Source organism: Ruditapes philippinarum, unplaced genomic scaffold, assembly GCF_026571515.1.
Source record: "Ruditapes philippinarum isolate M1 unplaced genomic scaffold, ASM2657151v2 ctg1459_1_1_1_1, whole genome shotgun sequence".
Taxonomy (NCBI): domain Eukaryota; kingdom Metazoa; phylum Mollusca; class Bivalvia; order Venerida; family Veneridae; genus Ruditapes; species Ruditapes philippinarum.
Genome location: NW_026865326.1, coordinates 178447 through 322625, shown reverse-complemented (window position 1 = coordinate 322625; position 144179 = coordinate 178447). Strand labels below are relative to the sequence as shown.

The 144179-nt window shown below is 32.8% G+C and overlaps 9 protein-coding genes and 2 long non-coding RNA genes across 17 annotated transcripts; 6 read left to right on the top strand and 5 right to left on the bottom strand.

The window, feature by feature from the left end:
* The first annotated feature begins 7510 nt into the window (after positions 1-7510).
* LOC132728637 (uncharacterized) lies at positions 7511-10265 on the top strand. Its single transcript, XR_009625510.1, has 4 exons — positions 7511-7777; positions 8258-8387; positions 9684-9773; positions 10175-10265. It is a non-coding gene; the product is annotated as an uncharacterized LOC132728637 (long non-coding RNA).
* Positions 10266-12364: 2099 nt separating this feature from the next.
* On the top strand, positions 12365-13692 carry LOC132728653 (protein FAM221A-like). Its single transcript, XM_060714333.1, has 3 exons — positions 12365-12496; positions 12798-12991; positions 13443-13692. Exons 1-3 carry the CDS (start codon positions 12387-12389, stop codon positions 13571-13573), a joined length of 435 nt encoding a protein of 144 aa, XP_060570316.1. The 5' UTR covers positions 12365-12386; the 3' UTR covers positions 13574-13692.
* A 3190-nt stretch (positions 13693-16882) lies between these two features.
* On the top strand, positions 16883-18731 carry LOC132728635 (uncharacterized). Its single transcript, XM_060714306.1, has 2 exons — positions 16883-17061; positions 18221-18731. Exons 1-2 carry the CDS (start codon positions 16883-16885, stop codon positions 18729-18731), a joined length of 690 nt encoding a protein of 229 aa, XP_060570289.1.
* A 1659-nt stretch (positions 18732-20390) lies between these two features.
* Positions 20391-24112, top strand: LOC132728649 (protein FAM221A-like). Its single transcript, XM_060714321.1, has 4 exons — positions 20391-20598; positions 21637-21749; positions 21968-22158; positions 23126-24112. Exons 2-4 carry the CDS (start codon positions 21640-21642, stop codon positions 23254-23256), a joined length of 432 nt encoding a protein of 143 aa, XP_060570304.1. The 5' UTR covers positions 20391-20598; positions 21637-21639; the 3' UTR covers positions 23257-24112.
* Positions 24113-28623: 4511 nt separating this feature from the next.
* On the top strand, positions 28624-30466 carry LOC132728639 (integrin beta-4-like). The gene has a single exon (XM_060714311.1). It carries the CDS (start codon positions 28905-28907, stop codon positions 29895-29897), a length of 993 nt encoding a protein of 330 aa, XP_060570294.1. The 5' UTR covers positions 28624-28904; the 3' UTR covers positions 29898-30466.
* A 2348-nt stretch (positions 30467-32814) lies between these two features.
* Positions 32815-46172, bottom strand: LOC132728638 (protein FAM221A-like). Of its 3 annotated transcripts, none has more exons than XM_060714307.1 (10): positions 46011-46172; positions 45414-45557; positions 43909-43987; positions 42738-42832; positions 42263-42453; positions 41917-42129; positions 41275-41385; positions 40036-40047; positions 33870-33982; positions 32815-33578 (listed from the first exon to the last, which is right to left on the bottom strand). In XM_060714307.1, the coding sequence occupies exons 2-10, from the start codon at positions 45491-45493 to the stop codon at positions 33471-33473; spliced, it is 1002 nt and encodes a 333-aa protein (XP_060570290.1). In that variant the 5' UTR covers positions 45494-45557; positions 46011-46172; the 3' UTR covers positions 32815-33470. The 3 variants fall into 3 exon arrangements, with proteins under 3 accessions (XP_060570290.1, XP_060570291.1, XP_060570292.1); XM_060714308.1 differs by having other exon boundaries at positions 45414-45523; XM_060714309.1 differs by lacking the exon at positions 40036-40047 and having other exon boundaries at positions 46011-46169.
* A 6600-nt stretch (positions 46173-52772) lies between these two features.
* On the bottom strand, positions 52773-62086 carry LOC132728641 (cytochrome P450 2J6-like). Its single transcript, XM_060714313.1, has 8 exons — positions 61664-62086; positions 60047-60272; positions 59627-59756; positions 58810-58978; positions 56930-57066; positions 54752-54845; positions 54111-54314; positions 52773-53518 (listed from the first exon to the last, which is right to left on the bottom strand). The coding sequence occupies exons 1-8, from the start codon at positions 62028-62030 to the stop codon at positions 53334-53336; spliced, it is 1512 nt and encodes a 503-aa protein (XP_060570296.1). The 5' UTR covers positions 62031-62086; the 3' UTR covers positions 52773-53333.
* A 4686-nt stretch (positions 62087-66772) lies between these two features.
* On the bottom strand, positions 66773-73318 carry LOC132728640 (cytochrome P450 2J4-like). Its single transcript, XM_060714312.1, has 8 exons — positions 72894-73318; positions 71403-71628; positions 70988-71117; positions 70119-70287; positions 69371-69507; positions 68817-68910; positions 68186-68389; positions 66773-67644 (listed from the first exon to the last, which is right to left on the bottom strand). Exons 1-8 carry the CDS (start codon positions 73258-73260, stop codon positions 67460-67462), a joined length of 1512 nt encoding a protein of 503 aa, XP_060570295.1. The 5' UTR covers positions 73261-73318; the 3' UTR covers positions 66773-67459.
* A 9670-nt stretch (positions 73319-82988) lies between these two features.
* On the bottom strand, positions 82989-85882 carry LOC132728644 (uncharacterized). The gene is made up of 2 exons (XR_009625511.1): positions 85766-85882; positions 82989-85609 (listed from the first exon to the last, which is right to left on the bottom strand). It is a non-coding gene; the product is annotated as an uncharacterized LOC132728644 (long non-coding RNA).
* A 770-nt stretch (positions 85883-86652) lies between these two features.
* Positions 86653-102826, bottom strand: LOC132728650 (calcium-binding protein P-like). Of its 5 annotated transcripts, none has more exons than XM_060714322.1 (6): positions 102687-102826; positions 96711-96859; positions 95627-95708; positions 94863-94972; positions 93532-93546; positions 86653-89941 (listed from the first exon to the last, which is right to left on the bottom strand). In XM_060714322.1, exons 1-6 carry the CDS (start codon positions 102691-102693, stop codon positions 89831-89833), a joined length of 474 nt encoding a protein of 157 aa, XP_060570305.1. In that variant the 5' UTR covers positions 102694-102826; the 3' UTR covers positions 86653-89830. The 5 variants fall into 5 exon arrangements, with proteins under 5 accessions (XP_060570305.1, XP_060570306.1, XP_060570308.1 ...); XM_060714323.1 differs by having other exon boundaries at positions 86653-89040; XM_060714325.1 differs by lacking the exon at positions 93532-93546 and having other exon boundaries at positions 86653-92342.
* A 2163-nt stretch (positions 102827-104989) lies between these two features.
* LOC132728647 (transforming acidic coiled-coil-containing protein 2-like) lies at positions 104990-138120 on the top strand. The gene is made up of 18 exons (XM_060714317.1): positions 104990-105140; positions 112973-113182; positions 113547-113655; positions 114480-114648; positions 115560-115644; positions 116381-119379; positions 121503-121686; positions 122164-122233; positions 123666-123717; positions 127567-127765; positions 128718-128807; positions 129564-129742; positions 130682-130725; positions 133133-133188; positions 133724-133816; positions 136262-136368; positions 136923-137043; positions 137570-138120. Exons 2-18 carry the CDS (start codon positions 112982-112984, stop codon positions 137630-137632), a joined length of 4821 nt encoding a protein of 1606 aa, XP_060570300.1. The 5' UTR covers positions 104990-105140; positions 112973-112981; the 3' UTR covers positions 137633-138120.
* The last annotated feature ends 6059 nt before the right edge of the window (positions 138121-144179 follow it).

Genomic DNA, 144179 nt, shown 5'->3' with positions numbered 1-144179 from the left:
TATTTTATGATATCATTTCTTAGTCGATCTTGAAGCTGCACGCCTCCAAGATGAGCCAAAATATATCAAGAAATTCAATGTTAATAAAATGTATTAAGATCTTAAGAGAAGTAAAAAGATTCAATATTTAATTAATCATTTACATGTTATGTGCGATTTATGACTAATTCAGTGTCTATTCTAGGAGGGGCGATGCGGGGATTCACCCCTATTTTTGAGAATTCACCCGTAATTTTTTAGATGAAGGGGGGAAATTTTACATAGACAAAGAAGGAAAAAGAACAAATCTTTCGATAAAAATCCCCCCCCCCCTGTTTTTCAAACCCTTGTATAGACACTGTTTAATTTAAGAGGTATTTATTATATTTTAAATTTTTGACCTTTTTTGGGTTTTTTTCCCGGGGTTTTTAAAATGCTTTTTACCAATGGTAAATTGAAAACCTCTACAACTGTAGTAAAAGAAAAGTTAAAAACGGTGCGGGGACTAGGGTAAGGCACATTTTTTTCGGGCTTCTGTGAAAGAAAAAATTAGGCCCAATTTAATTTATTTTTTAAAATTTCCTTTTTTAAAAAAGGCCCGGGTAAAATTTCCCAAAACAAAACATTAATTTAAATTAAGGGCGAAGTCATTGAAATGTCCAGTGATGAGTTCCCAGCTTTAGAAAAAAGGGACCGGAACCTTGGCCCAGAGGCTTCATCCCCACCCCTTGGTCAATCAATGTCAATATGTTTTGGGGAAAAAACGCCCAAAAAGTAAAAAAAACTTTTTTTACATTTTCATCAATTAAAGGAGGGTCCAATATGATGACATTTAAAAAGCCCCTATTCAATGACTGTTTTTGGGCAGACCGGTAGATTTTGGTATTAAAATGATTTTTCCCCGCAACCCTTGCAACAATTTTCGAACCTTTGCTTTTCCTGTTTGCATGCAAACCTTGTTTGCCTTTAACCAGTAAGGTTATTGGTTAGATAAATCATGTAAATATACCCATTTCTGCCTAAAATGTCAAGGGCATCATTCTGCATTTATCTGTAATATTATTGGTGAGACTGGTCCTCGTTTTTGTCAGGCTCCTCGCGGCGGTTACGTCACGATTTGCTACTTTAACCACTGCCACCACTGAAATCACGTGACGATAGTTGTGTCATGTGACAAAAACATGGCGGCCAGTTTCAGAACGCCAAGGAATCAAACTGGCAGATTAATAATTACATCCTTACCAGACAAAATATGTTCAAAACACACAATTTGTTTACACTTTAAAGCAAGTGCCGGATCAAATCTTTTGCGCAATTGTTCAATAACTGTCTAACTTCTGCCATTGTTTACTGTACATACGGTGTCACAGTGAAAATATCTTTCGTTATGTTTACAAAATAATTTTTATACGTATATTTTTTTTTACATTCTTGTACATTAAGCATAACTATTTATTGAAAGAAAATTAAAATGTTATAAAGTATTCTATAAAAAAAAAATATATATATATATATATCCGGCTATATTCGACCGAATTTACTTGTGGTGGCGGTGGTTACTGTACTGATCGGGGGGAGTGGCCGCTGCGAGGAGTTTGCGTTTTCGTTTGAAGACCAAGTCAGCTGCAGATAAGACCGGGTACTTACGGTCATAATATCCGTTTCAGGTCGCAATTCAACGCTATACGCGACAAACAGTTTATAACTAAACAGACGTATGGGTCTTTGGGAAATTCGCTTATTGATATATGCAAGCTTGTGGCCAATTTCTAGAAATAAATAAACTTGATGCACAATTTTATTACCAGGATTTCAGAAAGTTTAAAATTGAATTACAAAGTTGACTGATCAATTATTTGCCATTTTAACGGTAGTCGTTTTAACCACTTATCAATTTAATGCTGTACTGAAAAAAGCTTTGTTTTTCTCTGGCCTAAAGGATGGCTACTTTAAATCATATTCTTTTCGAATTGGTGGTGCTACTTGCATGTCAAATAAAGGCATCAAATTCGTGATATAAAAAGCAGGGGTCCCTGGCTTTCAAGCGCGTATAGGTCATATATTAGATTAATATATACTAACGAATAGGCTGGAAAACTATGCACTTATTCGGAGTGTATTACATGCAGAATGTAAATAAGTAAATGGGAAAGGTCATTGTCGTATGTTTATATTTTAAACTTTTCAACAAACTGTTTATTCAGTAAAGTTATATATATGGCATATGGTATTATGCAATGCACAAATGAATAGCATATGTTTATTACGCAACGAGTAGCATATGGTATTATGCAATGCACTAATGAATAGCATATGGTATTATGCAGTATTATTAAATATTGAGATAGCATATGGTATTAAACAAAAAAAATAAAACAAATAAAATAAAATAAAAATAAATGAATAGCATATGGTATTATGCAATGCACAAATGAATAACATATGGTATTATGCATTATTATTAAATATTGAGATAGCATATGGTATTATACAAAAAAAAAAAAAAAAGATATATAAATGAATAGCATATGGTATTATGCATTATATTAAATACATGTATTGAGAAGCATATGTATTATACAAAAAATAAAATAAATAAATGAATAGCATATGGTATTATGCAATAAATAAATAAAAATAAATATGAATAGAATATGGTATTATGCAAAGCATATGGTATTATGCAGTATATCAAATATTGAGAAAGCATATGATATTGTGCTGTAATTCAAATGTTTAAGAGGCATATGGTATTATGCTGTTTATCAAATATTGATAGCATATGGTATTATGCAATTGAGAAATGTATATATATAAAAAAAAAGGATCTGCCATTGCCCGTTTTAGGCCCGGCGATCCGCTTTTGGCTTTAGAAATTATCTCCACTTAGAGTCCGTCAACGGGTCTTTGTGATGAAATGAGAAAAAAAAAGAGAAAAAAAAAGGATCTGCCATTGCCCGTTTTAGGCCCGGCGATCCGCTTTTGGCTTTAGAATTTAATTCCACTTAGAGTCCGTCAACGGGTCTTTGTGATGAATTGTCATAATAAGTTCCATCCTTATTTGTATAAGAGTTATACACATAAGGATGGAAATGTTACGTTAGGGGTTTTGCACTGTATAAGCCAGCCATTTACCCGTAGATCGTGCGTTTTGTAAATTTCTTAGTATGTTTTCTTAGTATTCTGAAAGGACAGTCTCACCAACTTTCATTTTATACAGCAAATCCTATATTACGGCATCCATGTGACTGCATGTTATATTTGATACTAAGTTCGACCATAATATTATGTCATTGTGCAGTCAGGAATTGTATTAAAAAGAACTAATTCTGTGTAGATGGCGAGCAATAAAAACGTTATCACAGATATAAGTACTAGTATGTTCTGCCATTAATTCATTTAGTTTAGCTTTGTATAAATACGTTATTGCATACATTCATCTTATCGTTAATTATTTCGTAATGTTTTATTAGTTCTAATGTTTATTTTTGTGTTGAAAGTTACATATGTTAGACTAGTTTCAGGCTCCACGATCTGGATTATAGGCTCATCTATGGTGGGAGAGCATTGCAACGCACTGATGGCCCTTGACTTGGTCTAGAGATTGACAACATTCATGGATACTGGACGCATCAAAGCGGTATGATACTTTGCCAGTTATTGAGACAATAACTTACATGTTTTGATTTCTATCCAAATTCAGACATGTTTATTGTCCACTTTGGGGAAAATGCTTTACAACGTATAGATGAGTACCTTTGTACCAGGTTTAATGCAAAACCAGTTTATGTACATTCATTGTTGCTTGAATGACTCGAGCTGTATATTATCAGGCTTTTCATATTTGAAATCAGTTTCTAGCGAACAACGCTGAGAGACAAACTCTTTAAAATTCAATGCCAATTTTTTTTTTGTGATAAGTACAATTTTAAAGTGATAAGTACAATTTCAAAGTGTGCAAGTTTTGCGTTTAATTTCTGAATAGCTATATAAATTTTTAACATACTACACAAATATTTAAGTATTACGCACTTTTTACATCGTTTTGTATAAATATTAACTGTTTTGCAAGGATGAGGCCCAACATTCGGTGGTATTTGACAGTCACTCTCCTGTGATGGCAAATGGGCACAGGTTTCCATAATATTTTCCCTTAAATAACACTGTAATCAAAAAATTTAAAAGGGTTTTTTTGTTTTGGTTTTTCCTGGACGAGTCGACCACGATTTGCAAAACAATTTATGTGACACTTTATTAATCAATTACAATATCTATTGTTTAATGATATACTTGCACATTTATTATGTTATTTGAAGCATTTTACGTAGGAAATAAGATGGTACACATACTTTGTTGGCTTGCATTGGGATATTATGTTGATGTGTTTCTTTAATTTATTTGGCGATATTTTTGACAAGGCTGCTCGTTATGATAGTCATCTTTGTGGCGGAAGGTACATTTTTTTTTTTCTCGATTCGTTCATGAACCTTTTTGGCATAATCTATCATAACGTATGTGACCGATATCGGGACATACATGGAACTTTGTAACAAAATGCCTTATATTCTTGATTAACAGCCATTGACAAAAATATCGCCAAACCTTAAGAAATAAATACACGTAATAGACAAATCTTTTCTTTTGTCGTTTTTTGTGATGGGATAATGCACAGTTTAAACGCTAAAAGTTTAAACGATTTATCCTATCCAAAAACGACGGTACTACATCTGCATCAATTAGTTAACCCCTCTGCGAGCTATATTTAGCCGCGTATATAAGAAGCTGCAGAACATTTATTAAATATCAAAAATTGGACTGAAGGAAGGCTACCTTATCATTTAGGCATTTTATCAAAATTCAAAATTGACCGTGGCAACCAATGTCTGTGGCACCATTAAACTGCTAGTGCTTTGTGACGGCCTTGGCAACAACACTTCACTGACTGAAAATAAATTTCTTAATAGATTTAATTAAAATAATAAAATGCGTCTGTGGCTTTCCATACTTCAACAAAACAAAATTCAAAATTGGACCCGATATAGGCAGAATTTATCTTTCGGAAATCATTTCATATTCTATAAATTACTAAATTGTCTGTGGCTTACCGGCAGTCGGATCGATATGCAAGTGATGGTAACATATGAGGCGGTTATCTCGATATCTCTGAGACATCTGGAAGAACTACATGACGGGATGAAGAAGACCACTCTGAGGGGATGAGAAGTCCATGACCAAGCCCCGAAAATGTCGCACTCTCAAAGTAGGCATCAAGGGGGGAGGTCAAAGAAGACATATTCGAAGACCGAAGACGTGGAAGAGTTCTTCTAGACCCACCAGATGAGGAAAGCAGTCCATGGTCCATGGCGGAGCTGAAAAACTGGAAGGAGTGAACTTGTCTGTCCGTTTTGCTTGTCTGTGGCACCGAACCAAAAAACACCGGTCCGAAGCGCCATTGCTTGTCCGTGCGTCTATATGTCAGGAAAACCTTACCCGTCCGCTTCTTGATCCTTTGTGTTAGGCAGCAACACATTCTTTCACTTAACAACATAATGCACACAATGGTCTCATTGGCCTCCCGTGTATTATTTCATTAATAAATCTAAAAACAATAGCATTTTCTTTGGGCTCATTCAGTGAATTACTGAATTCCAATCAAACAGGTCACCATTTTAGAACTATAACATACTTTAAGGGCATGACTGGTGACATGTCCGGGGTCCGTACTCGACAGCGAAAGCTGCTTTTTGTGCCCGGAAGGGCGGATGGACCCTCATTAAGCATTAACATACATACATGCTCCCGGCCTTTTCAACTTCGCCAGCGTTAAAGAAGGTACGGGACATTATTAAACTTTATGTAGAACACAATATTTCAAAATCCTCTCCCTCCCACCTCTAATATGTGAATACCGAATTCTTTTGCTGTCGTATAATTTATATATTTTCAGAAACGTCTATACTGTACAAATATTTCGTCATGGCTGGAATTTTCCTACGTTCTGCGGGTGAAAAAGATCTGGTTACAAGGCAGAGCTGCTGTACATTGACACAAAGTAAAAACATTAATTGGCTACCGTTATCGGAGCTTATGCGATTGGTGTCTTGTAGCATTGTTACTGTACTTACTTCAATAATCTTTATGGCATAATCTATCATAACGTATGTGACCGATATCGGGACATACATGGAACTTTGTAACAAAATGCCTTATATTCTTGATTAACAGCCATTGACAAAAATATCGCCAAACCTTAAGAAATAAATACACGTAATAGACAAATCTTTCCTTTTGTCGTTTTTGTGATGAGATAAATGATAATGACTTATATTTAGAATAAAGTATCTAATGGTTTTAAATATCGGACATCATAGAGGTAAACTTCGTGCCTACGATACGCTCCCTCGTACAAAAAATCATCGATGCTCTTTCTATTACTTTTATTATTTTACATATCTGAACATCAGCTTCTGTGTTTATGGTTTGTCACAGTATTTCACATTGGTTGTTTAGTGTTGTTGTTTTGTTTTTGTTTTTTTTTTTTTTTTTTTTTTTTGGTGTGTTTTTATGGGGGTGGGAGGAGAGTTGTTGTTTGGTTTGGTAGCATCTCCGTTTCACAACTTCAAAACAAACCGCTGCCGACAAAATGTATCCAGAAACAATATTGCTTACCTCGTTTTGGTACATTTAACAGTTTAAGAAACTTTGACGAGTACATGTAATTTCTATCCGTTTACAGTCAATTGTTCGATCAAACGTAAATACGGAATTATCTAATTTAAATTAATATTTCTACACGTCTGAATGAGTGCGTACGTGAGTGCGTGCCTGTGTGTTTGTGTGTTAAAACTCTTGCAATAATGTCAAAAATTTATTTTGAGGTGGCTTCCCTTGTTCTGTTTGTTTAGCACTTGTCTTAATTTTATGCATCCGGTAGAATTGTCCACAGATAATTAAGTTTATCTTTCCATGAAACGTTATCTAAGACTTTCAACGTTAATAGAAGACTATTTTGTATACTGTTTTTATTAGTTCTTATTTTATACATGATAGAACATGTTGCGTAAAAATATAAGCCTTAAATAATGAGAAATAAAACAGAGGTAAATGTAGTTATCTCAATGAAAGATGGAGTCAGTGTCTATTTTAACGTAAAGACAGTGGAAACCTGTTGCACTTTATCCTCAAGAACGCTGCTTTCTTGGAGACGGAAGTTGCTGTTTGACCCATGTTAACTGTAACAAGACATGAAAAGTTGTATGCGTGCATTGAATGCAACCCTTCCTTGTTGAACTTTGTTTTCATATCTTGCGTTGACTGATGACAACAGAAACATAATATCAGGTTTTCGCCTCTTTCAAATAACAATGGTTCTGAATATCAGTTGTGCGATGGAATATGTGCCATAAAATAATTGTCTCTGTTCTATGTACCTTGTATGTTGTTTTCTTATTGTTAGTTTGTTAATTATCAAATGTGGTTACAAATTGAAACAACACGCTATCTTTTATTACCATATGCATTCCCGGATGTTTCTTTTCTATATATATTAGAGGATATTCAAATTAAGAACCCATGTCCTATCTAGTAGCTAGAACATGTTCTGTATATAATACAACTGCTAGATATTTAAACATATTGAGCACGTTCATACGATACAAAACATTGTCATTGTGTGGTGATTTTCGCAAAACCGTGTGAAATTCTGAACAACCGAGACACAAGGACCAAATTTTACCAACCGTGAAATCAGTTTTATCAGAAATGAAGCTTTTATTATTGGCTTGCTTCGTCATATTATGTAAGTATTCAACATTTCATAAATGTGTTTTAAAAATAAATTACTTAAAACCAATTTATTTGCAATTACATAATCTAGTTCGAAGTTAATTCATGGAACTTTAAAATTTATATATGTTTCAGCTGTCATTATTCATATGTTTGTTGAACATTTTCACAAAAACGCATGTTTGTTTGAAATGGACACTTGTTAATTCTTTGATAACTTTGATAAGGTGTATTCTGAAATAACCTATAAATGACGCTTACGAATTGATAGTTCTTCTTCGAAGGAGATCATGGGCACCAATAATAATGACTGACTTGATATGTTTTGTCTTTCTTCATCTACTTTAACAGCTAAATCACATAACATGACATTTACAATAAAGATAAAATAATTATTCACTTTAATATAGCTCCACCCCTTATTCACGAAACAATATTTATTTTCTGTAGTATTAAAAGTCTTATTACTCCGTAAAATGTTTTATTATTATAGGTGTTTCGTTGATGGATGCAAGGGTTACAGATTGCTTTGGTAAAGAACGTGGATCACGTTGTAGCTGTGGCTTTGGAATGTCTGGAACTTGTCAACACAATAACTTTTGTTTATGTGATATGGTTCGAAGGTATAATTTTCTTATATTTTCATTCTAAGGTATGCGTATTTTTGCTGTAGGTGTCTATATGTATTGCATTACATGTGTGCATGTGTTCCGTGATACAATTACTCATTTTTATTGCATAACTAATGATTATGTGTATTGTATTACAAATATTCATATGTATTGCATTACATGTGATCATGTGTAGTAATTGCATGTGCTAAACGGTATTTATTACATTTATTTATGTGCTTTACAATAAAGATGTTCATATTTGTTTTAAAGGTTCTTATGTGTAGTGTATTGCACGAGCTCATCTTATCTTATTACATGTGTCCATTGTGATAGATGTGTTCATGTATTGTATTATAGATTATTAAGTGTATAACACTACAGGGGTTCATATGTATTGCATTAATAGTACCCATGTGTATTGTATTACATGTTTTCGTGTCTAAGCAACGTTTAAAAAGACCGTTTATTCATTTTGTTTCTTTACAACCTTCAATGTTATTTTACCAAAATACTTGCACTGAATGAATTCTTTTGAATGTGTCTATTATTCTGAAATTAATCAATTATTAAAATTTTTATACCTTAGAGGGATATAAAAAAAACACTTAAATTGCATTAGTGTAATAAATGAGTAAAAAAAGAATAAATAAATGAATGGCTGTTCTCCTACATGAATCAAGAAAAAACAGCACTGTTATTTATCAATACAGTTTTCAAATCCCCGTTAAAATTGTACTCAATTTAATGGGTTAGATAGAAAAAATAAAAATTCCAAAACATGCGATAAGTACATGTAATTAGAATATATAATTTCTTTGATAGTTAAAAGTTAATGCTGTGACTACAAAAAAATCATAGAACTGCAAGGTGTTCACATTTATAAAAAATACTTTAGTTCATTTTTTATTTATCTGGAATCGGACAACATACGTGTACCGATGCATACTTCTTAGCAGTCACTGCTTGCTTGTTCTTTTGTTTTGTTTTGTTTTTTTTCTAAAAAAAAAACATATCTCGAATTAATAATGTATTGTGCATATATGTTACACAAATCGAAGTATTAATTTCTATTTATCATAATTATATAAGATCTACGAGTTATAAGATTTGACCTTAATGGTACTTATACTCTTACTTTATAACATTCTAAGAATAAACATATACTATTAAGATTGGCGGCCTAGAAGTGTGCATTAGTTTATTCCGTCATATGTTATTAGTCAAATTAAGTGCCATACAATGCTTTTTCGAGGAATTACACAAATTTGTCACAGTGAAATATTTAATTCAAACATTTTCTTTTAGGAAACGAGGTGTCATTTCAGTTAGAACTACGTGATATGAAACTTTGATTTAGTGCTGGACATGGTTCATCTTATCTCTCTAAATAATCAGGTATGTACTCTTCGTGATAACATGGCATGCCCATAATTCTCATAGAGACAATAGGAAACAGCAGTTTAGAAACGAACAACATTTTCTATACTTCAACGAATCATTTGCAAGACTCAACGAAAACTTTTGTCAATAGGTATATAATACTTAACAGTTAGGATATTAATGATTTGATTTGTTTTATTGTAATTATATTGACTCTATACTTGGTAAATGAAGTTCAAAGTTGCCCTTCGGTCCATCATTTTAACTATATACATACACTTATGTCAGTGCTAAACAGTTAAATCATACCCTTTTACTGAATAGTTCTAAGATTAGAGCAAAGACGACGTTTTCTAACATTGATATCACATATATGTACTGGGGAATATATTTATCCCTTCTTTATGTTGTTGCAGTTCAAGTGTTCACAAGGATCAACCTCACAAAGTTTTCAACCTATCGTTTTGTTTTGTAAATGTCCAATAAATTATGCTGAGAATTTAACAATTGTTGTTGGTTTTTTTTATTTTATTAACATTTATATCGTCCTAAAACTGTTTAAATTGTTGATAGATGGGCATTTATTCAGATATTCTGACAAAAAGAACCACAATTTACTTGGAGAAAAATCGTTCACATACTGAAGCTGTAGCTGTTTAGACACCAAGTGGAGACAAAACGGTAAAATTGGTGCGGTTTTAATGATTTCGTTCTGAGACTGCATCGTTTAACCACGCCTTTTACAAGCATCGGCGTAATCAATAAAAGAAATACTGTTTACCAAAGACCGCTATACATATTTATATTCGCTAAGAATGACAATTGCGTGTCGTTTTTTGGGTCATAACTTTTAAACACTAGTAAAACTAAAGTTGCGTTATGTGAAGATAAATTATAATCAAAATGTTAATTGGTTATATGTATATTAATCTTTTAGTGGAACTAATAAGGATTACGTTAAATACTACTCAACTACTAAGCACCATAAGTTGATTTTTTATCATCACAAGTATAAAACATATTTCTCTCCAATTTTTGAAAATTCTGATTCAGCAATGTTTTCAGATAGTCCCCTGACATGAATCCGTGTTGACTAACCCGTTACAACTCGTTTAGGTAACATGGAACGCATGCACCCTAATATTTTCATGTTTTGATGGAGTCTTTTGTTTTACTCGATATGGCGAATGCTAACATAAGAAGCAGAGTTATGATGGGCTGTAGGGATGGTGCAGCAGGGGGCCAGGTTGGTTCAACGCTTGGTGTACAATACACCGTCATCACCAGAGCCTGGGAGAGATACCGGCTACATGGTACACCCGCCAGGAGTCGGCTGGAGGTCGGCAAATGATCTGTTTTTGGTCGTTCAGGCATGTCGTACATGTTGTTGATAGCACGCTGTAAGTTCTGAAATCTTTAAAGAGGGGGTCATCCTCTTCCCTTGCACAAAATCACTTTAAAACTCATTTATACGGTTAAATTCGTCCTTCAGCTGAATTGTTAAACAGAAAATCAACATTTAAAACCTTTCGCACGGCGTTTATAAAATTATCCCCAAAAATATTACACTCAAACATATGGTGCTTAGTAAAAGATGAGTACACTTGTAGTAAATTATGATAAGACATGTGGTTATGCAACACATCACATAACGTAAATAAACTCCTCTATATTACATTTGTGTGGAAAGGTGTGTTTTAATATGTGTAAATAAGTATGAAATTGCATTTTGGTAATTCATTACAAATGTTCAAAATGAAATGCCAATTAGACATTGAAATAAGCGTCCCTTTAATTTTTTTTTTAATAGCATAGCATAAGTATAATAAATAATTCAATTTTAATACAAATTATTTTTATGAATGCAAAGATTAATGAAATTTCTATAAACTATAATTTTGGACTTGTAAATACATATATAGAATACACTAATTGGCAGTAAAGTTTATTTTCCTGTGTATAGCCTATTTTTAATACGTATAATACTACCTTTGAAAAAGTCATAATAAATACCCTATATATAGATTGAAACTTTTAACTTGACATTATAATAATTTAAATCGAAAGGTTAAATAATTCCGTACGCTATTTATTGGATAGTACAATAGTTAAACGTTGCGTATTATACTTTATAAAGCAAAATAGATTACTAGTATTATAAACATTATTTCCCATGATATATTACTTAAAGAAATATTTTGATAACATTTATCGGTGAGTTTTTGAGCTTTCAAAATAATGATTATAAATTTATAAGTGATCTATTTTATTATATTAAATATATTGCCTATGAAAACATATCATAAAAATGTGTATTACCTGTTAAATAAGACTATTAACTTACTAATTTTTTTTTGCATTGATACAATACTTAAAACTGCATTTAAAAATCGCGCAATTGTTGTTTCTTTATTAATGTGAAGATACTATCTGATGAATTTATCTGATATCTAGAATGATAATTCGCAAAGAATAAAAATTGTTAGGTAATATTTACTGACTTTGCCATTAGAAATCTTAATTGTATTAAAATGTATTTACTTTCTGTGTATATCTGTGTACATGTATATGTTTATTAAGTATTATGTTTAAATAAAGGTCTACTGTATTGAGATTTAAGATTAAACGATGACGAGTCAACTATATAAAAGTAATGGTATATACACCAGTTATACCAGCACTACTGGCAGAGATTGTAGAACAATGGAACCAGAAACATTGTGTTTCTGTCAACATGGGTAATAATACTTCGGATCTGTATTTTTGAATTCTGAAACAATCTGGTTTTTTTATCTACTCATTATTTTTAACATTTCTATTGAGTTCAGATATGTCTTTCGTAGTTTAAATCATTACCTCTAATTATGCTTTTTAGACTTGCCGAAGAAATGATTCGAGACTGAATATGCATTCTTTCATTTTCAAAATAACATTTTATTGCTTTAATTGTCACGAAAGGGAAGTTTACGCTACAACATATTTTACGTTATATATACTAACTTTCCGTCGTTTCATCAATTGTATCTATATTATATGTAGTTACAAGAACCACAAGGTTAATTTTGAGGAGGTCCCTAAAGAACGCCCAATAAAGTTACCATGCCGGGTCTCTGGTTGTAAATGTGCCAGCTTTCACTTCGTACCTCCTCTCAACTGCTGCTCGCCAATACGCTGTCATTGTAAACACACTCCCGACGAACATTCAGAATTCGGAAAATATATTTGTAAAAGAGGTAATGAATATTTTTACGTGTTGTTGAAAAGGTTAACGGCATTTCAGTATAAATTAAAGCTAACCGTTGCATACTTCAATGAAGTTAAGACTGGCGTGGCGCTATACTGGTGACAAAGGCTTATCACTTTCGGTTGGTAAGTCTATATACAGTGCATATTATATATGTGTATAACTCAAATGTATATTCCAATCGGCTTAGCCCTTTCTGTAGGAACTTTAATTTTATAATAACAATGCAATTGCAAAGAAAATGTCTGAGAATTACAGGAACTTCCATAACAGATGGATGTTTATCGATCACTTTATGTATATACTGTATATATAACTTATACTTTTATTGGATAATTTAAATAAAATAAAATAATAGAAATTACGATAAAATGATTTATATCCCAATGGCTAAAATGTTATCATTTGTCAAGTGTTATAAGTTGATCCATCTCTTTCAGCTGGATGTACTAGCTGTACTGGATTTTCTAGCTCATTCATTTGCGGATGTGGTGTACCCGTTAATAACCATAAAATGACTATTGAAACAGGTGATGAGCGTGAAACAAGGCGTGGAGGAAATGGCCAATAGTGACGTGTTGTTTCTTAACAGTGCGATGTACAATGTGGTCATTACTGCTAGTGTTCTTTTCTCGTGGTGTCGATATTGTTGTGCTTGTTTTTGTATAGTTTTACACTTAATTTATTATTTTTAAATATATATTCTCAGAATTGAAATAAGACCTTACTAAAACATGTTATTGTCGGGCTTACATATGTAAACATGATTAATTCTTTTTATTTTTAATTAAAAGTTTATTTGATTCAGAAAATGAGAAACTGTTGTTTTAACTGAAAAGGCCAATGAGGAAATATTTCATTTTATTTCTCATCATATCCTGTTAATGGTGGTTTACTACATTAAAACTATCACGATATCATGTCTTAAGTTTTTGTCAGTGTTTTACAATATTAACCGCTTTTATAAATATCATCCTCAAAACACCTTTTAAACGTTCCGTTTAGACACAAAAGTAAAGCTTTTCTAAATTCGTTCATTTTTTCAGTAAATGATTTGACCATGAAGAGTGTGTAAAAGTGACGCTAGTGTGGTTATCAGTTAAACATATAAAATAGCAGCCCCTCATTAGTTATGTAATAGAAAGAGCATCGAAACACGAGGCTATCTGATTTGTACGAGGGGGCGTAGCCCCCGAGTATAAATCAGGATTGCCGAGTGTTTTGATGTTCTTCCTCTTTTGTATCATAGACAAAAATAAAACACGTTTCCTGATGTCACAATATAAAACCCCAGGACAAAGTAACCAATGAACGAGCATCTGACTATAATATTTCTATCGCTATCCCTTTCTCTGTCGTCACAATATGTAAACCCCAGACAAAATGAACCAATGAATGGGCATGCTCTAGAGCGCGGGTACCTAATACCTGCACTCAAGTTAACGCACTGTGCATGTATATGTATATGATTTAACTCTGACACATTTTCAACAGGAAGGTCCCCAAACTATGATACAATGCAATATTAGTTTAACCATTTATGATTCTGTCAATTGTTAATATGTTCGTTTATGAACTATACTAAAGCGTATGATTTGTCTTCTGACAATTAGGTACCTCTTTCACAGTACATTTAATATGTCCAAAGCTAATGAATTTCTGCCTCGCTTATACCTTTGATGTTACATTATTGCAAACAGAAATATTTTATCATTATAAAGCTTAAAGCGAATGTGTCCATATCGGAATGTCTGCAATGTCATAAATATATATCTAAAATATATTAAGTATCTTTGGTGACAACAAGCCATGAAAGAAAGATATATATGGATATTTTATTAAGTGTGAAATTAATGATCCGACATTACAAATATATAAATATACAATGTAGTTTATAATAGAATTGTTCTGCAACACATTATTACTATCCTACATATAAAAACATACTAAATCACTAGGAACAACATTGCCATTGTTGTTTTTAACAAATGTTTAAATTTATAAGAGTATTTAAATGATACACTTCTATTATCTTTTGTCAATAATTTGAAATACAAATGAAAATATGCCCATTCCAGATCAACCCACTTTAAGCATGAAAATATTCAATTCATTGTTTTGTCTAAGGAATATTTATAAATAAAATCTTATAAATATATACGTATAGTATTTAAAAGGAGAAATGTATGTTGTTTGTTGAATATATATCAATATGTCTTTATTCTCAATGAAACAATCTCATTTTTTTGCCTGGATGAATATGTTTATGTTATTTATGTTGATGAATTCGTCTTTTTAGCAATTCAAGATCAAAAGTTGTTAACGGTGACGTATTAATGTGTGTGTATTTCGTCCTTACATTGTCAACATAAACTTTGTAACGAATTGTCCTAACACCTAGTTAGCTGAAATAATATATACAGTTCAATCGTGTTGAAATGATAATTGCTTGTGATCATTTTAACATTTCATGGCCGATTTCTTCTAGAAAATGTGTCATAAAGAAAACTGTGAAGGGCTAGTCGGGCCATTTAGTAAACAAACCAACTGACATATTATTTTTATATGAAATATAATGAGTGAAACTCGTTCAAATTTAGAGAAAAAAAGAGCAAGAGAATCTCCGGGTGGGATAAGTCCCCTATACAAACAATCAAAAATGGCTGATAGTGAAGATTGCAGTGAAATGAACGTTTTGATAAAATCATGGAAGTACTTGCTGTTTTAAAAAAGGGGCAAGAGAGTCTCCAGAAGACATTTGATAGCAAAATTGATAAATTGAGGAAGGACGTATTAGCAACAATTGATGATAAAATAAAAGCAGTGAAAGTTGATTTTGACCTACAATTTGCCTGTTGGGACAAAAGATTTGCTGACTTTGCTGAATTCACTGAAATCTATTTCTGGCTTGAAGCAAGATAAAACGGTCAATAACTGTGAGCTCATGGTAATTGCTACTAATTTACCGTTGCGCCCAGGAAAACAACCGTTAGACGACGCACAAAAGATTTGATCTCTGCTCTCGGTAGTGATATATCAAGCAAAGTGAAAATTACCGATGCGAGTCGATGCTCAGACAGGAATACCGGTAAACCCCCGTTATTGAAAACTGCTTTTGACAATCTCAAGCAAAAGATCGAGGTACTCCGTTCAAAGAAGAGATTATTGTCGAAGCCGGAATATAAGCGTGTGTATGTATACGGAAGTAAAACTCACACCGAACGTATACTTGAGCTGAATGCAAAAACTTTACTGTCGGAATTACCAAATGGTAATCAATTCCGAGTAACTGGAAATGGACGCATCGTTAAGAAAACGCCTGCTTCTGCCGATGGCGTTCCCATATCAAGAGGACCCGCTACACCGGTATAAGCCAACGCCCGGCTTATCGAACATTCCATATCTGTATCTCATTTAAATGTTGCTGGTTGGACTGAATCAAATCATTAACTTCGATCACAAATCTTATTGCATATGAAATCTGACATAATTTGTGTAAATGAAACTCATTTAAAAGCCACACAAACTATTGCTCTTGAAGGCTACCGATTTTATTCACATAACAGAATGTTAACTCATGTTAATGCACCCAAAGGCTCAGGGGGTGTCGGAATTTTCGTGAAAAACTGTTTGTTTGATGATTTTCGTGTTGATGTTATTGACAAATCATATGATGGAATATTGGGACTCTCGTTCACAGCAAAATCTACAAATTATAAAATTATCGTCTACTCCGTATACTTACCACCGGAAAACTCACCATGGGGACTGAACAGACTTTTACGCTCATTTGCTGGGACAAATTTATCTTTTATCTGATTGTGAAGCTATTTTCGTTATTGGGGATAATAATTCAAGGATCGGCGAACTTCAGGACATAATGTCGGACATTGACGGTATACCATTGAGAAAGTGTATTGACAAGAGTGTTAATCAGCATGGACAGACGTTTGTAGATTTTCTGATTGCCTCAAAGATGTGTGTTTTAAAAGGCCGTTTAATGAAGATAGAAACACTTTTACGTCAGGTTCAGTTCGCGGAAAATCTGTTGTTGACTACGTTTGTGTTCCACATGACTGCTTTAATGCTTGTTATAATTTTGAAGTTATTTCCCCTGCATCGATTCTTGATAAGCATAATCTTAAGAGTCTAATCGGAGAGCGTAGTAAATTACCGGATCACTACATTTTACGATTTACAAATAATTATAGTACCGCTATAACAGACGAGACTAACAATCCCGCGAATCAGCAGTCACGACCACCATTTAATACACGGATATACAAGTTAAAACGAATTCCAGATGACTTTTGTCTTCAAATTTGGCCAAAACAGCATTTCGCAATTTGATACGTAATATTGAATTATGTAGGGAAAATCAACACAATATTGATTTGATTTATGATCAATTTTGTAATACTTTAGTAAAAGAAATGAATGAACATATACCGTCATTTGACTGTTCAAAGAAAACCCGTAAACGCTACAAATCGTTTAAGCCTTACTGGGACGACGATATTGAGCAACTGTGGCAGGCCGTATGCATCTCAGAGCGGAATTTCATGCGTTTCCATGGTGATAGACGGACGTGACTACGATTGCAAAGTGAATTCACAGAGACAAGACGTCTGTTCGATAAACAGTTACGACGCGCTGAACGAGCCTACAAGCGAAATCTTTCGATCGACATTGAGAGTACTTGCACAAATGACCCTAGAGCATTCTGGGATCATATTAAAAATCTTGGTCCGAAACGGAAACCTTCGACACCTCTTGAAGTGTATGATGATAACGGAGATATCATTCACGATAGTGAATTTGTGTTTAAAAAATGGTCTGGGGATTTTAAAGATCTATATAATGTAAATAAAAATTGTGATCATTTTGATAACCAGTTTTATGAGGAAATTCTCAGAGAAAAACGTTTTATGGAAAATCAGATGCTCGACCCCTTATTCGAAGATAATCCTGCTCTTTATTTGCCATTGAATCGTTATGAAATTGAAATTGTTGTAAAAGCCGCCAAAAATTGTAAAAGCACGGGATTTGATAAAATTCCATGCGAAGTGTTAAAATTTCCAATCATAATAGATGTACTCCATTCACTTTTTTGCTTGTGTTTTGATACGGGTATTATACCAAGTATATGGCGAAAAGCAATGATTGCCCCTATAACAAAAGATATTACTTAAGATAAACGTATACCCTTGAATTACAGAGGAATAAGTTTACTCTCGGTGGTTAGCAAATTATATTCAGCTGTGTTAAATAATAGACTAAAGAAACATTTAGAAGATCAAGAGTTACTTGTTGATGAGCAGAACGGATTTCGTTCGAAACGGTCGTGTGAGGACCATGTTTATACCTCATGTACTATTATTAGAAATAGACTTTTAAGTAATCTTGATACATTTGGAACTTTTATTGATATAAAAAAGGCATTTGACTTTGTCAATAGGGATGTTCTTTTGTATAAACTTTTGTCTAATAGTATAAATGGAAAATTTTATAACTCAATAAAGGCCATTTTGACGGATACATCGTCTTGTGTTAAGTTAAAGGGTATGTTAACTGACTGGTTCCCGACTCTGTCTGGCGTAAAGCAAGGAGACAGCGGATCGCCAACAATCTTTGCCTACTTCATAAACGATCTAGCTGAAGGTTTAAAGACTCTTAACAAGGGTGTACAGTTTAATAATGATATACTTTTGTTGTTTGTTTTATGCTGATGACATTTTATTGTTGTCTGAGAAATGAACAAGATATGCAAGACATGTTAGATTATGTTCATGAATGGTGTCGGAAATGGCGACGTATTATTAATAATGAAAAGTCAAAGGTTGTGCATTTCAGAAATAAGGGTAAAAATAGAAGTAATTTTCAATTTAGAATAGGCGATTGTTTTGTATTGTTTACGGATATGTATAAATATTTGGGTGTTAATTTACATGAGCACTTAGATTTTACTCAAACATGGTGCTATGATGTAAAAACTATATTGCAACAGATTCAAATGTCACATTACTATGAAAACAAGTTACCTGTAAACCTAAAAGATGTTGAAGATGCATTGTTTGTTAAATATAAAACGGATTGGTGTAATAATGTTAGAAATGTTGCCAAACTTAGAACATATAATTGAATTTAAACAACATTATAATACTGAAAAGTATTTGCTTTCGTCATTAACTAAGATTGAACGGTCTCATTTAGCCCAATTCCGATGTGGTATACTTCCATTAAAGATAGAAACGGGAAGATATGTCGGTTTAAATGTAAACGAAAGATTTTGTCACTTTTGTCCAGTTAATGTTGTAGAAGATGAGACTCATTTTCTTTTAAACTGCATTAAATATAATGACTTACGATAGAACCTTTTATCAAAATGTAAAGATAGAAATCCTGATTTTGAACATATGTCTGAAGTAAATAAGTTAGTATATGCTGTCAATTATCATTATGTGCATGTTGCTAAATTTTTAGTTGAAGCTATGAACAGAAGAAGGATGTCTCTGTACAGAAATTAATTAATTAATTAATGTTGTAAATGTATTTGCACTAATGATATGTACATGAATGACAACTGTATATGTATCATATATGTGATTTGATACCGAAAGTAATTGGAAAAAAGTAAACTTGTATACGTCCTATTTCTCTTATAATGCAGATGTTTTTATGTCCAAGAACATTTAAATCACTATTTGTTCGTGCATGTATATAATTAGTTAATATCTAAATTATGTTATAAATTATATATTTTTGAAAATGATTAAAAAATTAAGTAACTTGTAGGCCCAACGTGGCCGGGTGTTGTAAAAATAAAAAGGTATCGTTATTATGTATGTACATAACACAATGTCACTATAATAAAATTTACTTATATTATCTTATCTTATCTTATCTTATTATTTTTATGAATGGGTCGTGGGCAAAAATGCAATAGTTGTAAAAATGTCTAGTTTGAGAAATACATGTAAGAATTAAAAACTAAAAAAACTAAAAAAAAATAACAACATAATTTATAATGCAGGTTGTATGCCTACTTATTTAAAATACTAACACTGTCTTTGTATAATTTATATCTTAGTAAAGCTAAATCTGCTTGTAAACCAATAAAGTTTAAAAATCCGGACGAATTAAGTCTCATGTAGTACCATTAACGTTTTCAACTGAAACTCGATATTCAAAATTTCTCCGGGACAACATATAACATACTTGCAGATCAAGTGTTTTATCTGCGGTTAAAAAACTAAATCTTTAAATCTTTGATTAAGAAATGCCAATTCTTGCATATTCTTTCATGTATTTCTTTCCTTCAATTTGCATTTTAGAATCTTTTAATTAGAGATAGAAAAAGATAAGAAAAAATGCATCTATTCTTATTTCTGTCTTTCGGTAAGAATGTTTCAATATCTGAGATGGGTTAAGTCTCGTAGGGTAAAGTTATATATGGATTGTTGTATTACATTTAGTACTATAAATAGACCATTTATGACGCGTTTCCAATTCGCTCGTATCGATCTATATCTAAAGTAAGCCAGTAGTAAAATCGTACTGATTTAAACGCGTGGGAAGTTTGATAACTACAACAAGGTAACTGTTTGATATATATTTTTTCTTCTTTAACAGGATATATAATACTCACAAAAACAATCATAGTGATTCAAAGAGACTTAGCTTTTTTATTTTTCTTTGTCAAGTACGATTAACGTTTCAAATGTATCGTAACAATTTTTCTTAGCTAAAACTATTAATCAGTCTTGTAGATCGACTGTTCATAGAAATGATTTCAAACACTAAATCGGTCAGTGTTCATTAGTTAGTATTTACCAAATTAAACTGACCAATTTAATTTTGTAATCTAATTTCAAATGAACACTAAACCTGTACATATCAATCATTACTGGGTTTAATAAGGTATGTAGAAATTATGGCATCTTATATACACAATAAAAGTTCGAGAGTCATAATCAGTATAGAGATTTTAAAGTGACCTTCCGTTTTTATGATCTATTGAAAAGACAATTCTGTGTTGTTAAAAACTAAATATGATCCGCGTCACGACAAAACCAACATAGTGGGTTTGCGACCAGCATGGATCCAGACCAGCCTGCGCCTCCGCGCAGTCTGATCAGGATCCATGCTGTTCGCTATCAGTTTCTCTACTTGTTATAGGGTTTGTAAGCGGACAGCATGGATCCTGATCAGACTGCGCGTTGGCGCAGGCTGGTCTGGATCCATGCTGGTCGCAAACCCACTATGTTGGTTTTGTCGTGACGCGGCTCATTTTTAAACCGTATTCAAACCGGCGTCCCGAGAGCTACTTATAACGTGTAAGTGACGCTCGTTTTTAAAAAGAGAAAATCAGGAAACAAATCGTCCGCTTTACTAATTTAGATATAGAGAGTGGACCAGTAGATTAGAGGTATCGAGACGGGTAGGAAGTTAGCAGTAGCAGTGAGCATTAGCGTACTGTTTCGTTCTTTTGATTTTACAATTGTATGAAATGATTTATTTAAAAATAACGTATCTAGCCTTTGGAAAAGTTGAAGGCCACTTTAATTGTATTATGCCACTGTTTGTTGTTTTTTATATTGTGTATATCGTAATATTATATTTTTCATGTTTTAGAAGATGACGAGTCAACTATATAAAAGTAATGGTATATACACCAGTTATACCAGCACTACTGGCAGAGATTGTAGAACAATGGAACCAGGGACACAGTGCTTTTGTCAGCATGTGTAAGAAATTATCTTGGTATTTTTTATTAATATAAAAATTTATACAAAATCATTCAGTCTAATCATTCACATTCTATAAAATGTTTGTATATATTTATAAAAAGAATTACTTTCAAAATCGTTGAAAAGGATACGCTAAAGAAGAATTACACGTGTCTATTATAAATACAAAATGCAAGAAAACCTTTTATTTTACACAGTTTAATTATAATTTTTAGATATAAGGATCACAAGACCGACTTTGAATTTATTCCGAAAGAACGTCCAATTAGATTGCCTTGCCGTGCCCCTGGTTGTAAATGTGCCAGTTATTACTATGTACCGGCAAAGTGCTGTTCAGCCATAAAGTGTCATTGTAAACACGCCCCAGAAGAACATGAAGAATTTGGAAACTTTGTTTGTAAAAGAGGTAATATTCAAGTAAATTGCTTGCGAGGTTTCGTACACGGTACTTTATTCACAGTTCTAAGTGAATGCAAAAAAAAAACATTTATTATTTAAGTATCTTAATAATTGGGATTTAAAAAAATTAAAGCACTTACTTTTAAACATTATTATATGATTGATAGTCATGTTACATCATTATTTAATAATGTACATCTAAGTTGTCGGTCATAATTTATCACTGTTACAAGAAGAAATTGTCGGTGTAGACTATTTTAATTTTAAGTACTGTCGCATGACTAATATAGTCTGGAAAACGTACAATAGTCTGAAAATCGATTTCTTACAATGTCAAATTTGTACATTCTGCAGATATCTTGTATTATTTAGATAAAAGTAGAGTTCAATCAGAGATGTTATATTTCCGATCCTTAAAGATCGTTCAGCACGACATTATTGTTGTGCTTGTGGTATTTTTAGTTTTAACTTTTTCGGAATTTTCTAGTTGGGTGGTTCCAATATTCCTACTTGAATAATGTTGAATCACCCTAAGGATATGTTGCCTGCTTTTTAACTTTGTCTTTTGACGTCTTATCTGTGATATGCAGGCTTCATAACCTCTGATCCCCTTTCAAAATTCCATTTTATTTAGTTCCGCCCATTGTTTTCTCGTTTAGGGCACACGCTTTCTATTACTTGGGGACCATACGCCGCTTTTCATGGAATGGCACGGAAGTGTCACATTGAAGGTTCAATGATAACCGCCGTTGGAACACATCTACGGATGTTTCTAAATTCAAACTTTTACCATTACCATGATTAAATGTTAAATTCTGCTTACGCCGGTGCTAGCTAGGGGTCGTCGGCGGTAGTTTGAACTTTACAGTTCCATCTATGAACAGGCTCAATCAAACCGAGCCTGCAACATTTTTAATTATGTCGTGTTGGACTTTCTTTAGGGATTCTTATTTTCTCTTTTTTACTCATTTCAGCTGAGTGCAATAAATGCACTGGGTTCACAAGTTCGTTATTGTGCGGATGTGGAGTACCCATTTGTGAACACAGAATGACTGTTGAAACAGGCGACGAACGAGAAAACCGACGAAAAGCCCGCAAACATTAATCGTAAGCTAGTGTCCGTTTCTACGCTCCCAGCTGCTTAGTAAATACCGGGAATTCCCTTTATTCGTGGGCTTTTTGTCACACAGAACATTTTTGGGGTTCTTAAATTCGCCGACTGTCTATTTTTCCAAAAGGTAAAATGTAAATAATGTGATGCAAAATAATCTAACAGCAGACGAAATGAAATGTCGTTGGATCTTGAATTCCTTGGTGGACGTATCCACGACAACCACGAAAATAAGTGTCCCACGAATAATGATAATTTTGCAATACATCAGTGTTGTGTGAAAGTGGAACATTCGATTGATGCACAGGAGAGTAAAAAACTGAAAACTAAACTAAAATTAAGATGACTAAATCATACAAAAATTACCAAAGCTTGGAGATGTTCTTCGTTTTATATTCTTTCAAAAATGTACGTCTGGTCTCACAATTTCTCCGCAAAGAAAGTCTAACCCAAATGTGGAATTACATGTAATTGCAAATGGTATGATAAATAATTCTGGTTATGACATAGATACATCATGTCAAGTATTTGACAGATTCTTCGTTCTATGCATTCTAAAATTATAATTATAATACATGTAAAATACGTTGATTTCTGTTAAGGAGTATATAACTTGCTTTAATTTGTGAACGATACTGGGCAAGGACATTTTGCAAGTGTTACGAGAAAGACCTGTATTTTTCTTTTGATTATTACATCGACATTGGTGAGACCTGTCAATAAAATTAGATCCAATAGGATAAAATCATAATGAAACAACGATGTTGACATTCGTGTTGTTATATTGTTATGAAATTTTATAATCCTTGATGGTCAATGTATCAGGTGATGAAAGGGTAATCATTGATTAGTATCAAACTGGCTTTTAGCAAATGTGTGTAATAAATTATATTTGGTCAACAAATATACCGGTTTATATTTGACCAAAACTAACTGCATGATCCTGATTTTACATATGGCATCACCAAAAAAATCATATGTGGCGGTATGGCCGAATGGTTAACGAGTCGGACTAGTAATCTAATGACAGCTATCCGCATGGGTTCAAACTCTGTCAGGGACAAGTCGTTGTTTCCTTAAGCACTCTCATTACTCAGTCCTGGTTGGTTCCAGGGACGGATTCGAAAGTGTGTCTATAAGAAAAAGCTTCCTACACAATCCAATTAAAACAAGATATGTTTGTAAAACATGTATGCCCCCTATGGGCAGCCAATTAGTCATGTGATCAGGTTATTATGCAGGACTTCTGACCCAGTGAACAAAAAATTAAAAAGGGTTATCTACTTGTTGATGACTAGTCACAAGGTAATAATTATTGTGAATCATGTAGGCCTCATTAATGACAGCCAAGTTGTTATATTACTTAAGACCTTCAAATGTGTATACCAAAAGCATTTTTAGTTTAATATAAAAATATCAACCAAGGCAACTTGAGTTGTTGAGTTATTGGTCAGAAACCATCTTAAAGTACAAGATCAATTTGACACTGACCTTTGACCCCTTGACCCAAAAATCAATAGGGGTCATCTACTGGTCATGACCAATCATCATATAAAGTTTGAAGTTCCTAGGCCTAAGTGTTCTTTAGTTATTGATCGAAAACCGTTTTTACTTACAAGGTAAATGTGACCTTGACCTTTGACCCCATAATTAATAGGGGTCATCTACTGGTCATTTCCAATCATCATATAAAGTTTGAAGTTCCTAGACCTAAGCGTTCTCTAGTTATTGATCGGAAACCACTTTTACTTACAAGGTCAATGTGACCTTGACATTTGACCCCAAAATCAATAGGGGTCATCTTATGGTCATGACCAATCATCATACCAAGTTTGAAGTTCCTAGGCCTAAGCGTCCTTTAGGTATAGAGTGGAAACCGTTTTTAACTTCAAGTAAATGTGACCTTGACCTTTGACCCCTTGACCTCGAAATCAATAGGGTTCATCTGCTGGTCATGACCAATCATGATACCAAGTTTGAAGTTCCTAGGCCTAAGAGTCTTAAGTTATTGATCAGAAATCATTTTTACCTACAAGGTCAATGTGACCTTGACCTTCGGCCCCAAAATTAATAGGGCCATCTACAGGTCATGACCAATCATGATACCAAGTTTGAAGTTCCTTGGCCTAAGAGTCTTAAGTTGTTGATCAGAAATCATTTTTACCTACAAGGTCAATGTGACCTTGACCTTTGAACCCTTGACCCAATAATCAATAGGGGTCATCTACTGGTCATGACCAATCACCATACCAAGTTTGAAGTTCCTAGGCCTAAGCGTTCTTTAGTTATTGATCAGAAACCATTTTTACCTACAAGGTCAATGTGACCTTGACCTTTGACCCCTTAACCCCATAATCAATAGGGGTCATCTACTGGTCATGACCAATCACCATACCAAGTTTGAAGTTCCTAGGCCTAAGCGTTCTTTAGTTATTGATCGGAAACCGTTTTTACCTACAAGGTCAATGTGACCTTGACCTTTGACCCCTTGACCCCAAAATCAATAGGGGTCATCTACTGGTCATGACCAATCACCATACCAAGTTTGAAGTTCCTAGGCCTAAGCGTTCTTTAGTTATTGATCGGAAACCGTTTTTACCTACAAGGTCAATGTGACCTTGACCTTTGACCCCTTGACCCAAAAATCAATAGGGGTCATCTACTGGTCATGACCAATCACCATACCAAGTTTGAAGTTCCTAGGCCTAAGGGTTCTTTAGTTATCACTCGGAAACCATTTGGTCTACGGACCGACGGACCAACGGACCGACGGACCGACAAATGCAAAGCAATATACCCCCTCTTCTTTGAAGTGGGGGCATAATAAATTCTGTATAAACCAAAAAATGATATAAAACAAAAGTCAATCAAACTTTTTCTTTACGGTTGTGTCTGTCAACGACATATTATGATATTGTTATATAAGCTGCGTGTAACTTTTTGTCGATTTAGTGATTAAGTGATTTTATTTTCAAATTCAATGTAATTAAAGTAATGTATCACATATTAAAACATACATTGTATGCCTTTTAACATTTATAATATATGAAGACATTGACATATGTTGCAAATATGTTCTATAAAACATGTTATTATTACACTATTATTGTCTGAAATATACAATCTTTTCGTATGAAATAAATCAACAATAAAATAAAATTCAAATGCAACGCCTCACTTTATTATTATGTTTGTTCATTCTTCATTTATCCTGTGTAAATGTCAACATCTATCTTTGTTTTGCCTCTGTAAATGACATTTATTTGATCAAATTGTTCATTCAATGAAATCATTTCCAAATAATAGCACAAATGGACTTTATAAGAGGTTTTACCGTAAAGCAGTGACTTCCACTCCGCCAGAAAAAAAAATTTATGATTCAAAACATGTTATTTCCTTTAGGCATCTTTTGACATGCCAGCCAAAACATATTAACCTCAAAAATGTCAGACTGTTTACACGTAATAAATGTACTATCATATTAACGATTTGGCTGTATGTTAAATGTATACATGTGCAAATAAAACCTCCTATAAAAGCAAAAGGACACATAACATCATGATATTAAAACATAAATGATCTTGTTCGACATGTATTTAGCTTGTAATGTTATTTAAGCGTTACAAGATAAACCAATAAATGTTTAATAATTTATAGGCATACATATGTCTAAATATTTCATTGGAATACGCATTTACCTAACAATAATTTCTAACCGTACATAATTATATACAGATTTCATATGTTATATAATTATGCTTCGGGATCTATTTTGGAGCACTTCCGTGCCTAGAGGAGCACCTGAGATCTTCAACCACTAGTTAAACTGGAAAGTCGCCATTTGGGTGCGACTTAAAATCGGACCAAACATATATAATTTTTAGCTCGACTATTCGATAAGAATAGGTAGAGCTATTGTAGTCACCCGAGCGTCGGCGTCGGCGTAACCACTTATGTTAAAGTTTTTGTAATAGTTCAAATATTTTCAAAGTCCATTGACATATGGCTTTGAAACTTTGCACACTTGTTCACCATCATGACCCCAACCTGTAGACAGGAGGAGGTAACTGTATCAAGCATTTTGACAGAATTATGCCCCTTTTTCGACTTAGAATTTACGTTAAAGTTTTTGTAATAGTTCAAATATTTTCAAAGTCCATTGACATATGGCTTTGAAACTTTGCACACTTGTTCACCATCATGACCCCAATCTGTAAACAGGAGGAGGTAACTGTATCAAGCATTTTGACAAAATTATGCCCCTTTTTCGACTTAGAATTTACGTTAAAGTTTTTGTAATAGTTCAAATATTTTCAAAGTCCATTGACATATGGCTTTGAAACTTTGCACACTTGTTCACCATCATTACCCCAACCTGTAAACAGGAGATGGTAATTGTATCAAGCATTTTTTTTTTTACTATCAAGCACTAAGAATAGTCGAGCGTTGCTGTCCTACCAACAGCTCTTGTTTACTATAGAATTATTTCCTTTCTTTGTTTTGTGTGGATGAATAGCCCGGGAAGCTTTACAAGACATAGTTTGATTTTTATTTCTTGTAAATACACTTATTGTGAACAAGATTTCACAAGTTGATTTTATTTTTCTATTCCCGTCAATGTTACACTGTCCATAATTTTACGCCCTGTTATTCAATATCAATTAACCTTAATTATAATAATTTTATTGAAGTTGTTTCTTAACTTCTAGACAGACGGTGTTGGGGCTGGTTTACAGGTATTCACATTATCATTGTCATCTTTTTAATAAAAAAAAAATGTAAACAACAAAGGGCAAAATTGCAATTGTTATCATTTCCAAAACTAGAACGAAGGAGAACGAACTTTAGGAATACGAGATAGATACTTTCAAGTAAACAAACACCGAACCGTTTTGCATGCTATTTTGTCTGGATATAGGGATTTTGTACTAACATTTCTTTATTGTTTTAGATTTATGAATCGCTTGTTGTCTCAGACAAAACAGTTTCCAGCTTAATTGTTCGTCTAACAAGTTTATTCTAATCATAAAATCTAGTTAACGAGTGTAAATGACACAATATCAAATAGACAAAACAAATATTTATACAATTTATTTTGGTCAAACAAAGTGTTATTTAAATCCTGATATAAATAGAGATATAAACTGGACAATTCGTGACAACTTTTATCATGTAGGCGTTAATTTATGTCTTGTTTTATTTAAGTTAAAAGTTAACGAATCTTTCATATTTAACAACCGTCCAATCCTCATCCTATTTTACTAATTATGATGTATGTGTTTTACAAACTTTGACCATGCACTCATTTATCATATTTTTTTTTCTAATTCACTAAGCGTAACCAGCTGGGAGTAATTCAAACAGCGGTTGTCATTCCGCTTTGAGGAAATAAAACTTAAAATTTAGTTGCGAAATATTTATGTTGCTCACTGTTGTATAAAATTGGTTAATCATTTGCGAATTGCCTCCTGTAAAATACATCTTGTGTGACTAAATAATGTGTAATCACGGATGTATACATACGTAATTAATTGTTTCAACGAATATTCAAGGAACATATAACGTACAGTGCTGACACCAGTAACCAAATCTTAAAATTTAAACATAATATTTATATAAGAGTTATTTAAAAACGAAGGAAAATGTATGGAATATTTATCTTTGTAACGGTAATAATTAAAACTGTAAATTCACATGGCGGACATGGTGACACGTTACAGACTAAGAATGCAATACAAGACGCCCTCTTGTCTTACCTTTGTCATGGAGCAAATGGATATCCTTGTAACGGACACGGAAGTTGTTCTGGCGGAGCATGTACCTGCTACCATGGTTACAGTGGACTTAAATGTGAAATCAATGACGCAGATTTGACAAATATCGGAAATATTGGTGACACATTTCTTGGAGGCCCTGATACCGGAGGAGGACTAACCTTAGATGACCTACTTTCTCCACTTGCAATCACTGAATCTCCTCAAGTACTAGCATGTCTGTCAACAGATGCAGACGCTTGCAGTGGACACGGTTTCTGTCATCAAGGTAATTGTATATGCGAACCTGGACATTCTGGCATACTTTGTGAACTATCACATGAACAAGGATTTTGTAAAACTTATAAAGAATGTGCTGAATGTACGGCTTTTATGAATGACTGTCCAAAAAAGTGTTCCTTGATTGCAAAGTTTAGACTCGTTTTCGGATTTCCAAGGGCAACCGATGGAGACAACTTTAGAAAATGCCGCTTTAGAAATTCCGATTTTAACTGCACATTCTATTTTAAACAAGAAAGCGAGTCTCCGCAAGGGCTGAAAACTATTGCAGTAAAAGCCTGTTTGAATTATAATGAAGCTATTACTAAAGCAAACGAGACGGCGGCAGAACAAATGAAAGACAAGCCTTTAAAACCTGTCACGCCATCGCCTACACCAGCCCTCACTACGACATCAACTGTTGACGACAGAAGTTCAATAGACCATTCACACGAACCGCATGACACTCATACGCATGATGATCATGTGCACGACACCATGGCTGATTCTGGGAAACAAGACACAAGCACAGGCGGTTCAGGTGCAAGTGTTATGAAGCCAGGACTGTTTGTAATAATTGGAAGTGTACTAATGTTCTTGTGATTGTAAGTCATAGTAATCGTGTTCGAGTCAAATATCATCTTTATGAAGCCAAAATGGAAAAAGCTTCAAAACCATTATGGAAAATGAAATGAAGGAGTAAGGCAATTTCTCTAACTTTGAAAGAATACTGGCTAAACTTACTGTAAATTGCTATTGATATCAATATGTGTACATAATGGTGAAATATATATTTACAATTCTGTGATAAGTTTCCATTCATCGTAATTATCTACCAAAGTGTTAAAATATTTATTATCCAAGTGACGTGTTTTAGAAACAATCTTTAAGGCAGACTGATACCAATTAACATTTTCATTAAATTAAAATAATTCTACTTACATAGATGTATAATTACATTTACATATCATATATTTTTGCTAAATCATTATGGTGTAGTATGGACGGACCTTAGTTAAGAACCATGTGTGCAGAGTTCTTCTGGCTAGTTTTGTAATTTCATCGCGGTGAAATATACAAAAAAGGACTCCTACACCTGATATCATAACAAATACCACTCTGTTTGATAAAATCTCATATTTTCTTACTTTGTAATAAAAGGCGAATAAAAAGATTTTTAGGAAGAGAAATGTATTGTATATTTATTAACTAAGCTTTAAAATTGTTAAGAGGAACCATGTACATCATTTGTTTAGAACATACAGATTTCTTAGCTGAGAACTTTATAACATGTACATAACTTAGTTAATCCTACAACAGTGAACCTTTGTATGCTTTTTAGAAAAAGGAGGGATTCACGATAAATATAGATAAAATAGAGAAAAACGAACGGTATCCTTAAAGAACACCCAAAACGACAAAATTGAAATTGTTGCATGCTTGGTTTGATTAAGCCTGTTCATGGACGGTATTGATCCTTTGTGATTCGGGCTGTCCGATCCGAACCATGACAAACATAAAATTTGTGTTTACATTCTACCTAATCGGTCGGGGGGAAAATGAAATGGTGTATATCGATAATGTTTTAAGTTCAGACTAATACAAATAATAAAATGGTTAAGCACATAGTATGATGATCTTGCGTTACGCAATATGCGGCTGACTTAGACCAGTCCATGTAATCATGAAACGTTTAATTGCTGACATTGATTGGCATTGTGTCGTAAAGTTCTGAAAACACTTCATAGCAGCACGTCAACTTGCGGTTTTAGTCGTTTGCCTAATGTAAATCTTCTTCCATTGTTTGTCCATGTACACACAGTCTGTGCGTGTAAAAGAAAAAAATAGCAAAACGGTGTAAATTGTTAATGATGTTTCATAGGAAAGGAGGTTGCTGTTATTGTTGTTGATTCTTTTTCTCTTTTTTGAACACCTTATGTTATTCGTCATTAGCACATGACTCATTCAATACATTTCCGTTGTTTCTTTTTCATGTTTAGACAAGTTTAATTAAGAGTTGAAGCACGTAACGCAACGAGTAATTATATCTCTAGAAGAACTATTGGAATCGATCTGTTTTAATTCCATTGACATTTACATTCAGAAATATTGGCAACCATATTTTATATTTGTATTTGATTTTTTATAATACCAAATGGTCCGTTTGATATTTTAACCACTGTTTATGTGTCAGGTTCGTTGTATAATCGATGCAAAGCATCAATGAAGCATAAACAAATAGGTTAGAAAACATACTCCTTGCCTGACGGCACTTTTGAGAAATATATCATGTTGAACAATTACTTCACCGTCGACTTCTTGTAATTCAGCTAATTAACATATCAACATAAATAATATATCACTGTAAATCATTGTATTTGATTACAGGACCAACTGCAGAGAATGCAAAAGTTGAAAAGATCGACAACAAAAATGTATAAATGAAAACTATAATGCTAATTATTGTATTATGTTATCAAATGTCATCTGCAAGATGGCTGTGAAATTAGCATATGAATGATGGAATGCCTGAAGTATAAAAATTCTTGCCTAAAATATATGGTCAAATGCTTAATGATAATGATAACTGTATGAATGTAGGAGTAACAATGAAAATTCCATACATAATTGTATAATGATAAGTGTACGCAAGAGCATAAACGCTTTAAATGTTTGGATGAATTTTAACGAAAATTCTATAAGTAATTGTTTAGGTACAGTGACAAAATTAAAGATATTTAGAAGTCAAGTTTTAGCAAAGGATCACAAAGCTGTCAAATGGCTGAAAAATGATCCAATAGTGGACATGTAAAGATAGAACAGGACAAAACAGGACAAAACAGGGGATATAAAGAGACATAATATCTTCAGACTGTTGGCGTTGAACAGAAAAGAAAACAACTATTTGACCTGAAGGTGTTTAGTATACTTAACACGCTATTGCTTATACGAAAACAAGCTGTGTCACATAATAGTATTACTCAGTCAAAAAATTAACTGCGATATGAATAATTTAAAAATAGCTATTACTTTCAAAGAACAAAAGCTCGTGAGTATGTTTTCATACAGATGAAACGGGAAAATGTTGTTGTTTTTTACATTTACGTTGTACAGGTAAAATTTATTGGCCGGTGAATCGGCGTTTGCCTACAGGAAATCTTTTTTTTTTTTTTCATCTAATTTCAAATTAATTAGTTTGTCCCAAAACATTTGGTTAAAGTCGCCTCATAATATATAAATATTAAAAAAGAATATACGTGCGCCAAAATGCTTCCCACCTTAAACCTAATAAATTTATGAAAATTTCCATTTATTTTACTGATTACAATTTTTGCTTTTTATATATATATAAAAACAAAAACTAAATCATAGATTAAGGTAACTGTTGACATTTTAACAGAGTGAAATGATGAATTGGTAGAGAAAAGAAAAGCGACATGTTTAAGATTTGTAACATTAATTGGCCCATGTAGTACTTAATAAAAGTTTCTATGTAGAATCTAAATGTACAACAAAAAAATATAAAATACAGATTTAATAAATTAAATGATTATAGACAGTATATAATAGGCACGTGATAATGTGTTATAAAAACTTCTAAATAACAAACTGAGCATTAGTAACTTATTAATGTTTTGTTTAAAGGTTAAAGGTCGTCAAGTGGTTCTTATGAATAAAGGAAATATCGAAAACTTACATAAATCACATGCTACTCTTTTATAAAATCATAAATCTTTTTAAGTGAATAAATTCAGTTTTTTCTTAAATGATGATATAAAAGAAATATACTTACTGGTTACATGGCATCATGTAAAATTATCAATATTATAAATGTATATTTAGTTCGGTGAATACAGTCTTATCAGTAACGATCTTTAGAAATAAACTTATTGATCACGTGGTATCATTTTAAAAAATATACAATATTATGAATGAATATTTAAACAGCTTATTAATTCGCTTAATGTGGAAATATAAAAATAAAATTGTAGTATCTATATATCATTTGACAAAGTATAAGCGACTTAAAAAGCAAAAATACTTGAGCAATAATGCTTCACATAATCGTATATATATGTATATGTATTTGTGAATAGAAACTGCTTTTTCTAAATATTTATATAGACACAAAACCGTCTTATCACAGTTCAAATACAATAAGATTATGAATGTTGTTCATTTTCTACGACCAGATCTTGGCTTTTCTTCGACAGCTCTCCTTGATCCGATAGTCAGTTTGTCCATTTGAGAGTCGAGCTCTCGGCCACTAGGTTGATTTGCTTGCTGAAATATGAATAAATTTATTTAAATAGTAATCACTACGATTGTACATGAAAAAAAATTATTCATTTTATAGGCGTATATCACATACAGCAAGCACCACACAATTAAAATTTAAATTCTTTTTCATCATATACCATGAGAAAGTCGCTTCTTTTAATATGAAGGCGACATTCGAGGCTAAATCAAACAAACAAATTTAGCTGGAGGCTGTTAATAGCTATATTTAGAATATAATCGTACGCGCACAGTCCTACTTTAGAATGGGTCAATTTAACTTGATTAATTTCGTACTCTCTCTTGGTATCTACGCTCATAGTATGTCATGTCATCCTCCCCCGGGCGCCGCCTGGACGACACTCGTTCGCCTATATCGTCAAATATTTCGTCCTCTGGTCCAGTCAAACCTACAAAATAGATGAAATTCCGTTGCAACACAAGAAAATGAAACCTGCGGTAATATATCAAAAAAGAAAGCAATATTTATATCACTTGTAGAGTATTAATTCAGCAAATCGCAACAAACATTATTGAAAATAGTCATAAAAAAACTAAGTCAATGGATCGGTCAGTAAATATTGTAAATAAACATATAGTTCTTGTACTTATTTTTATTACTTTTAAATGCAAAAAAGTGAATTTGAATATCGTATGTTACTAATTGAGAATATACATATTTATTATTATTATTATAATTATTATTATTATTATTATTATTATTATTATTATTATCATTATTATTATTATTATTATTATTATTATTATTTAACAAAATTGTATATTACATGAACGTATGAATTGTACAAAATAATAATGTTGAAATGAAAGGGAAATAGTAAAATTACAAAAATACAATTAGATATGTAGGGGACAACAATATAAAGTTATTTTTGAACTCTAATGATACAAAAAAAATAAAAACAATAGTTTCATGAAAGAGTAACAAGTAGGTAACTTATTTTTATTGTAGTAATTTGTGTTAACATATTTTACAATTCAAATAATATAACATATTAAATACACCCGGCCAAATGGGCATATAAGTCACCTTCAATAAACATGAACTATTTACATGAAGTCATAAGTTATTATATCAACATGCTCATTTGTAGATTTAGCTATAACGTGATAGAAATATGAATAAACCGTGTTATAATAGTCATTGATTAATATAGTCATAATTCGTATATTATGTGTCTAATCACATTTGATGTTAAAAATACCACAAAAAAACAGCATAATAACAACATTCATAATGTGCCTCTAGAAGGTCTACTTAACGTCGAGATGCGTATGAAAATACACGTTCGGCTTCAAGACGGTAATTGTTGGAGAAGATAAGTAGCTATAGGACTGAAAGGCCCATTCTGACCATGAAATGCTTTTCTACTATTTTCTCAGGTTTTTTTGTTGTTGTTGTTGTTGTTGTTTTTTTTGTGTATGTGTGTGTGTGCTTGCGTGTTCGTGCATGGGTGTGCGTGCGTGTGCGTGCATGGATGTGTGCGTGTGCTTTTATACTTTCCAAACTGTTATTCATTGGCCAATAACCTGAACCATCTTTTTTTTCTTCTGTTGTTTTTTTTTCTTTTGTCAATTAGTACAGTGATTTAGTATTCTGTATGTCAGTTAAAATACTACTTTGTTGACATTTTGCTAACTTTATGACAAAATAATTTCACATTTATCGCTCCTTTTGTCAGGTAATACGTATCTACTATACTCTAAAACATCTATATTCAAACATTACACAACCCATGATAAGTAAAATGTATTCGTTTCTGTTTAAGAACATTTTTCCTAATAAAGAGTCACATTTAATTCAAAGTGTGCGAGTAAGGTCATGAAAATGTTCTTAACAACCTTATAATCAACGTTAAAGCAACATTTTGACATACGTTACACTTCCATGTTTTATTACTGCTTATAGTAATATCTCTCAAACCTGTGACATACAACCAGTGCTATGATTTATTTTAGTGTTATAAAAATGCTTCATGGACAAAAATACCAAGTTATAAAGTTGATTTTATGAAGATAGGTATGACCTATGGTTCATCATGAAAATGTAAGATATATAAGGAAAATGAGATGCCGTCAGATGTTTGCAGTAAATTAATGTGTGTATAAGTGTAAAAGAGGGTTCACCAGTAATACAAATACCATCTTACAAAGCTGGCCTTATGGTGGGTTATTTATAATGAAAAACTTTATACAAGGTATAATATGTTAATATATTCATGCCCAACCGGATATAATGATGGCTGGTCCCCGTCAGTGTGCGTTTTTTTCCCCCGCTACGCAAAGTGTACACGTACAAACAGTTTTCGTGGCGACACAACATTACTTAGATCTATCATGTATAAGTGTAAAATTTGGGATATCACTCAAAAATGTCTCTTCTTACGAAGTTTGTTTTAAGATGAACTGTATTCTTTTTTCCATCATCATGGTAAAACATTAATGAGTAAATAACCATCAATCTTTTGACGCCGAAGAGACAAACATACAGCATACCATCATAACTTCTGTAACGAGTATATAAATACTCTTATGATCCATGCGGCCAATGACTTGTACACGTGTACAATGTAATGTTTGCGGTTGTTGTTGTTACTGCTGTCGTTTCTGCTGCTGCTGCTAATGATTATGATGATGATGATTATGTTGTTGCTGCTGCTGCTGCTGCTGCTGATTATGATGATGATGATGATTATGCTGCTGCTGCTGCTGCTGCTGCTGCTAATGATGATGATGATGATGATGATTATGTTGCTGCTGCTGCTAATGATGATGATGATTATAATGATGATGATTATGTTGCTGCTGCTGATGATGATGATGATAATACTGTGCGCTGCTGCCTCTGCCGCTGTTGCTGCTACTCCTACCGCTGCTGCAGCCGATGATGATGATGATTATGATAGTGATGATGATGATGATGATGATTATGATGATGATGATGATGATAGTGATGATGATGATGATGATGATAATGATCTGTTTCATTGAACGAAAATAATCTATATCACGGGTGTAGTTATTTTAGTTTATTTAAGGTATACGAGATTTGTCCTAAATGCTGCAATAATAATTTCATGAAATGGAATCAAATTTGTTATGGTTTTTTTAAATCGATACATATGTAAATTCAATTCATACTTTTTTATTTTTATTTACAAAAATAACAGACATTTGACATAACACAGCACAGATGTGTTTGATATTTTCCGACAATAACAGCAGACACATGGCTTTTGGATTGAATGATGCATAACTTTAACTTATCTTAAATTGCATTCTTATTTTATTTTAAAACAATCGAATGAAACATTGTTTACCATTGTCAAATAACTCCACACGTGCGCATGAGTGTTATTTTAGTTTTTCTTTCTATTGTCGTTTATTTACAAGGTTATGTATGACTGTTAATCTACATAATTTGTTTGATTTATAACGACAATGTTAAACAACTGCTACCATCACAATGGTAAATAAACAACAATTAGGACAAAGTCTGATACATATAACTGATGCGTAATGTAGGCCTATGGTGTTAAAAAACAAAACCAGAACAATCATCTAACACGTGTACGATGTTAAAACGAAAATGTAGGATAAGCAATGCACAGAAATATTCTTACACGTGACAAAAATGATTAAAAAATTATTTGACACGCGTACATAGTAAATCTATAGTTAGAATATCAGTTATGAATATAGCAATTTTCTGATAGATAAACAAGTTAAAAGAGAAGGATCATAACAACCATCTGACACGTGGACAAGGTTGAAACAATGGCATATAATTAATAATCTTGTTTAACGAATATAACAATCTTTAGATCGCAAACCTGTTGGTTGGTTAACAGAAACCTTCAATAAACGTAAAAATATTTTACATGCGAATAGTTGATGCTAACAGAAATTTTCAATGCACGTAACAATATTTTACACGTTAGCATGGCTGATGTTAACAACAATCTTCAATGCACGTGACAATATTTTACACTTGAACATGGTTTATGTTAACAAAAATATTCAAAGAAAGTGACAATATTTAACACGTGAACATGGTTGATGTTCACAAAAATCTTCGTATCTTAACAACGTCTTCAATGGACGTAACAATATTATACACGAGAACGATGGATTGTGAAGAGAGAATAGGTTTTTTTCAGCATGACAGATTGTGACAAGTGCATAAGAGTTGATAAAATAACAAGAGAAAGACAAATATAGTATTTTTATTTTTGAACATAAGGAAACAGTTGTCTCGTAAATTATCTCGTTTTTCAACATTTGAAACGATTTATGTTAGTTGTATCATAGTTTGGGGACCTTTCTGTTGAAAATGTGTCAGAGTTAAATCGTATACATATACATGCACAGTGCGTTAACTGGAGTGCAGGTATTAGATACCCGCACTCCAGAGCATGCCCATTGATTGGCTCATTTTTGCTGGTGTTCACATATTGTGACGGCAGAGAAAGGGAAAGCGACAGAAAAATCATATTCAGATGTTCGTTCATTGGTTCCTTTTTGCCGGGGTTTCATATTGTGACACCAGGGAACGTGTTTTTATGTTTGACTATGATACAAAAGAGAAAGAACATCAAAACACTCGGCAATCTGATTAATACTCGGGGGGGGGGGCTACGCCCCCTTGAACAAATCAGATAGCCTGGTGTTTCGATGCTCTTTCTATTACTTATTCATTGTGAACTACTCTATACATTATGGACGAGGATGTAGCTCTTTTCGCCTATTGATTCTTGACGATTCTTGCTCACTTTTGCCTAATATCACAAGCCTCATTTAAGAACCAAAACTACTTCCCCTGTTATTGTTTAGAGCGGAACCTAATTTCACAATAAAATAGTTTTGTTTTTGCTAGAACGTGTTTATTTTAAGGACAGGAATTAATTTTTTATTAACCTTGAACGTCTGCATACATCTGCATATTATAACTTAATCATAAAATGCATAAAACTGTTTATTACAGCTTTAACCTTTAAAATAAGAATTAATTTACAATTATTATTAATAACATAAATCAAGATATTTCATGTTGTTTGTGAAAGCCTGTTCTTTGACAGGATCAATGTGAGTATTCATATATGTCTCTTTCCCTACTGTCCGCCAAAAGGAGAAAAATATAATTACTTTATTTGCATGAAATAAAACAGTCTAAAAATAAGACTGTTAAAAAGCCATGTGACTAACTATTTATATTTATATCACTTTATTACAATATAAAGGGTTTCATGTCCGATGATACACAGCTGCTTCCTGTCATAATTTAGTAAACTAGTAATTTTAAGTCTTATTGTAGGTGGTTACTATAAAAAAATGTACATTAAAACTTAACCTACCATAAAGACGTATATTAAAACCTGGTCCTAGGATCAGCTTAAAGTAAAGAAAAACACCCGTTCATTAGTGGTGTTCTTTTATTTACATTTATTTATTTATTTATTTATTTATTTATTTCTGTCTGAATAATGATTAATTGTTCTAAATTGTATTTGCGAGACATCACAAACAAACAAATATGCTACAAGAAACTTCACCAAAGTTAGTAAATCTAAAGTTTCATTTTGCAAAATGTGACACACCACAAACATTTCTATGTGTTCTCAAAACCAGCTTACTGAATACTATTTAACTTTATTATATACTTATAAATGAAATATTGAGAAATACTGATAAGATAAAATGCGTATTTTCATTTATCGTATTTTCACTATCAAATTTATGTTTTTACTGCAGTGAAACATATTTTCCGTATTTTCACTGGTGTCTTGTCGGACTAATTTATTTTAATTCAGCCAGTACACAAAATTAAAGAGAAGTTGTAAGGTCAAAAAAAAAATTTAAGGAGTCTTAAATATATATTGTAAGGTCCAAAAAAAGTGAAAAAGTATAAAACAAACAGAAAATTCAAGTTTTTTCTCTATAAATACAGGATTTGTTCATCTCATGACTATTGCCACTCGTGAAATATTTATTTTCATATCACTCAATGATAATAAATTCTGTATTTATATAAAGAATAAGTTATATTATCCTCTATTTATGTCTGCCCTTTTGTCAATAAATTATGCCACTTTATACAAACTATGGCTCGACACTTTATACAAACTATGGCTCGACACTTTATACAAACTATGGCTCGACACTTTATACAAACTATGGCTCGACACTTTATACAAACTATGGCTCGACACTTTATACAAACTATGGCTCGACTATAATTGTAAGAATTGTTTAAGTCATGAACTATTATTTCATCTACAATGTTTAAGAAAAATAAAAATGTTTTATCATACTCTAACAATGGTCTAATTCAAAAGAAATCCAGTTAGAATATAACACCTTTTGATAAGAAATTAAAGAACAGGGTTAATCAAAAGAGGGAAATGAATTCACAAAGAAACTACGTGTCAGGAAACAAATATACCTGCTTCAATATCTGAAATACAAACGTGTGTTTCGAATTTGAAATAATCTTCTGAATTAAATCTTATAGGAAATAATCGCCGGAACGAATTTGTATATGAAATAATCTGCTTAAAGAGTCTTATATGAAATAATCTGCAAAATAACATGTAATATACAATATTCTGCTGTACAAATTTATAAGAATTAATCTGCTGTACAAATATGTATGATATAATATACTGGAAACGTATTGTATGAATCTACTGATTAAAATATTATATATATTTATTTATGAAATAAGCTGCTGAAAAAAGTATATGAAATAATCTGCTTTTTAATGTCCTTTTAGAAATACTGTGCCGAATAAAATCTTATATGAAATAATGTGCCGAATAAAATCTTATATGAAAAACCTGCTAAAAGAAAACTCTCAAATCTACATGTATATAAAATCATCTGCTGCGTTAAACCATATACGAAATAGTCTAGCTTATATTAAAATTAATTTATTGAAAAAAATCTTTATAAATGATTTGCTAATCATATATCTATCAATTCTTCATATTCGTCGTTACGGGAAACGGAGAGGGCTTTAAGTCCTACACTCCATCATTACATATAAAATAGGAAGATGTTTACAAACATGACTGATTATTGTGACAATTATATATACTATATATATGTTTACAAATCTATTCTAAGGTACTGTTGTAAATATATGTGCGTGCGTATAAAATCTAAACATGGAAGACTCATGATGACTTTCATACATAGGCTAATGCATTAACCATTACTGGACCTACCAGTCAGTTTAAATAGCGAAAAAGAAAAATTTAAGGAGTCTTAAATATATATTGTAAGGTCCAAAAAAAAGTGAATAATTATGGTGGCTGATTTGTGCCATGTCGAGGCGCCAGGCAAAAAAAAGTGGTGTTTTCGCCAAACGCCCCGCGGATCAAAAGTACGGTATGGCACACATTAGCCACCATAGATTTAAACAATACAATGATATATACATTAGATTTACTAGAAAATATATCATTCTTTTAATATACATGATTTTGATTTTCCTTTACAGTAAAGTTCAATGGATACATATAAATATATCAAACTTTGCAAAATAGCTATGAAACACTTCATCATAATCATACTGAAATTCAACAGCGCATTTTGCTCAGTATGTCGGAGCAACTCAGGTCAGCTACTTTGTTAAATAAAATGTATACTCGTGCAAATAATTTAAATGATTTTTCCTTACCATGTTGCTTCTTGTTCATTTGATGCTGCTTTATAGCGTGTACGTTGGCTCTCAAGAAAGGGTTATCTGATGACGTCACAGATTGCTCCAAAAACCCTTTGTTAGGGGCACCTGAAAAGAAGATTAGGTTAACAGAAATACATTATAACTTACACTTGAAATAAGTAAGCATTACAAATGATTTTATCTGGATCATTTGGCTTAGTGAAGTTTACTGAATTATTATTACAAGATTTTATAATGAAGGAACTGAAAGAAACTATTTTACTGGGGCGTGTTGCGCTTTTCCAGGTTGAGCGTAAAATTAAAAGTAATGTCTTTTGTGACTGTATTATGGAACATATATTCTAAACTTGAATATATTCAATTTAACCGTAAAATGCACAGTACATGTGTGTATTAATTGGATTGATAAAGTATTTAACTAGTAAAAGTATTGCTGATATATAATAACAGTGTATTATATTTCGATTTGTACTTTATATATAGTATCCATTTTAATTAAATTAAAAAATGTATCATATCTTGGAACAATTTATATCTATATGAAAAGAAAATATGAAAAGAAAACATGAATAATAAAATGATATGAAAAATTAATATAAGAGTTATGTTTGAAGTTCTTGGTTACTTTCTACGGACCTTTCCCGCTAGGATCAAGTCTCATGTATCCTTCCGCCATAGACGAGAATCCCGTTATACCGCCCATAGCAGCGTACGGTGTTGCCTCCCCTAGAGGATGCCCCCGAGCTTCGCGTTCTTCTCCTGTCTCAACAATCATTTTGTGTTGGCTTACTGGAGCACCGCATCCGCACGTGAACGAACTCGTGAATCCCGTGCATTTTGTGCATCCAGCTGTAAGAATAAAAGAAATGCGTCTGACATCATTGGAGAATTATAGGCATAAATGTGGCAACGTGAATTTTAAATCTGCGTATGTTATGTAATCTTGGTTAACAATACTTTGCTTGCTAATACAAGCGGTTACCTTTTTTGCAAACTAACTTTCCGAACTCTGCGTGTTCATCCGATGTGTGTTTACAATGACACCGTATAGGTTGAGAACCATTTAGTGGTACGTAGTGATAGCTGACACATTTACACTTGGAGGCCCGGCATGGTAACTTTATAGGACGTTCTTTGGGAATCTCCTCAAAATCCGTCTTATGTTGCTTGTACCTGAAATTAAATAAAAATACGTTTAGAATGATAAGACTTGATACATTTACATATCCTGGCATATACATGTTATATATGTTTATGCAACGACTATATAAATAACTATTTTTATACGACGGTTAAATACTAGTAGATAATTATTTCATAAGATAGTCAAAGACACCCTTTAGTATTATGAAATTGGTCAAAAATCGTATGAAGTGTTGGTTATTTTTATGTTTATTATCAACCAATATCAAATAGTTGACAAATTGGACATAGTTACGTTATTTGGCATTAATTACCTGTGTTTACAGAAACATAGCGTCTCGGGTCCCACTAGCTTACAGTCCATGCCCGTTGGTCCACTGTGACTGGTATACAGCCTATTCTTCATTCTCTGTGTAATTAATATTAAAATACAAATTATAAACCGTATAATAATAAAATGATACGAGGTTTGAAAACATTGGAGATATAGTTTGTGCAACAAAGGAATATTTACATCCATCATGTACATATACATTTCTACCTCTAGAAATAAACTATTCCTGCTTTTAAATGGAATCTGTCATTTAGTATTACACGTTTAAAGGGGTTGGGGTTTGATATGAAAAAGCTAAGATTGAGAAGCAAGACCATATATGGTCTGGTCAGATTGTATATATGTGTAAGATGGCTGCATTTTATGCTTGTAAATGAGCATTATCAGCACTCCAGCTGGAAAAAAACTAGCTATATGCTTGTATTATAATAAGGTATTTTTACGTACATATATAGTTTTATATGGTTTTAACACTTTTTTATCAATGGAAATTGTTTCTAAAAAGGCCATTTAGTGATAACACCTTTTTTTAAAAGAATTTAAGATTTTAGCTGTTTTTGAGATATATCAAAGTGTAAAGAATTGAACATCTTAGCTGTTTTAAAGTATTGTAACAAATTAAATTTTAATCTTATAGTTAAGTAATATTATGAATCAACTACTCAGATGTGTATTGTTTTTGATTTTACTGGACTGCTCATATATGACTATGTAAAATACCTATCTGTGTAAGGTTTAATCTGATCTAACCTTGTAAATGTGGATTGTATATTATGATACTTGTAACATGTTTGTAACAACATACATGTAGTCTCCTATAATTCTTCATAAAAATGACCATTTACATGTATTTTAAGTTTTATTGAATGTATATTTGTATTATATGTACATGTAATGGATGAGACTTAAATAAACTAATAAACAATAAACATATTGTTTTCATACTAGTATCTTAAACTTATTCATTATGCTTACAAAATGGGAAATCAGTTAAAATGCAGGCAATGTAGCTATTGTTACTCTATAGGCATGTTTCATAATTGTGTGTGAATGAAATGCCTCATGGTGAAAAATATAGTACTATAATATGTTATGTAATAACATAAATAAACGATAATAAATAATTTTGCGATTAAAACTGATAGTCTTACCAAAGGAAGGACCTTCTTTTTATACTCTTCAAACTCCTCAGGTGTAAACAGTTTACCACCGTCATCTTCTCCTACAATCCTGTAATTACATACGAGTACGAATAGTTTTTTTATAGTAAGAAGCAAACTAATTAACTATTACTGAAACATATTATCATAGAAAGGCATTAGGTACACAAAAATGATAACACATATTCTTTTTGCTATTTACTGTTAAACAATTAAGTTATGTGTTAAGGTCCATCCACCCACTGAAGCATTGGCTTGCGGACTGAAATGTGAATGAAATAAATTCCATACAACATATCCAATCATTTTAGTCAATGCAGAGTCTTATATGCAGCAAGTTCAATCTGCATGCACAGTTAGAAAAGGATCTTAATACCCAATTTATTTGTTTAGAGTTAAAGGGTCTTCAGTTGATATTGAGTATTGTGGATTAGAAGAAATTGCGACCTCAGTGATTAGGAAGGGAATGAACTCCATTCAAAGTATTACAGAAGATCCTCTAATTATCTCCCTTTATGCGACATGCACAACCTAAAATTGAATTATTTATATTAATAACATAATCAAACATTCACAATGGGCAATTATGAATTAAAGTATGTTTTCTTACGTACTTCACAACAACTATTAAAAAGGAATAGGTCATTTAATGAGAATTCTTTGTACATATTATATATATATCATATGTACATTTTGTATGTTTAACTGATAAATATGTGACCAAATGATCTTTTGTGTTAAGTGTGAAATGTAATACATATGTGCGGTATATTTACAACAAACGGTACATGCAGTATATTTGGATATTTGCATTTCAAAGAGATATGGATATTAGACTTTAGCTTCTTGTTTACAATACAGTAACTCGGTCACACCCACTCCCACGTACTTTATATTTATCGATTCAGATCGCTTATCCATGATAGTTATAGATTTATAGAATGAGTGCTCTTATTAAATATACTTTTCTGTTTTGTAAATCAAGCAGCAAAATTAATGAATTCTGATAAAGCACGTTATATTTATTCATTTTATAATTGTGTTTTCACATGGATGCGTTTTAATCACATTAGTTGTACGTTATATTGTGACTTTGGCGTGACCCATGCACATTGAACCCGACATGAACGGGCTCCAAGGTAGAACTCCGGCAAGTGGTAGGCTGACTGGATAATCTGCAGACCGACATTAACCAGCCCAGGAGAGCGGTAGCTTAGAGGTTAAGGTGCCTGCCTCTCAACCAAGGAATCATGGGTCCGGGCACTAATCGGGTTAGGACCATGTTTCATCATATGACACCAGTACTGGTTGGTTCCAGGAAACGGACTCGAAAGTGATTAATGTAAGTGGCAAGAACTTGCTTCGAAATCGAGCTTAAATAGATATGTTTAAACCAACCAGCCCTGCTAAGGTATCAAGCTAAACTAAGAAAGTACAAAGTGATTTGGGATCGTTCTTGAAGCAACGCACAAAAGTATTAAGATCAGAAACATTACCTTCTATATTCCAAGTATTCGTCTACTGCCTGACCTTTGGAAGCGTCAAACTTCAGGTTAAACTGCCTGGCATCCGCCATAGTGTCTTTACCCCACCCACTATTCCTATCTAACGTATATATCAATATCAAAATCAATCAGCTCCTGTCGTAAAATAAATAAAATGTCCTAGGTGAAGTTAATGAATGGTTGATCGATATTTCACTGCTATATGAGGAATATAAAAGTCAGAATTAAACCTTTTCTTGTTAAACCAAGCGATGAGGAATTTATGACAAGTCAAATCATTTCGCAAATAAATGAAATCAAATAATACTAAGACAAATTCATACATATAATATCGTGTCTTAATTTGTTTTCATCTTAAAATTCAGGGAACTAATATTCTGAAAATGATGGATGTGAACTATCTTCAAAGTTATACTTAATTTTTATCGCTTAATGGGTATTAAACTTTTTCTTAGTTAGTATCAAAGTTATGCTTAATAAATATTCAAGTTATGCTTAATTAGTATTGAAATAGTAGCGTTTAGTTATTTTCAAAGTTATGCTTTATTTATTTCAAAACTATGCTTAATTGAAATATTTATAACATACCTGTCTAGTAATAAATCAAACTAAATTCCCTTCGATTTAAAACATTTGTTACTGTTTAACATGCCTATATTTACAAAAGAGATATACGGTTTCAAAATTAAGTTGTATTTACAAACGGATCGATAAGAGTGAATTGGAAAAACGTCATACTTGATCTAATCTTGGTTTAAATAGACATGTTATAACTGCAACCTTTGACCTCCAGAAAACATAATCCATCAGATATTAATCGCGAGGTTTATGTAAGGTTTTCTCCCTTTAAAACTACTACATATTTTAGCTGATGTAAGGATTAAGATGCTACAATATAAGAAAGTAAATTAACGTAAAGATAAGTCAAATAAGATAAGGTAGAGTAAGGTAAGGTAAGAGGTAAGGTAAAGTAAGAGGTAAGGTGATGTAAGAGGTTGGTAAGAGGTAAGGTAAGAGGTAATGTAACAGGTAAGGTAAGCTAAGACGTAAGGTAAAAGATAAGGTAAGAGGTAAGGTTAGGTAAGAGGTAAGGTAAGAGGTAATGTAAAAGGTAAGATAAGCTAAGAAGTAAGGTAAGAGGTAAGGTAAGCTTAGAAGTAAGGTAAGACGTAAGGTAAGGTAAGAAGTAAGGTAAAGTAAGAGGTAAGGTAGGGGTAAGGTAAGAGGTAAAGTAATGTAAGGTTATGTAAGAGATAAGGTAAAGTAAGAATTAAGGTAAGGTAAGAGGTAAGGTAAGAAGTAAGATAGGTTAAGAGGTAAGGTAAGATAAGAATTAAGGTAAGATAAGGTAAGGTAAGAGGTAAGGTAAGGTAAGAAAAGAGGTTAGGTAGGTAAGAGGTAAGGTTAGGTAAGTGGGGGTAATGTAAGATAAGGTAAGTTAAGAAGTAAGGTAAGGTAAAAGGTAAGGTTAGGTAAAAAAAGAGGTAAGGTAAGAGGTAAAGTAAGATGTAAACTAAGTTAATACTAAGGGAAGAGGTAAGGTAAGGGATGAGGTAAGGTAAGGTAAGGTAAGAGGTAAGGTAAGGTTTGGCAAAGAGAAAAGTTGATCTTCTTCCACCATATACCTAATAGCTCTAGCGTTCCCTTTTCGTTAGCTTGGAGTCTTACAGTTTGTTCTTTTCTTTGATAGTTCTATCCTGGTCTTTTTCGCCACACATTAAAATATTTTCATGAGAGGTAAAAAGTCAAGACATATATTTTAGATTAAAAACTCATAAAATAAGGTAGATTTCTAACATGGTTTGGAATATACCCTAATTAAAGACAAACTAGATATATATGGGATAAATATACACATTGTGAAGTAAGAACAATTTCAAGACATGACGACAATGTCAATGAAATCATTTCTACGCCTAATATTAGTCCATACATTTCAATTTTCTCCCTTTCTATAAGCGTTCAATGAGAGCCTATACTTTAACATGGTTTGATAAAAATGAGTAAAAAAATCCTACAATACATTTCATTGTGTTTTTAAAATGCTTCATTTGACCAGACTAATAACGTTGGAAAGCTTTCCATCTCGATATATGTTTGATGAAATTAATTAACCCTAACACAATGGACAACAACAACATACAAATATAGCGTGAAATACGACAGAATATAATCACTTGTGACAAGAAATAGTCCAAGCTTTAGCTATGTAATATCAACAATAATTAAATTGCCTTCAACGGGATGTTTGAATAAATAGACCTGCTCCATGGGAGCTCTAACAAGGATGTTTGAATAAATAGACCTGCTTCATTGGAGCTCAAACAAGGATGATTGAATAAATAGACCTTCTCCATTGGAGCTCTAACAAGGATGTTTGAATAAACAGACCTTCTCCATTGGAGCTCTGACAAGGATTTTTGAATAAATAGACCTTCTCCATGGGAGCTCTAACAAGGATGTTTGAATAAATAGACCTTCTCCATGGGAGCTCTAACAAGGATGTTTGAATAAATAGACCTTCTCCATTGGAGCTCTGACAAGGATGTTTGAATAAATAGACCTTCTCCATGGGAGCTCTAACAAGGATGTTTGAATAAATAGACCTTCTCCATTGGAGCTCGAACAAGGATGTTTGAATAAATAGACCTTCTCCATGGGAGCTCTAACAAGGATGTTTGAATAAATAGACCTTCTCCATTGGAGCTCAAACAAGGATGTTTGAATAAATAGACCTTCTCCATTGGAGCTCAAACAAGGATGTTTGAATAAATAGACCTTCTCCATGGGAGCTCTAACAAAGATGTTTGAATAAATAGACCTTCTCCATTGGAGCTCTAACAAAGATGTTTGAATAAATAGACCTTCTCCATGGGAGCTCTAACAAGGATATTTGAATAAATAGACCTTCTCCATTGGAGCTCTAACAAGGATGTTTGAATAAATAGACCTTCTCCATTGGAGCTCTAACAAGGATGTTTGAATAAAAGACCTTCTCAATGGGAGCTCTAACAAGAATGTTTGAATAAGTAGACCTTCTCCATTGGAGCTCTAACAAGGATGTTTGAATAAATAGACCTTCTCCATTGGAGCTCTACAAGGATGTTTGAATAAATAGACCTTCTCCATTGGAGCTCTTACAATGATGTTTGAATAAATAGACCTTCTCCATTGGAGCTCTAACAAGGATGTTTGAATAAATGGAGACATTATCCATTGGAGCCCTAACAATGATGTTTGAATAAATAGACCTTCTCCATTGGAGCTCTAACAATGATGTTTGAATAAATAGACCTTCTCCATTTGAACTCTAATAAGGATGTTTGAATAAATAGACCTTCTCCATTTGAGCTCTAACAAAGATGTTTGAATAAATAGACCTTCTCCATTGGAGCTCTAACAAGAATGTTTGAATAAATAGACCTTCTCCATTGGAGCTCAAACAAGAATGTTTGAATAAATAGACCTTCTCCATCGGAGCTCTAACAATGATGTTTGAATAAATAGACCTTCTCCATTGGAGCTCATACAAGGATGTTTGAATAAATAGACCTTCTCCATTGGAGCTCATACAAGGATGTTTGAATAAATAGACCTTCTTCATTGGAGCTCATACAAGGATGTTTGAAAAAACAGACCTTCTTCATTGGAGCTCATACAAGGATGTTTAAAAAAACAGACCTTCTTCATTGGAGCTCATACAAGGATGTTTGAATAAATAGACCTTCTCCATTGGAGCTCATACAAGGATGTTTGAATAAATAGACCTTCTCCATTGGAGCTCTAACAAGGATGTTTGAATAAACAGACCTTCTCCATTGGAGCTCTGACAAGGATTTTTGAATAAATAGACCTTCTCCATGGGAGCTCTGACAAGGATGTTTGAATAAATAGACCTTCTCCATTGGAGCTCTAACAAGGATGTTTGAATAAAAAGACCTTCTCCATGGGAGCTCTAACAAGAATGTTTGAATAAAAAGACCTTCTCCATGGGAGCTCTGACAAGGATGTTTGAATAAATAGACCTTCTCCATGGGAGCTCTAACAAGGATGTTTGAATAAATAGACCTTCTCCATGGGAGCTCTAACAAGGATGTTTGAATAAAAAGACCTTCTCCATGGGAGCTCATACAAGGATGTTTGAATAAATAGACCTTCTCCATGGGAGCTCTAACAAGGATGTTTGAATAAATAGACCTTCTCCATTGGAGCTCTAACAAGGATGTTTGAATAAATAGACCTTCTTCATTGGAGCTCATACAAGGATGTTTGAATAAATAGACCTTCTCCATGGGAGCTCTAACAATGATGTTTGAATAAATAGACCTTCTCCATTGGAGCTCTAACAAGGATGTTTGAATAAATAGACCTTCTCCATGGGAGCTCTAACAAGGATGTTTGAACAAATAGACCTTCTCCATTGGAGCTCTAACAAGGATGTTTGAATAAATAGACCTTCTTCATTGGAGCTCTAACAAGGATGTTTGAATAAATAGACCTTCTCCATTGGAGCTCTTACAAGGATGTTTGAATAAATAGACCTTCTCCATTGGAGCTCTAACAATGATGTTTGAATAAATAGACCTTCTCCATTGGAGCTCTAACAAGGATGTTTGAATAAATGGACATTATCCATTGGAGCCCTAACAATGATGTTTGAATAAATAGACCTTCTCCATTGGAGCTCTAACAATGATGTTTGAATAAATAGACCTTCTCCATTTGAGCTCTCACAAGGATGTTTGAATAAATAGACCTTCTCCATTTGAGCTCTAACAAAGATGTTTGAATAAATAGACCTTCTCCATTGGAGCTCTAACAAGAATGTTTGAATAAATAGACCTTCTCCATTGGAGCTCAAACAAGAATGTTTGAATAAATAGACCTTCTCCATCGGAGCTCTAACAATGATGTTTGAATAAATAGACCTTCTCCATTGGAGCTCATACAAGGATGTTTGAATAAATAGACCTTCTCCATTGGAGCTCTGACAAGGATGTTTGAATAAATAGACCTTCTCCATTGGAGCTCTGACAAGGATTTTTGAATAAATAGACCTTCTCCATGGGAGCTCTGACAAGGATTTTGAATAAGTAGACCTTCTCCATGGGAGCTCTAACAAGGATGTTTGAATAAGTAGACCTTCTCCATTGGAGCTCTAACAAGGATGTTTGAATAAATAGACCTTCTCCATGGGAGCTCTAACAAGAATGTTTGAATAAATAGACCTTCTCCATGGGAGCTCTAACAAGGATGTTTGAATAAATAGACCTTCTCCATTGGAGCCCTGACAAGGATGTTTGAATAAATAGACCTTCTCCATTGGAGCTCAAACAAGGATGTTTGAATAAATAGACCTTCTCCATTGGAGCTCTAACAAGGATGTTTGAATAAATAGACCTTCTCCATTGGAGCTCAAACAAGGATGTTTGAATAAATAGACCTTCTCCATTGGAGCTCAAACAAGGATGTTTGAATAAATAGACCTTCTCCATTGGAGCTCTAACAAGGATTTTTGAATAAATAGACCTTCTCCATGGGAGCTCTAACAAGGATGTTTGAGTAACTAGACCTTCTCCATGGGAGCTCAAACAAGGATGTTTGAATAAATAGACCTTCTCCATGGGAGCTCAAACAAGGATTTTTGAATAAATAGACCTTCTCCATGGGAGCTCTAACAAGGTTGTTTGAATAAATAGACCTTCTCCATGGGAGCTCTAACAAGGTTGTTTGAATAAATAGACCTTCTTCATTGGAGCTCTAACAAGGATGTTTGAATAAATAGACCTTCTCCATTGGAGCTCAAACAAGGATGTTTGAATAAATAGACCTTCTCCATTGGAGCTCTAACAAGGATGTTTACTGTTGAAAAGGAGTCAAATATACACTGCGTTCAAATTAGTTTGTACATAGCAATTTTTTTTCACAATTGTACAAATTTTGTAAATAATTAAACAAATTATAATATCAAAAGATAAAATCTTGTATTTATTGAGTACTGCGCATAATAACAAATCGTTCACATGAAAATCTATAAACATAAAAGAATGCTGCAATTAATTTACAAAAATAATTAATAACACTTTACAATAATCTAGGTTATACTTCACTGTTGAAAACATTATTATAGTTTTATTGACTTTAGCTCTAAAAGTTAATTCAAAATAACAGCTGTATACCCTTTTAAAAGTTGAGTTAATCTGCAAAATAAAGTTTAATGAAATACTTTTTTAAAGAATGCTGCAATTAATGTACAAAAATAATTAATAACACTTTACAATAATCTATGTAATACTTCACTGTTGAAAACATTATTATAGTTTTATTGACTTTAACTGTAAAAGTAAATTCAAAATAACAGCTGTATACCCTTTTAAAAGTTGAGTTGTTCTGCAAAATAAAGTTCTATTATAAACTAGAAATGTGTCCATAAGACAAGGGTGCCCCCACACGCCACTGTTCTGTCAGTCTTATGACTCTAGGTCAAATATTTTTTGGACTACATGTGCCACAAGTTGAAAACTATTTTTTTTCACTAAGTAAAGGGCAAAAACTTTACAAATACTGAATAAATCCACCAGCAAACCCCAAGGTGCATAAGTACACATGCTGACCAACATTCTTGTAAACTTTCAGGCCTACAAGTCAAATACTTTTTGAGCTATGCATGAACAAGTTGAAAATAGCAAATTTATACTACTGTAAGTCAAGGGCAATAACTCTAACAAAACTGAAAAAAATCCACATGCAAAGTCCTAGTTGCATAGCTTCACAGTGATGTTGATCATTATTCCTGTAATTTAGTGATGTTGCTCATTATTCCTGTAAAGTTGGTTGATTCTAACTCAAGCACTCAAGGAACAAATAACACAACATAATGAAACAGTTTTTACTAAGTCAAGGGAAATAATTCTACAATTACTAGAAAAATCCTAAAGCGAAATCCACGGTGCACACCAACATATGATGATCAACCTTCCCATAAGGTTTAATGACTGTCAAATCCCTTTTTAGTTACATGGGACACAAATTGAAAATTGTAAACAATTTCTAAGGCAAGGACAATAACTCTAAAAATACTAAATAAATCCAGACAAAAATACCCAGGTGCACAATTACACATGCAGATCAAAATTCCTGTAAGGTTTCATGACTCTAGGTCAAATCTTTTTAGAGTAACATGTGACACAAGTTGAAAATTGCAAAGTTTTACTAAGTCAAGAGCAATAACTCTAAAAATACTAAATAAATCCAGACAAAAATACCCAGGTAGACAACTGCACATGCTGGTCAGTTTCATGATTCTAGGTCAAATACTTTTTGAGTTACGTGCGACACAAAAGAGAAAGGACGGATGGAAGGACGGACAAGGGTAAATCTAAATGCCCGCCACTAAAGTGAGGGCACAAAAAATATATTACAATATCATTTCTATTTCGTTGCCCACAACATTCATCGTCCATGCACGAAATAATTCGATATAATTAAAGTAATAAAGAGAATAAACTTACTAAAATATGTACAAAATGTTCTGTTCGTTTTAATCTTATTTTTCTTCTAAAAACCATCATTTAACTGGTGGTCAATTTGAAATCCAACATATCTTTATGGAGATGTAGTTTTTATTTCGGATAGTTTTAAGTATACCGGACAGATCACTTTAATCGGAAAGATTCGGTTTATAGACACAAATGCAATACTATACACGTGTAAAACTTTAACACACTTGAACATCGTCCACACTAATACACAATGTACGAGTATACGTCTTCAACGCCACCGTCAGCTCGTACTCTCTTTTCATATTTATTTATATTTCAGATTTCTGTTACAGTTGACCACAGTTAGACTGCATATAACCTGGACTGCAGCACATGACACTTCGCAGAGATCGTCCTGTAAGACTTTATCTTAAACCCGTTTCATTGCACGTGTTTTGTATGGTTGTGGAGCACTTGTGAATTGTTCAACTATATTTTCGAATGAATGCTTGACGTTGTCGTCTTCTCGACAGAAAGTAAATCGCTGCAGCAGATTTGTAAATATCAGAAACATTTCCATCCTCGCCAAAGATTCTCCTAAACAGATCCGAGGACCTAAAAAATTAAAAAGGAATATTTATATCTCGAACTTTTGCCGTCGCCATACATTTTTTACTTGAACGGAACAAAAGAAACGTAAATGGTTAAATATACCGGAACAGATACAACCCTAAAAAGATGAAGTGAATAGTTATCTCAAATGCAAAACAAGATTAAATGCAAGGTAAATATGTATTTGCGCTGTGCTACGACAGCTAACAAAGGAATGAATATAACTGCTTCATATAAAGTCTTTATGCTTGGAAAATATTACAGATCCATGCATTTCCTAACATCTTTTTGTGTATTGATTATAGTAACATCTGTTGTACTTATTTGATACCATTATCACAACAGCCTCATACTCAGTTATCTCCCTTTATCAGTACAAATCTGCAAAAGGAGGTAATCACTGTGAGGAGTTTGTTATGACATGTGTAAAATTATGAACCTCAATATTGTGCAAAATGATCTTAAAAAGAAAAGCGTTTGAACGCTTTTAACTCAAACTAGGCTTAGAATCACACTAAGCAACGATTTTCAATTTAACCATGGGTATATTTTCTTAGTATTTCATATTAGTTCTTCAGTTGATATTTATCTTTACCTATTGAAAACGGAATAAGAGCTTGATTTTTCTTCAGTTTGCCATTTTCCATGAATCGTTCAGGTTTGAATATTTCAGGTTCGTCCCAATGACGAGGGTCAATGTTGGAGGAGTATAAACTTGCGACAATAAGGCTCCTCCGTGGTATAAAGTATCCCCCTAGTTCAATGTCAACTTCGTTTGTGTGTGGTACTGACATTGGAGCTAAATATAAAAAAAAAAGTAAAAAAAAATGATGTTGCGGCAAAACACTGGTGCTAGAACACACATATTCACATTTTAATTTACATTTTAATTGACAATGTGCTTAAAACTGAATGTAGATCTAATAATGGTTTGCATTATTTCTTTCGATCTTTACTGACAAAATATGCAAGCAATGTACTCGTTTTCAACTAAACTTTGACATTCTTAATCAGATTATTATCAGAATAATGTCCTCAAATGCGTTTATAATTTAAGTGGGTATATGAGTATACCGTATATCACCGTATATCACTGCAATAAAGATGTTTGGTTAAGCTCACCACATACATGTAGCATCTACAGTATTCTGTTTAACTTAACAGTTGCCTTCACCAGTTGAGCATTTGATCATTTTTTCTGAACCTTATGAAAGTCAACTACAGACGGATACTCACCAATATTCGCCAGTCTTTGTATTTCTAGAAGAGTAGCCTCAATGTAGGGTAAAGATCCTCTATCTGCCCATGTCACCACCTTGTCACCGCATTTCTACAAAAAAAAGAGGAAGTACTAGTATTATATTAGTTTATACAAATTTATTTTAGTTCGATTGTGTTGGAGTTATAAGCTTATTGAAACACTCTCGAATCCGTTCCTGGAACCAACCAGTACTAAGCAACAATGAATGTAAAGTTTCTTGCTCAAGGAAACAAAGGCTTGCCCCTGACAGGGTTTGAACCCACGCGGTCAGCAATCCTTAGATTACTAGTCCGACGTGTTAACCACTCGGCCACGCCCAGTATTGTATTATAACTAGATAACACATTTATGCATACATATATGAACGTTGTCCGGAAAGTTCGTAGACAAGACTATAAACAGTCATTACCAATATGAAGATTGAATATTTTGCTAAAGTATTTATTTGCTTCATATTTTTAAAATTAAAAAATCATCATCAATGTAATATTCGCAAAGCGGCGATCACCATGGCAACATGATCAACGAATCACGAATCACTTTGATTTCATGACGCTAGCTACTCGAGTATTAAGTTGCTAAAAATTGTAATTTTAACGCAAATTCTCGTTTTAATTTTGTGACATCATGAGATACTATTACATGATATTAAGTGAAACTTATGACGTCATACGCAATTTTTGTTTTTAAGAAATAATTTTAAATATGAAATTCATAAAGTAAAAGCAACATAACAAGTATTTAGTTTATGCTAGACATGTACCGTGGCTGTTGAAATCGGAATAAATTGAATAGCGGGTAAACATGAAGTTAATTTGACGCCGTTGACGTTGTCAAAGTGCTCCAGGATGATGTATATGTGTTGTATGTAATTGCTGTTAGAATACAAACGTTAGTGACAGATCAGTAATTTTTGATCTTTTTTGTTCGCTATGTATATGTTAGTGTTCATCCGTGCTGTTCTACAGAAATTAGAAACTTCGACGGGAGCGATAGCGACAGGAGAATGTTTCTAATTTCTGTAGAACAGCTAAGGATGAACACTAATTATGGTGCCCTCACACATAAACCACGACCTTACTGCGACCTGAAAACTAGTAAAATAGCATTTTTCTTTCGAAAATCGTTGGTTTTCTTTCAAATTTCTCTCGCAGACGGTCCGGGGCTCTGCAGTCTTGTGTTCAGTACGTTTCCTCTATGTCCTCAATACGACCCTTCTACGTCCATGGCGTTTCCACTGCGTCTGAATTGCATCCCCAAGGCGACCCCACGGCGATCATCGGCGACCTAACTGCGACTGTGCTATGTTCTCTGCGTCCTTACGGCGACTCTACGACGAATATTGCGTTTGTCCGGCGACTGTCCTGCGACTGTAAGACGACCCTACTACGTTCTTGCTACGTCTATAAAAACAATACTTTTTACCAGTAAATTTCATTCTGAGTCTGACCTTACGGCGTCCTAAGTACGAGTGTACTACGTCTATTGCGTTCTTATTGCGTCCTTACTACGATGCTGCTGCGACTATGGCGACTCCACTGCGATCCCACGTCGACCTAACCAGGACTCAGCAAGAACGCAGAGTTTCTGCGACTGTTTTGTGCATGTTCAAAATAGTCGCCGACGGTCTGCGACCTTGTGCGTCCTTGGGTTTTTCGCTACGACATCGCTGCGTCCCTGCTGCGTCCATGGTGACTGTGCTGCGTCCTGGGTCGTAGCAAGGTCGCAGTAAGTACGCAGTAAGGTCGCGAGGTATGTGTGAGGGCAGTATAAGAACGGATTTCAATATAGTATCGACTTTTTTTCTTCTATGAAAATTAACACACATAATTTTTAAGAAATACAGCGTTTTCATTGGATGACAAATAAAGCTGGACACTTAATATGTATACAAATTGCTGACAAAATGTGTACATATGTATTGTTATACAATAAAAAATGAAAAGTATATGAATTTTTTCGGACATCCCTCGTATATATGTCATGACAGATTACAAAGAAAAAACACTCCTCAATAGAGATAGTGACTTTTTATGTCATCTAGAAAATTAATGGGCTAATAGTCGACCGCTGTACTTTAGTATATCTTAATTAAATACCAATGCGAAGGGAGGTAACTATTACGTTATATATGGAAACTGTGGTCCTTTTACCTCTGAGATTTCTTGTTGACATTTTTCCTGTATATATGGATACTCTTGCATGTACAATATACACCAGTTCACTGTGTTTGATGTTGTTTCTGATCCAGCTATAAATAGATCCATGATTACCCGAAACATATTACCCTCTGAAACAGGAACGAATATGTTATCATACAAAACACATACTAGTATTTATTTTAAGCATGAAGATTTCACATATTGCCTGCAAGTTTACAGCCTTTTAATTTGGCGAGAACGGTTAAACCTGTTTATAAAATTTTCATTTGGTGTTGACGGGTGAAAGTTTGACCCAACTTATTAACTTTTCATTTAGTGGCCACGTTTTACTTATTTCATAGCTGGAAGGTTTTGACCTTTTTTCTTATGATGGTGACAGTTTAAAGACATCTTATAACCCTGTCATGTAGTAGTTATTTTATAAACCAGAAGTTTTACTCCACCTTATAACCTTATCTTTACCTACGTTTTCGTGAAGGATTTACATATTTTAGTGTTTTTCATGAGGCGTTGACGGTTTGGTCCACTTTAACTGACTCTTGGTTTTTCTTTTCTTTTTTTTTCTTTTTTGTTGGGGGGGGGGATTTTATCAAGCAGATTATCATTTTGGGGAAGGCTTTTATCAAGCAGTTTAACGTAAGGCGTAAATCTAATTATTTAGCAAGGTCACATAATTTGACTGTTATTATTATTTTATTAATTAATTTTGCAGTTTCCTGAGTGTGATAAAATATATATACATTCCGTTTTACAATGTATGTAATGTGTATATTTTTACTGACGATATATATGTTGTGTGTAACTACAAATAAAACTGTTTTTCCTCAACGCTATGACCTATGATTTGTTGACATGGAAATTTGGAAATAATATACAAAGGCTCATATAAATATTAAATGTTACGTGACATTGTGTTTCATGTAAGTTAATAATTCATTATAAATTTATGACTAAATGTATTGTATAAGTACAGCTATCACGTATGTATGAAACTGAACTGTGTAATGTGCAAGTCACAAGAGCTGTCGGTAGGACAGCAACGCTCGACTATTCTTAGTGCTGGATTGTAAAAAAAATGCTTGATACAGTTACCTCCTCCTGTTTACAGGTTGGGTTAATGATGGTGAACAAGTGTGCAAAGTTTCAAAGCCATATGTCAATGAACTTTGAAAATATTTGATGTATTACAAAAACTTTAACGTAAATTCTAAGTCCAAAAAGGGGCATAATTCTGTCAAAATGCTTGATACAGTTACCTCCTCCTGTTTACAGGTTGGGGTAATAATGGTGAACAAGTGTGCAAAGTTTAAAAGCAATAGGTCACTGGACTTTGAAAATATTTGAACTATTACAAAAACTTTAACGTAAATTCTAAGTCGAAAAGGGGGCCTAATTCTGTCAAAATGTTTGATACAGTTACCTCCTCCTGTTTACAGGTTGGGGTAATGATGGTGAACAAATGTGCAAAGTTTCAAAGCCATATGTCAATGGACTTAAACTTAAACTATTACAAAAACTTAAACATAAGTGGTTACGCCGACGCCGACGCTCGGGTGACTACAATAGCTCTACTTATTCTTATCGAATAGTCGAGCTAAAAATAAAATTATGTTCTGTCCGCTGAAAGTTATTTATTTTCAGCATCCACTGGGAATACAAAGTTGTACAACAATTATATGTTTATTAGTATCTAGTATGTATGTCTACTTTAAAAAAAATCCCGCTCAAATTTGAAACCTTTATATATGATACATTACATTTTGGATGTCCGACTTTAAAAAGAACAATACATGTGCTTTCAAATTTTACATTCTTAAGTATTTTCACTTTAATGTTTCCCTATTTAATATGAAAAATGAATTTAAACTTACTGTTAAAAGTATTTTCATCAGTACGTTGAAGCTTTGCTTGTATATATAGATCGACAAAATCTCGTATGTTCTCGTTATCATACGTACTCTCGTGGTTATTTATCTCGCTGTAAATATGTTCTTTTATCCATCTAATTGTTTCCAGGCGTTTCAATCGAATTTCGTAAGCCTTTTAAGAAATAAAAAGTATATAATTATTATTTAGTCATTTAATGAATACCTGGTGATGCAAATAATATATTTGATATAGTTTAACATTATTTGTTTAACTATTTTATGAAAGCAATGAACGGCCCAAAATGTTGTTTAACCACTTAGGTTCAGCAGTTGATTAAATCTAAAATTACCATTATGAACCACTTAAATTATTATAGGAGAGACATATTCAAATAACGTTCCTGCTAATGCCTTCAGCTTTTAGAAATGCATGTATATTCAATATAATAATGATGCCAGCGTGAGAAAAACAACCCTAATCGTAATTTTGCAAATGATTTTATAAGACGTTAACGTTGCCATTGACGTAAAAAATGGACTGCTAAAGATAAATATGAATAGGTAACAATAAGTAAATTCAAATTTTCTTTAATTTATTATTGTATTTTTTTTAAGAATTTAATATGTCAACAAAGAAAAATGTAAGTTACGTTCAGGACTATTTTCTCATGTCGGCGGTCTAAAATAAATAACAAAAGTTCCGGTTGATCAATTATCTATTCGAAATCATAAGCCTTGTAATTGGAACATATTAGAAGACAGGTTAATTTAAGACCTGTACATGGGAATAGATTATGAAATAGCTATCTTATATAATCACCTCGCGGTTGAAAATTTTCAAAATAAATGATGGAAGTAGCCCATCCGCCGTTAGTAATCCTCCGCCAATACGAAATATTCTATCCAAATTCTCGATGATTTCGTGTAATTTTTCATCTTTGTAATCAAACCTTCAAAGAAATAATAACATACAGGTACATGGAATTTTAATTTTCACCCGTGACAATATTAATATAGCAAGAATGCAAAAAGGAATTGTTTCCTTGATTGTCATCTGATATACAATGTGCGATCGATTCTTTTAAAGCAAATAGGCCAATTTTTCACCCCCTTTGTCCAGCAACCGTGTTCTCTTTTATAACATTCACATAAGAGTGCTGTATATTAGAGTACATGTACACCCCACTATTAGAGTACGTACTTCTCACTCAAATATTTATTCAAAGACAAAGATATTCACCTTTTCGCAAAAACAATTCCGTATATAACGTTTGTAATCATCATTGATGTAAGAAGTCGTACATCAAACGGTTTTCCTTCGGAGGCGTTAAGAACTTCATTCGCAGCGTCAACTTCGTGCATTATCTTTTCCTCTAATGACGTCTTTCCTACCCCAAAATCTCTCAATGTTTGTAGTACAAACTTCCGGAGAACTTTCCATGGTTCACCACTCTGCCAAATAACCCCTGCAATGAAATTTGTATTTATATTGATTTTAAATAGATATTGCGGCAATAGAGCTCTATAACTTAATATTTAAGTTTTCGTGCTATTTTATTTAGGATATTACTTTTCTTGCTTATCAGACTGGCATTTCCGTTAATTAATTAACCCATCTCGGAAATTTCATTTCATCATTAATGATACATTTTGATATAATTATGTTTCAACAGTATTATGTTAATACAATCATCACTATAGAAAAAATAACCATTTTAAAGAATTGGTATCGCAGCTGCTTTTTTTCTTTTTCTTTTTTAATTCTTGTACATGGACTTTAATTTCGGTAGTATGGTGGCATATTTCTGCCAACAGTTAACCATATAATTACCTCGTTAACTATCTTACTAACTAGTTAGTTTTCGTGTTAACATGATAAAGAACAGATATTTATCAGATTAACTTGATAATTTTCACACAGTAAATCTTATTTTTCAACACTTAACCTTTGTGACCTTAGCTGTATTCAACCTTCGTCTAGCAAATCGTTATCACGGTGTTTTGGTCGGTTAAATTGTCGTCTGTCGCGCTATTCATCGATAAGACTTTACCAGCATCTAACGTTCATTCTATGCTACACCCTCGCGGGGATTAACCTTAACTTTCAACCAGTGTCGGTGATCAATAGGCGACTATTTAAAAGGCCCAAACAGAACACCGTACATCAAAAGAAATGTCCGCATGTCATTGTCAAAATTTTCATTTAAAAAGTAGTATGAATCCGGAGGCATGCTGCTTTAAAACTCGATGAAGCTAGATAAAAAGTAAATACATATACGTCATTTCAAATGGATATTTGCATCGCCTCGTTTTATGTGCACGTTATGATATATCATACATTATTGATTTCCAATCTGTGTAGATTCTTTGAGTTTCCTGTCAGCTTTGTAATATTGAAAGTTGTTGAAACGTTTCAAATTGAATCTATCTATCTTCCATTAATGTGAAATCCCTCAGCGGGGACGTAGACATGACTATAGACTAGTCATTTCAGAGAAAGCTATGAGATACAAGGAAATCTGGGAACTAGCTCTTATTGAATAGACCTCTCGGTTTTTTTACATGCCCAGTATATAGCACTGATACGTGCGAAGATTACCTGGATTTCCTACCAGTATACCTCTTGTTAGGTGGGAAAAACTGACTCTGAAAAATCCCAAGGGTGTTACCCAGGATCGAACCTGGGACCTCAGGAGTGACAGCCAGTGGTCAAACCAACTGAGCTATCGCGTCACCACTGAGCTATCGCGCCACCTGAATATTGACTAATTCAGTTATAAAACTTTAATATGTTAAAAGACATATCCCACGTGATTCTAAATATCATAATCTGCAGAATGTCAGAAAACAATCTTACCTTTCCCTTCTTTGATAGCCTCTTTAATTGCTCGGAGCCAGCTTGGTCGGCTGTTTAGCACGTCACTATGTTTCACAAAAGCGTCACGTATAGTATCATATCCGTGTAGGGCAACAAATCGTTGACCGAATACTGTTACCGACACTATATCCCCGTATGTTTTACTAGCCTCATAAAATCCTTGATACTGTTTTAGTTTTCTGTTTTTAAGTCTATTAAACCATATCAGGTTGCCTATCAATGGTAAACCCGGGGGTCCAGGTGGAAGGTTTGACCGTCTACCTAAATACAAGTAACATAGTAAGAAAACTGTTATAAAAACAAGTACAACCGATGTACTTAGGACACTTAATAGATTTACTTCCATGTTAAAAACACAGTCGATATCTAAACGTATATCAAATAAAACGTAGTATATTTATATAGTCAAGGCATATTCCGATAGTCCCGTATTTTAACCTGTGACCGATATAGTCATTGAAGGTCAGAGTAATTTATGGATAGGTTTACAGTTTATCGGTGCAGTAATGCATTTACACATTTGTCAGTGTGTGAAATACGTACGATATAAAATCTACAAACCAATATAAGAAATTAATGCAAATTCGAAATTCTTACATAGATAAATTAAACTTAGGCAATAAGGGGGAGGGGTGCGACGATATGACAGAAATGTACTCGGAATAAAATTGTCAATATGAGATGCTTTTACTTTTTAGTCATTTTAGAGAGAATGATATGAATCATTGCAAACAAGATATTAATTTGTCCAGGCGCTCATCAAATGCGGTTCATATCTCTAGTCCTATCATGTAAAAAAGAAACTCATTGGAGTCCTTTAATTTCAAAAATTGAGAACTAAATACAAATAAATGTTTGTAGCAAAAACAATCCAAGTTAATATACCTAAAGTGTACCGAGTGTTTGTTAGTCTGGCATCGCTCATCAGAAGCAGATTCAGATTGATTTAACGCTTACCTCACAAACGCTAACCTACTCAGTTTTGAGTCTTTAGCGATGTATCACGCTGATATAAAGTGATAAAATGAAGTATTTGAACGGCTCGTCCCGACGAAATAACTTAAATGTACCAAACATTTGAGGAAAGAATGATGCGACCTTACTGGAAAAATGTTTTTACTGAACTGACAATAAATGCCTATACACCTCTCTTAAATTATTTTTAATAAGAACACTTGCCTTGTTGACGTCATGTGTCCATATAAAATAACCAAATAAGTTAAACCAAAATATACAAATACATGTAATGACGAAATTCGAGCCTTTGCCTGCATAATTCAGCAATAATACGTGTTATGTTTACTGTAATTTAAGCCTGTTTACAAGATCTAATTTAGGCCAAGAAAATACATATTTAGTTTCACAAATATAATAGAACGAAAATACCTAAATTTCGCGTAATATAACATTTTGAAATTATAAAATATATATATAATTCTAGAAGCCAGAAATAGGTGTAAAACACACCCATAGAAGTCATATAGGCGAAACATGTTTGGTATCTTGATTAATATTAATTACAAGTGAGATAGAGAAAAACAGAATCCCTTAATAAATACATAAAAACAGCAAGATTGCAAAATGTTGCAGGCTCCTGTTCATGGACGGTGATGGTAAATGCAAGTTACCGCCCACGCCCCATAGCACCGCCTTAAGCAGTATTAACATTGAAACATGCAAATGTGTTCATACAGCGGAGGTGATCACGGGTTTTTCAATGCGACACGTTTGTGCCAATCAATGAAAAGAGGCGTATGACCCGAAAGTAAAAGTATGTTTATGCCCGCAATCTGTGGGAGGAACTGTATTAATAATTATATTAAATATATTTAAATATTAATAATTAAGTGTTGTTATAGAAAAAAGGCAACAAGTTTTGTAATTATTTTCATTATAGATATCTATCCACATCAATAGGCCCTATGTGATTAAATCGTAACACCCACTGCCCCGTGTAACAAGGGTGTTGAAAAAAATAAACTTGCTTCATTGGAGCTCTAACAAGGATGTTTGAATATATTAACCTGCTTCATCGGAGCTCTAACAAGGCTTTTTTGAATGAATAAACCTGCTTCATTGAGCTCTAACAAGGCTTTTTTGAATGAATAAACCTGCTTCATCGGAGCTCTATCAAGGATGATTGAATAAATAAACCTGCTTCATCTGAGCTCTAACAAGGATGTTTGAATAAATAAAACTGCTTCATTGGAGCTCTATCAAGGGTGATTTAATAAATTAACCTGCTTCATTGGAGCTCTATCAAGGGTGATTTAATAAATAAACCTGCTTCATTGAGCTCTAACAAGGCTTTTTTGAATGAATAAACCTGCTTCATCGGAGCTCTATCAAGGATGATTGAATATATAAACCTGCTTCATCGGAGCTCTAACAAGGCTTTTTGAATGAATAAACCTGCTTCATTGAGCTCTAACAAGGCTTTTTTGAATGAATAAACCTGCTTCATCGGAGCTCTATCAAGGGTGATTGAATAAATTTACCTGCTTCATCTGAGCTCTAACAAGGCTTTTTGAATGAATAAACCTGCTTCATTGAGCTCTAACAAGGCTTTTTTGAATGAATAAACCTGCTTCATCGGAGCTCTAACAAGGGTGATTGAATAAATTTACCTGCTTCATCTGAGCTCTAACAAGGCTTTTTGAATGAATAAACCTGCTTCATTGAGCTCTAACAAGGCTTTTTTGAATGAATAAACCTGCTTCATCGGAGCTCTAACAAGGCTTTTTGAATGAATAAACCTGCTTCATTGAGCTCTAACAAGGGTGATTGAATAAATTTACCTGCTTCATCTGAGCTCTAACAAGGCTTTTTGAATGAATAAACCTGCTTCATCGGAGCTCTATCAAGGGTGATTGAATAAATTTACCTGCTTCATCTGAGCTCTAACAAGGCTTTTTTGAATGAATAAACCTGCTTCATCGGAGCTCTAACAAGGGTGATTGAATAAATTTACCTGCTTCATCTGAGCTCTAACAAGGCTTTTTGAATGAATAAACCTGCTTCATCGGAGCTCTATCAAGGGTGATTGAATAAATTTACCTGCTTCATCTGAGCTCTAACAAGGCTTTTTGAATGAATAAACCTGCTTCATCTGAGCTCTAACAAGGGTGATTGAATAAATTTACCTGCTTCATCTGAGCTCTAACAAGGCTTTTTGAATGAATAAACCTGCTTCATCGGAGCTCTATCAAGGGTGATTGAATAAATTTACCTGCTTCATCTGAGCTCTAACAAGGCTTTTTGAATGAATAAACCTGCTTCATCTGAGCTCTAACAAGGGTGATTGAATAAATTTACCTGCTTCATCTGAGCTCTAACAAGGCTTTTTGAATGAATAAACCTGCTTCATCGGAGCTCTATCAAGGGTGTTTGAATATATTAACCTGCTTCATCGGAGCTCTAACAAGGGTGTTTGAATAAATAAACCTGCTTCATTGGAGCTCTAACAAGGATGTTTGAATGAATAAACCTGCTTCATTGGAGCTCTATCAAGGGTGATTTAATAAATAAACCTGCTTCATTGGAGCTCTATCAAGGGTGATTTAATAAATAAACCTGCTTCATTGGAGCTCTAACAAGGATGTTTGAATAAATAAACCTGCTTCATTGGAGCTCTATCAAGGATGTTTGAATAAATAAAACTGCTTCATTGGAGCTCTAACAAGGATGTTTGAATAAATAAACCTGCTTCATTGGAGCTCTATCAAGGATGTTTGAATATATTAACCTGCTTCATCGGAGCTCTAACAAGGGTGTTTAAATAAATAAAACTGCTTCATTGGAGCTCTAACAAGGATGTTTGAATATATTAACATGCTTCATCGGAGCTCTAACAAGGATGTTTGAATAAATAAACCTGCTTCATTGAGCTCTAACAAGGTTTTTTGAATGAATAAACCTGCTTCATCGGAGCTCTATCAAGGGTGATTTAATAAATAAACCTGCTTCATCTGAGCTCTAACAAGGGTGATTGAATAAATTTACCTGCTTCAGTTGAGCTCTAACAAGGATGTTTGAATATATAAACCTGCTTCATCGGAGCTCTAACAAGGATGTTTGAATAAATAAACCTGCTTCATTGAGCTCTAACAAGGCTTTTTAAATGAATAAACCTGCTTCATCGGAGCTCTATCAAGGGTGATTTAATAAATAAACCTGCTTCATCTGAGCTCTAACAATGGTGATTGAATAAATTTACCTGCTTCATTTGAGCTCTGACAACGATGTTTGAATAAATAAACCTGCTTCATTGGAGCTCTAACAAGGATGTTTGAATGAATAAAACTGCTTCATTTGGGCTCTAACAAGGATGTTTGAATATATAAACCTGCTTCATCGGAGCTCTAACAAGGGTGTTTGAATAAATAAACCTGCTTCATTGAGATCTAATAAGGGTGTTTGAATAAATAAAACTGCTTCATTGGAGCTCTAACAAGGCTTTTTGAATGAATAAACCTGCTTCATCGGAGCTCTATCAAGGGTGATTGAATAAATTTACCTGCTTCATTTGAGCTCTAACAAGGATGTTTAAATAAATAAACCTGCCTCATTGAGCTCTAAAAGGCTTTTTGAATGAATAAACCTGCTTCATCGGAGCTCTATCAAGGGTGATTTAATAAATAAACCTGCTTCATCTGAGCTCTAACAATGGTGATTGAATAAATAAAACTGCTTCATTGGAGCTCTAACAAGGATGTTTGAATAAATAAAACTGCTTCATTGGAGCTCTATCAAGGATGTTTGAATAAATAAAACTGCTTCATTGGAGCTCTATCAAGGGTGTTTGAATATATAAACCTGCTTCATCGGAGCTCTAACAAGGGTGTTTGAATAAATCAACCTGCTTCATTGAGCTCTAACAAAGGTGTTTGAATAAATAAGCCTGCTCCATTGAGCTCTAACAAGGGTGTTTGAATAAAATAACCTGTTTCATTGGAGCGGGAACAAGGATTTTTACCTGTTAAAAAGGAGTCAAATATACACTGCGTTCAAATTAGTTTGTACATAGCAATTTTATTTCACAATTGTACAAATTTTGTAAATAATTAAACAAATTATAATATCAAAAGATAAAATCTTATATTTATTGAGTACTGTGCATAATAACAAATCGTTCACATGAAAATCTAGAAACATAAAAGAATGCTGCAATTAATGTACAAAAATAATTAATAACACTTTACAATATTCTATGTTATACTTCACTGTTGAAAAAAATATTATAGTTTTACTCAATATAACAGCTGAATGCCCTTTTAAAAGTTAAGTTGTTCTGCAAAATAAATTTCTACTATTAAAAAAAAATATTACAATTTCATTTCTATTTTGTTGCCCACAACATTCATAGTCCATGCGCGCAATAATTCGATATAATTAAAATAATTAAGAGTATAAACTTACATAAATATGTATAAAATGTTTTGTTTGTTTTGATCTTATTTTTCTTCTAAACTCTATCATTTATCTGGTGGTAAATTTTTGATCCACCACATCTCTATTGAGATGTAGTTTTTATTTCGGATAGTTTAACTTTACCGGCCAGATCACTTTAATCGTAAAGATTCAGTTTAAAGGCACAAATGCAATACTATACACGTGTAAAACTTTAATACACACATCGCCCACATTAATACAGTATACATCTTTCACGCCACCGTCAGCTCGTAATCTTCATTCATATTCATTTATATTTCAGATTTCTGTTATAGACTGCATATAACCTGAACTGCAGCACGGGTTGTCTTGTAAGACCTTATCCTAAACCCGTTTCATTGCACGTGTTTTGTATGGTTGTGGCGCACTTGTGGATTGTTCAACTATATTTTCGAATGAATGCTTGACGTTGTCGTCTTCTCGGCAGAAAGTAAATCGCTGCAGCAGATTTGTAAATATCAGAAACATTTCCATCCTTGCCAAAGATTCTCCTAAACAGATACGAGGACCTTAAAATTAAAAAGGAATATATATATCTCGAACTTTTGCCGTTGCTATACATTTTTTAAATATAACGGAACATGAAAACAAAAGAAACGTAAATGGTTAAATGAACTGGAACAGATACAACCCTAAAACGATGAAGTGAATAGTTAACTTAAATGCAAAACAAGATTAAAAGAAAGGCAAATATGCATTTGCGCTGTTCTACGACAGCTAACGATGGATATTAATGCTTCATATAAAGTCTTTATACTTGGAAAATATTACAGATCCATGCATTTCCTAACATCTTTTTGTGTATTGATGAAAGTAACATCTGTTGTATTTATTTGATACCATTATCACAACAGCCTCATACTCAGTTATCTCCCTTTATCAGTACAATCTGCCAAGGGAGGCAATCACTGTGAGGAGTTTGTTATGACATGTGTAAAATTATGAACCTCAATATTGTGCAAAATGATCTTAAAAAGAAAAGCGTTTGAACGCTTTTAACTCAAACTAGGCTAGAAATCACACTAAGCAACGATGGATATGTATCGTTACCTATTGAAAACGGAATAAGAGCTTGATTTTTCTTCAGTTTGCCATTTTCCATGAATCTGTCAGGTTTGAATGTATCGGGTTCATCCCAATGACGAGGGTCAATGTTGGAGGAGTATAAACTTGCGACAATAAGGCTCCTTCGTGGTATAAAGTATCCTCCTAGTTCCATGTCAACTTCGTTTGTGTGTGGTACTGACATTGGAGCTAAAATTAAAAAAAAAATAGTTAAAAAAATTATTTTGCGGCAAAACACTGTTGCTAGAACACACATATTCACATTTTAATTTACATTTTAATTGACAATGCGCTTAAAACTGAATGTAGATCTAAAAATGGTTTGTATTAATTATTTCAAACTTAACAGACAAAATGTGCAAGCAATACTCGTTTTCAACTAAACTTGGACATTCTTAATCAGATTATTATCAGGATAATGTCCTCAAATGCGTTCATAATTTTAGTGGGTATACGAGTACACCGTATATCCTTGCATATAAGATGTTTGGATAAGCTCACTAAATAGCTTCTATATTTTTACTTTATGTTTGTCAAATTGCAGTTGCTTACACCAGTTGAGCATTTGATCATTTTTTCTGAACCTTATTAAAGTCAACTACAGACGGATACTCACCAATATTGGCCAGTCTTTGTATTTCTAGAAGAGTAGCCTCAATATAGGGTAAAGATCCTCTATCTGCCCATGTCACCACCTTGTCACCGCATTTCTACAAAAATAACGAGGAAGTACTAGTATTATATTAGTTTATACAAATTTATTTTACATTTGTAGTTCGATTGTGCTGGAAGCTAAAAGTTTATTGAAACACTCTCGAATCCGTTCCTGGAACCAACCAGTACTAAGCAATGAATGTAAATTATCTTGCTCAAGGAAACAAACGGCTTGCCCCTGACAGAATTTGAGCAATCCTTAGATTACTAGTCCGACGCGATAACCACTCGGTCACACCAGTATTGTATTATAACTGTAGATAACACATTTATGCATACATATATGTATATGTCATAACAGATTATAAAGAAAAAAACACTCCTCAATAGAGATAGTGAACTTTTATGTAATCTAGAAAATTAATGGGTCAATAGTCGACCGCTGTACTTTAGTATATCTTAATTAGATACCAACGCAAAGGGAGGTAATTATATGAAAAACTGTGGTCCTTTTACCTCTGAGATTTCTTGTTGACATTTTTTCTGTATATCTGGATACTCTTGCATGTACAATATACACCAGTTCACTGTGTTTGAAGTTGTTTCTGATCCAGCTATAAACAGATCCATGATTACCCGAAAAATGTTACCCTCTGAAAAAGGAACGAATATGTTATCATACAAAACACATATTTATTATATACATGATTATGTTATGAACGGTTTAAACCATCTTATAACGAGAAAGTTTAATCTATTTTTTAAACTTTTCATTTGGTGTTGACGGGTGAAGGTTCGACCCAATTAATAACCTTTCATTTGATAGAGACTTTTTATACACTTTTCATCTGTTGTTTATAGGTGAATGTTTGGCCTACCTTATAAACTTTTCATTTAGTGGTAATGGTTTTACTTATTTCATAACCGGAAGATTTTAACCTTTGTCATTTGATGGTGACAGTTTAACCCATCTTATAACCTTTTTCATGTAGAATTTATTTTATAACCAGAAGTTTTACTCTACATTATAACCTTTTCATTTGCGTTTTCTTTTCATTTGGTGGTGACGGTTTTACTTGTTTTAGGGTTTTTCATTAGGCGTTGACTTTTGAACCTTTTTAACTGACTGTTTGTTGTTAATGTTGTTTTTTGTATTGTTATTAACCTAAAACTTAAGACGTAAATCAAATTAGCAGGGTCACATATTTGGACTTTATTTTTTATTTTTTTCTTATTTAATATGAAAAATAATTTTGAAACTTACTGTTAAAAGTATTTTCATCAGTACGTTGAAGCTTTGCCTGTATATATAGATCGACAAAATCTCGTATGTTCTCGTTATCATACGTACTCTCGTGGTTATTTATCTCGCTGTAAATATGTTCTTTGATCCATCTAATTGTTTCCAAACGTTTCATTTTAGTTTCGTAAGCCTTTTAAGAAAAAAAGTATATATTTAGTCATTTAATATGTACCTGGTGATGCAAATAATATATTTAATATAGTTAAACATTATTTGTTTAACTATCTTATGAAAGCAATGAACCTCCTAAAATGTTGTTTAACCACATAGGTTCAGCAGTTTATTGAATCTAAAATTACCATTATGAACCACTTAAATTATTATAGGACAGATATATTCATATAACGTTCATGAGAATGCCTACAACTTTAAGAAAGTCATGTATATTTAATATAATAATTATGCTAGCGTGAGAAAACTACCCTTAACGTAATTTCACAAATGATGTTATAAGACGTTAACGTTGCCATTGACGTAAAAAAAAGAGTATAACCATTGGAATGTTAAAGAAAATATGAACAGGTTACACTATGCAAATTTCATAAGATTTTTTTATTTATTTCAAAAGCTATAGAAGTGAATTTCTTCAAAAAATCAACATGTCAATATCTTTAAGAACTTAACATGTCAATTTACAAAAAAAGTAAGTTTAAAACTTTTTTCTCATGCGGGCGTCTTAAATAGATTAAGAACTGTAAGAAAGCTACAGGTTGATCACTTATCCATCCGAAACCAATCCTAAGGTTTATGATTGAAACATATTAGAAGACAGGATAATTTAACACCTGTACATGGGAAAATATAATAAAAAAGTTATCTTATATAATCACCTCGCGGTTAATAATTTTCAAAATAAATGATGGAAGTTGTCCGTCCGCTGTTAGTACTCCTCCGCCAATACGAAATATTCTATCCAAATTCTCGATGATTTCATGTAGCTTTTCATCTTTGTAATCAAACCTTCAAAGAAATAATAACATACAGGTACATGAAATTTTAATTTTCACCCGTGACAATATTAATATAGCAAGAATACAAACAGCAATTGTTTCCTTGATTGTCATCTGATACGCAAAGTGTGACCGATTCTTTTAAATCAAACCCACCCCTTTGCCCAGAGCAACTTCCTCACCTTTTTCCCTTTATAACAATTTCATAGAGTGCTGTATATTTGAGTACATGTACATCCCCTTTTGGAGTAAGTACTTCTCACTCAAATATTTATTCAAAGAAAAAGATATTCACCTCTTCGCAAAAACAATTCCGTATATAACGTTGGTAATCATCATTGACGTAAGAAGTCGTACATCAAACGGTTTTCCTTCGGAGGCGGTAAGAACTTCATTAGCAGCATCAACTTCGTGCATTATCTTTTCCTCTAATGACGTCTTTCCTACCCCAAAATCTCTCAATGTTTGTAGTACAAACTTCCGGAGAACTTTCCATGGTTCACCGCTCTGCCAAACAACCCCTGCAATCAATTTTGTATTTATATTGATTTTAAATAGATATGGCGGCAATAGAGCTCTATAACCTAATATTTAAGTGTTCGTGCTATTTTATTTAGGATATTACTTTTCTTGCTTATCAGACTGGCATTTCCGTTAGTTTAACCCATGTCGGACATTTTATTTCATCATATTAATGATTTGATATATGTTTCAACAGTACTATGCACCTGAATATATAATACAATGATCACTATAGAAAAATAACCATTTTAAAGAATTGGTATCGTAGCTGCTTTTTTCTTTTTCTTTTATAATACTTGTACATGTACATTGACTTTAATTTCGGTAGTATGGTGGCATATTTCTGCCAACAGTTAACCATATAATTATCGCGTTAACTATCTAACTAACTAGTTAGTTTTCGTGTTAACATGATAAATAACAGATATTTATCAGATTAACTTGATAATTTTCACACAGTAAATCTTATTTTTCAACACTAACTCTTTGTGACCTTATCTGTATTCAACCTTCGTCAAGCAAATCGTTATCACGGTGTTTTGGTCGGTTAAAATATCGTCTGTCGCGCTATTCATAACATGTAACGGCTTTAACATTCTCGCAGCTCTATGCTACACCCTCGCGGGGATTTACCTTAACCTTCGCATGTCTCTTTCGGGGACCTTAGGCTGTTTTCCAGTGTCGGTGATCAATAGGCGACTATTTAAAAGGCCCAAACAGAACACCGTACATCAAAAGAAATGTCCGCATGTCATTGTCAAAATTTTCATAAAAAATTAGTATCAATCCGGAGGCATGCTGCTTCAAAACTGGATGAAGCTATATAAAAAAAGTAAATACACGTACGTCGTTTCAAATGGATATTTGCATCGCCTCGTTTTATGTACACATTATGATATATCATATATTATTGATTTCCAATATCTGTGTAGATTCTTTGAGTTTACTGTCAGCTTTGTAATATTGAAAGTTGAATTGAATCTATCTATCTTCCATTAATGTCAAACCCCTCGCGGTACACCTCTTGTTAGGTGGGAAACACTGACAGTGTCTCTGAAAAATCCCAAGGGTGTTACCCAGGATCGAACCCGGGATCTCAGGAGTGACAGCCAGTGGTCTAACCTATTGAGCTATCGCGCCACCTCTGATCTATCGCGTTACCTGAATACTGACTAAATCAGTTATAAAACTTTAATATGGTAAAAGACATATCCCATTTGATTCTAAATATCACTATCTACAGAATGTCAGAAAACAGTCTAACCTTTCCCTTCTTTAATAGCTTCTTTAATTGCTCGGAGCCAGCTTGGTCGACTGTTTAGCACGTCACTATGTTTCACAAAAGCGTCACGTATAGTATCGTATCCGTGTAGGGCAACAATCCTTTGACCTAATACTGTTACCGACACTATATCCCCGTATGTTTTACTAGCCTCATAAAATCCTTGATACTGTTTTAGTTTTCTGTTTTTAAGTCTATTAAACCATATCAGGTTGCCTATCAATGGTAAACCCGGGGGTCCAGGTGGAAGGTTTGACCGTCTACCTAAATACAAGTAACATAGTAAGAAAACTGTTATAAAAACAAGTACAACCGGGGTACTTAGGAAACTTATTAGATTTACTTCCATGTTGAAAACACAGCAGATATCTAAGCGTATATAAGATAAAACTGCCTGAACAAAAAACGTAGTGTATTTATATAGTCAAGCCGCCTTCCGATAGTCCCATATTTTAAACCGTGATCAGTGACCTATGTCTCATCATTGAAGGCCGGAGTAATTTATAAATAGGTTTACAGTGTTTCAGTAAACATTTGTCAGTGTGCTGTGCGAAATACACCAGATATAAAATCTATAAACCAATATATAGTGAGAAATTAATGATAGAAATTAATGCTAAGCAGGAAGCTAAAAACATAATGGAAATTCTTACATAGATAAACTTTGGCAATTCATGAAGTGTGTGTGTGGGGGGTGCAAAATATATGAAAGGACTGTTCTCGGAATGAAATTGAAACTGATTGTACGAACAACTTAAAAGCTTTTTATTTGTGAATAATTTTTGACAATTGACATTACGCCAGAGAAGAGATTGCTCCGCCCACTGATTCACGTGACCCGGTCATTCAGAACCTTAGACAAAAGACTGTACCAACGTTTACGCGAAACTGTCATGCCACTTAAGTGACTAAAGAATTTACCTTATATAATTTGGTATACATAAGATTTTAATGCTTTTATTGAATAGTTCAATGTTTTATGATATTTTAAAAAGTAACAATGTAAAAAGTAACTGCATTCACGCATTAATGATAAATAAAACGTTTGGCAAAGATCTTGTTATATTTCTCGCTGAGTTCAAGACAGATGGTACTGAGCTGACTTCAAGGAAGATGTTTCTGACAAAATATAATTTTAGTTTAGAAATTCAAAGAAAGTTAAAATTGATGTAGCAGAACATATAATAGTTATATCATTTCATTTCATTTATTGGCAAATCGGCATTATAAATGCCTTTGTCCATTTACATACTAAATATGGCCAAGACATACAGTTTACATAAAAGTTACACAAAAACTCCACATAATAAATAATCAGCAAATATCAGCAAACATTAAGAAATTTTAAACACACAAATGAAATAAATCCTACGAATCAATGAAACATTTACAAATGTTTTTGGGGTTTTATGTGCGAAATCACTTATATGTAATGAATTTGTGCATAAATTGTCAAAATTAAATGAGAAAATTGCCCTTGCGTAACTTTGTTGTATGATATATGATTATATGTATATTCGTACATTAGATATTTTCCCGATAAAACGCAATATTATTAACTTCAAAATAAGTTTCGCATATACCAGACCTCGGCTTTAAATTAAAACCGTGATCAGATATGATGTTATTGAAGCATGAAATGTATTTAAATTCATTGAGCTTTAATAGTAATATTTAGGTAGGATAATTTCTCCTAAAATATTTATTGCATATTTTCTCATTTTATCTTCAAGTACTTTTTTCTACTTCAGCATTTTATTGACACTATGTTGTAAACGAACAAAAAAAATGTCATATCATCTGAATATTCTAGGCCTTATAATATATTATGTGATTATGAATAGACATAATTGTAATAAAGTTGTTTAAACTTTTTCCTTATTTAATGCAATGTGGTATGGCCAGTTTTAATTTTCGTACCTGCTATATAACTTGTTATCTTCATATCCTATAGAGAGTTACTGGTGTTTTTGTTTTTGTAAAATGAACTAACTGACTCCATCTGTCAATATGTCAACCAAAGTTAGACTTAGCAGAAATTTGAAAAATACTACAATGTGATTGGACAAAAAATAATGTTGATCATTAAAGTACACGTACAACACTCAATGAATAAATGATAAAGGTTAAAAGGTATGACATTTTGGAATAATGAAATATATAATATATAAAATACACAAAGAGAAGTCGTATCTAATATAGGCGAAACATGTTTGGTATTTTATTAATATTAAAATAATTAATTACAAATGAGATATAGAAAATCAGAATCACTAAAACGCCTAAAATGGCAAGATTGAAAATGTTGCAGGTTCGGTTTGATTGAGCTTGTTATGGGTGGTAATGGTAATTGCAAGCTACCGCCCACGCCCCTTAGCACCGCCTTAAGCAGAATTCAACATTTAAACAAGAAATGGTGTAATTTTGTATCAAGAAACATCCGCAAATGTGTTCATACGTCGCTGACCATGGAAGTTTCAATGCGACACGTTTGTGCCATTCCATGAAAAAAGGCGTATGATCCCCAAGTTAAAGAATGATTGTGCCCTCGAGAAATCAGTGAGCGGAACTGAATTATTTAGACATAATAATTATCTGTTGTAATAAAAAAAGTATTATGTTTTTGTTATGATTTTCATCTCGTCAGAAAGCACGTGGTTTGAATCAAACTGATGACCAAATTGTACAAAATCATGTGTTGTCATTTTGCAAAGAAATGGTCGATCTCCGTGCAAAACATGTCAAATTCAATAAAGTTAGTTCCTTAATATGTATCAATTAGGCATTTTTCCAGCAAATTCTTATAGTTATATGTCCATTTCAATTGGCCATACCTGATTTTAAATATCGCAACACCCACTGTACCCTACCCCAGCACCAAAACCTTTATTTAGTGCCAGGGCACTTTATGTTAAACACTTCTGTAAACATTTGGTTGTTATCCAATCACAGATGAGAACTTCTTTTTTATAATTAGAGAAATTTGATATATTTTAATAAAAATCATACAAGAAAAAGATATAAAAGAAAATGTTACGCGTGAAATTTTGTCATCTTTCTGTAACAGAAATTCCGATGGTTAACCTATTCTAAAAAAAAAAGTGTTCTACAGTATAGATGAAAATTTTGCATGACTGACACGAAATTGCTAAGGGACAGGCAGTCGATCAGGGGCATTAAATTGTACGTTTGAAAGTCATTAATTCAAAAGTTGGTTGAAATCCATCGAGAAATATAGGAGCTGCACACAGAAGGGTGTTTTCTTTCTATTTATTACGTATGTGAAACGCAACAACAACGGATCATTGGTAGGTCAAAAATAATAAAATCACAAAATCCAGGCAATTTGCTCCAGCTAGGGCACTTCTTGATAATATTTCTGTGTAAGCTTGGTTAAAAATCTCTGAGAATTGTAGAATAAACCTTGTAAAATAAAAGAACCATATGGTGACACTGTTATCAACCGGCTGACTACCTTTATCCTATGCCTCTAACCATCCAAACGTATATTAATCATCTATTATTTATACATTGTAATTGGGTGCTACGGGATATTATTTTATGTTAAGTTTACCGTTATTGACAAAACAAATGGAGCCGAATGCCTGTGCTACTAGTATCTACGGATGCTTCCTGGTGCCAAATTTTAATATTCTATAGAAAAATCTACTTCTTAGTAGTAATTCAAAACATAAAGAAGATAACTAAAATTAGGATTATAACAAATGCGCGAAGGATTTGACATTAACGGAAGATAGATAATGTGCGAAGCGTCCTGCTTAAAGAGTACTTATATTAGGCTTCTTTTTCCTAATTAGTAATGAAACATCCTATTCGCACTTAAATTTCTCCGAATTAGGCATTTTGTATTTTTTGTTTGTTTTTTTAGCCGCAGACAACGCATCATCCTAGCATGATTTGTTGATCTCCAATGCGTTAAAATGTTTATTCTGATTTCATCTGACATATTTTACCCTTACAGAGGGACCCCAGAGCTTGACAACAACGCCATATGATGTTTAATGTGTTTGTGCAAGTAAAAACCAACAAACTTATGACTGAAAGAAAATAAGACTAAACCTATGTACGGGCTAATCTTAGATAGCATTTTAACACATATTTGATTAAGTTGTGAAAGGATTTTAAAAAATATTGTGACCTGTAAAATGTTAACAAATAAACAAAGTTTACCGTGATTTAACTTTGTGACATAGTAAAATGTGACCTCAAATAAAATATACAAACTTAGCATAGATATAATAAAGGTAAACACTGATCAAGTTTCATTATGACCTTTTGGATATATTATTTCTTTTTTTAAAAAAAAACAAGAGGCCCATGATGGCCCTGAAATCGCTCACCAGAATATAACAAGGGACTACTACCAACAAAAGCAGATATAAAATCTAAATCTTAAACTGATATCCACATGTTCATGTTTGAATCTGAAATAGTGCATGTGTAAAAACATTACTTACTGGTTGCTATTTATGAGAGAAAAACAGCAGTTCCAAAAGATGTGTACATAAAAGGAAACTCAATGACCCCTGGGCTTAATATGAACAAATTTAGGATGTTTCGTGCTCAATATTTAAGCCCTAGTTCTTTGGGTTTTTTTTATTTTAAAGAGGATTTTTTAAGTTTTTCTTTTTATACATGCCGGTATAACGAAAATCAGTAACGCTCTTGGGCAGAGCCAGTTTTGACCCCAGGACTTTTATTTGAGCAAACCTGGTAGACACTCACTAGAGAATGTTTCATGATAAATATCTTAAGCTCTAGCTCTTTGAGTTTTTAAAAGAAGATTTTCTAAGGTTTTACAATACACATGTAAGGAAAATCAATGACCCCGGGCCGGACCAATTTTTACCCAAGGGTTTTTATTTGAATTAACTTGGTAGACACCCAAAAGAAGATGTTTCATGATAAATATCTACGTTCTAGCTCTTTTCTTTTTTAAAAAGAAGTTTTTACTATATACATGTAAGGAAAATCAATGACCTGATCGCACCCCACCCCCCAATTTTGATCCTGGGGCTTCTAATTGAACAAACTTGGTACACACCCACTAGAAGATATTTCATGCTTAATATCTAAGCTCTACTTCTTTGGTTTTTTTAAATGATATTTTAAGTTATTACTATGTACATATAAGGAAAATCAATGATCCCCAGGGGCAGGGCCAATTTGACCCAAGGGCTTTTATTTGAACAAACTTGGTAGACACCCACTAGAAGATGTTCCAAATATCTAAGATCTAGCTCTTTGGGTTGTGTAAAAAGAGTTTTTTCTTTTAGTTCTGCATGGAATTATTCTTTGATTAATTTTTAAAGGTGACTACCAAAGGAACATTCCTGTGAAGTTTGATGAAATCGGCTAAGCCATTAGTCAGGAGATGTCATTTAAAGTAACAGTTTATGGATGGATGACAGACGGATGGATGCTGGACATGGATGCTGGACGAATTGTGTCACTTTGTGATAGGTGAGCTAAAAAGGGAATATTGATGATGAAGAAATTACTTTTTTCCTTCTTCAAAAAGGGACAAACTTATGTTCAGTGACCTTGTTATAATGAATTTAAAGCATATTAGATGTTTATAATCAGAGGTAAATCTTGATGGGAATAATTTGTCATAAATGTTAGGCAGGATGTTAACAAAGTTGCATTCTTATTTTCATACAAAATAGTAAATGACTATAACTCAACCAACTAGCAAAAGACCTAAGATGGTTCAGTTCTATTGTCACTGAGTACTTGTTGAAAACAGTAACAGGATACCAAAAAAGGTGTTTGAGAAATGATAATAATAGCCTTTTAGGGGACTTGACGGGCCTTTTAACCACTGTTTGATATGAAAGATTCTGTATTGTGCAAAGTTCTCAATCTCTTTTAAACGTAATATAACTATATTCAACTGCTCTATCAAACTTTCCATCTCGAGATGTATAAAACATTTGGGAGCTTTCTATTCTTTTTCTATCAGTTGATATTGTTAATATTTACATAAATTAAAGGCACATTATGCCTCAGAAGCAAATAAGAGTTTACTTCTTTAGAAATAGCAAACATTAATTTTATAATATTTAAAAAAATGGTTTTAGACAATGTTAGATGTTTGGTACCAAAAGAAAGTAGCCATAAATGTGAAATTACTGGATTTAAAGCATATTAGATTTTTATAAAGAGCTGAATATGAAATTAATGGTAATAGATGTAGTAAAATGTAAACAAAGTTGTATTTTGACTTCCATACATAAAACTTATTCACATCTTATTGCCAAACACAACCCATGGAAAAGATTGGGTAATTTGCCAATGAGTAACTTTTGTGATACTGTAAAAGTGCACCAAAATTAAAAAGCTTTTGAGAAATAAACATAAAAGTGTTTCTGAGGCATAATGGACCTTTAATTATATCTCAATAATTGAAAAGAGAAATAAAATCATAACAAAAATCTGTATATATCTTTATTTCAAATATAACAATATAGGATATACATGTATATCACACTACAGATCTGTACACAAATAAAAGCTTTACAGCCAGATAAAATCAGCCAATTGTTTTAAGAATTAAAATCCTTTAGTTTTTAGTTTTGTCAAAATACTCCATTGAAAAAAAAAATTATATTAGTACTGACCAGACCTGACTGGTCATTTCATATCCAGGTGAAAAATCTCAAGCATTTATCGGAAACAATTCAACTTTCAAAACTAATGCGAAAACCTGATAAATATATCATTTCAATGTGATGTTTGTTTCAACACTGTGTTCTACATTTTTTATACTTCAATCCTTACAAAAACTATACTTGTTGTTCTAGAAAATGGTAATTACATTATTTTCCTTAAAGTTATACACTGTAACATGGAAAAAGGGTTGTACATGTATTGCACAGCTGATAGCTATTGAGTCTTCTAATTATATAATTATATGTACTCGTGTACACGTATTTTACAATCTTTTACTTCATCTAAAGTTATTCTCATGAACAAGTTATAATTAAGGTAAAGACAGCGTGTACAATACTAACTATCACTGATACACCAACTATATAAAGCTGCATAGAAAATAGAAGTACAAAACAATTTATCTTTTTTCAATTTAAATTCATTGGAAATCTCTATCAATAACCCACACCCTGCTAAAGCCAAAAGTGATCAACCTTTGACATTATGAGTAACAGATTTAGGCCAGCCTTCGCTTCCATGCAATCTGACCAGGATCGCTATAGAGCCAGGCCAACCTGCACATCCATGTAATCCAGTAGGGCTAAGGCTCTATAGTGTTGGTTATGATTAATTTGAAATTTTTATCTCTTAATCCCCAATATTGATAATGGGAAATTCCAAAAAAGGACCCTGGTCAAGTCCATTTTAGAAATCAGGAGGGTAGAGGAAATCCTGGTGTGCTGTCCTCGTTCAAATATTGTTTTCATAACAGAGAATTCACATTAAAAACTCTACACATATAGCTCTATACAATTACTAAATTTACTAAATCTACAATTGACTACTATAAAAGGCAAATTCAAAGGTCCCATTTGTATCAACACTTCTTTAAGGCTAAATGCATTATGATGATTAAATTTCACAAAGTCACAAACAATATACGTAAGTATGTATGTAATGTGGAAGGGTGTGTATACAGAATGACCTCTGTTGGGATACAAAGAATTAAGTTGTTGCTGAAGAGGTTAACTTTAAAGTGAAGTCTTACTTTGGGAAGAATTGGTACTGTTGTTGTGAAGAGGTGATTGCTCTGTAGAGGTTGTACCGAGTATGATATTGTATTTTTTACACCTGATAACAAATTATACAAGTCCCTTGGGGGACTCATGAAATTCTATGCAAAATCTAGGCCCTCTTATCATTGAGTAAAATATAACCGTTCTCCTTGTAAAGATTTTATATGATTATTTAACAATATAGAAAAAAAAACTGAAAAAAAATTCCTTTGGCCTTTTATAATACTTTCTGTGAGCGCGTGAACAAACATTACTGGTTGGTTCCAGAAACAGATTAGAGAGTGTTTCATTAAGAATATAGCTTCCAACACAATCAAACTATAATTAATTAGTATAAACTAATATACAATTGTACAATACTTTACACACCCAATTGTATAATACTTTACACACCCTTTATTGTACATATTCAATTCACACTAAAATGTATTTCATAGCTAAAAATCTGTATTACAAAATATCAATTTTCACATTTAATTATGTACAGCTTGATGAATTAGATATAAAGTAATGCTACATTGTTAATGGTTCATAAATGAAAAAAATGAAAGCATGGAAAATATAAAAGTATATAAAAGTATAGGTACTTCTTTTGACATAATTACTTAACTCTGAAATTTGATTATAATGGATTTAAAAATGTATATGGTAGCCGTCCTAGGTTACCAAAATGGTTAAATTTAAAGGCTAATGTATTAAAGCAATTTTTTTTATTGAAATGTCACTGCAGTTTTAGAAAAAATATTATTTAACGTTATTTGTCAAAGAAAATAATTAATATCAACATATAAAAGATATATTACATATTTCTTAGTTGCAGGAAGAAAATTGATTTCTTTATCTATACCCCCCAACATAACACATTAAACAATTCATTATAGGTAATATACATGTACAATGATTGGTTGAAAGGTATTTTCTTTGAGCTGCATTAATGAATAGCTTTGAATAGCTAATGACAAATATTACAATTGCTTTAAATTAAAATAAAAACTCACAATTCTTTAATAAAATATAAAATATTCACCAAAATTTATTATCATAATTCAAGACACTTTATCTCCTATGTAACATTAATATTTTTAAGATAAATGTAAATATTCATTTTCATCAAATATAAACTATTATTAGTAACCATAATATAGTAATGCCTTTCTTATTTTCACAACTCACTCATCAAAAAATAGTTCAAGTATATATATTTATATAATATATTTTTGTCTTTGTGCAACAAAGTCATGTTTTTATCAGACATTCATCATGTACATGACACACTTATTATTATGTCACATACTATATCACTAATTAAATTACTACTATGACGTCATTCCTTTGTTCTGCCAGTGAAAGAAGCTTGTATGCATGACCACAGGACTTTGGAATTGTATCCTAATATAAAATAAGTAAAACGCAACCTCTTATATGAGAAGAAAATATGAGGAATGCAACGCCATTCACATTTTACAGAATTTACAAAAAAGAACAATAATTGTTATATGCGATACAGAAATGCTAAAACCGATTATTTCTTTTCTCATTTCACAAATACTATCTTCCAGACTACTGGTTTTCAATTCCAAGCTCTGAAAAATCATATCATTGCTTACGCTTTCCTAGTGAAAGGAAGCGGGGCGTCAGTAAGGATATAATTTTGTTGGCATTGTTTAAATGGTTTAATTTCTTGACTAACTTTCCTTTCTTTCGTTTTTATACATGTACATACATTTAGTTTACAATCATACTTGATTTGCTGCATTGTATGTACACTAAATAATCAGTATAAATCCTCATTAAAGGACATTAATTGTCTCAGAGTCAATCATCAAGCTTTCTATTTTACATTTTTTTGGGGGTAAAAATCCCAAAAATAAATTGACGTATACTGGATGCTTGTAAGTCCACCATATTGTGTAACTGGTATAATTTGTGTGTTCATGTACATCAAAACACGAAAATTTCATGCTACTCGGACATCTGATTATTCAAGAGGCTACCTTTAGGGTATTTGCAAGTAAAAAGATAATTTATAAAACATTTAAATTGTACATTTCTAGCACAAAAAAATGCATTATTTCTAATGCTTTGATAGATTACATGATATTTGATAGCATAAGTAGTAATTCAAGTAAGATATAAGCCTCAAACTGGCCAATAAGTAAAATATTGAATTCCCTTCGGCGCTACGCACCTCATGAAATTCAATATTTTACATATTGGACAGTTTTCGGCTTATATCTACTAAATCATTTTGTACATCAGTCATATATGTTCTTTATCATTCCCTAATCATTTTGTACCACTAACTTGTTTTCTTTATCTTTCATGCATATGTCCCATGATAAAATGATTCATATACACCAACATAGTTTATCAATAACCTGTAACAACCAATCATGCTCTTCCTCAAAAATTCAAGTTCAATATCACTCATTTGTGTTCATTATCATTCATCCATGTTGTATATCACTCACTCTGCCACGTGTTCTAGTTGAATGTCACTCAATCATGTTGATTACTCATTTGTTGGTATGTCAGACTCATCTATATTATTTGTCATTAATTCATTTTGTATGTCAATGTCACTTGTTCAAGTTCAATGTCACTCATTCTTGTTGTTTAATATATTCACTCTGTCATGTTATATATCACTCCTTCATGGTATATATCACTCATTCATGTTATATATCACTCCTTTATATTATATATCACTACTTCATGTTATATACATGTATAACTTATTCATGTAATATTTCACTCAGTCATGATATATATCACTCATTCATGTTATATATCACTTATTCATGTTATATATCACTCAGTCAAGTTATGTATCAATCCTACATGTTATACGAGTATATCACTCATTCACCTTGTATATCACTAACTCATTTAAGTTATATTTAAGTTGAATGTCACTCATTTAAGTTGTACGAATTTAAGTTAAATACCACTTATTCATGTTTTATACATTCACTTAAGTTACTAGTATATTTAAGTTTAATATCACTCATTTAAGTTGTATTTAAGCTAAATATCACTTATTCATGTTATATATCACTCACTTACATTCCTCAACATTAATTCATATTCTTTGTCATTCATGCAAATTCTATATCCTTCATTCAAGTTACCATCATTAATGCTCTATGTCATTTATTCAATGGATTGAACAGTGATTGATATAGCTTATTCATGTTCTATGACTAATTCCTTTTCTGTATCATTCATGTTCTGCTTGACATCATATATTCGTGATCTACATCATCTACTCATGATCTACATCATCTAAGATCTACATCATCTACTCATGATCGACATCATCTACTCATGATCTACATCATTTACTCATGATCTACATCATCAATTTATGATCTACATCATATACTCATGATCTACATCATCTACTCATGATCTACATCATCTACTAATGATCTACATCATTTACTCATGATCTACATCATCTACTCATGATCTACATCATTTACTCATGATCTACATCATCAATTCATGATCTACCTCATATACTCATGATCTACATTATTTACTCAAGATCTACATCATCTACTAATGATTTACATCATTTACTCATGATCTACATCATTTATTCATGATCTTCATCAAAGAAACATATTCAATATTTGATCACAAGAGGGTTATAACTGGCCTTTATAAAAGTTACAACCATTCTTATTCATATGTGACTTCATTTATTGTTATATCTATAACCATGACAACACCATATACAATATTCACAAAGGCTTCCTATAATATTCACAAAGGCTTACTTATAAAATCCTTTCTACAGCAAAGCAATCTCCTATCAGATCTCAACAATGCAAAAATATTCATACAATGAAAGAGTAGTGTTTACACAATATTGGAATTGTATTGGGAAATACATTCAACCATGTTGTAATTTTATATAAACAGTATATTGTCATAGTGTTGAAGCCAGCTTTCTCATTAAATATTAGAAATAACCTTAAAGAAATACAAGAAAGTTTGTTTGTTTGTTTAATAGGGTTTTATGTCATACTGACACAGTATAGGTCATATGGCGACGTTCCAGCTATACTGGTTGAGGAAGACCTCAGATGCCCTTCCATGCATTATTTCAGGCACGAACGGGTACCTGAGTAGAACCATCGACATTCCGTAAGCTAGCTGGATAGCTTCCTCACATGAAATAATCCAAAGTCCCTGTCGGGATTCCAACCCACAGCGGTGAGGGGCAAGTGGTTTGAAGTCAACGACCTTAACCAGAAAGTAATTAGAAATGAACTCTAATTGTGGCAAGAATATTGGTACATAGGCATTTATATTGACATAGATATAGTGACCAGAAGTACACAGTTCTACATACTGAAATACTTAATACATTTGGTTAAGTCTTTTATAATCCTTCAAGCTCACATAAAAATGTTGCTTAACATTACACAGACTTCCTTACTGACATAAATTGTCATTTCATAGACTTTCATGCTACAAATGGTAAATAAACGTTCATGATGACATAAATAAGCCACGCCATGACAAAACCAACATAGTGCGTTTGCAACCAGCATGGATCCAGACCAGCCTGCGCATCCGAAACACACTATGTTGGATTTGTCATGGCGCACCTCTAATAGTGACCATTGTTGCATAGAACTCCATGATGACACAAACTTTACCAAGAGTTACATAGACTTTTATGCTGACCTGAATGCATGGCAGATCAGCTTTCATATTGACATTAATTACTTTGATCAGTTTAAGGTGCATAAACTTTTATGCTGACATGAATAGTTGGCAGAGGTACATATAGACATTTTTGATGACATTAAATTTTGACCAGTCATATGACAGGTATGTAGACCTTCATTTACATAAATTTTGACCAAAGGTAAATGTACAATTTAAATGGACCTTCACATTGATATGAGTTGTGACCAGTGGTACATAGACCTTTGCGCTGACATGAATTGTGACCAGTAGTATATAGACCTTCACACTGACATGAATTGTGACCTGTGGTACATAGACCTTCCTACTGATATGAATTGTGACCAGTGGTACATAGACCTTCCTACTGATATGAATTGTGACCAGTGGTACATAGACCTTCACATTGACATGAATTGTGACCTGTGGTAGTCATAGACCTTCATGTTGACATGAATTGTGACCTGTGGTACATAGACATTCACACTGACATGAATTGTGACCAGTGGTACATAGACCTTCCTACTGATTATCAGTAGACATAGACATTCACACTGACATGAATTGTGACCAGTGGTACATAGACCTTCCTACTGATTATCAGTAGGAAGGTCTATGTACCACTGGTCACAATTCATGTCAGTGTGAATGTCTATGTACCACAGGTCACAATTCATGTCAACATGAAGGTCTATGACTACCACAGGTCACAATTCATGTCAGTGTGAAGGTCTATGTACCACTGGTCACAATTCATATCAGTGATATTAATTGTGACCAGTGGTACATAGACATTCACGTTGACATGAATTGTGACCTGTGGTACATAGACCTTCACACTGACATGAATTGTGACCTGTGGTACATAGACCTTCACACTGACATGAATTGTGACCTGTGGTACATAGACCTTCATGCTGACATGAATTGTGGCCAGAGGCACAGCCTGTCATGCCATTCATGAATTAAAACTAAAAGTAAAACAACCCTAATACAAACAGATCCATATACATTGTATTAATTTATAAATTGGTCACAAGTGGTGGATACATTCCTTCTTACTGACCAGCAGTTTAATGCCACATGTCTAGACAAAGGTAATGATGAATCTGACAAAAGTAAATTACTACAAGAATTAGTTAAGCTATTTCTGTGCTAATACCTTTATGTATGTATGTTTTAAAAGAGGGCTGGGACCATATCATGAAAGATAAGCTCACAGAGTCAAATTTGTATAAAATTGCTATTGTAAGCAATAAATTTGTGACTTAAGGACAACAAAGATGTTGATGGTACACAAGTTTTATATTGCAAAATACAGTATAAGCTTTAATATGTATCTTATTTTAAACAAAATATTTAATGATTACAGGCACATCATGCCTCAGAAACCCATATTTTTTCAATTCTTAAGAAATGTCTAACATGTCTTTAATTTATAATGTTTTAATTATGACTTGAAGAAAGTAGCCCTGAATGTGCAGTAATGCATCATAAACAGAAACAAAGTAATATTTTGACTACCATACAAACTGCCGACAGAGCAAAAGAGTAATTTGTTTGAAAACTGTAACATGATACCAAAAAATATAAAAAATTGAGAAAGAAAAATGATAGCATTTCAGAAGCATAATGGGCCTTAAATTCATGCTTTTCACTGTCAGTCTTCCTTCAAAGCAAATACTTAGCTACAAAAACTGTTATAAAATACTCATAGCATTTTTAAACAATATATATATCTATATATATAAGTAACCATTCACAAGTATATATGTATATATAAACACTTCCTTTATGCACAATTCTATCATCATGTACAAGTTTAATCATTCTTCAAGTAAAATTTAATTGACAGAGCTATAATTTAACTCTTCTTTGCATAATTTGCACTGCTTTGTAAACATACTATAAATAGAACATGCTTTAAATTATAGTTTAACATTCATATTAATTATCCGTCGTCAATGAAGAATACATTATTTTTTTCTTTCACACCATTCTATTTTCTTTAAAACTGACATCAAATTATCTATGTTTATATTGCACTTAAAACATAAAGTTTGAGAGTCACTTAGTAAAAACTATGTTTTCACTTTAGTGCAGGAACGGGTTAACTCCTACTGCTTCAAAAAAGGAGTTAACCTATTACTGCACTGAAGTGATGACATGTACTAGCAAATTTCAGTTAAATTTTTTTAGATTTCAGTTTAATAACTTTAACCTAAGCCCTGATTGCATTTTTTTTTAATAGAGACTACATCATAACCCTATGCCAACTAAACTCTTTAATCTTATGTGTTACAGTGTTCAAATATATAAAAGTCATAATAAACCAGGTCGGATGATCACTGGACATTTATTTACGGTAACATTGGGTCACCACCAATAGTTTTTACTAATTTTATTTCTTATATCTTCTAATATTTGACATGTACTGTGAACCAGATAAGCATTTGCCAATCACAATAGTGTATAACTTTCTATTGTAGCTCTTTTACATTTCCTCTAATACTTACAGAAATTATCTTATAGGTCAACAGTTTTATGAAAATATGTCTCACAATTTCTGCAAAGATATCAGGAAAATTACATGAGCTACATTGGAAAATTATGTACCATTGGAATCGTAAAACATTAACCTAGAACAGGGAATATGTTTATTGTTTAAACATTGAAAACAATGTAACAAAAAATTAGCAAATACCATTACTGGTGACACAATGTTATGGTTATGTTAACAAATTTCTGGTATCCATCCACCCTGCTTATCATACAAAAACTGTCGTAAGAGACAGCAAGCTCGACTAACTCAATACTAGGAAGAAATGAAAGACAAAACTAAGATGTAAAATCAGTTGCTTTAATAAGTACATTGTTTTGTGTAAATATCAAAATAAAATACATAATTGAGAATACAGTTTCTAGTCACTGACTTTAGTAAAGCAAATAACAAATTTTATACAAAAATCAAGTTTAAAAAGAACAATAACTCTTGCAATTTCAGTACCAAAGCTGTACTTTGAGTTTAAAATCGCTTTAGTTAATAAGAAGATTTAAGAAGATTTAACATAAAATAGTTTACTACACAAAAACTTGAATCAGAAATCTGGATTGGGATTATTACAGATGAAGTCCTAACAATGATAGCATAAAAGACAGACATACATACAAACACTGTTATAAATGCATAGACAGATAATATCCAAAAACACATGTCAATTATTTTTTCTTACTTATTCTGCTTTTTTCTATCATATTTTAAATGGTTTACCAAATTAGTTCACCAAAATAAAAGTCATATTTCATCTGTTACTTTTTTCTAACAGTATAATTTACAATTTTATTCATAACAGCAAAATGATTATCTTAAAAAACGTAGTTTCACTTTAAAATGTACCAAAATGACATCTTGTTTGAGCACGTGACTCATCTGGCACCCACATGCCAGATGAAATTTCAGGCATTGGTCAAACTAACGGCAACACTGGTTTTATATGCAAGAAAGACATTGTACTCAAATCAGATGGCATAAAGACAAAAAGAAATCATTGAAAAAAAATCATGTATCAGAATATGATCTTTATAATGAAGTAAAATGCTACGGTCATTGCTACAAAAATTCCACAATATATCATAATCTTCCTGTTTCTCCGATGCGCAGCCGCTATTTCTGCCTGGAATAAATAAAAAATTACTCCCTATACAAAATGAGATACATCGTGTGTGTGTTTTTTTGTTGTTGTTTTTTTATGTTTTTTTGGAAATATCTGTTTACGAAATTCTTTATTGCTGACAAAACTTCTTTAAATAAAGATCAATCAATTGTAAGCTCCATTATCTTCGTTAAGGGATTAAGGATCATTAAATCAATGAGAATCAGTAATTTAAATGAAGCACAAAATCTTTGTAAATCTGTGAATTATTGTTTCATTATCCTTCACTATCCTATAACAGAATGTGATGGGTCCATTGTCAGACCTGTCGGGAGATTTGTACACTCGGACCAGGCTCCATACTGTTGCTTGCTCATTTTTTTGTATTTTGATTCGTGAAATCCCTTGAACTTTGAATGGATTGTTCCAAATTCAAAGCTGGGGAAATCCATTATACAAATACGTGTACAGCAGGGTGAAGATTGATGAATGCTAGCATGTTTCTCTTTTAAATTCTGGGTTAATGTTTTATATATTTATGTTCAAAAAGAGATGGATATATACTTAAAAAAAAAAAAATTCTGACAAGACCCATAAGGTGACTCATAAAAAACAAACTTGCACATAATTATAAACTTTTTATACACAAATTGTAAAAATAGGATGCTTATAACATTGAATTATTTATATGTTGGAAAAACATTGAATTATTTATATCTTTACTTGCAAAAAAACATTGAATTATTAATATGTTTATTTTGAAAAAAAAATATAGATAACACATCAACTGTATAAACCGAACACTGTTATCTCAAAACAGCATATTTGAAACAAAATAGATAAAAATGAAAACAAAAATGAGTGAAACAATGAACATAACAATCTTCCTTTTCCTCTGTATTGCCAACATTCTATCAGTGTCCTGTAAAACAGAAAAAGAAATAGCACATGCCAAAGAAAAAAATGAAAATGTTTGGGCTTAAAATGCTTGCATACATTAAGCTAGGTTTACTACATTTATATAACATAATTACAGATTGGCAAGTAAAAAGATTACTATTACATGTAAGCACAATTCAAATGAAAAATGTAAATAATAATGGCATGACTGATTAATATTTTTTTCAGATTATCAATTATACATGTATATAAAAAAACATATATGTACAAAAAACAGTGAGCAAACTGATTATAAGTTACAACTTGTGTTATATCCCCTGAATATTCAAAACTCAACATTATCTACAGAAAAATAAAATAAAATAAAAACTTTAAAGGCACACTATGCCTCAGAAACCAATAAAATTGAGCCGCGTCACAACAAAACCAACATAATGCGTTTGCGACCAGCATGGATCCAGACCAGCCTGCGCATCCGAGCAGTCTGATCAGGATCCATGCTGTTCGCTTACAAACCCTATAACAAATAGAGAAACTGATAGCGAACAGCATGGATCCTGATCAGACTGCGCGGATGTGCAGGCTGATCTGGATCCATGTTGGTCGCAAACGCACTATGTTGGTTTTGTCATGGCACGGCATAAATATATCCTTCTTTAGAAAGGCCAAACATCAGTTTTGAAATATTTTAATAATGGTTTAAGAGCATGTTAGAAGCTTATCACCTCATTTGAATGAATGTGAAATTATTTGTTATAAAGGAGCAAAATGTAAACAAAGTAGTATTTTGACTTCGATACAAAATACTATATAACTATAATTTTACTAAATGCCAAAAGAAAAAACAAAGAAACAAAGCTAGAAGTATTCTACAGATGGTTTAGGTAATTGGCCAATGTCAGTAACTGCTAGGAAAATATTTAAGGACACCAAAAATAAAATATTTTGAGAAATAAAAAAATAAAAGCATTTCTGAGGCATAATGGGCCTTTAATGGAAAAAAAATAAATAATTTTTTTATGAAATATATAAATATTCATCATTCAAGTTACAAGTGGAGGTTTCAAATAAAATATGCTTCTATCACACATTGCTATCTAATCAATATAAGATTAAAGTGTCTTTCTTCCACTTAAACATAATACCTATCTAATTAATAATGAAATTACACATCTCAATTAAATTACCTTTATGTGTTAATTACAAATTTTACATTAAGATCCCCTTAATTGTTTATTTATCCCCTTAATTGTTTATTTATCCCCTTATTAAATTGTTTATTTATCCCCTTAATTGTTTATTTATCCCCTTATTAAATTGTTTATTTATCCCCTTAATTGTTTATTTATCCCCTTATTAAATTGTTTATTTATCCCCTTAATTGTTTATTATCCCCTTAATTGTTTATTTGAGGGAGAGATTTAAGTTATACTTTTATGTTTTCTTAAAACAACAATAATTTAAATTTCATTTACTTTTTTGCGATATCAAAATATTAAAAAAATCACAACAACAACTTTATTCACAATTTGAAATAAAAATATGTGATGATTAAATATCAATAAAAATGAAAATCTGATTACCAAAACTTTCTTTTACTATATCCAGTATCTTTTTTTTTTCTCACAAATATGCAATAACTTATGTACACAGTAATAACACTGCTTATAAAAATAATATTTCATAAATTTACAAATTTAGAATAATATCAAAATTATAGTTAGAGTGTTTGAGATCTTACATGTCTTTATTAACATGTCTTTAATAATCAGCAGGAATTTTATTATTTCTGAAACAAGCTGGGTCATTTTCTTTAAGTACGATGGCTACAAATGTTGTAGAAGAACATTAAAGTCTGTTACAATAGCCAGTTGACCCATGTTGTAGGGAGTGGGGGGGGGTTTATCATATCATAATGGAACCCCTGACTTTATATAACTAAATTAAAATTATTGTAATATTAACCGAAGGCTCTTACCATTTCATGATTTTACACCTTTAAATACACCACAAATAAGTTCATTGCCTCCATATAGTGGCTGCAGAATTATAACACCTGCTCTTGATATATTGCTATTTTTGGTTACAAGATAAATAATGATATACCACTTGATCTCTTTACAATACGTTATCACAGTGTCATCAATAAAAGTACATTTCCTTTAAATGACATCAGTTCCATATATCACTACAATATACATGACTCATCACCTTAGTGCAGTAGCAGGTTAACTCCTTATGTAATTCAACAGGAGTTAACCTGTTACTGCACTTAAGTGACTATGTATCCTTTGTAAGTATGAGCAGACTGATTAAAATAGCCATCTTGTAATGATGTACAGGAAAATAGAAATAGCGACGAAAATAAAAAAGAATATAAAAATCCTCTTCCGCCTCTGTATGGCCATCATTCTTTCCTGATCCTAAAAAACACGAAAACAATAACACATGCAAAACAAGAAACAAAAGGAAAATAAACATAACATTACTAAAACATGAAAAAACAAGCAATTATCATAGTATTGCAAGCAATCCATAAGTCCCCTACCGGTTAGAACCCCAGCAACATTCTGATGGGCCATTGGCCATTCAATTTTACCAGTGGATGAATGACATGAATGAACTTAAATCTTTTGAGTTCTAAGTTTGTCTATATCACAGTAATGTGTTAAGTTTCCCTGCCTAGTAAGGAAATTATGTTTATACGTTACCCTGTCATATTATTATGTGGGATTTTAAAGTAAATCCTATAAAAAATCTAAGTCGAAAAAAATCTAAGTTCAAGGGGGAGATAATTCTGATAATAGTCTTGCTAGAGTATTTAACCTCCTCAAAAATGTTGAGTGATAATAAGAAACATATATATGAAGTTTGAAGTAGATACATTAGGAAATAAAGAAGTTATTTAAAAAAGACAACATTTTTTTTCATAAAAATTCTAAGTTCAAGGGAGGTAATACTGATAATTTTTGTGCTAGAGTTGTAAACCTTGTCATATATGGTGTGGTTGATGGCCAGAAACTTATATTTAAAGTTTGAAGTAAACACCTTAAGAAATAAAGAACTTATAGTTTAAAAGCTGAAAAATTTAAATTAAAAATCTTGAAATTCAGGCTATTTGTTGCCATAGCAACCAGAATTTTCAACATAGGAAGAAAAGAAAAAGATGTGCATAATCTCCAGACTGCCATCTACCCATATTTTAAGTTTCATAAAAATATTTTCAGTACTTTTTGAGTTATCACTGGATCCAGTTTATGTGTTAAATTTGCCATATTTTCAGACTATTTGTTGCCATAGCAACCAGAATTTTCAACATAGGAAGAAAAGAAAAAGACTTGCATAATGTCCATACTGCCATCTATCCATATATCAAGTTTCATAAAAAAAATTTCAGTACTTTTTGCGTTATCGCGGGATCCAGTTTTGTGGACAGACGGACTGACAGACAGACAGACAGACGGACAGACAGACGGACAGACGGACGGAGGGTAAACCTAAAGTCCCCTCCGGTTAAACCGGTAGGGGACTAATAAAACTGCTAAAATAGTAGCTTTGGTCATACTGCCATTTTCTACATGTCAGCCATTTGGTACAATTAATGTAGTTTACCTGGTATATGGCATGCTACAATTTCAGAAAAATTAAAATGTTGTTTTTTTTTAATTTTCATAAATGAGGCATAAAATTTTGGCTACATGATCCTCTACAAAGATAAGAGGGTTTTTTGATTGCACTTTTATTGCTTGTCTGTGAGTAAAGGCTGCAAATGAGACAACACAATATTACAAAACCATATCCCTTATTTAAACTAACTTGGTATAAGTCCATAATAGCACGTAATCAATCATCTAAATATTTTAGCTAACTGGTCCCAGGCTTGAAGATATTTGACATTTTTTGCTTATAAAAGTCTACAAAATACTAAATGACTGAGGCTGACCTACTTTGAACCATGATTTTTATAGTTAACTTGACAATCCTTTATTAAATATATTTAGACAGTAAGCATTGAAGATTTGGAAAACAAGTTTTAAAAGATTTTCCTATACGAGTTTTTGTAAAATCAAGGGACATACAGGTTTGACCTCAGGGACATGATTTGAGCAGATGTTTACAAGACAAAGCAACACATGTAATATCTTAACTGTAATCTATGCAGTTTTGGAGAAGAAGATTTTTAGAATCTATTTTTAGCATCTTTGACCCTCATATGCAATTGACCTGAACCATTGAAAAACAATGTTGGTAAAGCCTTCAATGTGCAAGGGATAATTACACAAAGCAAAATTCATTAAATTTTGAACTGTTGTTTCAGACAAAAGAGGATATATATTTGAAACAACTGGCAGGATGTACAGGTGCAAAACCACCCATCACTCCTAAAATCCTTTATTGGCATTTTTAGGTAAGTTGTTCGAAAAACTCAAAATTCTACTTGTCTATTATACAGAAAAAAAACCATTTACTTCAAGCTAAACTGAACCACACCAACATGCTATAATACAACATCATTACAACAATAATGATAGTTACTACTTCACACATACATGAAGACATTGATGTCACCATATTCTACTATATCACTTGTATGTGATTTTCAATTTTTGTCCTGTTGAATTTGTTAGCATTTCATCTGCTAATTATCCAAAATGGACTTTTTCAAGCTTCCAATCTGGACAAAATCATTCATTATTTTTAAGGATAATTTCAAAATATGAACTGACTAACAATGACAAATAGTACAGACCATGTTTAGATGGCACAGAAGTGTTGGCTGATCTTGGTCTGCACTGGTGGCATAAGTAGATAGTCACTGCCAGCAGGCACAATAATATATATAATTTACAATACTTAAAAATAACAAGTTTAAAACATGGTGTACATAAGTTCTCATGCAGCATCCCATTATAAAATTGTAAATAACAATTCTATGAACTTACTGGATTTCTATTCAGGATAGTGACACCTCCTTGTGGGTTATAAGCTGCTGTTCCCGGCGGTGCTTGGCCATACATCCCTGAGGCTGGGGCACCATAGGGGTATGGAACACCTTAACATTAACAGAAAGAAAAATATGCTAGATTTTACAGATATTTAAAAATCCTTATGTTCATAATGTTTGGCCGATTTTACAATTAATTAACAAAAAGACATTTGTGGAGTTTCAAGTCAATACTTTTTATAGTGATCACAGAGACTTATCTTGCATTCAAAAATTTAACTAAGAATTTTCCAGATTCCCAAAACGAATAGTCCTGTAAAACTCTATAACATACATGTATTCAATATCATCAATAATGACCAAGTTGGCATGAGTGAACTTACAACTGATAATTAACGAAAATTTAAGTTGCACACTAAACAATAACAAAGTAATAAATCAATGCCTTTAGCTGCTATAGTACACAGCTTTGTCTTCTCTCCCTACTCTGACCTTTATTTTGAATAACAATATTTAACCTCATACATGGACATGTGCTCCTTTGTTAACAAAACATGTTGTGGTGAAATTCTTATTATATCCACTAGTCTGATAATTAGAATTAGAAAATGTCAGGGATCTATGCATTGCCTGCCAAGAAGCTACATGTCTGATCTTGCGAATGAAACTGCTACCCTTACATAATTAAGTAGTTGAGCTGAAAAGGTCTATCATTAAAATGGATTACCGGTAAGTAGATTTGAAACATATACAATATAGTACCTGGCTGAGTTGGATAGGGCACTTGACTTGATTGTGCAGGGTAGCCTGGATATCCTGGCTGAGTTGGATATGGTGGAGCACCCTAAAATCAGAAAAATTCAGATGTATATATAATGTCTCTATATGTCTATAAAGAAAGCAGCATGTTTCCAGATGCATGCCAATTTTCATGAAAAATTTTAAAATATAGAAATAAACTATTGTGAGATGAACCTATAACACTTTAAATCTATGTAATTACCAAAAATGGTCAGAAAATGCAATTAGTCCTTACTGCATTAGTCATGTCATAGACATGAGATAGATCTAAATACTGCAGAATCAGTCATTTATTGCATATATCATTTAAAAATTATTGCTTGAATTGTGAATATTTTTACTTTTCTTAAAAACAGAACATTTTTCTCGAGGTTCAATGATTTCTTAAAATATTTTGCCTCATTTGGAGGCTTTAAATTCCATTTTGTTTTTAAATATAACTATAATATTATAGTGTTACACCATTTATGATCTTCAAATAGTAAATTAAAAATTGATGACACAAACTTATAATTTGAGATTTTGTAAAGTATTTATATTTACACTTAATTGAATACAATTATATCTTAATCTATCTTTTAAACCAAATCTTGACCATATCTATAACAATTAATTGATGGAACCTATAAAATGGATTTAAAGTGCTGAATAATCTTTTCATTAATTATATAAACTTTCATCAATATTTTTACAGACAAGTACTTTAATTGCATAATCCAAGGATCAATCTTTTAACTAAAAGCCTTAATGTCAGACTACTATTAAAAAAAAATTTCTGACCAGAGATTAAAAAATTATTATAAACACCATAATGTTATCTATATGTATTCACTCTTTCAACCAAAAAAGATTAGATTTTGCCAACATTATAGAGCCAGGCCAGCTTGCACTTATGTGCAGTCTGACCATGGCACCAGGCTAAATCGTTTCATCCCCAAACTTGATAATGGAAAGTTTGAAAAATAGAAGCTGGACAAGTTGACTTAAGGAACACAATGTTTAGAAACTCAGTGATTGATGTACAATAATTATAACTGTTACTTACATCATATTTGAAGCCATCTTGTGCTGGATATGGAGGATACGGCCCAGGTGCTCCAGGTGGGTAACCTGGTTGGCCCCCTGACATTGCCTGTACTTCATCATACGAGGGTGGAGGTCCAGCTGGAGGAGGTGCTTGTGGATTGTTGGGATCTGAATACACAAATAACAGGTTTGATACCTATGTGAACATTAATTCATGATGATACAATAGGACAATAATTCATGGTGATACAATAGGAAATTAATACATGATGATACAATAGGACATTAATTCATGATGATACAACAGGACATTAATGCATGATGATACAATAGGACATTAGAACATGATGATACAATAGGACATTAATTCATGATGAAACAACAGGACATTAATGCATGATGATACAATAGGACAATAATACATGATGATACAATAGGACATTAATTCATGATGATACAACAGGACATTAATGCATGATGATACAATAGGTCTTTAGAACATGATGATACAATAGGACATTAATTCATGATGATACAACAGGAAATTAATACATGATGATACAATAGGACATTAATTCATGATGATACAACAGGACATTAATGCATGATGATAAAATAGGTCTTTAGAACATGATGATACAATAGGACATTAATTCATGATGATACAACAGGAAATTAATGCATGATGATACAATAGGACATTAGAACTTGATGAAACAATAGGACATTAATTCATGATGATACAACAGGACATTAGTACATGTTGATACAAAAGGACATTAATACATGATGATACAATAGGACATTAATACATGATGATACAATAGGACATTAGAACATGATGATACAATAGGACATTAATTCATGATGATACAACAGGACATTAATGCATGATGATGCAATAGGACATTAGAAGATGATGATACAATAGGACATTAATTCATGATGATACAACAGGACATTAATGCATGATGATGCAATAGGACATTAGAACATGATGATACAATAGGACAATAATTCATGGTGATGCAATAGGACATTAGAAGATGATGATGATACAATAGGACATTAATTCATGATGATACAACAGGACATTAATGCATGATGATACAAAAGCACATTAGAACATGATGATACAATAGGACAATAATTCATGGTGATGCAATAGGACATAAATACATGATGATGCAATAGGACATAAATTCATGGTGATACAATAGGACATTCATTCATGGTGATACAATAGGAAATTAATACATGATGATACAATAGGACATTAGAACATGATGATACAATAGGACATTAATTCATGATGATACAACAGGATTATTGTGTGAGTACATTGATCTATACCTTGTATTCTACTGGATTATATAAAGCTACTTAGGACCTCATTAGGCTTCGAAGCACCACATGTGATCCATTCTAATATTAAGATCATGAGAGTTCAATACAAAGTACTTGATCAAAATACTATTTCAAATACCTCCTTAAATTTAAACTATACTGGTTTCCTAGCAGTTTCCGGCCACAAATCGCACTTTTTAACAAATAAAATAAAAATCAGTCTACGGAGGGGTACAAAACTTTGACAGGACAAAGTTAGGTACCTGTCCAGCATTGCCATGTGTTTAATGTTGCACTAAATTCATTTTACTTTTTAATTTGAATATAGGCCTGAAATGTACCCCTTGCCCCTCACCGCTGTGGGTTCGAATCCCGACAGGGACTTTGGATTCTTTCATGTGAGGTAGCTATTCAGCTAGCTTACGGAATGTCGGTGGTTCTACTCAGGTGCCCGTTTGTGCCTGAAATAATGCACGGAAGGGCACCTGAGGTCTTCCTCCACCAGTAAAGCTGGAATGTCCGATATGACCTATACTGTGTCGATGTGACGTAAAACCCAAAACAAACAAACAAACATATAGGCCTGAAATGTAACGCCTTTTTTTACCTTTATTAAAATATTTATAGCAGTTTTCCGGACCTTTTTTATTTTGAATATAATTCAGTACCATAAAGCAATATTAAGATGATTTTATCAGACAACCTTTTCTGTGTCGTCTGCAAAAATATTTTCCGAAGTATTGATTTACCTAAAATGGGGTCTTAGTTATTGCGCATGGATATTCAAACTAGAATTCCCCAGGTGTTGCTTATTTTTGAATGTCGCAAGTTCTCTTATGTAACTTTTAATAACAGGCAAAACTTCAAAACATATAAATCGTTGTACTATTTTAAATGCTGTTTAGCATAGAAAACAAATGTTTCTCTGATTGATGAAGTAATGTGGATGCCTTACTGGTAAAAATAGACTGTACTGAACATAAATGATAAAAGGCCGGAAAACTGCTAGGGGACGTAAACTGCTAGGAAACCAGTATATTCAGCATGCACAACATTTATAACAAATTGGTATTATGTCTTATAAATACTGTCAGAGAGCTAGCTTTGAGTTTGAGGCTTTGCCTTATTCATATTAAATTATTTCAAAGCACTCACTTTGAGGCTTTGCTTTATTCATATTATAGATTTTTAAAAATGAATGAAGGCAGGGCTTTTTTTTCAATTTTGGGGAAACGGCCTGGCCTTTCAGTTGGGGAAAAAATGCGCGATAAAATGACATTTTGGGGAAAATCTATTACATTAAAAAATGAGTTAATAACTTTAAAATTAACAATAAACACATGCCCTAAAAGTCAGGTGAGTCATAAACAATGAAAAAAGTTCAGATCTTTGGCCTTGAATTCCTTAAACATACAAAACCACTTTTTTTTAGTTGCAATCACTTGATTCAATATCATTTGTGATGTTGCCAAGCTTCAACATTGTTGTAACCTCCTCACACACCTCCCCTATTTATTTCAGAATGGTTGCTTTGATTTTTCTATGTAAAAACTGCATTAAGTGCTAAATTAATTAGATGATGATTCCCAAAGGACATTTTGACACATGATGCACAAAAATCAATTGACTGTTTTATGTTTTGTAATTTATTTACTTAAACTAACACATTCCTCTCCAAATTCAAGCCGAAAATCAAACAGGAAGTAGGTCGCGAAAATATGTGATAATAGAATATTTTGCCGATTTTTGGTATTAATATAACTCCATGTTCCTTCAGACTATGATTGAAATCTGTAAGAATAAATAATATAACATATTTTTACAAATGTCTGCATATTTTGAGGAGAATTTTCACAAGGACAGAATTTTTAGGGATATGATCAGCGTAATGGAGAGGGTTGCCGATCGTCGGCATTGCCATTGGACTTTTTACTTTTTAATCGGTAATATCAAACACTGTAGGGCTATAAAAATTTGAACTTTTTGAACAAAAATGTGATTTTTTAAACAAGCAAGCCATAATAGTTGATTTTATTTCAGACCAAGGGGAATTTTTTAGCTCAAGGGGAATTTTTTTCAGCTGGGGAAGTAGCCGTTAAACGGCTACAGTTATATAGCAAAAAAAAACCCTGGAAGGTATCTGAATATTCTGATTGTGTCATTTGATTTATGAACAAAAAGTCATTTAAAAATTGTTTATTTTTTGTTTTTACAAAATTTTAAGATATACTGTAGCCACAGGTGCTCGTTTAGTCTTGGTGCCCATATAAAAAAAATGAAGTTAAAAAAAACAAAACAAGAGGGCCATGATGGCCCTAGATGGCTCACCTGACCCATCAAACTCATCTGAACAATTACCTAGACAAGCATTCTGACCAAGTTTCATGACAGGTGAGTCAAAAATGTGACCACTACAGTGTTAACAAAGATTATCCATATTTGAGCAGTGTGACCTAGTTTTTTACCCAGGTGACCCATATTCAAACTTGACCTAGAAATCATCAAAACAAACTTTCAGACCAATTTCCAGGATACTTGGATCAAAACAGTAGCAACTAGAGTGTTAACAAGATTTTTCTATTTTTAGCTCCGGTGACCTAGTTTCACATGCAATTTCGAACTCATCCAAGCAATTACCTAGACAAGCATCCTGACCAAGTTTGATGATAATTGAGTCAAAAATGTGACCACTAGAGTGTTAACAAGGTTTTTCCATATTTGGGCGGTGTGACCTAGTTTTTCATCCGAGATGACCCATGTTCGAACTTGACTTAGAAATCATCAAAACAAACTTTCAGACCAATTTACAGGATATTTGGATCAAAACAGTAGCCACTAGAGTGTTAACAAGATTTTTCTATTTTTAGCTCCTGTGACCTAGTTTTTCATCCGAGATGACCCATGTTCGAACTCATCCGAGCAATTACCTAGACAAGCATCCTGACCAAGTTTGATGACAATTGAGTCAAAAATGTGACCACTAGAGTGTTAACAAGGTTTTTCTATTTTTAGCTCCTGTGACCTAGTTTTTCATCCGTTCGAACTCATCTGGGCAAGTACCTAGACAAGCATCCTGATCAAGTTTGATGACACTTGTGTCAAAAATGTGACCTGTAGAGTGTTAACAAGATTTTTCTTTTTTTAGCTCCTGTGACCTAGTTTTTCATCTGAGATGACCCATGTTCGAACTCATCCAAGCTATCACCTAGACAAGCATCCTGACCAAGTTTGATGATGATTGAGGCAAAAATGCGACCGCTAGAGTGTTAACAAACTAAATGTGGACGGACGATGGATGACGGACAATCGTCGATCCTAAAAGCTCATCCTGAGCATGCTCAGGTGAGCTAACAAAAAATACCATCAAAACAACTATTTAAGTTGAGTGTTACCCTACATTTAAACTCGGACAATCCAAATTGTTAAAATTTTGCAAAACAACAGTGGTTGTCGGCCATTTTGTCGAAAACGAAAGTACAAAACATACACCGTATTGTTTAGCTGTTCCGGTCCCCTACGACTACATTCGCTGAACAATAGACAACAGTAACCAATAAATTGATGGTTACCATTGTCCACTGTCCTGCGAACGTAGTCGTAGGAAACCAGGAGAGCGGAACATTACGATGTAGGTTTTGTACTTTCGTTTTCGACAAAATGGCCAACCATCAATGGAATTTTGCAAGATTTTAACAAATTGGAGTGTCCAAGTTTAAATGTAAGTTATTTAAGATTGTATGTAAGGTAGAAGAAGAATGTTAACAACTTTCTAAATGCACGATGGAATTATTTTAAGTTCTTAAAATAACTAATTAGGACACTGAAACTTGTTATTATATTATTCGGATGACTTCGGACTTTTGTCGGATTCAGCCGAAGAATTTTCGTAGTTCTATTTTTAACTACGGTTACCAAGCATTGATCACAACATCATAACAACTTTTCATTGGTCATAGGAGTTTGTATTCCTACGCTTCTAGTACTTATACTGATTACTTACCATTTATCATTGCTGTTAGTATTTTTCGTGTCGCTTTGAAGTTTCAAATTTTCCCGCCCTCCCACCGCTCCTTGTGTGAATTGATATTTTAGTTCATACCTGTATTTTTTTTTGTATGACGTTTCTATAGTTCGAGTTGATGTAATTTGTGTAGTACATGCGGATATTTGAATATCTTTGCAGTCATTTGATGATATTTAATTACTAGATATAATTGAGTTTACTTACTTCTTGTTTGCGACACTCAGGACAATAAATTTGTTCTATTTAATATGTTTTGTTGTTATTTCAAAAGGAGTAATTTGTGAAGAGTAGCAAATAGCTTGTATTGTTACAGAACTCAACATTGTGGTTGTTCCACAGCGTGTCCTAGTAAAGCTCCATAGCGTTATGGCGACTAGGTGACCTTTTCGTAGTAGATCTACTTAATAGTGTATAGGGAAAAAAAATCAATTTTTTTTTTCTTACACTCAACCCAAAATAGTTGTTTTGGTGTGTGTGTGTGTGTTTTGTTGTTGTTTTTTTACTTAAACAGTTAAAAAAAAATTTATATGGGCATCAAGACAGGACGAGCACCTGTAACTGTAGCCGTTACATGAGGGGGAAAATATTTGGTAAAAACAAAATGAAAAGGAAATTATACTTTACCTGCCATTATTATGATTTTGTGAACGAATAATAGTGAATAGTTTGTCACAACATTTTTGACAGATCTAGGTTTTGTTTATTAGGCGAGATATGCTAATCTAAAATCGTGATAGTTGGTCATTTATCTAAGGTTGACACCACTAAATGTTGTTGTCTTCGATTTCATATTTTTGCCGAGCTTCCCGTACTTCAGCACTTCAAAGTGATAGAAAGATTTCTTTGCGAGCTAATGAAGTCATTTTCATCATCTTGAAAACGAGTCCACTTATTTACCGACAGGAACTGCCATGCAAGGAGTAAAAATTGGAGGGAGATTTATTTCACATTTTTATTAAATTAAAATCATTATTTCTTATACGTTTAACATGAAAAACATACTTAATTCATCCTGAACCATGTTAATATGCTAGATATCTAGAAGTCAATCTCAGTCTCGCACCGTCAAGAACTTAGCCATCTTTGTCATATTATACTTATAGATTTATAGTAAGTAATGTATCAAAATGTGAAACTAGAAATGAAATAAATACATGCTAATAAATTGTATATATAAAACGTTCTAAAATGATGGTTAATTTCAATAAATTACAAAAAATATGTTTCTGATAATATTCAAAAATTGTTTTAAAAATGTCTTGTTGATAATTTTTTGTTACGTGATAAACCCGTTTTTGTGTGAAATTAAAATTTAAAATTATACTGTACTAAGAAATGAACGCAATAGAAATGGAGGTGGGGTATGTACATGGACATTAGAAATGATATTTTTTCAATATAACACATGATTTGTCAAACGTCACAAATGAATGTTTATTTGTTGAGATACTTTTGTCCAGGAATAAACATATTGTTGTTGGAACATTAATTAACAATTAAACCGATTTCAATTATTATTTAGAATACATTTTATCTAAACTTTCATTTGAAAATTAAATAGACATACTAGAAGATAATTTATGAATATATCCTTTTTTGAGAAAAAAAATCTGTTCTATTCAGAGAATATTGCAGCATTTTGAGTTTATATAATCTTCAGCAAATTATCAAAACACTGACACGAATTAGTGGTACGGGTTCTTGCCTTTTAGATCACATTCTCTGCTATTGTAAGGAACGAGTGTCTCAGACTAGGGTTATACCTTTGCATAAGAAGAGAAGTAATTAAACTTAATGTCGGGGAATACAGACCAGTTAGTATTAAATGTATTGTATTTAATTAAGATACTAGAACGTACATGTACAATTGGAGGCATTTTAATTTCATACAAATAATTTCATTTACGAACACCAGTCTGGATATCGAAAATCTCATTCAACTGACACATGTCTTATTTACCTACTTGACTAGATCTGTACAAACAAGCAAATTCGTTGAATTTATATCCCCCGCCGAGAACTGGTTATTACTAATACAACAACTGAAGACATAAGGCTTTATTTATATATTTATCATTGCATAAACAGTAATGTTCTTTGTACTTGATAAATATTCAGGGCAATAACAGCTAGAGCCATAACTCTGTGTTAGATAGTAATATCTGGACATGCCAATGAGATGTAAATTGTCTTTGTGTATCCATGGTTGCCATTAAGTTTTGTTGAAATCAATACAGCAGTTGCAAAGAAATAGCAATATTGCTCTATATGCATACTACATATCTAATCAAGGGCCATAACTCTGAGTTAAAGTGTCTGACCGGAACAAGGTGACTATATGCACATCTCCTCTTAGTATTGACGGTTCCCATAAAGTTTCGTTGAATTCCAGCCAGTAGTTGCAGAAAAGTAGTTCGGAAACGATTTTCTCAATATGGATACTGCATAACTAATCAAGGGCCATAACTCTGAGTTAAAGTGTCTGACCGGAGAACGGGGGATGATAACTCAAATAGGTCACTCACTGCTATGGTTATGTTGTATTCATGATATTTTGTGTAGATCTATTGGGTGTCAAATATATTTCTTGGTTGAAATCACGGATTTATGCAATCCGGTCAACTCGTCCCGTGGTCACCTCGTTACTTTTTTGGTCAACTCGTCCTAGAACTCGTCCTCAATTCAGGGTCAACTCGTCCTTTACTTCTGCTCAATTGTCACTATTATGTTATAAATTTAATGGCTTTAAATAGTTCTTTTATGTAATTCTTAATGAATTTGATTGAAATCGAATTATTAATCAAATAACGTCTTTTTACGTGCATTTTAGTGTTCTTTATCTATAAGCGCACGTGCATAGCTTTGACGCGTCATGAACTTCGGAAAATATTTAGTGGTGTTTGCTATAAGAAGTAGTGCGCATGCGTAGAATGTGAAAATAAGTATGGAACCAGCTTTGGCGCATGCGCAGATTTGTCCACCGCTTTTTTGAAAACAAAAATAATTTGAAATAGCAAAAATTTGAAGAGATAATCGTTTGAGGACACGTGCAAATTTTTCATATTTTAATCCCACCAGGTACGTTTATATTCAGGTTGTTATACACTATAACTCGTCATTGCTGTCACATTTTGTAAGAACGTGCCAATTGAAGTTAGTGAACTAATGCAAAAACTTTAGTACTTCGTACTTAAAATGTTCGACCCCACAAAATATAGACAACGCTATTTTTGTTCTCGAAATGATTAAAATATACCTTCTCAGTATTGGTTTTAAATTTAGAAACTGCATCGCTGTCAAAATTATGAAAGTTCGTCGATAATTGGTTGTCTGCACTATAATAGACTTAGGCAACTTAAAACTGTTTTATTGGTTTTGACATATCATTTGCCTTAATATCTTTTCTTTCCATTTAAATATCCATTCAACTTGGCCCTATACCAACTCGGCACGGGTCAACTCAACACAGGTCAACTTGGCCCTCTATTAAAAACCTTTTAGGATAAAGATTGTTTAGCTTAGGAGTAAATTACTATTCACGAATTCGAAAACCTAGTTAAACGCCGTTTTCCGGTACTTTCTGTACATAGCTCTGGGGAATTCACCTGAAGTGTAATAGCGAACTCGATGTTTTCGGCCTTTTTTAAAATTAAATTGAAATAAAACAGTTGTTTCTTTGTAAGAAAATAATTAGATAGCATTGTATGAATAATTCCATACAAAAGATAAAGTAAATACACAAGTTTACGCAGAAAATAACCTTATTTATTATGGAAGACTCCACTACGTCTGTTTAAATTTTATTGATTTTCATTATAAACAATTTATTTTTTTGAAAAATTTGCAATAGATATTAAAGGATTATTGATAATTTTCAAAAACATCAATTTTTTTCACCTAAAATGCAGTCTGTGCGAAAGTCTGTCGGTCCTCGGTCATGGCTGAATAAAAATCATGCGGTCCGAGATAAATTTCCTTTCCGTCAGTCCTCATGTCCGAATAAAATTTCAAAAAGTTAAAAATATCAATGACTAGCCCAACAAATTGTGCGCTTTAGGGCTTTTTTTGTATATTCGGTGGTCGCCCTTAAAGACGGACATCTATGAAATATCAGATTATAAAATCAGTCTGTCTTGCCGTCGAAATATTGAGACTAATCAATGACCTGATTGATAACAAGTTCCCCGTGATGCAAAGAATTTATTAAAGATGATATTGACCAACCTTAACTCTATTTTGTACATGTTAAATAAATACCAGTCAACTATGTCTTCAAAAAGTTTCATCAACAACGGTAAATTTGGTAATGTAACGATTCGCCACACTAACGATTCGCCACATAACGATTCGACACAGAGTAATAACGATTCGCCACAGTTAAATAACGATTCGCCACGTGTTCAAATACAAACTTTTTCACACCTGTTTTCAAATTGTTGATGGAAAAAAAATCCATTTTATATTTCATTTGTTAATTACTTAAATTAATTACACTGAATACAGCTTTTATTGAATAAAAAACACACGAAAACCAAATATTTTATTAACAAAATTACATAACACATTTTATAACTTCGTTATTTATACAAACTGGAAAAATATAATAACAAACTTTTATAGAATAAAAACACATGAAAATAAATCCGTGATGGGGGCTAAATAAGTTGTATTAAGAAACATTAATAAATTAGTGTCATTGTCAAATTATTAAAACAAAAGGAAAAAGTTTGTTGATAACTAAAAAAAAATCATTGTTAGATCTATAATCATACTGTGGCGAATCGTTATTTAACTGTGGCGAATCGTTATTACTCTGTGGCGAATCGTTATGTGGCGAATCGTTAGTGTGGCGAATCGTTACTAATTCGTAAATTTTGCCGTAAATTACAAATTGAAAATTTTGTTTTACGATGCCTGTTGAAATAGCCGATGAGTAACAATCTTAAAATAATTAAAAAATATTTAATGTAATATAATCAAAATCAATAACAAGTAGATTTGTGAATGTTTCTGCAGGAAACAGACAAATTTTCAATTGTCACATATTTTCGCGATGCCGCTTTTTATAATTAAAAAAATCGTAACCAAAAGGAAGATATGTTTTGTTAAAATGTGTGTCATAACACTTCAAATGTAGTAACGAATTAAAATTACTAAAGATATTGTTTACTTTAATAGTTGAGATGGAGGTATTTACCAGTATGTGTTTGTCACATACAATGAATATTTTCTTATGGGAGGGGGGTGGGGGCGTGGAGTGAATCTGGAAGAAAAGAACATAATGGTCTGATGATGTAGGGTTTTTTTAAATTATATTTCAAATCTTTTCAATCACTTTTATGGTACAGTGTTGGGACATATTAACATTTTCCTGAATAAGCTTTTTCTCTGCTCCCAACCCCTTACTCTGCTCATATACATCATAATCGTCAACTGCATAAGTGCAGCAAACATGGCTTAACATATTCAAAGTGATCTGGAACTCCTACAATTTTGTGCTTGGGAGTCCCAGGACGCCTACCATGAAAATTTTAGTGAGAACCTTGCTATTATTTCAATTAGTCAGCATCTTCTTGTGTTTCTATAATTATGATGGTCACACTAATGATAGTCACACTTATTTCAAGAAAGACGATCATTTTTACATTCAACTGAGTTATTATAAAATAATGCTTGAAATGTCTGGGCCGGAAAAATATCACCCGGGCCGGAAATAAACCTAAGGGTCTCGGTCCTTGTGGCCTGAAAAAAAAATTGACTTTCGCATAGACTGAAAATGGTAAAATAATGATAGAAAAATAGAAATATCATGTAACAGTGTTATGTACTTCATTTGGTGTTATTCCCCAGGGCTAAATCCGTAACGTACCGGAAAACAGTGTTTAGCTAGGTTTTCGAAAAGGTCAATGACTCAATAAAAGTATTCAGAGGAATCATATGATCACTAACGAATTACGGACAGGGCATACCATACCAGGGCGGACCGTATGTTTGGACGGGGGGACCATATTTTGGGACAGGGCGGATCGTGACTCGAGACGAGGCGGACCATGATTTAATGTAATAAAAATATTTAAATATAATTGCCTTTACTTTTTATGCCCTCACAAAGTGGGGAGCATATAGCGTTGCACTTGTCCGTCTGTCCATCCCGAAATCTTGTGAACCCAACTCCGGATGGCAGATTTTGCTTAAACTTCCAGGGATGAACAACCTTAATTTAACAGAATTATGGCCCTTTGTTGATTTTTTCACTATATACCATATAGAAATTTTGTGAACGCAACTCCTCTTAAACCGGATGGCAGATTTTGCTTAAACTTCCAGGGATGAACAACCTTAATGTGTAGATGGAAGTAAAGGAAGGAATTTTTGCTGTGACGAAATTTAACAGAATTATGGCCCTTTGTTGATTTTTTCACTATATACCATACATATGTTGTCAGTGGGGGCATCCGTGTCCTTTGGACACGGTTCTAGTTTTCTTTAAATATCATTATGAACATATACAAATATCAATGCAGTTTATTAATTAAGAATAAATTTGATTAATGAAATTATTTAAAACAGCCTCGAGTTGGACATTATCAGTGTAAGAAATTCGGATTTGAATCCACTAGGCTGGTCAGACTACCAGATTGGAATATTCACTAGCCCAAAAGACATTTCACTAGCACGATTCATTTGTTCAAAACAGTTGTTTATATATTGCCTCTGAAAAAACAGTAGCCTGGTCGGGCTTGTTACTGTGAAAAGTTGGTTGCCCGAGGAGAAATTTAGTAGTCAGGGGCTATCGGACTACTGCTAATTTCGAACACTGCATTATGCAGGTGATAATTGACCAATTATTAGGATATTACATGTCAGTTTGTTAAGTAATAAGAGTGTATTAATTTATATAACAATACATATAGAAAAGGCCTGTTATTCGGTCTGACATTTGAAACACAATACAAAACAATAGCGTTTTAAATGATGATGAATGACATTACAAAAATGATCACAAAAGGGAGACAAGCGATGACTTATTATTTAAAAGATATTTTAAAACATAATGACAAAGTCAGACAAACATATATATACAAGTACAAAACTTAAAAACCGCATGCATATCGATTGATTTACTGTTTAACATACATTCATATATACATTAAGGCTTGTGCAACTATCTAGAAGTGTTTTGATGGAAAGTGTCTTGTTGGAATATTCTATCTATAATGTTATCAATTTTGATTCTTTTGACGAGTTAATTTCTTTGCTTTGTTTTAATTAAGATGCTGTCTGTTTAGAGAATTTATATACATACATGTTTACATTTCTTGGTTTTCCTATAGTAACGAATTTAAAACTATTATAAATAATCATTATTCCTCCATACAGCTTAAATGTTATGAATTGCACATAAAAAAATTAAGGTAATTCTGTCAAGTTTTTTAATATCAGTGCAAAATGTTTTACATATGAGATTTTTTCAATCCATTCCCACTGTCTTACTCTACAGTACCTATTTTATACTTATAATTGCATAGCTAAATGTTAATAATAATCTGTTCAATATGAAAATACTTTGTCTCACGGTCCGCCCTGTCCTACGACCATCACTAACAAACAGAAATTTAAAAAGTTGGCAGTGTACATGTACGTATTATTTGAAATAGTCTTTGTTAAGAAGAGATATCAACCCAATAAATGTTACATATTGATCTTTAAATTGAATTTTTATGACAATAAATGTAATTGTATTTAACACTGTTTGTTCTTTAACACAACCAATGCTGTTTGAACGATAAATTTTACAAAAAACATCTGAAGTAAGCAAAACGTGCATATAAATCATAAATTCTTCCCATCTCTGCAAATTCACATACAAATTGGTACTTTCATCAATAAAACTTTTCAATAACCTTGTGTAGAGGTCTATTATTGTGAAAATTTTTAACAATGAAAGTTATGAAAAAATATAAAAAGTAAAAAAAAGTAATCATTACCATATATTATATAATTATGGGCCGAGTTGACCCTTACTGAGTTGGAATAATGCCGAGCTGACTCGGGGGGCCGAGTATGTTTAAGGGCCAAGCTGACCCTGATTCATCTATTAAACATCTACCTATTATCTGACATAATACAGAAAGTATTCAGGGTTTTTTTCCAGAATTTTTGGAACATGAACCAAACCCATTGAATTGGGAATTTCATCAATGTTTTGTTAAAAATTGGGAAGAACGCATTACTTAATTTTGCAGTGATACATGAATGCAAAGAATCACTGTCTAGGATTGCACCATCAAACATTAAGCACAATAACAGTGAAGAAGCCCTTATTTTCAAAGATTTAGAATTTGTAATTCAATATTTTTATATTGTAACTTTTAATTGGGAATTTTTTTCCTGTGGATTGGGAAAATAATATACTATTTTCAATTGGGAATATGACTAAATATCGGCAATAAAACAAGCACAAAAGATCCCTTGACACAGGGCTTTTTTTCCTTCTATAACGGGCCGATATAAGGCCTCTTCACAATTCAAAATTGCACTTTTTTCACAAAGCGGCAGAAAAAAATTCACAATTTCAAAAGGAATTTCACAAAATATATATTGGGACTTTGTCTTTGAAATACATTGTATACCTTTCTGTAAAACTTGTTTACGCCAATTGAATAACATAAAAATAGTTAAATCAAGTTAAATGGTTTTTGCCCATGTTAACCGGGTTAATGTACCTACTTGAAGAAGATTTTACACTGGTCAGAAATTATAATCAACCATTTCAGGTTTCAAAATGTTGTGAAATGCCAAGAAATATGTCTTTTTTTTTCTCAATTTTATGACATATAACGCTTATTTTCACAAAATAAACCGGCCCAGGCCCCTTCACAATTTTGACACAAAATGCCCTGCTGGTATTAAATCATAAATTTATCATGATTGCAGCCTATTGTGCATGTAATTAATTAATTATGATTTAACTTCTGATTTTAATATTAATTGATTCAATTACATAATGTGGTTGACCCATGTCTGTTAAAATCTTACATATATGTCTGTTGATTTTATAATATCCTCTTATTTACACCATAATCATTAACAAAAAAAAAAGAAATATCCTTTCACAGCAAACTACTGGGATCCTACATATTACCGGACAAAATATGATGTTTTTTCGTTGTAACTTTTATTTAAAATAATAGAAAAGAATGAAATTTTATCCAAATAATTGTAGGTTCTTAAAAAACGTAAACATTCCTTTATCAAACATAAAATTAAACTTTTGACCGTAGAAATGTGTCTGTAAAGTAGGGCATTAAAAGAGGAAAAAAATCATGTAGACAACTCAATTTACCGGACATTGTGTTTCAAAATTTTTTGAAGTGTTAAATTGAAATTAAGCAAGGAAACTACGACTATTGAATGGCAATGTTAAGATACTGGAAAAAACCAGTATGTCACTAAAACAGACACAGCAGCCATGCTTGTTACGAAGAGGCCAATATAGGGGTGTAATTGAAATAAACACTATTAACTCAATTAACGTATTGATTCTTCATGATCCTTAAAAGTATGACACATTTTGATATTCAAATGGAATTCTGTTCTTTCTCATACAGTTTCCTTTTGATCATCATGTAGCATGTGCAAAAGCCATTAAGTCTATTTTTTGTACATTTTATGTAGAGTTTCCTCCCATGGGCGTAACCTGTTTCCTTATATGTTTTTAAATTTGCATTTCTTTGTAAAAGACAACAACAAGATGATGTTTGAACGAAATTTAAAATAATTTTTTATCCTTAACATATGTAACGATTGTCTCCTGAGTTAACTTTGAGAAGAATTAAAAGTAAAATCTATCTAAAATAAGTTAAATAACCCATTAAGGGCCTCAATATTCGGGAATGCGCAGAACAGATTATTCCCCCGCATGACCAGGTCATGGAATAACTAGTAAACAAAAGGGTATGTTAGTAAATAAACAACTGAATCAACAATATTTGCCTGAGAGTGGTTTTGTTGTTATTTACTTTGCAGTAGAAAGTGTGTGTACAATTCAGACCGGATGATTTTTTAATTGAAGCAAAAAATAAAGCCTTTTTGACAGGAATAGATTTTGTCCGGTAAACTGATTGTCCGGTAAACATGTAGGATCCCAGTACAGTAAAAAAAATGACCACATGTCCACCTGATTTGAAGCAAAGATAATCAGCACTTACATTGTATCTCCAGTTAACAGGCTGTTGAAAATGCCCAATTGGGCTTATGTCATAAAAATTATATTTCTAGAAAAGAAATAGATATATAAGAATAATACATGTATTTGACATAAACAGACAGAAAAATATTTGGCTATTGTCACTTTTGTGAGATTTATTTCCCTTTTTTCATGTTTTTATAACACATAATTTTTAAAGTCCTTAAAAAGTAATTTACATATGCAAAGTGTAAAACAAAACAGGTTAAATGACTTCTTTATACTCTAATTCATTGCGCCAACACCTGTCAGCATACATTTCATTCAGTTTTCAGAGAAAACTTCAAAGTATAATGTTCAATACAAATGCCAGAAACAGAATATTTAATCCAAATATATAGAATAAAGGTACTGGCGCAATAATCTAGAGCAAAATGAAGTTGGACACATTTCTATTTAGAATTTTACATTACAACATAATTTTTATGAACTTTAAATATTTTGTTTCTAGAAAATGGGAAAAAAGGAAATAATTCTAAGAAAATAAAAGATAACCAAAATATTTTGATTTTAATTTGTATCATATATCAATGAGTAGAAATATGATATTTTATGTGTAAGCCCGATCGGGGATTTTCACCAGCCTGGTTAATATTCCAAATATACTATGTCCCAGGAATAGGTATTTTAGTTTCCTTCATCATCTTCATTTTTGTTTCAGATGTAAATCATGGCAGATTTGATGGATTTCACTGATTCGGAGAATAAAGAGAACAGTATAGTTTCTATAACTGATGAGAATGATATACAAGTTGCTCCAGGTCTTGTCCAGTCACCAGTTATTGTTAAATCTATACTGAAGCAGTGCCAGAAGGACAACCTGATTCAACTTTATACACCAGTACAGAAACCAGAAAAAGGAAGGCTTAAGGTAGGTTTGAGTGTAAAGCACCAGATCCTGTCATCTGTTGGTTAGGATCAAAAGACACCTTGAATCATTCAAACCATGAGGTATCTATTTTGTTAGCATACAATGTAGTTATGGTCCTACTTTGGTGTTTGTCATGCCTGGTCATGAATAAACAAAGTTTTTACTAGCATGATTAAGATTTAAATATAGTTTAGAGTAACTTTTGTACTTACTTTATATATGTTTGTAGTGAAAATTTATTAAAATAGGATAATACTACAAAGAAACAATTTCAAACGATTGTCATTTGAAATTTATTCCATTTATAGTTAAGAGATGCTCATCTTTTACTCTGATATTTACTACAGTTTCTCTAATCTTGTAGGTGCACTTTGGACATGACAGTTTACTTCAGACGCCAAATGTCAAGCAGGTGAAAAAAGTTAAAGGAGATGTTCTGCCTATAAAAGAGGGTTTAGAAACTATATCAAAAGGTTTTATATTAAACAATTTTAATTTGAATATTTAAAGACAATTTTAACTTTATGGCTTCTTAGGAACTGGCCTGTGTAGTAGTTGAGATTGATGACATTAAATCACTTGTCCATCATGCTATAGAAAGTGGACTACAATATCTCAAATGCAAATTCAGGCATAATGTACTAAGAACCACATGAGAAAATTATTCACTGTAGTTCAGTTACAGTTATTTGTTGGAGATGTACAGTATATTTCTATTAATAATGACATTCTATGAAGTTTTTCCTTCATTATTTAAAAGGTTAAACTTTTACACATAAATGATAGATAATTCATCAAAACATTAAAGTTTCAATGCTTCACTAGACCAAGATTAGATGCTTACTAGTAGGATGAACTGATTCTCTAGTTATTTTTGATGCAGTACAGCTCTTAAACTCTGCTTGCAACAGCAGAATCTACCCATACAGACAGTGAACATTAAGATTAGCCGGTATGTCCGTATTAGTATGCTTTATCAGTGTCTATTCTAGGAGGGGGGATGGGGGGGATACACCCATATTTTTGAGAATTTCCCCCTATTTTTTCAGAGGCAGGGGGGAAATTTTACATAGAGAAAGAAGGAAAAAAATCAACAAATGTAATAAATTTTCGAAAAAAAATCCCCCCTGTTTTTCAAATCCTAGAATAGACACTGCTTTATAATGCTGGTACACAGGCATTTTCTAAACATTATCTGTATTCTGAAAAATGGCTACATTATGTCGGATTGATGTTTACCACAAAATATTTAGAGGGAGGTAATAATAAATCTAAATCTGGTTTATTTTAAATACAGCTGATAATGAGAACATACAAACACAGAAAGTTGAGGCAGACGTGGTACATACAACAGTCTCGAGTGAAGATGTTGTTAAAGATGGTGAGAAACAAGTTGTCGACAATGCTAGTGTAGAGGTTGCTGAGGAGATTGTGAGTCATGTGATAGATCAACTTCCTATCAAAGAGTGAGTTATTTTATTCCAGTCATGATAAGATATACAGAATATTTACTAGCCTTTAGATTGAAGGAAGAAGTGCAAAAAATGACCTTCGAAAATCTTCTGTCAAGTCTTAAGTTTCAAAGTCTACTAACCAAAATAACCAAATGATGTAAAGTGAGCACCAGACCGTCTTGAGTTGCTTAAAGTGAAAAAAGTCAAAATTGAACATGCCGATTGTTCTTAACAGTTCATCAAAATTGGCAAATTACACCAGCTTTTTGCCACATAATTTGAACCTTTATTTTACATTTGCTTAACCATTAGAATTAATTTTGTTGCATTAACATTTTGCAACTAAAGTTGTGATTCTGTCAACTGGCTATGATGTAGTTAGCCAGCACTTGCTACTTGCCAAGAAATTTAGAATGTTCATTCTTATGCTGCACATATTATATCATTTATTGTGTGCATTCATCAAATACCCTGAAATATTACATTAAAGATCCTTTATGTTGTAATTAAGGATGTAACAACACTTAAGTGAAATTTTATATATGTATATAATTATTCTTCTAAAACAATTTTCAAACATCCAAGAATATGTTAAATATGTACTGCAAATGTTTATATGCATTATATGTAATCATTAAAATATATGCATTCATTTCTTATTGAAAAATTTGGCTTAGACTTTATAGAAAATAAATTTCTAATTACGTACCTCCCTTTATTTACATGAAATGTAAATTCGGTTATATCTTTACAAATAATGCTTTTTGGAACTTACAATATTGATAAATCTTCATTTGAGCATCACATTTATGATGGAAAAAAACATAAAAAATTTGGAGTTACAGGATTTTTCATTAATGCACATTTCCATATTCTCAAAGGCTTATGCTATGTTTCATAGTTATGTTGAATGAATATTTCAGTGACATAGATTCTAATGGAAGTGCTGACAGTGGTATAGAAGAGTGTGCTATGGAGGTCAGCATCAGTGAACCTACAACAACTGAGGTAATATCACTTATTGTCAGAACAACTTTCTGCTCACTTTTTTAAAGCATGGAATGTGAAGAGGAAAGATATGTAGATAATTGACCACTTGTTCTGCATAACCAGTGGCACGGTGGCAATGAAAAAAAAAATATGAATATTAAGCAAAGATTAAAAACTCACACAAAAATTAAAGCCTTACAAGGAAATACAAAACACAGTGTTCGCCTGTTTTCAATGAAGCACAGGGGAAAAATGGCGCACTGTAAACAAGATGACTTTAGGCATTCAAACTCTATGCAAACGCTGCGCAAACTAAAGTAATTTTTTGCGGTGTAGCTTTTAGCTATTGTAGTAAAGTAATGATATTTTAATCAAGAAATATGACATAAAGAACAAAACTTTTTTATGCACAAGCATAATTAACACACTTTACGATGCATGGTTATTGAATATGAGTCCCTATCTATTTTTAAATTTGGAAAATTCAATTTAGCCAGTGAATATGATACTTCACCCAGTGTATATAATTTTATTAATAGCTCTGTTGACTACTATTTGGACCAATGAGATTGCAGCTATATTTAGATCATATGATAAATGTGTATATTTCATGGCTCAAATATTCATGATGTAAAGCAATGCTGGAATAACTAATGGATGTGCAGTGTATGTATTCTTAATATCAATGTATTATTTTGTGAAGAAGAAAAAAAACTTACTGATCAATCACTATCACTCTTTGATTTTTCTTCAGACATTTGATGGATCATCTGACATTGATGATATTCTACTTAAATCTGAAATGCTGTTGAGATCGCTGCGAGGAGAATTATTTAGTACAGACTCCGCTGCTGATGATTCATCACAGGCTGACAAGACAACGAGTGAAGTTTCTGATAAGCAAAATGAGGCAGGAGTTAGTAATGAGATACAGACTAAAGATGATACTGTGAAAGAAGACAGTGGGACAGGTTCAGAAGCAAGTCATGGCAAAGAAGCTACTGATGATAGTGATGTTGTAAGTCAGAGAAATCTTGCTGATAGTAATGAAAAAGAAGGTGGTAGACAAAATGAAATAAAATCAGAGGAAATTAAAGAAACAGAAAAGGAATCAGAAATACATTCTTACACTAATGAAGAGGAGCCAATGGAAGTTGGTGAAGCTATGGAGGTAGATGACGATGATGATGATGAAATTGTTTTCAATTTTGGAGACAAAGGTAATGCTGAAAGTAATGTTGATACTGAAGAAAAAACTAGCAAATTGGTTGAGAACACAACTGTGACAAGTGAAACAAAAGAGAATAGTATATCTGAAAACATGAGTGAAAGTGTTGACAACATTGATGATGCTAAGGTTACAAAGGCAGATACAGACAAAATAGATGGAAAAATTGAAGACAAAACTGAAAATATGCCAATTCAAGATAGCAGCGTAAAAGAGGAATGTGTTGTATCAGATAAAGTGGAAAAAGACAATAATACTGGAGCAATAAATTCAGACGAAGGAGAATGTTCTGACAAACCAGAAAAAACTGCTATGACATTGAAAGATGAGGAAACAAAAGATGTCCAGATACCTGCAGATACTGAAAATGCAAAACAAGATGGCAAAACAGGAAAAGAAGCAAAAAAGAAGGGAGATGATAGTTCAGATGAAGAATTTATGTCAGCAGACGAGGATATGGAAGTTGATGAAGCGAAAACACCGTCTAAATCAACTCTTCCTGAGACACAGAATCAGCAAGATAATAATATAGAACCTAAACAGGATTCGCCCGAGAGAACACCACCAAAAGTTGGATACAATCTAAACTTTGATGATCTTGATGCTATGGATCCATTTTCAACAAAGAAAGCTTTATTAAATAGTCCAGATTTAGGTAAGGAAGCAGTGAAAAAGAAGGTGGAAAAGAAAACAGATGAACAAGAAGACAAATCTGATAATAAAACTGATGTTAAAAACACTGAGAGTACCGAAAACTTCAAGTCAGCAAACTCAAGCCCTGTTAAATCTGAACCCACCAAAGCTGAAATTATTCTTTCTCCAAATGCAGTATTGGTAGATAAAGTTTGTCAGGACAAATCAGCTGGTGATATATTTGAGGAGAAGCCAGATTGCTTACTTCCTGATGATGCTAAGCTTCCTAATGATGCAGACATATTGACTGAGGAGAACAAGTCTAGCTCACACTCAATTGACATTGGTCAAGAGCTTGACCCAAAGAAGGAATTAGATTTTGACAATATGGACCCATTTAAACCCAAGACGCAGATTGTAAATACACCTGATAAAGCCACGTTAAACAAAAACACCAATATAAAAATGGAAAATGAAGTACCAGTCACAAATCCAATCATAAATACACCTGTGAAAACTGAAGTAAATGATAATGTTGTTGACATCAAACCTGACACTTGTGAAGCAACAACTGATAAAGAATTACCATCAATGAACATTGAAAATACAGAAGATAAACAATCTGAAGAACATCCAGTTACACCACATAAGGAAAAAATAGAAGATAAACAGCCCCCATCAGCATCTCCTCAAATACCATTAACGACAGGAGCATACAACTTGGATGCGCTTGACATTGATGAAATAGATCCTTTCAAACCATTGGTGCAGATGGCAAATTCACCTTGTGGGAGCATTAGTGAGACTAAAGCAGCTACAGTTGATTCGTTTAAACCCAAGAAACAGATTATGAATTCCCCTGTAGTGAATAAAGAACATGGTGAAACAAAAAGTGATGGAATAGATCCATTCAAGCCTAAAACCCAAATAATTAATTCACCAGACTCTAATAAACAGGTTCCTGTGCTTGCTAACAGTGACAATAAAGATGCTGTAACATCACAACCTGGTCTTGAAGAAAAAAATCCAGCGTTAGAAGCAAAAAGTATGGAAACGTTAGAAGAGATAACAGATCCTTTTAAAACAGTCTCTCAGGTAGGCAATTCTCCACTGAAAGAAGAAAACAAACTTAATATCTGTGAAACAGATCCATTTAAATCAAAATCTCAGGTTCAAAATTCTCCAGTCAAAACTGCATCTGATGATACATGTAATAATAATGATAATGTAGACATTGTAGATCCTTTAAAACCACAAAATCAAATGCAAAATTCACCAGTGAATAAAACAACAGAATGTAATAAGATCTCAGACAATGTTGAAACTGTTGCAGAATCTTCAAATGCAGCAGCAGGGAAAGAAACAGAAATGGATTCAGAAATTTTAGACATTGAATTAATGGATGATCCATTTAAGCCAAAAAATCAAATGCAAAATTCTCCTATTTTGAAAGACAAGGTTAATGTGGCAGAAAAAGTCGAGACTGAAATCTCCGACACTGTAAAAGATGAGGCTTCAACAAATAACACAATAGATCCATTTTCCAATGTGGATCCATTTAAATCAAAGAAGCAGCTTGCAATGTCTCCTCCAGTGAAGTCTGGCAGTCAGGTAGATCCATTTGCTGATTTGAATCCATTTCAAACGAAGAGTACTGTAGTTAATACACCTGAAAAGCCAGAAACAGAAAGTATTGAGAAAGGTGTAAAAACTGTGACGAAAATTGATCCATTCAAGAGTAGTGGTGGAATCTGTAACTCTCCTGCTTTGACGACAATAGAAGAGATGCCATTTGTGACAAAGTCGAGGGTTGCTAACACACCAACCAAAGAAGACGATCCATTTTCAAAGAAGTTTGAGATCCCTACAGCACCTTTAAATGAACCTGATGAGTAAGTTTCTAGTTTTTGACCACATCTCTTTCAAAAAAATAAAGTGATTAAACTTATTTTAATTTTTCATTATTAAGTCAAAATGTTCAAATCATTAGCTTGTGTATACAAAATTTTTGAGCAAACTCAGGGCTAGCACTGGCAATTTTTTACTTTGAGCCAATTCTTCGCGGCGAAAATTGCCTGCCTGTATTTTATTTTCAAATTAGGCAATGGTACGGCATTGGATATTTAGAAAATCATTAACTATTATCCAACTTAATTTTGGTAGCTACATTTTTATTACATTTACAAATCTTACATATACGAGTATAATTTACAGTCAGTAATCAAAATTTTAAGCTTAGAGGTCAGTAATTTACATTTGCCAAAAGTTAGGCAGCAAGGTTCCCTTAAAATCTAAGTCTGTGGCATGATAGTGACAATAAGGTCAATCTTTTTTTTTTAGGAATACTCTGTATGTCAAATGAATTCCTTCTCAATTTTATGTTTTTGGAGCCATAATAAGGTCAGATTTCAGGGCCAAAATACCTTCTTTGTAGTGGTCCAATAAAGGCTGCTTTCCCAACCAAACTGGCCTCTTTTTTTCCCAGTTTGGTCCTCAAAATCCCCCAGTCTTTTGAAATTTCCCATAGAATTTAGAACAAAATTAAATGATGGTGTTGAATTTAGGTATTTTACTGCCTTATTAGTATTTCCAAGTGCTTTTTGCTGTCCTATTTTGAAGAACATTCTCACTGCTTTTTGCTTTTCTATTTTGAACAACTTAAAATTGTTAAAATTTTGTATTAAATTTGAGACCCTTTTTCCCAAAATATGCTAAAATCACGCATATATTTTCCCCAAGAAAAAGGCCGAGGCACCTTCCTCAAAAATGGTGTTTTGGCCCTGGATTTTATTCGCAATAACACCCCCTCCCTCCACCACCAAAAAAAAATCAACAACAATAACTCTATCAACTCGTAATTCCTTCAATCTGTTTATCAACAACGATAAAATTTACTAGTCAATTTGCCAACTGCAGAACATAATTTGTCGCCATTTCATACCCAAAATGCTGATTTGATTAGCGATAATCTTGAGATGCCGCTAGTTATTGTTTCATATTGAATATTAAGACCAATTATCCAGTGCATATTCAACAACTTGAAACTTCAAAGATGGATGGATCTCATTGAGGAGGAGTGCAGTGCTTAAGAATGATAACTCTACCCTGCATTATTTTTGAGTTATTGCCCTTTTTTATTTTTCAAAATTAATTTTTGTCCAGAGCATAACTCAAAAAGCCTTTGAGATATCAAAATGAAACTTCATAGGTGCATAGATCTCACTCAGGAGGTGTGCACTGCACAAGAATGATAACTCTATCTTTTATAATTTTTGAGTTATTGCCCTTTGTTAATTTTTCAATTCAATTTTTTTTCTCAAAAAGTATTTGAGGTATCAACTTGAAACTTCATAGGTGGATAGATTTTACTGAGGAGGGATGCAGCACACAAGAATGATAACCTACCCTGCATTATTTTTCAGTAATTGCCCTTTGTTATTTTCAGCCATCAGTATTCACATAGGTTTCAAATCTGTAATCACTATAGCCATCAGTTTTCATTACCAAAAGACCTCTTAAAATGGAATTATTCCACTCTACTACATATACATTCTTCCAATGAGCAAACACATTTGGCGGGGAATGGCCATGTTGACATGGCTCTTGTTAAGATAGTGCTATAGTTCAAAGTTGATTAAGCTCAAAACCAATATAATTGTTGGCAAGGCGAATTGATGTTTATTTACAATTAGCTGGAAAGAATCACTTACTGGTAAAAATACATGTATGTAAATTGCTAAGAAATTCAACTGAACCTTGAGGTAAACTAGATGTCATTTAGCAGCAGTGACACAATAATGACAATCTGAGTGTAACAGCTATATAGATGTAGTAATCTATATCTATCTAATTTTATATTTGTGGATGGATCCTATGTTATGTAGATACACGTAATATTGCATTGCCTTTTTATGTTACTGTATTATTTGATTGAGGAATGATATAAAATTTTCGAGGGGGGGGGGGATAAAAAGGAAAAGGATAAATTAAATATCTGACTTACTTATCTTCACAGACAGGTGGGAGGGATTGGTGATATATTTGAAGTACAGGGAGTTACAAGGAGAGGGGAGGAGGGGACACAGGCGAACCAGTTTGGAGATATTGACGAGTCTCAGTTTGTGTCAGCGTCACAGGTCTTCAATGATCCAGCAGCTTGGGAGATGTTGGAAAAACTTGGAGGAGGTTCTAGTGACTCCGTAAGTGTGCCTTTTTAGACTTTTATTCAAGATTATTATTTACTTTATTGACTTTCAGAATTCAAGTGTTAAGTGCATGTTTTATTGTTAATACTCTATTTAAAAGTACTTGAGGGAGTCCATGGCCAAGTGTTAGTTTTACCTCTTACCGCTGTAGGTTTGAGCTGCACCAGCATCTTTGGATTCTCTCATATGAGGAAGCTATCCAGCTAACTTACAAAATGTAAGTAGTTCTACTTATGTGCCTGTTTGTGTGCCTGAAATAATGCATAGAGGTTTCTCCACCAAAAAAAAGCTGGAAAGCTGCCATATGACCTATACTGTGTTGGTGTGATGTAAAATCAAACCAAATAAAAAGTAATTCCTTCTTGCTCTGCCTTTGAATTTATTTCTAATGTTATATAACATTACATAATTCATAAGTTGTATTTGCTCCTGTTATATTTGTATTATAATTTTCTCATGCATATATTTTAGGGAGAGTCAGCACTTTCCAGGATGTCATTGTATGTTAAGTTTGACCCTCTTGTTGATGAAGCCCCTATAAGTAAGTCTGTAAAATATTTACAAAATAATTCAGTTAAAACTTGACATTGTGTTCGTTAATAATTTTTTCTCACCAGAGTCAAACATTTTAGTTAGATTCTAGGGAATAATGTGAGGTCTGTTATAAAGCCAGGTAATCACAAAATGAATCCTTATCAACTGTATCTTTTTTCATTGTTAAGGTAGATAAATTTATATCACTTGGCTCTCACAGCAGTGGGTTTTAATCCCACAAAGGGACTGAGTACTTCCAAGTGGGGAGGCTATTCAGTTAGCTTATGGATTATCGGTGGTTCCACTCCGGTGCCCTCTCATGCCTGAAATAGAATTGAAACCTATACAGTAAACTTCACTTATAGCGAACACGGTTATAGCGAACTTCCGGTTATAAGGAACAATTTATCTTGGCCCGAATTTTGTCCTTCTTTATTTAATATAAAAATATACGGTTATAGCGAACACGGTTATAAGGAATTATCGTTTATAAGGAACTCATTTCTTAGTCCCAATTTAGTTAAAAGTACAGAAAATTACACTTTTATAACGAACTCCAAAATATCGGCCATCCGTAAATAGATACCGCATTTTCAACTTCCGTTTTTTATTGACATGGATTAAAACTCGGCTGACTGTGCCGTTTATTGTTGTATGTACATGTACTTCAATACATCTTTCTATTAGTACGTACTAGTTGTCTTTTTAGGATATTTTTAGCATGAGTTCTTGTCACCAGGATAAAACGGTTATTCCCTTTATTCTATTATTTCTTTTCTAGTTTTGCTAGAGTAAAATAATTATGATCATTTATAATCGGTTTTCAACATAATTACGCATGCTTGCAAGCAAAATCCTTTGAAAGCTACATAGTACGCAAAGAAATCTATATCATACATTAATAAAGTCACCCTGAAAATATAATAGCAGATATTCAATGTAAAAGGGTGGAAAAAAAACTTTGTATATTCTTATTCATGGAAAGAAAACGAAAAGCATTGAGTTTAGGAACAAAATGTGATATTTTATAAGAAATTGAGAAAGGGAGTTAATATAAAACAGTTCACTGAAATAGCAAAGGATTTTCAAATTCCAAAAAAATACGCTTTCGGGTAGTGTGTCTAAAATGGGAAAAAATGACTATTTTTTTCTTTATCAAATGCTCTTCATAATGGCGGACGATGGTAAACAATCAGTTCGTTATATGTAAATCTGTTCGCTATAAAAACTCCTGATACAAGGAACTAATTCGCTATATGCTTATAAGGAACTCCGGATATAAGGAACAGATTTTGAATATCCCGATGAGTTCGTTATAAGCGGAGTTTACTGTAATATGTCTTTTCTGAGATAAAATTTCACTTTGTGAAAAATGTCCTATTTCAAATTTGTATGAATATTTCACAATTGATGAATTACATGCGAATGATTTATTTCAGATCCTAGGAGGATAAGTATCCGAGTGTCACAGTTGGAAAAGGTGAAAGAATAGTAGGTGTCATTCTTTGTTTGTTATTGCAAAACATCTCATTTCATGTTTTCATAAATTATAAATAAGATGAGACTGATGAGACTTTATTTAATACTCTACTTGTGTTCTAAAGTGCCTTAGGAAATGAGCCGCATCATGACAAAACCAACATAATGCGTTTGCGACCAGTATGGATCCAGACCAGCCTGCGCATCCGTGCAGTCTGATCAGGATCCATGCTATGCTTACCAACTCTATTACAAGTAGAGAAACTGATAGCGAACAGCATGGATCCTGATCAGACTGCACGAATGCGCAGGCTGGTCATGATCCATGCTGGTCGCAAACGCATTATGTTGGTTTTGTCATGACGCGGCTCAAATGATCTTAATTAAAGCTTCACTTATGTTAAAAGATAACAGGAAAATCAGTTATAAAATAGGCGTTCTTGAAAAATAACTAGAGAATGCTTTGGCTTAAAGTCGCAGGTTTGAGATCTATTTTGAGGTCACTCAGTCAAAGGTCAAGGTCACCATTACCTTGACCAATGAAACATTTCTCGGGTACATAACTTGAAAACACCTTGGCCTACAGTCTTAAGATTTAATATGCTCACTTTGCGGGTAGATCATGACTTGTAGATGACTATGATTGTGTAAAGATCTGTTTGTCAAAAGTCAAGGTCAACCTGACCTTGGTAATTCAAAATTTGTCTGACCAATAACTGTAGAATGCTTTTGCTCACAAAAAAATATATACTTTGCTGCATTTGTTAAAATTAAACATTGGATATTTGGTACCTTGTTTTAGTTGGCATTATATACCTGTACCATTTTGTCCTCATGTGAGCACTTTGTTGCCAATTACTCCCTTGTTAAACAGGGTTCGACACTAACTGTTTTAACAAGGGATCCCATAGGAATCCCGATTTAATTCAGGGATTCCTCAGATCAAAATAGTAAAATATGAAGGCGAATAATAACAAGGGAGTGCAGCAATCCGATTTCAAAATCTTTTTTTAAAGACCACATACATGATATATTGCCTTGTTTCAGATGCAGAAAATGTAGTTTATGAGCCCTTTGGTTTTTTTTGTTTGCTTGGATTTTTACAGCACGTCAACACATAACTGGCCATATGAGCCCTTTGGAAATATTGCTGTTTAAAGTTTTAAAAGTGTTTCAAAGTGTTTACTTTACTAGTATATATATAACTTTCCTAGTATATATATAATTGGACTGCTAAGATAAATTAAAACATAATACATTTTTTACATGCACTTAAACAGAATAACATTAAGCTCACCCACTGAACAAGAGTTCTCCCTGGGGTTGATAATTGTGAACCAGTTTCTGTAAATGAAGGTATAATGCAAGTGACTGGGCAATGGGACTTAGGGTTTGAACTTTTGAAGTTAAGTAGGAACTGGGGAAACATTTTCCCAAATAGCCTAGGGTTCACTGAAATAGAGCCAACATATCATCTGTAGATCTTTAAAAACTTACAGGTAATGATTAGGCTCCATATTCCAGTAAGTTCTTGTATGGATAACTTTTGCAAAATATTTACTTTCATGTCATTTAAAAAGAAATGTTTAATTATGATCACTTTAAAAAAAAAAGTGATATTCAGCTTACTGTACACTTTTCCTGTTTAAAAGGAATTATCCCATAGATTGTTGTAAATTAAATATTTTGTTAAATTTTTACTAAAGCGAAAATATCAAGAAAAATGTTTTGTTTGCATTACAAGTAGGGTACCTTCAAATGATTTCGTTTTTAGCTCGACTTTTCTATGAAAAGGGGAGCTATCCTACTCGCCCCGGCGTCGGCGTTGGCGTCACACCTTGGTTAAGTTTTTCGTACCACCCCACTTTATTTCAGAAGTATTACAAGTATGGCTTTGAAACTTACCATACTTGTTCACCATCATAACCTCCATCTACAGACAAGAGTACATAACTCTGTCAAGGTTTTTGACAGAATTATGGCCCTTTTTTGACTTAGAAAGTGTATTGAGCTTGGTTAAGTTTTTTTGTACCACCTCACTTTATTTCAAAACCATTGGAGGTATTGCTTTGAAACTGACCATACTTGTTTACCATCACGACCTTCATCAACAGACAAGAGGACATAACTCTGTCAAGGTTTTTGACAGAATTATGCCCCTTTTTGACTTAGAAAATACATTGAATATGGGTAAAATCCACTTATTGCCTTAACCCTTTGAGATATTGCTTTGAAACTTTTAATGCTATTTCACATCATTACCCCCATCTGTACGCAAGAGAAGGTAACTCTGTCAAGGATTTGTTTTAAAAATTAAGGCCTTTTATCGACTTAGAATCTTGGTTAAGTTTTTAGTACCAGTCCACTTTTTGACTGAACTGTTTGAGATATTAAATTTGAAAGTTGGAATACTTGTTTACAATCATGATTCCCAAACATGTCCAGGAGAAGGTAATTCTGTCAAAGATTTTATTTGAATTATGGCCCTTAACTGTCAATGTTTTGTATTATAGGCAAGCACTAAAAAACTTAAAAAATCTAAAAAAATTCATTCCTATCCACTTGTTCACTTTACCATAAATTATGTCATATAAACATTGCTGTAATATTCAAGGGTATCAAACAACTAGTTCACTTTAAAAATACAGAGATTCTTGTATTGCCTTTTACTGCAAAAACTTTTTTTATTGGCAAGCAATAAAAAAGTCGAGCGCGCTGTCTTACGGACAGCTCTTGTTAAAAGTAAATAGTTGCTCCAAGTCCATGACAGGATGTGTAATATATAAATTTAATGTTCTCAATTTTTACACTGAAATGTCCGATTCTTTTCCTCCCTGTGTGTATTGATTTTTTTTAAGTTTTGACATATGCCACATCAAAGGCACTCACCGCATACAGCAGTCATGTAGTTTAGAACACTGATTGGCCCAAAGAACTGTCAGATGAAATATATGTCATTTGCTGTATGTTTCACCTAAGGATTTTTCTATTTTTTTTGTCGGTAAATTATGCGTGACCTTGATTGACCTTAGAACACTTCAGTCTTTAGTTAGACAATATTTTTTAGCATTTAAGGCTGCAGAGTTTCAAAAAGGATTTTAAACTGAAAAGTATGGATTCTTTTTATTCTATTTATTAATTATACTTTTGCTGTACTACAGGGAGAAAAAAAAATACATCAGTAATCTTTTTGTTTTTTCACTTTTTTTTACGAAAATTTACAATGATCACAAATGCCGAATTTTGGCACACAAAAAAAACAAACTTCGTAGCTTCCGCCGGCAACGCCGATCTGCACATATTTGAAGTACACACCGCTCGTGTAATAATTATACGATTATTGTATTTCTTTCTGGAATTTTCACAACTTAATATTATGAAGTCAATGCATGATATAAAATTATTCAAGAATGTTTCTTTAGCCAAAATATTTTTCATTATATATCGCAAATGAGTTGATAGAAGTCTCTGCACAAAGGAAATCTGGCGTACATGATTCAAGAGCATAGATTTTACCGGCGGGATTTTTCATTTCTTTCGTGAACATTGCAGTTGTGCCAGTCTTTATTAACACTTTTCTTGAATATTTGTGATTCAATGATATTAATTTAGACAATTTCAAAAATTTACACACCAATTTTTCAGGGATCCCAACGGAATCCCCAGCTAGGAATCACAGAGATTCCTCCCGACTTTTTGGGATCCTCGGAATCTCGGGATCCCGTTAATGTCGAACCCTGTTAAAGTGTAAAAAATGAACATTCTTGTCAAGTCAATGTTTTAAGTAAGCTCCCTTTCACTGGTCCAAATTTGTTTTGAAGGTTTGTTGGAAAGATTTAATTCATATATTTTGCATTACAGTGGACTGGATGAAACGTTACTGTTACTGGGAACACCACCTAAAAGGAGACGTCAGTCGTTGGCCAGGAACACTTCATCAGAATTGAAGTCGGCGGCAAGCTTTGTTCCACAACCTCCTGTCAAGAAAGCTGAACCTGTTGGTACAACACCTGGAGGAGTTGATCTTATTCTTGCATACAGTCCAGAGAAAAAAGACCAGGTAGGAGTGTGATTTATTGTATTTCCCTGTGGTCAATTATTTCATTCACAAGAAACAATAATTTTACCATAATTGATTGATGGGATGAAGGTTCAGTGTTCCGCATCAGTGATTCACATAAATCATTCTGCGAAACTAAATCAGAATAATGCAAAATTTACTTGTAGTAGGCTTGCATGCTGCAATTTAGAATTAGTAAGGACGATTCCTTATTCATAAATGGGGAAATATTGAATGAATTTGTAGTATTTTCTATGTTGAACTAGGAAAGAAAACATGCTTTATTATATGATCTAAAAATAGCTGCAATCTCATTGGTCCAAACAGTAGTCAACAGAACTTTTTATTAACTCATATTCACTGGGTGTAGTATCATATTCACTGGCTCACACGGATTTTCCAAGTCTAAAAATAGATTGAGACTCATATTCAATGTTCATACACCGTAGACTGATATTTAGGCGTGCTGATTAAAAAATAATTGTTGCTTTTTGTTCTTTATGGCATATTTCTCGATTGAAATACCATTACTTTACTATTATACTATAAGGCTACACTGCAATGATGAGTATAAACTTGAATTATTTTTGTATGCGCAGCTTTCGAGTACTCGTTGCACGCCTAACACGTGCGTCTTTTTTCCCGCGCTTCAACGAGGCAAAATTTGTACATGTATATAAGGTTGTACTTTTGTGATTTTTGTGAATTAGACTATTCATATAATAAAACAATTATTGACTAGTGAGCCATTAAATATGATGTGATATTCACCGGCAGAAAGTCATATTGACCTCGGCTATCGCCTCGGTCAATATGTCATCTGCCGGTGAATATCACATCATATTCAATGGGTCACAAGTCAATAATTGTATAATGTTATATATATATATATATCTGTCTATGTTATATATATCTGTCTATGTTATATATATTATCTGTCTATGTATTACAGTTTGAGATGAATGTCGATAATCAAGATGCTCCAGTAATGAAACTGTTTGAGGATGAGGATTCAAATGTAGACTCACAGAATATATTCCAGGTACTTTTTCATTGTTTAAAAGTTTTTAGAAGTACTTTGATGGGTGGGGGGAGGGGGGAATGGCATATTGATTATGCCCTTGTTTGTCATGTCATGTTGTACTGATATTATGCTTCTTGTCTGTAGAATGATAAGGCAGTAAAATTTAGAGGCATTTGAGCCGCGCCATGACAAAACCAACATAATGGATTTGCAACCAGCATGGATCCAGACCAGACCAGCCTCCGCGCACTCTGATCAGGATCCATGCTGTTCGCTATCAGTTTCTCCATTTGTTATAGAGTTTGTAAGCGAACAGCATGGATCCTGATCAGACTGTGCGGATGCGCAAGCTGGTCCGGATCCATGCTGGTCGCAAACGCACTTTGTTGGTTTTGTCGTGACGCTGCTCATTTTTAGTTTGTATAAGAGTTTAAACTAAAGTTTGGTACTGATGGAGAGTGCAAGTTGTTTCTTCTGGAAAGGACAATCCAGTTGACTTTACTGTTCTACAAAATATAAAATATCAAAGACATACATCATTGGGATAGGCAATAAACGTGAGAACCCCCTATGGTTGAACCAACCTCATATGGATCACCAAGATATTGCTTTTGATTAAAAAAATTTAAAAATATGTTCTCCATGTGAGGGTAGATTTCCAATGAGGATTTGTATGTATCAGTATGTTTTATATCATAAAATGGCTGTTGTGTATGTTTGATGCTGTGATTCTGTCATGAAACACAAGAAATAAGATGAAACTGTTTTTTATAGGAGTTGAAGTACACAGAGGCAGACTTGAAGAAGTTTCAGCGTGATAACAAGCTGGCCATGCAAGGAATTCTCATCAACAAAGACAAGGAACTGTGTAAGAAAGAGAAACAATGGGAGAAAGAGAAAGCTGAACTCATCAAGAAATGTCAAAATATTAAACAAGATCGTGGTAAACTGGAGTAAGTTTATTTAAGTTTTTAACTTGACTTTTCAAAGATTAGTTGGGATGTCCTACTCAAGTGAGTGTTAGTATCACTCTATGGTAAAAGTTTTATGTATAACAACATATCTCATCAACCACTTATGATATTTGCTTTAAACTACTTATTTGAGATCTTATTAGGTCATTATTTAAAGGTACATTATGCCTCAGAAATGAATGATTATTTTCATCTTTAGAATGTGCAAATATGAGTTCTGTAACGTTTAAATAATGGTTTAAGAGCAAGTTAGATGTTGATCACATGTATAGAGTATGTTGAATGTGAGAATATTTGTAAAAACAGTCGTAAAATGTTAACAAAGTAGTATTTTGACTTGCATACAAAATACTAAATCACTATTAAAGTACTTATTGCCAAAAAAAAGGAACAGGAGAAAAAGGTGGTTATAAATATTTATTTGGACACTATACAGGGCACCAAGAATTTAAAGCTTTTGAGAAATAAAAATGATATCTGACCTTGAGACTAACCAATTGTCTAAAGTTATAGCATGGATTTTGACAGAATTATGGCTCTTTGTGAACTTATTGGTTAAATTTGCATGCAATGGCATTATGGCAGTTTTCAAAATTTCTGAACGTATTCATTTGAAACTTGTTACATTTCTGTAGGATAATAATATTGGAAGTCATTTTCCATGGCCTATTATTATCGCAAAATACATGCCAGGTTAAAGTTAACATTAATTACCAATATCAGAAATTTTGTATCCGCTCTATAAATCTATACCCCATGAAGAACTTTCTTCAAACTTAGCTAAGTAATGATAAGAGAGACAGAAAATCCTGAGTCATAGTGATCTCCTGTGACAGCTTAAGTTTAATTCTGAAAAATTAAGAAAGTTAGAAAAGTTTCAGCATCTTAATAAATGTTTATTTATTACGCTTATTTCAGGCAAGCATTTTTGGCACTAGAACAGACTGTGTATGAAATTGCAGGTAAGTCTTATTAGATGATGGCAGAAACGAAAACAAAAATGCTGATTTATTAGTTTTAACTTCATGTATAGAAATAAAAATTGTACATATGCCAACAAGTATGTGAATATTACAACAAAACATGACTGTGTCAGAAAAACAGATATATATTATTAGTCCCCTACCGGTTTAACCGGAGGGGACTTTAGGTTTACCCTCTGTCCGTCGTGTGTCTGTCTGTCAGTCCGTCAGTCCGTCTGTCCACAAAACTGGATCCCGCGATAACGCAAAAAGTAATGAAAATATTTTTATGAAACTTGATATATGGATAGATGGCAGTATGTAGATTATGCATGCTTTTTTTTTCTTCCTATGTTGAAAATTCTGGTTGCTATGGCAACAAATAGTCTGAAATTATGGCAAATTTAACACATAAACTTGATCTGGTGATAACTCAAAAAGTACTGAAAATATTTTTATGAAACTTGAAATATGGGTAGATGGCAGTCTGGAGATTATGCACATCTTTTTCTTTTCTTCCTATGTTGAAAATTCTGGTTGCTATGGCAACAAATAGCCTGAATTTCAAGATTTCTGATTTAAATTTTTCAGCTTTTTCTCTATAAGTTCTTTATTTCTTAAGGTGTTTACTTCAAACTTTAAATATAAGTTTCTGGTCATCAACCACATCATATGTGACAAGGTTTACAACTCTAGCACAAAAATTATCAATATTACCTCCCTTTAACTTAGAATTTTTATGAAAAAAAAATGTTTCTTTTTTTATTTCCTAATGTATCAACTTCAAACTTCATATATATGTTTCTTTTCATCACTCAACATTTTTGAGAAGGTTAAATACTCTAGCAAGACTATTTCCAGAATTATGTCCACCTTGAACTTAGATTTTTTTCGAGAAATTGGTATTTTTCACTCCAACTTCTTCATTCCTTATAGGATTTACTTTAAAATCCCACATAGTAATAATATGACAAGGTTGTATAAACATAATTTCCTTACTAGGCAGGGAAACTTAACACATTACTGTGATATAGACAAACTTAACTGTACCTCCAATGGTAATACTTTGAAGTAACCGTTATTTTGACCATAATAGTTTGAGAAGGACATACAAGAATGAAAAGATAGCATTTGATTTTCTAGCTATCTCCACAGGATTAATTAGTTAGCTGTTTTAACCACTTTTGTGTATGCTACAATGGTTTGTCAGTGGACATCTTTCAGATTTTGACCGCCTCGGTGGTTGAGGGGTTTGAGTCGATGACTTCTAATCCAGTTACCTCTCTGGCGTGGGTTCGATCCCCAGGAGATGCTTTGGTAGTTTAGCACAGAGGAAAGTAGTCTAGTACTGGTGTTACTCTCCAGGAACGATGGTTAGGAAACTACCCGCCTATATGACTGAAATACTGTTGGGAAAAGGCGTAAAATGAAACAAACAAACTTTCAGATTTTAATATACACCTGTAATTCTAGGTTGGTCATATTTGACACTATATTTGTCAGCCTTAACTCTTGATTATAGTATTACTAGGTTTGTAAATGGCAGTCAATGAAATTAGGTTTTCACTCTTTAAGCCCAGTTTTTTATTCTGTAGTGTAGAACCTAAAATTTCTCACTGGTCCAAATATATAAATTGTATAGTTTTTATTAGTTCAGAATACAATTAACCATCACTTTACTGTCAGGCAAGTAGGAATTTTGATGGTTAATCCTGTATCATATACATTAATTTCTTGCATATCAGACAGGATTATCTTTCTTTTACACAGGTGCTAGAAAACCCTGTCTTACACCCTCATGTAAGACAAGTCGCGTGCTTTTACTTATGTCATTGCTGCGAGGCATTTATGAATGAATTGTGTTCTTTAGGATGACATCATTTTACCGTTATGAATGAAGCTGTAAGTTCATACGCTACTATAAGAAAAAAGTGCGTAATGAGAATATCAGTTTTCGTAATTTCTGTTCTGAAAATAATTGATATGTAAAATGCAAGAAAAAGAATCAAACACCGTCTGTTGGTACAGACGGGAATATCTAGCTCTCGGGTAACTGTTTAGTGGAAACTCTGCAGAGCCTTGTTACCACCGTAAACAGATACCCTCGAGCTTGATATCCCGGTCTGTACAGGCAGCCAATGTAAGATTCTTATACATTGAAAGCCAGTCAGTATACAGTTTTGACATATTCTCCATTATATTTGTCAACCTTTGATTCAATATGTAATATTTGGACATATTATATCATGATATTTGTGTACAACTTTTATATTTTTAGCTGACAAAGTAAGACACATGATATATCATCATACATGTATATTAATGTACACATTACAAATATAATTCTCACTGTGCAGGTTTAACATACTTTGTATTCTGTAATTTATTTTTGTACATACGATTCCAGCTTTGAAAGATGCTGCAGAAAAGAAGGTTGAGAAGATAGCAGTGGAAAAAGCTCAGGTATTTTTGGCTTGATCATTATATATATGTTGAATAAATGTTTTATCTAGAAATGTGTCCACATTTAAAGTTAGGACATACTAAACAGCATGGTATTATGAAGATGAGAGAAGCTTGTGGTTTAGGTGTCTGCGTGTCAATCCAGGGGTGGTAGAGTTGAGCCCTTATAGGAAGCCAACCATGTTCCCTTGACAGTGGTGGTTCGAGTCAACGTTAAGTTTTCTACACTATCAAGCTAAAATGAATAAATTGTTTCAGCTAAAATAATAATGAATTTTATAATGTATTGTTTACTTGATATATCAGTGTATTGCCGATATTTGTCATCCGATGTTGATGTATTGTCAATATGCTTTGCACTGAATCAATGACAGCTCTATGAGTTATACAGAGAAAAATACTTTACCATACTTAATAAAATTCATATGGACAAAAAAAAATGTTTATGCAACAGTGTTTACGCCACAAGCTGATGTAACAGTAATGTTCCTGAAGAAATGATTTCAGTATGTTTTATTAAATGTGTTTTTTTTAGGCTGTAGAGGATATTCAGGCTGTGGAAACAGCATTTTCTGACCTTCATAGGCGATATGAAAAAGCAAAGACTATGGTGATGTCTATGAAAAAGGTATGTTAGATCTTATAGATCATTGTTAACCAGGTTTTCAATTTTGAAAATCCTGGTTATTAGATTGGGGTATGGCGGGCGGATGGGCGGATGGGCGGCTGGGCGGATGGGCGGGCGTCAAACGAAATTGTGTCCGCTCTGTAACTCTTCAACCCTTTGAAGAATTTTGATGAAACTTCAGACAAATGTTTACCACATCAAGATGACGTGCAGAACGCATGTTCCGCATGGCTGGCTCCAAGGTCAAGGTCACAGTGACATTAACATTGAAAATCCTGTCCGCTCTGTAACTCTTCAACCCTTTGAAGAATTTTGATGAAACTTCAGACAAATGTTTACCACATCAAGATGACGTGCAGAACGCATGTTCCGCATGGCTGGCTCCAAGGTCAAGGTCACAGTGACATTAACATTGAAAATCCTGTCCGCTCTGTAACTCTTCAACCCTTTGAAGAATTTTGATGAAACTTCAGACAAATGTTTACCACATCAAGATGACGTGCAGAACGCATGTTCCGCATGGCTGGCTCCAAGGTCAAGGTCACAGTGACATTAACATTGAAAATCCTGTCCGCTCTGTAACTATTCAACCCTTTGAAGAATTTTGATGAAACTTCAGACAAATGTTTACCACATCAAGATGACGTGCAGAACGCATGTTCCGCATGGCTGGCTCCAAGGTCAAGGTCACAGTGACATTAACATTGAAAATCCTGTCCGCTCTGTAACTCTTCAACCCTTTGAAGAATTTTGATGAAACTTCAGACAAATGTTTACCACATCAAGATGACGTGCAGAACGCATGTTCCGCATGGCTGGCTCCAAGGTCAAGGTCACAGTGACATTAACATTGAAAATCCTGTCCGCTCTGTAACTCTTCAACCCTTTGAAGAATTTTGATGAAACTTCAGACAAATGTTTACCACATCAAGATGACGTGCAGAACGCATGTTCCGCATGGCTGGCTCCAAGGTCAAGGTCACAGTGACATTAACATTGAAAATCCTGTCCGCTCTGTAACTCTTCAACCATTTGAAGATTTTTGATGAAACTTCAGACAAATGTTTACCACATCAAGATGACGTGCAGAACGCATGTTCCGCATGGCTGGCTCCAAGGTCAAGGTCACAGTGACATTAACATTGAAAATCCTGTTTACATGATTTTAACTTGATTTGGCAGTCAAAGGTCATATCATCTTTGGAGGTAATTTAAAAAAGATATGATATATTATTTCATGTCTACTTTGTAACTTGTTTTTCATTATACAGAATTATCAATATAATTATAGTGAACAAATTTCTTCTGTGCTGAACTCGTCCTACATTTCTCAACGGATTTTGTTCAAACTTTCACAGAAGCTTTGTCATCAAGCACCCTGGCACATATTGTCGGGGTTTTGTGATTGGATAGTTTTTGACCTAATTATGGCCCTTTGTTTTTTTCCTTATACATAATATTATAGTGAACACTTCTTCAGTGGCAATTCCTCCTACATTATTCATGTTTTACATTGCACATAGTTACATTGTTTGTTGCTTGTATTTGTATTTCAAATACAACATATTTATCTACAGTGGTGATAATTGAAAACCTGGTTTCATGGCATTGCCATGTTTCTTGTTATATATTAGATTAAATTAATGAACGTCAGCATGAGATATTGATCCCTAGTGACATTTTACAAATGACATCAAAAGATGTTAATGTTGTCATTGACGTTAAATTAAAAAAAGTGTATTACCCTTGAAATGTTAAAGATGAAAAATGAATAGGTAACATTAAGCGAAATTCTTGAATACTTGACTCTCAGATCTTTATTAGCAGTTTTCAGTCCTTAATCTTTACCCTGCCAGAACCTAAAGATATTAGACTTTGCCACATGTGTGCAGTGAATTGTAATTAATGGGAGACCATCAAAGGAAATTTGCATAACTTTTATTTCAAGACTAAGTTCCCTGACTATCCATACTATTCCCTTGAAAATGTATAAGTAATGGCAACACACTGATTTCTTTTCAATCATTATTGCATCTAACAAAAGTACAGTTTTTTTTATGATTAATGACATAAGTTACACTTTGATATCAAATGTATGAAAGTTGACGATAATTGGCTGCAATAAGTTAATTGAATTCCTTTGATAATCAATTATACTAGATAATTGTCATAAGGAAGTACATATTTAGGTAATAGACTGTCCAGGTAGGAAAACACAGGCTGCCAGGGACCAGATGGTGTTTGTGTTAACTTAATATTTGTTTATCAAATTATTTTAAATTTCAATGAATATCTCAGCTTTTTTTTCCACACAACTTTTATATATCACTCATCTTAATTTTCAATGGATATAAATTAATCCAGTGTTTTATGAATATTTATTGAATAGCTGCAAACTGTGGCTGTAGATTAATAATGTCTGATTGTAAGATATAACATTTTCAGAATGAGGAGACATTAAAAAAAGCGACAGCTGATAGTCTGGAGAAACAGAAAACCTTGAACGAGAAGTTACATGCAGTAGAAAAATCAGCAGAGGAAAAGCTTGCAGCGTAAGGCGTTGTTTATATGTCATGATTTGAGAGTAAACTAAAGTGAATTATGAACAAGATCATAGCCATTTTAAAATACATGGCTGAATTTTTTGCAGGATTATTTTCTGACTTCTTAAATCATCTTTTTCTATATAAATCTGAGGTGGGAATTTCATGATTTTCTATATGACCATCAAAAACATAACTTTCAAATATATGACCATTTATCTTTTAATAATGTGTTTTTTGTTTTGTTTTTTTTAAGTGTGTTAAACCAATTTGTCAGTATTCATCACATTAAGAACAGGTCTTTTTATTTTTGAAAGTTTTCTTCACCTCTGTGTGTTCCAAAAATATAATAGCACTGCTCATGCTATTGGAAGACTTATAGAGTAAGATGCATAGGCATATCTAAATATTACCTTGACCCCTAAATAACCTTGACCTTCATGGTCATATTTTTCAGGAAATTTCGCTCCAATTTCATTTGTTTTAAGATTTTGTTTCAAATTATTTCTGTTTAACTAGTATTTCTTATATTTATTAAGATGACTTTTTTGTCATTTATATAGGAACAAGGCAGAGATTGAAAAATTAATACACCAGCGGGACTCCATACAGAATAAATTTGATGCTCACATTAAAATAACAAACATCAAAATAGGAAATCTGGAGACAGCCATAGAAAGAAAGGTTTGTGTGTTTAACAGACATCTCTATAAAAGATTGTTCTTACCCTTCACTTTATTTTTAGCTCACCTGAGCACAGTGCCTAGATGTGAGCTTTTGTTAGTTTTATATTTTTTGTCTATCATGCAATTTCTTTAAACATATGCCAAAATATGTTCCAATAACCTACTTCTGAACTTTTAGAGTTATAAGAATTTCTAGCGAAGAATCTCAGGTGAGCGATCTAGGGCCATGATGGCCCTCTTGCCTATGGCATGAAAGTTTGAGCTGGTCTGAGTAAACAAATACATATCATTGGAATTTAAGGGATTTTAATATCAAAAGAACTACCAGCAGTATAGAGCCTGGTTACAATGCATTGATACTGATGACAAAATTTCTGAATTGTAAGTTCTGTCAGGTGAGGAGTTGTACTAGGAATCCTGTTGTGTTAAAATTCTGATTTTACTTTAATAAATAGTGTTTATTATTATATACAGCAGATATGTTTCTTTTTGTGCTCTATATTTAATGAATTTTTTTCTTCCAGACTGTGGAGAATAAGGAACTAACAGAAATATGTGACAATCTTCTGTCAAAAGTTGATAAGTGAAAATCTTGTATGATACAACATGTACAACCAAACAATACTAGTGACTGACCACTACATTAACAGTGGGACACTACATTCACATGTTTGTTCAGCCTATGATTAAACAGTTACCCAGCTCATCCTCAATTAAATCAGATGTGACCAGTGTTCATAACCAGGTGATAGTGCTAGTATAAATTTAATGATTAGTCTAAGAATAGGTCTTCATATATTTAGATGGACAGACAGTATACTAGTGAAGCCAGGCAACAGTGTATGAAGTTAATGCTAATTATAACTTTGCCATGCAACATAGCTAGTGTAATGGTGCAAATTTGACAGTAATATATAACACTAATCTGTGTCTTGCGTTTTTATTATGATTTATACATAAGATATATAAGTACAGCTATATTGTGCTTGATTGTAATTATCTGTACTTTTACAAGCAAGTTTTTCTTGCATGAGTGAAATGTGTTTGACTTATATACATGTATATCTGAGGGTTTTTTGTTGTTTTTTTGTTGTTTTTTTGTTTTTTTTTCAACATGTTAGTGTATGATATTAATAAAGATTTTTTTTTTAATGTCATTGATGATAATGATTCATAATGGCCTCCATATTCAAGTGGTTGAGGTCATCAAATTTGAATTACTTGTACCTTTGACAGATAAATTCCATTTCAGACAACACATTCACTTTGTTCTTGTACAGAAATTAGCCTGCAATTTAGTGGTTAAACTTATTTGCCTGCACATGCATGAAATATTACAAGTCTTTGATCCACCAGTACAGTAAAGCTGAAAAGTTGCTGTATTTATCTTAAAATTCATGTTTGAAAATCCCACTAATTACTAGTCAATGTGTCAGTGACTTCCCATGTGTCATAAACATTTGTTTGATACAGACTATGATTATTAGCCGTTGTAAGGCCTACATTAATTAACAATAATGGAAATAGAGTTTCCATGTAGCATTCAATTTTATATTATTCGAAGTGCCATAATCCTTAATATATCAAGTTTGTTAAACTTAGTAACAGAATATCTCTTCATTAAGAAATGTATGTAATATGTCTCATTGAAAAGTGGCAATTTTTTATATTTTCACTAGTGCTTGTTTCGATTGAAATAGCAAATGATAAACTTTAATGAAAGATGTAAGATACAAATGTATATCTAATTGTACCAAAACACAAATATGTTCATATTTTATCCTAATTAATGAAAATGTATTTTTTTTTAGTATTTCACTAAGCAGTGTAGAGAGTGGATGATATAACTCGTATTTCACTGATGTAATCAAGTATTTCATTGATTGGCAAATAATAAAACACATGTCTGTCTCAGAATAATAACAAAAGATCTCATTTCTACTAGAAGAAGGCTATACCATAGTATTTCATTTAGGCCATTTATAATGTTCACAGTACATGTATATTGTGTTTTTTTCATACGTTAGGATTAATATATCTATATTCCTTTATGCATGTGTACCTTTTTGAAATGAAATATTTCTGTACTGATTGGCATATTTTAGCTGATTAGTGTGATGGTTTTTGTAGGTATTATTAGTAGATATTAGTCTCATTTCTTTGAAAATGAATAGGTAATATAATGGCAGCTAATTACTGATGAAGTTATTTCCTTACAATCAGATGTACCTATTTCAGTGATCTCTACTAAATACTTGTATATAACATACTATATATGTAGCTTTATATGCCTCAGTCAAATTATATCGTCTGTCAAAATAAAGACTTAAACTTGCAGTCTATCATTTATAAGCATCAGATCATTATATAAAGAATAATGTTTATAGCATTTATTAACCAGGTTTTCAATTTTGAAAATCCTGGTTATTAGATTGGGGTATGGCGGGCGGATGGGCGGGCGGGCGTCAAACGAAATTGTGTCCGCTCTGTAACTCTTCAACCCTTTGAAGAATTTTGATGAAACTTCAGACAAATGTTTACCACATCAAGATGACGTGCAGAACGCATGTTCCGCATGGCTGGCTCCAAGGTCAAGGTCACAGTGACATTAACATTGAAAATCCTGTCCGCTCTGTAACTCTTCAACCCTTTGAAGAATTTTGATGAAACTTCAGACAAATGTTTACCACATCAAGATGATGTGCAGAACGCATGTTCCGCATGGCTGGCTCCAAGGTCAAGGTCACAGTGACATTAACATTGAAAATCCTGTCCGCTCTGTAACTCTTCAACCCTTTGAAGAATTTTGATGAAACTTCAGACAAATGTTTACCACATCAAGATGACGTGCAGAACGCATGTTCCGCATGGCTGGCTCCAAGGTCAAGGTCACAGTGCAGAACGCCATGTTCCGCATGGCTGGCTCCAAGGTCAAGGTCACAGTGACATTAACATTGAAAATCCTGTTTACATGATTTTAACTTGATTTGGCAGTCAAAGGTCATATCATCTTTGGAGGTAATTTAAAAAAGATATGATATATTATTTCATGTCTACTTTGTAACTTGTTTTTTCATTATACAGAATTATCAATATAATTATAGTGAACAAATTCTTCTGTGCTGAACTCGTCCTACATTTCTCAACGGATTTTGTTCAAACTTTCACAGAAGCTTTGTCATCAAGCACCCTGGCACATATTGTCGGGGTTTTGTGATTGGATAGTTTTTGACCAAATTATGGCCCTTTGTTTTTTTCCTTATACATAATATTATAGTGAACACTTCTTCAGTGGCAATTCCTCCTACATTATTCATGTTTTACATTGCACATAGTTACATTGTTTGTTGCTTGTATTTGTATTTCAAATACAACATATTTATCTACAATGGTGATAATTGAAAACCTGGTTTCATGGCATTGCCATGTTTCTTGTTTTCAATTTAACATACTTGAAATGACAAAAGAAATCCTTTATTGAAAATTCATTTTATTTCAATGGTTGCTATTTACTTGGAACAAATTTCTTAAGGAAAACTGTTCTATAGAATTTCTTTAAACTTGGCATGTTAGAATATGATAACAGAAACATTTTAAGCGGAAAAAAAATTGGGGTCACCGTTCTCGTTTTTGAGTTATCTGCCCCTGAATCAGTGAGGTCATTTAAAGGGCATATAACTTATACATAAGTAAATGAATTCTTGTTTTTACTTCTGGATAATGTTTTTCTTTTTATTGTTTAATACAATACATAATTACATGCAATTATATCGTTTCTGTTAATTTTTGTCAATGAAAATAAAGGTACTTTAAATTCATAAAAAATAGGTCAATTTTTAAAGAAAAAATGCACAGGTTAAGAGAAGAAGTGGGAAAAAAATATCCACTTTAAATTTGTTCTTGAAATTTTGCATATTGACTTAAGACGAAAGTAAGCTTCATGAAAATAAGAAGAAAAAAAATGCATTGTTTCGCTTCATTGTAAATTATCTGCCCTTGAATTTAACGAAAAAGTCCATTTCAAGGGCAGATAACTCGAAAATGAGAATGGTGACCCCAATTTTGTTTTCGCTTAAAATGTTTCTGTTATTATAATCTAACAACATGCCAAGTTTAAAGAAATTCTATTGAACAGTTTTAATTTTGCCTATATTTCTATATGAAAACGTCTTTAAGTACTCTTTAAACATATGAAACAAGTGCAGTGATTGACCAATATATTTATAGAATAACATTTTTTTTGTATTTATTAATGACAAGTGAGTCATATGTCATGTCATTTTAAATAGTGCTGATGTGGAAGGTGTCTAATAAAATGATGTGCTCATTTCAAGAATTTTTAACCTTACACTGCTAAATTCTAGAATTTTCAACCTTACACTGCTAAATTGTGCTCAGTTCTAGAATTTTAAATCTTAGACTTCTAAATTTATATAATGGGCATGCCCTGTTTAGAATTTGGGACTATCCATTGATATTTGAAGGGGGTTTCCCCATTAAAACTCCTCCGCTTGTAGTATAGAGTTTTGGTCAAGCTGTAGGGACATAAAGACTGGCCTGATATTACACTGATGGTAAAGTCTAGGTTAAAGATCATTTTATAATTTATTACTCTTATATAAAAATATATAATAATCTTGCACATTTGAAATTTTTATTAATTTTTATTAAATTTATTTTTGTTAGCAAATTATTGAAATGCGAGTATATTGAAATACAAATTAAAAATGTGAAAAAGAAAGGTGTTGTATTTAAGATGTAAATATATTTCTATCTATAGTAAATTGAAATCTCTATCTTGTCTTTTATTTCTGTTATTTTGTTCATCTTGACTAAAATTCTGTTTCTTTGTGTTTCTGTTACTCTGAATTTCATCTTTACTTTTCTTTTGTGTAATTGAACCTTCTATGTTATCTATAATATTATTTGTGATTAAAGTTTCTGTTTTTGTGCAATTATGAAATTGTAAATAAATTATTTAGTCTGAATTGTGTTTTTTGATTATTTTAACAAAATTGAAAACATATTGAAAAGTATTTATAAATTTAGTTTTAACCCTCAGTCCCTGCTACATTTGTATAAATGATTTGCCTGGCTTTGCATTTGGAACAGTTCATTCATAATTTAAGGGATTTCAATATCAAAATGGAGAACTTAAGTTACAGACACTATCGAACCTGATCAGCCAGCATAGATGTGCAGACAGGCCTGGCTTAATATTTGTGACAAAGGCTCATTACTGTTCCAGGTGGTTTTGAGTTAATTCTAACTTTTTGACTTGTTTGTTGAAACCTAGTGCAAAGATCAAGGCAATCTAGGACCACACCAGAAACAAAAATGGATGCCAATAATTACTTGTCATGTACCCTGTCAAACTTGATTATATTGTGATATTGATTATCTTAAAAGAAAAAAAAAACACATTGTTTTAGAAATTATGGTTGATGTTTCAGAGACATTTATACATATATGATTTATATAACATTAAAAAGTGTTGTATACCACAAAACAGCAAAATTTGTACTGATAGAGTAATTGGCATGTCTTTTAAGGGGAATTGTGGCCTAGTGGTTAAGATGTTTGCCTCTCAACCCAGGGATCATGGGTTCAAGCCCTAATCCGGTCAGGACCATGCTTCTTCATATGACACCAGAACTGGTTGGTTCCAGGAAGCAGACTTGAAAGTGATAAATATAAGTTGCAAGAACCTGTTTTACAAACAATATTAAATAAATATGTTTAAACCAAAAGAACATGAATTTTCTAAGACATGCCAGTTACTGTATCAGTACAAATTTGCTGTTTTGTGGTAAACCATTTCTTAAAATTTGAAATATAAACAAGTTAAATTACAAAAGGTACAGTGGACCAATAACTATTAGTGATTTCTTGTAAAGAAATGAATTGTATAAAATCAACATTAGATAGTAGGAGAATAAAAGCCCCTATATCATATCTGATAAGAATTATTGAGAAAGTGGAGCTGATTAAATTTATTTCAGAATTAATTCTTTTCATATTGGTAATTGAAATAAAATGCCTGATTTAAACATGTTATATTGAAGCCAAGTTATTCAAAAGTTCCACTGATACATGCAAAAATATCTTCAATACAAAAGAACTAAAAGGTACCACTGATCAATCAATATGAATGATAACTGGGAGATGCTTGTTTGAAAAACTGTTAAAGGTAGTAATGTGTTTAGTTAACAGATACAGGGGACTAAGGAGAAGCTGTCCCCAGTTATCCTTGAGATTTGAATTTGACCTGGTATGGGAAGTTATTTCCAATACCTTACATGATTGAAGGTGACACTAGGTACAGAATACAGGGATTCGGAAGTGCAGATTTCTAGCAGGTATAAGCACAGGGACTCAACACTGTTAGGTTAGTGTAAAATGTAATTCTTGAAAAAAATTACTGTATTACACACACATATATATATACAAGTATATATAAACAATATGTATTTCTTTTTCTAGAATTACTTTTTACACTATCCCAACATTGTGTCGAGTCCCTGTGGGTATATTATCTTACAGGTGGGTGTGATCACAGATATAAATCTTTGGTGTAATCAACCAAGATTTTTATGCCCCCACAATGTGGGAGCATATAGCGTTGCACTTGTCCGTCCGTCCGTCAGTCCGTCCGTCCGTACGTCCCGAAATCTTGTGAACGCAACTCCTCTTAAACCGGATGGCAGATTTTGCTTAAACTTACAGGGATGAACAACCTTAAGGTGTAGATGGCAGTAAAGGAAGGAATTTTCACTGCGACCAAATTTTACAGAATTATGGCCCTTTGTTGATTTTTTTACTATATACTATGTAGAAATTTTGTGAATGCAACTCCTCTTAAACCGGATGGCAGATTTTGCTTAAACTTCCAGGGATGAACAACCTTAATGTGTAGATGGCAGTAAAGGAAGGAATTTTTGCTGCAACCAAATTTAACAGAATTATGGCCCTTTGTTGATTTTTTCATTATATACAATGTAGAAATTTTGTGAACGCAACTCCTCTTAAACTGGATGGCAGATTTTGCTTAAACTTCCAGGGATTAACAACCTTAATGTGTAGATGGTAGTAAAGGAAGGAATTTTCACTGCGACCAAATTTAACAGAATTATG

What these genes read in the sequence shown, in the direction of transcription:
- LOC132728639 (XM_060714311.1), top strand. Translation starts at nt 28,905, where the DNA reads ATGTATGGAATATTTATCTTTGTAACGGTAATAATTAAAACTGTAAAT.
- LOC132728647 (XM_060714317.1), top strand. Translation starts at nt 112,982, where the DNA reads ATGGCAGATTTGATGGATTTCACTGATTCGGAGAATAAAGAGAACAGT. An exon ending in GTGAACCTACAACAACTGAG is followed by an intron (nt 115,645 to 116,380) that starts GTAATATCACTT and finishes ATTTTTCTTCAG; the next exon opens with ACATTTGATGGATCATCTGA. An exon ending in TAGCAGTGGAAAAAGCTCAG is followed by an intron (nt 133,189 to 133,723) that starts GTATTTTTGGCT and finishes TGTTTTTTTTAG; the next exon opens with GCTGTAGAGGATATTCAGGC.
- LOC132728650 (XM_060714322.1), bottom strand. An exon ending in AAGATGGCTTCAAATATGAT is followed by an intron (nt 95,709 to 96,710) that starts GTAAGTAACAGT and finishes TTCTGATTTTAG; the next exon opens with GGTGCTCCACCATATCCAAC. An exon ending in GCCCTATCCAACTCAGCCAG is followed by an intron (nt 94,973 to 95,626) that starts GTACTATATTGT and finishes GTTAATGTTAAG; the next exon opens with GTGTTCCATACCCCTATGGT.
- LOC132728653 (XM_060714333.1), top strand. Translation starts at nt 12,387, where the DNA reads ATGACGAGTCAACTATATAAAAGTAATGGTATATACACCAGTTATACC. An exon ending in TTGTGTTTCTGTCAACATGG is followed by an intron (nt 12,497 to 12,797) that starts GTAATAATACTT and finishes TATTATATGTAG; the next exon opens with TTACAAGAACCACAAGGTTA. An exon ending in AAAATATATTTGTAAAAGAG is followed by an intron (nt 12,992 to 13,442) that starts GTAATGAATATT and finishes CATCTCTTTCAG; the next exon opens with CTGGATGTACTAGCTGTACT.
- LOC132728649 (XM_060714321.1), top strand. Translation starts at nt 21,640, where the DNA reads ATGACGAGTCAACTATATAAAAGTAATGGTATATACACCAGTTATACC. An exon ending in CAGTGCTTTTGTCAGCATGT is followed by an intron (nt 21,750 to 21,967) that starts GTAAGAAATTAT and finishes TATAATTTTTAG; the next exon opens with ATATAAGGATCACAAGACCG. An exon ending in AAACTTTGTTTGTAAAAGAG is followed by an intron (nt 22,159 to 23,125) that starts GTAATATTCAAG and finishes TACTCATTTCAG; the next exon opens with CTGAGTGCAATAAATGCACT.
- LOC132728641 (XM_060714313.1), bottom strand. Translation starts at nt 62,030, where the DNA reads ATGGAAGTAAATCTATTAAGTGTCCTAAGTACATCGGTTGTACTTGTT. An exon ending in GTCAACAAGAAATCTCAGAG is followed by an intron (nt 54,846 to 56,929) that starts GTAAAAGGACCA and finishes TTTTTTTTGTAG; the next exon opens with AAATGCGGTGACAAGGTGGT. An exon ending in ACAAAGACTGGCGAATATTG is followed by an intron (nt 54,315 to 54,751) that starts GTGAGTATCCGT and finishes TTTTATATTTAG; the next exon opens with CTCCAATGTCAGTACCACAC.
- LOC132728638 (XM_060714307.1), bottom strand. Translation starts at nt 45,493, where the DNA reads ATGGCGGATGCCAGGCAGTTTAACCTGAAGTTTGACGCTTCCAAAGGT. An exon ending in GAATACTTGGAATATAGAAG is followed by an intron (nt 43,988 to 45,413) that starts GTAATGTTTCTG and finishes ATGTAATTACAG; the next exon opens with GATTGTAGGAGAAGATGACG. An exon ending in CTATGTTTCTGTAAACACAG is followed by an intron (nt 42,454 to 42,737) that starts GTAATTAATGCC and finishes ATTTAATTTCAG; the next exon opens with GTACAAGCAACATAAGACGG.
- LOC132728635 (XM_060714306.1), top strand. Translation starts at nt 16,883, where the DNA reads ATGTCGGACATTGACGGTATACCATTGAGAAAGTGTATTGACAAGAGT. An exon ending in GAAAATCTGTTGTTGACTAC is followed by an intron (nt 17,062 to 18,220) that starts GTTTGTGTTCCA and finishes CTTGAATTACAG; the next exon opens with AGGAATAAGTTTACTCTCGG.
- LOC132728640 (XM_060714312.1), bottom strand. Translation starts at nt 73,260, where the DNA reads ATGGAAGTAAATCTAATAAGTTTCCTAAGTACCCCGGTTGTACTTGTT. An exon ending in GGAATTGTTTTTGCGAAGAG is followed by an intron (nt 71,118 to 71,402) that starts GTGAATATCTTT and finishes ATTTCTTTGAAG; the next exon opens with GTTTGATTACAAAGATGAAA. An exon ending in TCTTATTCCGTTTTCAATAG is followed by an intron (nt 67,645 to 68,185) that starts GTAACGATACAT and finishes TTTAATTTTAAG; the next exon opens with GTCCTCGTATCTGTTTAGGA.